The sequence below is a fragment of the Peromyscus maniculatus genome, chromosome 7 (assembly GCF_049852395.1).
Source record: "Peromyscus maniculatus bairdii isolate BWxNUB_F1_BW_parent chromosome 7, HU_Pman_BW_mat_3.1, whole genome shotgun sequence".
Taxonomy (NCBI): domain Eukaryota; kingdom Metazoa; phylum Chordata; class Mammalia; order Rodentia; family Cricetidae; genus Peromyscus; species Peromyscus maniculatus.
In genome coordinates this window covers 72,325,907-72,459,899 of record NC_134858.1, presented here as the reverse complement: position 1 = coordinate 72,459,899, position 133,993 = coordinate 72,325,907, and the positions used below count along the sequence as shown (strand labels likewise).

At 46.4% G+C, this 133,993-nt stretch overlaps 2 protein-coding genes and 2 long non-coding RNA genes across 6 annotated transcripts; 2 read left to right on the top strand and 2 right to left on the bottom strand.

Annotated features, from left to right (window-relative positions):
* The first annotated feature begins 12,503 nt into the window (after positions 1-12,503).
* LOC121830904 (uncharacterized) lies at positions 12,504-33,354 on the top strand. Of its 2 annotated transcripts, none has more exons than XR_013052821.1 (4): positions 12,504-12,878; positions 30,926-31,007; positions 32,320-32,384; positions 32,555-33,354. It is a non-coding gene; the product is annotated as an uncharacterized LOC121830904 (long non-coding RNA). The 2 variants fall into 2 exon arrangements; XR_006074212.2 differs by having other exon boundaries at positions 32,317-32,384.
* Positions 32,417-69,232, bottom strand: Onecut1 (one cut homeobox 1). Of its 2 annotated transcripts, XM_015992588.3 has the most exons (3): positions 68,128-69,232; positions 50,092-50,169; positions 32,417-39,722 (listed from the first exon to the last, which is right to left on the bottom strand). In XM_015992588.3, exons 1-3 carry the CDS (start codon positions 69,230-69,232, stop codon positions 39,430-39,432), a joined length of 1,476 nt encoding a protein of 491 aa, XP_015848074.1. In that variant the 3' UTR covers positions 32,417-39,429. The 2 variants fall into 2 exon arrangements, with proteins under 2 accessions (XP_015848074.1, XP_006973820.1); XM_006973758.4 differs by lacking the exon at positions 50,092-50,169.
* On the top strand, positions 68,338-76,779 carry LOC143274284 (uncharacterized). The gene is made up of 4 exons (XM_076576692.1): positions 68,338-68,467; positions 69,197-69,351; positions 72,245-72,333; positions 73,922-76,779. Exons 2-4 carry the CDS (start codon positions 69,213-69,215, stop codon positions 73,994-73,996), a joined length of 303 nt encoding a protein of 100 aa, XP_076432807.1. The 5' UTR covers positions 68,338-68,467; positions 69,197-69,212; the 3' UTR covers positions 73,997-76,779.
* A 1,989-nt stretch (positions 76,780-78,768) lies between these two features.
* Positions 78,769-83,184, bottom strand: LOC107400793 (uncharacterized). The gene is made up of 3 exons (XR_006074210.2): positions 82,549-83,184; positions 82,307-82,386; positions 78,769-80,742 (listed from the first exon to the last, which is right to left on the bottom strand). It is a non-coding gene; the product is annotated as an uncharacterized LOC107400793 (long non-coding RNA).
* Positions 83,185-133,993: the final 50,809 nt, after the last annotated feature.

The window sequence follows — 133,993 nt, the reverse complement described above, 5'->3', positions numbered from 1 at the left end:
TAAAAAAAAAAAAAAAGCCATGTTCATAATCAAGAGCCTCTAGACTGTGGGGATTTTGTGGATGGGACATTTTAAATTTCTGTAGAGATGAGATATTATAGATCAATAAACTAGTTGGGTTATCTTTGGTACTTGTCTCTGAGACAGGGTCTCATATGGCCTAAGCTTCCCAGGCTCGTCTTGAACTCACTATATAGCACTGATGATGATCTTGATCCTCTGCATGAGTGCTGGGATTATAGGTGATATAATAGGACCTATGGTGCTACACACACACACACACACACACACACACACACACACACACACACACACCTATATTAGGACATATGGTGCTGGGGAAGGGACTCAGGGTCTTTCTAGGCAAGTACCACACTGAGCTATGTCCAGCCTGGTTGCACTTTTGTTGTAGTTGATGTTGTTTGTTCCTTTTTCTTTCTTTCTTTTTTCTTTTGGTTTTTTGAGACAGGGTTTCTCTGTGTAGCTTTGCGCCTTTCCTGGATCTCGCTCTGTAGCCCAGGCTGGTCTTGAACTCACAGAGATCCGCCTGCCTCTGCCTCCCACATGCTGGGATTAAAGGGGTGCTCCACCATCTGTCTTAGGTCCCACTTCTTCTTGATCCCCTCTGCTCTCTCCTGTGTCCTCTCCCTCGACCCCCCTCTCTGAGATAGGATCTCTATAGCACTGGCTGGCCTGTGTTCTTAGGTAGCCCAAGCTGGCTTTGGAATACTGGCAATTCTCTCACTACAGCTTTAGGGTTTTTACTTGCATTTGTGTGTTGGGGTGTGTGTATCTGTGAGCATATGTGTGCATGTGACTAAACACGTATGTGTACCCTGATAAGTCAACCATTGTATGTCTTTCTCTATTTTCACTTTCTATTTTTAAATTTTTGTTTATTATTTAAATTTTTCTTTTTTAATTTTCGAGGCAGGGTCTCCCTATGCAGCATTGGCTGGCCTTGGAACTCACATTGATCTGCCTGGTTCTACTTCCAGAGTGCTGGGCTTAAAGGTCCACACACCACTATGCTCAGCCAATTTGCTTTTGTGACAGAGTCTTTCTTTAGTCAGAGTTCACTGACTGGCTAGGCCGCCTGGCCAGAGGAGGGCTCCGGGAATCCTCTGGTCTCAGCTGGACCAGAGTGAGGGTTAAAAGCATGAACTCCCATCCTTGGCTTTCATGTGTGTGTGCTGGGGCTAGGAATGCAGATCTCATGCTTGTGTCAGGCACACACTCTGCTGACGGAACCATCTACCCAGTCCCTGTTACAGCCTTTTGAGTTCTGGGCTTACAGGCATGGCCACCATGGCTGACCCAAATGCTCTCTGATGGTGTTTCCTAAAACTTTATTCTGCAAAATAGTAGTTCCTGGAGATGGGACGTTCTCCTCCCAGATCCAACTAATGACAGACAAATCCAAGTGAGAATTAAAACATCTCCACAGAAGAAACACATCTGTGGAGCTGGGCCTGCAGTAGCTCTGGGGTACAGCACGGAATTTGTCGGGGAGCTTTGACCTTAGAAGGAAAGCTAGGAGCAAAGATGTTTGATGTTCGAACCCAGAAGCCAAAGACTCCTCCTTCAAAGAGATCTCGCTGCTCTCTCCTGGAATGGTGGAGAACACTGCTGTGCGGTCTCAGCCTTAAAGAAAGCTCTAGAACTAACAGCAGCAGCTGCAGTGGAGCTGACTTGCCATTTGCTCTGTGTTCATTTTTAATTTCTGATTAAACCGGTACCAGCTGATCTGACTGGGGACTTCAAGGCCACCTGGGGCCACTTGATAAAGGCTCATTAATATAACACAATTGTGTTGCCAGGGTTTCCAGGCTGCTTTCACAAACATGAAAAGCAATCTGGGGTATACATGGTAAAAGGAACCATCGAGCTGGAAGAAACCTGAGAGATTATCTCCTTCAGCTCCTTCATTGTAAGGATGAAAACCGAGGCTTAGCTACTGTTGGGCGACTTCCCCAAGAAAACATTAGTCGATGCCAGCTAAAGCAGAAGCCAGGGCCAAGTGCACTTTACCTAATGCAGCTCTTCCAGACAGGAACCCGTGTGCTTGTGTGTTGCTGGGGGGTGGGGTGGGGGGGGGACATCTAGATCCTTACCCAGCAGAAGCAAAGCGTTATGGTTGCAGATTTGTTTTTCTTATTTTTAATAACCTGTGTATGTGGGAGATGGGTATACGCACATGAGTGTGGGTGCTCAGAGAGGCCAGAGATGGTGGATCCCCTGCAGCTGGAGGTGACCGATGTGGGTGCTGGGAACTGAACTTGGGTTCTCTGTAAGAGTAGTATATGCTCTTAACCACTGAGCCATCTCTCCAGCACCAGAAGCAAGATTACATCAGTTCTGAAGAGATCCTTCCACTTAACGGCCAGTTCTTTTAGATGCTGTACACATCATTTCTCTTTCCCCAGCCTCTGCTTTCTCGTCCACAAAATGGTATTGATTCTGGACCTAGCTGATTTGTGGAGTAATCCTAAGGGTCAGATGAGGTAATGCTTTGGAAACACTTTAAATAAACTTTGTGGTTCCGGGGATGTAGTTCAGTGAGGTGAAGTGCTGGCCTAGCATGCACAGAGCCCTGGGATGAGAGGTGGGTATGGTGGTACATATCTGGAATCTGTGAACTCTGTTGGGGCAAGAGGATCAGAAGTTCAAGATCATCCTCCTAACACAGGGAGTTCAAGGCCAACATCGGCAACTCGAACACTTCTCAAAAAAAAAAACCCACAAAGTAGCCATTCTCTTTTTCTCCCTTTGTCAATGACACACAATGAATAATTGAGAGCAAATCCACAAAGCACTTGCTCAAGGACTCTTGGAGCTAAAAAGCAAGCCCACACAGCTATCTCTCCACCGCGCTTACTAGTTGAAGGATCAAATGTTTGCCTTGAATAGTCTTGGTGTTTCGAGACCAGTTACATAGGCCTGCCACAAACACTGTAGGGCGAGACTGTAAGCAGGGGCTCCCATACCCTGTGTCTAAGTACAGAGAAGTGGGAAGTAAAGCTGTGTTTTAACAAACACACTCTATCTCGCTATGATGACAAATAACACCTTCATAATAACCTAGAAAGCTGTGTTACACACACGCACGCATGCATGCATGCACGCACGCACGCACGCATGCATGCATGCACGCACAAAATGTGGCATCACAGAAAAAAACAAACAAACAAACCTGGTCCCAGGCCCAGGCATCTGGCCCTCACTTATAGCCCGCTCACTTCACTCACTCTTCATCTGTGGACACTGCCTGCACTAGGAAGGTTCCTCCACATATCTGGCTACCTCAGTTTCCATATTCAAACTGGATCTCCACATTCCCTTTGAAAAACCCACACCAGTCCACCCTTCGGACCAGGAGGTGTATACTAGAAAGGTGGACCCCAGGAAAAATGCTAACTGGCTCCCATCGCAGGCTTGGGACTGCCTTGATGAGGAATTCCAGGGCCCAAAAATAGTATTGCAATGGCGGTCTAGCAACGGACCTGTCAAACAGAATAGATTCTTCTTCTTAGAGAGTGCTGAGAAGCAAAGGAACAGAATTCCTGGGTAAGCAATTCTCCTGCAGATGCCGGTAACAAATTAGGCCTACCAAGCGGCCACATGTACTGTCACTTCCGGCTCTAAATCAGCTGAAGGACAGTCTCAAGAGCCCAATAGAAACCCCAACTTCACTAATGAGAGCAGAGAGTACAGCTTGCACCTGTGACCAGGGGACTGCCACCAGCCAGCATCCTACCATCTTGTTCTTCCTGTAGGTGGGGAGCACTGATCCTTCCCTCTTGAAGAGGAGAGACTCAGAGGGATGTGGGAGGTCTCCAAGGGAGGCCATTGGTCTCCGCCATCCCTGCCTGGCACATGGGAACGAACCCAGGGAGGGCAAGGTGCAGATGAGCTCAGCAAGAGGGAGTCAACGGGCAATAGACCTTCACCCCTCTCTGTCCCCAACATGAGTCACTCCTGCCCCAGGGCCAGAGCCCAGAGCAGCTTTTGTTCCTTTACTGCAGGACAAAGTGTGAGCAGAAGTCACTTTCCTCAGGGCCAGTGGTGGCAGGAGAGACAAGAAGTGCTGCCTCAACCAATATCGACTCAGTCTTACCCTCTCAGAACATTCTAGAACAGGTGGGGCCTGGAAACCAGATTTCTAAACAAGCTCCACTGTTTACAAGAATGGGGCCGGCTGGCATCCACTCCATGTGGCTCTTGGTGGGTGAATGAGACGGACAAGAGAGGACATGTGTAATTTGCAATCTGGGCTGTGGCAGCTGAAACTCTTCGTATCAGTTCTGGAAAATAGCCAAGAACTTCCTACTGGGAGCCCCACATGATTGGATTGGAGAGAAGAAAGTTGTGTGTGTGTGTGTGTGTGTGTGTGTGTGTGTGTGTGTGTGTGTGTGTGTGTGTGTAGACCAGAGGTTGACTTTGGGGTGTCACTCTTGAGAGGCTGTTAACCTTGGTTTTTGAGACAGTGTCTCTCATAGACCCAGAGCTCACTGATTAGACCATCAAGCCTTCGGGATTGTTCTGTCTCCACCCACTCAGTGTTGGGATTACAAGCATGCACCACCACATCTGGCTTTTCTTCTTTTTAATGAGGATCCTGGGTACCAAACTCGGGTCCTTGTGCGGCAAGTATTTTAGTCACAAGCCCATCTCTCCAGCCCTCCCATCCCCCTCCCCCTGAAGTGGACGGAAAGAAAACTGTGTCCCTCCTGGGGCTGTACGTCAGAGAGAAAAGCCTGGATGGGGCACCTAAAAATGCTCTGGAGTTTGGACAGAAGTATGAAAACTAGACAAATTTCTAATCCCGTCTCTCTGCCCTCCCTTTGGCCCTAGCTTCCTGCATGCTATGTGGTCTTCCATTTCCTTCCATTTGAGCTGGTCGGCTTCAGGCATCCCTTCATCCCTTCACACGTAGCTCATGGGTAGATGGAAGAGAACATTTAATAAAATTAAAACATTAATTAATTCAAAACGATGAACAGTGACGTGTGACTCCTAGGTTCCCTAAGCTACCAAAGACACATTTGTATTTTAAAAGAACAGTGGGATAAGCTCAGTGGATTACGTTCCAGGCAGAATTCTGAAGCTGTTTGTCTGGGAATGGGAGATAGGTCTGTTCTCAGTCCTCACAGACAATACAGTCTTCTGTGAAACAGTGAGTGAGTAAGGACCAGTCACAGACTCAGCAGAGGTCAAGTATGAAGACACAGAGATGACCACTGATTGTGCAGAATGAGGTCACTGATAACTTAAAAGAACTAGGGAAAACCGTCGATGATGAACGATGCCATGTGGATGTGGTTTAGCTGGCAGTTTAGGGTGTTTGCTAAGCCCAGGGCTCATATAATAGTCTGGAGGGAAGAAAGACTCATACTTATTGGAATAATGGGACGTTGCTTCTGAGAGGTCAGAACAAAAACTTTTAGAACACTGGATTTTTTTTTTTAAAGACAAGGTCTTGTATATTCCAGGCTAGCCTTGAACTTGCTATGTAAGCTGAGGCTGGCCTTGAACTCCTGATCCTGCTGCGTCTACCTCTTGAATGCTGGGATTACAGGCCTGTGTCACCAAGTGTATAACCTGGACATGTACCTGCTGAGCTGACTGCTTTTTTCTAAGCCAATCTTCAGTCTCTAACTAAGGAAAAGTGAACCTGCCCCTTGCTGCCAACTCACGAACGCGAGGCCTTTCTGCTGATGTGAGCACTTGGCCAGATTAGCCAAGCACACCTTCCCTTCCTCGCCCCGGGCAACCCCTCCCCTTCTCGACTGCTTCTCTAATCTTACCTCAGAGCGTCCCTTCCTCTCTCCTCACCTTGCCCTTTAGGCTTTCCTCCCCCTTTCCAGCAAGGCGCCTTCTGCCCCTCAGAACAGTGCACATCCTTCAAAGCTTGCTCAAGATTCCAGCACTTTAAGTAACAGGACCCTCCCCCCCCCCAACTCCTGATCTCTGAACTCTGAGGTTCTATCACTTTTTTATCTGTCTGTCTGTCTGTCTATCTTATCTATCTGTCTATCTATCTATCTATCTATCTATCTATCTATCTATCTATCTATCTATCTATCTATCTATCATATCAATCTATCTATCTATCTATCTATCTATCTATCATCTATTTATGTATCTATCTAATCTATCATCTATGTATCTATGTATCTACCTAACTATCATCTGTCTATCTATCTTCATTATCATCATCATCATCAATTTATTTGTATAATACCAAGGACTGAGCCTCAGACTCTTAAATATTTGAGGCAAGGACTTTCTCAACAAGCTACAATCCCAGACTTCTTTCCACTCTTTGAGACAGAGTTTCACATGGTTGCCCAGGCTGATCTTGAATCCATTCTGTAGCTCAGACAGGCCTTGAACTTGTAATCCTCCTGCCTCATCCTACCCAAGTATCTGGGATTACACCCTGTGTGTGCCACCAGGTCTGTCTGAACTTTCGAAGCAATAATAACACTCATAGTAATAATGATCATGGCTGTAAGAATGAGGCCTTAATGTTGGAATATTACAAAGAATGACAACAACATGCTATTACATTTGTTACGTGATTGTTCAAAAGATGAGGGATTAGTATGATTACAGCCTAAAAATAAAAAAACAATTAAAATATTCAAGATGTAAACTGAGATCCAGAAAGAATAAATTTGTTTCAGAAGAATAAATAAATTTGTTTCAGGCCACCTGTAGTGGCCTGAAAGAAAATGGCCCCCAAAGGGAGTGGCACTATTAGGAGGTGTGGCCTTGTTGGAAGAAGTGTGTGGGGGTGGGCTTTGAGATCTCTTTTGCTCAAGCTTCGCTCAGCGGCTCAGACGGTCAGAACACTTCCTGTTGCTTGCAAGCCAGATGTGGGACACTCAGCTACCTCTCCGGTACCATGTCTGCCTGCATGCCCCCATGTCCCACCATGATGATAACAGACTGAACCTCTGAACTGTAAGGGAGCCACCCTAGTTAAATGTTTTCTTTTATAAGAGTTACCATGGTCATGGTATCCCTTCACAGCAATAGAAACCAAAGCTAAGACAGTAATCTTTCCATTTTGGTCTCTCTGGCTTATGGACAGGTATGCATGTGGCCAAACACATCACAAACTTATTTAAATCATTTAGGGTTTTGTTTTGTTCTCACAACTGAACTAGGCAGTTCTCTGTAGGTGACAACATCATTTTCAATGTCAGAAGTTTGAACACAACTGGTAGTTTCTCATTGTTTTGCAGAAGCCAGGGGTGGTGGTGCATGCCTGCAGTCCCAGCTACTCAGGAGACTCTCTCAGGCTGGAGAGGCACAGTGAAGCTGAGAGCCGCCTGGGTAAGTTAGCAAGACCTTGTCTCCAGCACATATATGTTCGCATACATACCCCTTGTGGTGTTTTTAAGTTCTTTCCCATTGCTAATTTGACTCTCAAGTAAGATCACCGATTTCTTCAGGGCAGGAAACCTCTACTAGGGTTTTTATTTTGTTTGTATTTTCTCAGCTTCTAGAATTGTAGCAAAAGTGTAATTGGAGCTTAGAAAGTTCAGTGGGAGAGCATTCCTCCAGCATGAAGGAGGTCAGGGGTTATACACCAGCAAGGAAGGAAGAAAGAACACTCCACTGTGGTGAGGAGAACCCTATGCATGTGTGAGTGTGGAAGACTGAGCTTCCTGGGTGAGTCTATTCACCTCATTTGGGTGTTGGAGGGAATGCAGAGTGTGGAGACTTCGAAGGACTCTTTGAGATGGAAGCTGCATTGATAATCAAAAGTTCTTCAGTGTTGGAATCCAGATGGGAAGGAACAAAATGTCTCTGCCATCAGATGAACATGGTGATAATGAAGAAGGCATGCTGGGAAGACTGGGTATCCTGCTGCTCATTTATCTGGCTGAGAGAGAACCTGGGGAGGAAGAGCCAGGCCTTCTCTTTCCTCGGGTTTACCTGGAGAGAGATGGCCTGTGGGTCATCAGCCTAGATCTGCCGTTCATCCCTGGACAAGAGGAAAGAGAGGCCTCTGCACTTGCTCCAAGTCCCATTCCTAAAGGTGAAGCTTCTGAAGTCACTGTGCTGACTGAGTGAGGGCAGATTGAGAATGGACCGACCATGTGTCCTAGGGAGGTTGGAGGCCCCGGCTGGTTTATCTACTGGCTTGTTGCCACATAAACTTGCATCCCACAGTGAGGACATGCAATCTTCTAATGGCATCAGAAAGATTTGCTAAGATTTACATTTGTAAACATAATAGATGGAACATTAAAGTTTCAGTACTTGGAGTAAATCCTGAGTATCGATCAACTGTGCAAAAGATTAATTTGAACCACAGTCCAAGTTGAGTATGTAAGCACGCCAGCAAGATTTCTGAGGCAAAATTATCAATGTACACTTCCCAGTCCCCAGATCACTTTTAATAAACATGTAACAACTACTTCATTTCTAACTAAGACATCAAATGTTCCTGAGAACTTGACCTTCTCTGTGGGGAAATCAATCAAACTATGATAAGCAATGAATGTTCTGAACAAACATTAAGAGCTGGGGAAATAAGAAATATACTTATGATGACAAAGATTATTTCTTTCTCCAGAATTTTTTCCCTCATGTGCATCAGACTAGAAAGTCTTAGAGGCTGAGAAAGTTTAAGAAGTAGTTTGAAATTCTAAGTACAAGGTGTGTGTGTGTGTGTGTGTGTGTGTGTGTGTGTGTGTGTGTGTGTGTAGCTCAGCTGGTATGGTGTTTGCCTGGTGTGAATTAGGCTGTGGGTCTGATCATAAACTGGGTATGGTGGTTTGTGATCCCAGCACTGGGGAGGTAGAAGCAGGAGGGTCAAAAATTCAAGGCCATCCTTGCTACATAGGGAGTTCAAGGCCAGCCTTGGCTACATGGAACCCTACCGTAAATAAAATAATAAATTCTAAGTATGAAAATAATTCTTGTATACATATTAAGGTATAAAGTCATATCAGACAGTCAGGGAAGCAATCAGAAACTATACCTTAAGTTAGAGAGAGAGAGAGAGAAAAAAAAAAGGCAGATATACGGAATTGGGTCCAGTGCACAGTCTGGGTTCATTCAGCTGGTCTTTGAGGGTAAAACAGCAAGGTCTCCTATAGTGTTAGTTACATGCCTAGTGTTGTCTCAAGCAATTTAAACATATTGACATGTTTTGCCAACTCGATGAGTTAGAGTTTATTCTATTCATTTCATAGATAATGGAGTCATGGCCCAGATCAGTTAAGCAATTTATCCAAAGTCACAGAGTCAGTAAATAACAGCACTGAAAATGTAATCCCAAGGAGTCCAGAGGCAAGGTTCTGTAGCCCAGGCTGACCTTGAACTCACAACAATCCTCTTGCTTCAGTCCTGGTATTATATGTATGCACTATCACACTTTGCAAGACTGTGGTCTTAACCACATAGAATCTCAAGATTCACGTATGACCACTAGCAACAACAACAATAATAATAATTTTAGCTGTTTCTTCCTATGTTAAAACCCAAGGTAAAAGTTGGATATTAATGAGATACAAGCTTGCAGATCCCTGATCACTGTTCTATAGCAAGCCATATCCACAGTCTCATCTTCTTTTGTCCTGGATTGTGATTGACAGGCAAGGGGCTGGCCCTGGAAGGTTCTGAAAGCCTCTAGTTGACTGCCAGCTCACAGTTCATCTCAGGAATTCTCTATCTATAGATTACTTAATGTGGGCTGTGGAGACATGCCCCCGACTCCAGGCACCAGTGCCTGCTCCAAGGCCATCTGAGGACTGGCTGGTGACCTGCAGAATGGCTTCTGCTGAGCCATTTGACCACTGTGGTGACTGGCCCAGTCAGGCTGCTCTGTGAGACTCCTCATGAAAGCAGTGTGCAGCCATGAGGAGAGGGCACCCTGGGGTGGGAGGGGCTGGGCTAGCTGGGAGAGTCAGGTCATCTGCTGGCTGGTGGGTAGGGGCCAAATGATGAGACACCAGGCTTGCGGACTTGCTTGCTGCAGAGCTCCTGGGTGACAGGGCTGTGGTGGCATCCTGGAGCATCACAGGTGATGTCTGTGAAGACGGCAGTGTGAATGTGGAGCTGTTCTCTTGCAAACCCTTAGAAGTAAGTCCTGTCCTCTGAGAGTGCGTTCATCCTTTCCTGTGATAGAATATCTGGACAAAATGCCAAAATGCAGCTTAGCAGGGGAAGGTGTGTTTTTAATGCATAATTCCAGTTGCAGCCCAGGAGTGAAGTCATGGGATTGGAGACTTGAAGCAGGTAGTCACGTCACAGCCACAGTCAAGAGCAGAAAGAAGTGTTTGCTGGTACTCACCACCTGACTGTTTTTCCTCTACTCCTGTATAGTTCAGGGCCACAGACCAAGGAGTGACGCCATACACTATGATGACATATTGTGTACCCTAATAAACTTGCCTGAGGATCAGAGGACAGAGCCAGCCATTAGATTAGACAGAGAAGCCGGGTAGTGGTGGCATATACCCTTAATCCTATCGCTTGGGAGGCAGAGAACTCTGTGAGTTCAAGGCCACACTGGAAACAGAGCCAGGCAGTGGTGGCACACACCTTTAATCCCAGTACTGGGAAACACACACACACACACACACACACACACACACACACACACACACACACACACGCATGCACGCACGCACGCTCGTGCCTTTAATCCCAGGCAGTGAGGCAGGACAGAGAAAGGTATATAAGGTGTGAGGAAACAGGAACTAAGGCAGTTCAGCTGAGACCCTTTCCAGTGAGCACTGAAAGGCTTTCAATCTGAGGATCCCTGGAAACAGGATTGGCTGAGGAGTTGGCGAGGTGAGGTTGGCTGTGGCTTGCTCTGCTTCTCTGATCTTTCAGCTTTTACCCCAATATCTGGCCCCCGGTTTTTTTTATTAAAAGACCGTCTAAGATTCAAACAACAATTCACTTTCAGGCTGGCTCTTCCCACATCAGGAAAGGCTGTCATGACAAGCCAGCATATACATGCGCACAGGGCACCCTCATCTAGACAGTCCCTCACTGAGATTCTCTTCCTAGGCGATTTACTTGTGTCAAGTTGACAATCGAAGCCATTTTTGCAACTGACAATAAAAAAGAGCGCAGCAACTCGGGCACTCGGACCCCCTTTCTCCATTTCCCTTCCCTCGAGGCCACCTACTGAGCCAACTCTGTCTGCCAGCCTTCATTCCCAACCCCTCTCCACTCTGAGTCCCTCACCCTCTTACAGAAGCCCATAAGGAGCGCCCAATAGGACTCACTTGAGGAACAGCATTTGCTTAAAAATCATTCCGATAAGAATTTCCAATGAGTTTTAGGCTCATTTGCAAAAGAAAAACCTTGACATTTTCTGATCAGTAGCCTATCCCTGCTGATTGGAATCAGAACACATGGAAATTTTCCAAGCTGGATTTCAGCAAAAGTGCTTGCATAATGGTGACGCGGGGCTGAACAATAACTATCATGATTTATGAACACACGGATTCCTTTGGGTCTGCTTTACCTTGGTGAGGTGTCATTCATCAGCCTTGACAGCCCCTCAGACTCCATGTCACAACACACCAATCTTCCGCAGGTCGAGATGCTCAGAATAATGGATTGTTACCCACCTCGCTGCTCATACTTAATCTATTAATATTGTTTCCAGGAATAACAAATACTTAAAACATTTTTTTTAATTTAGGGGTCTCATGGGTTCAAAAATATACGCTTAGTAACATGAACCCCGAATTAAAACTCTGCACCACAAAAATAAATTATTTATGAGCTGGGAAGGTACTGGGGCCCCTGGATCTACAAGACGAATATTAGGTCATCTTCTTGCCTCTCCAGCCATCCTCCACCAGTGCCCACTGCACTGACGGGTCTGTGAGATCCTGCTGCAAGGGCCCCCCCCTCCTCAGCCTCTCCTTACCCAGTGTTTCCTGCTGCATGAATCCCCCAGCCTCTCCTTACCCATTAGTTTCCTGTTGGTTCTTTCCACCATCCCAGGTGGTTGACTTTTATCTATTTGAAAAAAAGGCCTTATCATTTACACTCTCCTTTCTTCCATTCTTCCCCCTCCTTTCTCTTCCTCTACCCCTCTTCCTCTCTTGTCCTAGAACTCAATACGTAGTCCAGAACGGCTTCAAACTCTCGTCAATCCTCCTGCCTCAGCCTCCCAAGTGCTGGGGTTACAGGCATTAACGACCTAATGGTGGTTTGGGCAGACAGGCTCTCCAGCACAGTTTGCTGGGATTCCCATCCTCAGATGACTACGGTTTTCCTGTGCCCTGATGTTCCACATATGGACGCAGCTCACATTTGGCTGCATCCCTGAGAATTTTCCAGTACCCTCTATCAGCCCAGTGATCCCAAGAAAGCAGGTTTTATGGCAGGTCCTGCTGTTTCATAGGCATCTGAGGATCGTAAGCTCTGCTGTCTCAGGTGCCTCTGTGAGCACTCTGTTGTCCTAGCTTAACTCTATGATATCATCCTGAGTAATCTTCCCCGTGGGACTCCTTCCTTCCTTCTGCTCTTAGACCTGGACATACATTATTTGTTACCATTTAGGCTTCCTGAGAGTTAGCAACCAACTGTTGCCGTGAAAACGGAGGCCAGCCCTTACAATTCCTCTCACATGGCCCATAAGGCAATCCCAGCTGCAGTGTGTGTTGACTTCGTGTTTAACAACCAGCCATCTGTTGCTTGTCAACATTGCGTCACACAGGCTGCGTGAACCACAGGGTAGGCTGTGGTTACTAAGTGGGGTAAGCGGGTTTCGACAATAGAAAGATCTGTCTCTCTCGGGCCTGATTCAGGGAGCCTCTCAAAGGCAATGAAGACACCTTCCATTCTGGTTCAGAAACCTTCCTGAAGGAAAGGGTCTCAAGGATGAGGTGGGTGACCCCGAATTATCCACAAGCCCTGGTCTTCTTGGGCACAGAAACCGGAGTTATTGGCTCCCCCGGAAGGGAAAGCGCAGCCACCTGTTGTGACTCACACGGGCTGTCCGGTAATGGCTTCCGGGTTTGCCTTCCAATTAAGAAGCTGAACAGAAGGACGGAGATTGTCTAGTTGAGCCTGTGGGGCAACAGGTGTTCAGACCATGAGTCCATGAGGCCACGCCCAGCGTGGGGACTTAGTCTGAAAATGAATTCTGATCTTTAAAAGTACTGAGAGCAGGGGCTGGGGATGCAGCTCAGTTGGTAGCACCTAGCATGCACAAAGCTCTGAGCTCAGTCCTCAGCACTGCCTAACCAGGCGTGGAGGCAGGAGGATCCCAAAGTTCAAGGTTATCCTTGACTACACAGAGAGGTCAACCCAGCCCCCAAGAGACTATCTATCTACACACGCGCACGCGCACACACACACACTGACATAGACACACACACACAGTGGTTGTGAGCTGATATATATTATTTATATATTACATAATATAGATTTTTATATAGTAATTGTGTTTTAAATTGTATAGAAATAAGCCGGGTGGTGGTGGCGCACGCCTTTAATCCCAGCACTCGGGAGGCAGAGCCAGGCGGATCTCTGTGAGTTCGAGGCCAGCCTGGGCTACCAAGTGAGTTCTAGGAAAGGCGCAAAGCTACACAAGAGAAACCCTGTCTCGAAAAACCAAAAAAAAAAAAAAGTATAGAAATAATACATTATATATAATTTTTTAATTGGAAAATAAAAATTACTGAACCCTGTCGTGGGGTCTGAAAACAAGTGAGTCACTTCCTATTGTTGAAGGAATAAACAGGAACTTACGTCACAGATTCAGTGGTTCGGGGCCATAGAGCCTCTGGTCATAGCCGTCTTAGGACTTGGAACTGCCTTTCTAAGAAGCTACCAGATAAAACACCACCGCTGGGGGAAGGCTGAGCGGGGAGGAAGCTGGGGGAGTGGGTAGAGAGCGAGGAGGTCGGAAAGAAGGGTCTGCAGCTGAGAGAACTTGGAAATGTGGGAACAGCCCTCCTCCCCTCCAGCCTGCGGGCCTCCCTGAGGGGTTCCAACCAGGCACTTGGAATCTGGAACAAGAGAGACCCACGAACTATGTATGACCCATCCCCGTGGGACCATAGAGGGCCAGCGATGTCTCCAGGACAGAAGCCAGCCCTCAGCTTGTGTGAAAGATTTCTGCCGGCCTGTGGTGGCGCATGCCTTTAATCCCAGCACTCGGGAGGCAGAGCCAGGAGGATCTCTGTGAGTTCAAGGCCAGCCTGGGCTACAGTGTGAGTTCCAGGAAAGGTGCAAAACTACACAGAGAAACCCTGTCTCGAAAAAACAAAAGAGAGAGAGAGAGAGAGAGAGAGAGAGAGAGAGAGAGAGAGAGAGATTTCTGAGAGTTCAGCTTGTTCTGAGACCAGTGTCAACCCCAAATTCAGACTCTTGAATGGACTGTTTCCTGAAAGGCCTTTGAAGGGCTGTGTGTGGTAGCGCAGGACTACAGCTCCAGCTAGCAGGGAGGTGAGATGGCTCAGCAGTTAGCTAGGTCCAGCTCTCAGGTCATGTGGCTCACAAGCACGTGTAACTCGAGCTTCAGGGGATCCAATGCTCTCTCTCTCTCTCTACACACACACACACACACACACACACACACAGAGAGAGAGAGAGAGAGAGAGAGAGAGAGAGAGAGAGAGAGAGAGAGAGAGAGACATAGAGGCAGATAGACATACACGCACACATACAGTAGAAACACAGAGAGACACATATACACATACATATAGACAGAAACACATACACATACACACACACACACACAGCTGCTGAGTTAAGGGGTCACATAACTTCGTAATCAGAATTGGTTTCATGGTAATTTTTTTAAATCGAAGCCCTTCCCTGCTTTTCTCTTAAGAGAAAATACAACTGTTACTGACTGGGAACAAACCAAAGTTACTTTCTAGTTCAGCACACTGGGTTGAGGGGGTCTTGTGGAGAGACACACTTGCTTGATACTTCTGCACCAAAACTGAGTGTGGTGATTCACACCAGAACCCCAGCTGCCCTGGAGGGGGGGGGGGGCTGGAAGAGCATTTCAGTTCAGGAATTTGAGGCCAGCCTGGGCAAATAGTGAGACCCTGTCTCAAAGGGAAAAAAAAAGACAATCTTAAGTCATCACTCCTTCACTCTGTTTTTTGAGACAGGGTTTCTTGTAGCCCAGGCTGGCCTCAAATTCACCATGTAACAAGACTGGCCTGATCCTTCTGCCTCCATCTCCTGTGTCCTAGGATTATAGGCATGTGTCACCATGCCCAGATTCTTCATTCTATTTTGGGGAGATAAATCACTACCCTCCCCCAACTCTTTCATGTATAGCACACCTGCTTCGGTAGACGCCCATATTGTGACAGTGATCAATTCCCTGTTGATTTGGTTTGTCCCAGACACGTGCCGGCCGGCCTGCCTGCCTTATGACTAATGCACACCTTAAGAAGCCCTAAATAGCTGACCTGCCATTCTGGTTTTTTGGTAATAGGCCCACGTCTGGTCTCTCTTCCTCATCTAGCTGAGGCAGTTGATGCTGAGGTAACTTTCCTGTTTCTGCCCTGCAGGGGCATGGATGAGGTTAGCTACTCACGCTCTACTTCTGTGCAGAGGGGCCTGGAAGTGTAGCTCAGGCAGTAGAGCTCTTGCATAGTCCGCCCAAAGCCTAGGGTTTAGTCTCCAGCACTGTGCGGTGTATAATCCCAGTTCTTGGGAGGTAGAGGCAGGGGGATCAAAGTCATTCTTGGTCACATAGTGAGTTCAAGCCTGGGTGACATGAGATCATCTCTCAAAACAACACACACACACACACACACACACACACACACACACACACACACGCGGTGGGAGGGAGCAGAGGAGTGCTTCTAGGCAAGCATAATAAATAATTCTTACTCAGAAAGCTCCTGTCCCCATTCTCTAAGGTCCATGACCTTCTTCCTGAGAGGTAGAAAAAATGAGTTGACCTGTCACCACCCCTCACCCCTGCCCCCGCAGATTTCTTACTTATATCGCATCCCAGAGAGTACCTGAAACTATATGTAAGCCAAACCCAAGGTTAAAAACATCTCTCTCTCTCTCTCTCTCTCTCTCTCTCTCTCTCTCTCTCTCTCTCTCTCTCTCTCTCTCCATCTGGGGAGCTGGGCTTCACCTTGCAAAGGGCCCTAAACACCCTGACCACACTCCTGCCAGGACACTGTCAGGAGAGCCACAAATCCAAAGACAACCCACCACACCCTATTTTCCAGAAGCTAAAAATACAGATCTCCCCAATAATGATAACTCTACCAATGTATTTTAGCAACAAAAACCCAACTTATCATTTTCCAAAAAACCACAGTGAACACAGTAAAAATATCACAACAGTACAAAAGTCTATTTATTAAAATTAGTCTTCCTAGTTCATACACCAGGTCTCCTCAGTTGCCCCCTCATCCCTTCCCACCAGTCATCAGAATCATACAGAACCTCCTAGAAATGTTCTCTGTGTGACGTACATCTAGTATCATTTAGTTGACATCTAGTGACATCTAGTTGTCATCTAGGTTGACATCTAGTGTCTTCCTCCATCATTCTCCACCTTCTTGTTAAAAATATTTTATTTTTATTTATATGCAGATAGAAAGATAGATGATAGATAGATAGATAGATAGATAGATAGATAGATAGATAGATAGATAGATAGAGTTGTGTGTATAGTGTCCTTAGAGTTCAGAAGAGGGCAGTAAATCCCCCAAAGCTGGAGTCATGGGAGGTTGTGGGCCCCCTAATATGGGTGCTGGGAGCTGAACCCTTGTCTCCTGGAAGAACAGCAAGTGCTCTTAACTGCTGAGCCATCTCTCTGGCCCTTCCACCTAATTCTTTGAGGCTCAGCCACTCACTGAACCTGGAGCTCACCGATTGGCTGGACTAGCTGGCCAGTAAGCCTCTGTGGACCCTATACTTCCCGATTTGCCAGCATGGGGATTTATAGACATGGGCCACTTCTTTAGCTTTTCATGGGCGTGCTGGGGATGTCCACTCAGCAGGTCCTCATGCTTGTAAGATAAGCTCTTTACCCACAGTCATCCCCCAGCCCACTCCTGGAAGTATTGTACATATATTCAGGCACATATCCATTGTCATTGCCCTCCCTTTCTAGTCCATGTGTGAGAACATTCTGAATGAAACTCCTTGTGCCCACCCCACCACCCTTTATTTCCTTGCTCGTTTACGACGCTTCATTTGCTCAGAAGACACCTCGTGCCTGGGGATTCCAGCATTGCCTGGTTCCCTGCTCCCACTACAGAGCACAGATGTTGCCCTGGCTCAAGGATGAGCCAGAGGCTTAGGCACCACACTCTGGAAACAAAGGGGGTTTCCAGCCCTTGTGATCCAAGGTGCTGAGCCTTGGCAGCGCTAGCTGGTCCCTGGAAGGTGACCCGTGTTAGTAAAGACACAAGCTCACAGAACAGATTGTTTATTCCCTAAAACATGACCAAATGTTTATAACTGGATTCGTACCAAGCTTGGGAATTAGAGTCTACTGAAGCCCCGTATGTAGCTCAGTGGCAGAGTATATGCTTAATGTGTGCAAGGCCCTGGGTTTATCCCCAGCACCGCCCCCCCCCCCAAAGAAGAAAGACTCTAGACACTTTGTAAACTTGGAGAATAAGGTACAATGTCTGTCCTAGTTAGGGTTACTATTGCTGTGAAGGGATACCATGACCACAGCAACTCTTATAAAGAAAACATTTCACTGGGGTGGTTCACTTACCGTTTCAGAGGTTCAGTCCATTACCATCATGAAGGGGAGTATGGTGGCATGCAGGCAGATGTGGTGCTGAAGCCAGTCCTACCTTTTTCAAGCAATGGGAAATCGACTGTCATACTGGGCAGTATCCTGAGCATGGGAAACCTCAAAGCCCACCCCACGGTGACACACTTCCGCCAACAAAGCCACACCTCCTAACAGTGCCACTCCCTATGAGATTATGGGGGCCAGTTATATTCCAACTACCACAGTGTCATATCCAGCCTTACCTACCTGCATTCTCTCGTAGCTGGGTCTGTCACTTACAGGCGTGTGGCTGCTGGAAGGTTTGGCCCAGGAGCAGGATTAGGAATGGGGTTAAGGCTGTGAGTCAAAAGAGTGGACACCAAGGGCTGGGGCTGTAGCTCAGCAGCAGACCAGTTGCCTAGCATGCTTTTCAATCCCTGGTGTTGAAAAAAAAAATCAAAAGATTAACGTCCACATCTACCTCCTCACACCGATACACAGAGAGACACAGACACACACAGGCAGGCAGGCAGGCAGACCCAGACAGACAGACAGACAGACATTGTCATTTAAATAGAAGTCAGCTTTTTTGTGTAGTACCTTTTCTACTCATAAAACATTCTCAGAGGGGCCGAGGATGTGGCTCAGTCAGTAGAGTGCTTATCTAGGGTGCATGAAGCCCCGAGTTTGATCCCTAGCACCCCAGAAACTGTTGGAGCCCACTGAGGTTTCCTCGTGGCTTTCCCCAGCAGGACTGCATACGAGGATGATTGGAACCACGGGCCTGGGTACCAGGTGTTTGGAAGGGTCTACACTTGGTTGTATCTAGCAGGGGGAGATCTTTTTGCCTCCCCCGTGGTATTGTTATAAAAAGCCCTTTGGAATAAAGTTCTGGGCTGGTGGGTTTTGACCCAGGCCCTCCCGAGGCCGTCCTGTGTTTCTGTCTTTGCTCTTGTCGTCGTCGTCGTCTAGGTCTCTCTTTCTATCTAAATATTTTGCACTTCTCCCTGCTCAAGAGTACCCTGGTTGTAAAGGTGGGGGCTGGTCCCCCACAAGAAACTGGGAGTGACAATGTGCACCTGAAACCCTAGCACTCAGGAGGTGGAGGCAGGAGGATCAGAAGTTCAAGGTCGGCCTTGGCTGGATGATAGGTTTTTCCAGACTGGGATACATGAGATCCTGTCGAAGGGCTTAAAACTCTAGCCCTTCAGAAATGTTTAACTTGGATGTGTAGACAGAACTTCCAGCATGCAGGAAGGCAGCAGAGAAAGCAGGCGAAGCATCACAGACAGGCCAGTGGACACAACCACACAGCCTGGCGTCCTCAGGGCCACTTGACCCTGTCCTCAAGGAGTCAGACCGTGGCTAAAAGGAGTTTTGAGGTTTGAGACAGACAGAAAGGTTTACAGGTACATAAAAAGCAGGCACATTGTATGGTCTCCTACGGATCCTAGTTTTCACAAACATGCTATAAAGACAATTTGGGAAGTTTCAGAATTTACTGCAAATTATATAGTATTGAGGATATAATTATACAATTTAATTTGGTTAACTGGGAGAGGTGATATTTTGACTCTAAAAGTGTTTTTATTTCTAAAAGATGTACACTGAGTTTTAAAAAGCACCCCCCCCCCACTTTCCCTGGAATTTCCAGCCTTCAAAAGGGAGGTGACCAGGTGAGGCAGGCAGGTGTGGCTGTGCTGCTGGCTCATTTTTGTTCTGGTTTCTTGAAAACAGGTGGCGTTACTGACAAGTGGGGACAGATTTGTGGAGAGCAAGAAGAGCAAACTGAAATGCCTGTGGACTACACACACACACACACACACACACGCACATACACACACACACACACACACACACACACACACACACCCCTCCTGAGCTGTCTCTGTGAGCTGTGAGTTCTGCACCGTCAGCAGGCAGAGGCAGGGCCCGCATTACGCAAAGGCAGGCTTCTTGCTCCACAGTTTGGCGCCCTCTTACCCACATCCTATCACACTCACTGGAGATACAGCAAGGCACCCCGAAACAGCAAGGGGGCCAGGCACACCCTCGTTTGCACCACGTGCTCCAGGCCTCCCTGCTTCAGAGGTAGCAGGAAGCCCTGAGTAAATATTACTAAAGGACTCACGCGTGGGCGGGAAGGCAGACGAGGTCTCTGGGGGCTTTAGTTCCTCCAGGCGTGTAGACCTCAGAGCTATGCCTTCAACCTCTAATGAGTCCCTCAGGAGGGAGCGCATATGAACTGGGGCGCCAGCTTCTTGGACTGTGCTGTTTGGAACAAACCTTGAGATCCACCAAGAGATAGTGGCTCTGGATGTTTTGTCTTTCTTTCATTTTTCTCGAGACAGGGTTTCTCTGTGTAGTTTTGGTGCCTGTCCTGGATCTCGTTCTGTAGACCAGGTTGGCCTCGAACTCACAGAGATCTGCCTGGCTCTGCCTCCCGAGTGCTGGGATTAAAGGCATGCGCCACCACCACCTGGCAGGCTCTGGACCTTATTAACGCGAACCAAGAAACAACTGATTAAAACTAATCCAAAAAGCCCATTTCTGCTGGCTATGATCCAGCACCCCTGAAATCCCAGCACTTCAAGGCAGGGTAGGAAAATCCAGAGTTGGAAGTCAACTCACGCTTACACAGTGGCCCAGCTTAGCCTATGTAGTGAGACTCAGTCTCAGATGAAAACAATAAAAACAAAAACCCCCAGGCTGGCCTCTCAGCTCCCGTGCTCGGGCCCCAGATACCCTGGGTTCTGGCTGACGCAGAGGCTGGGTCCTCTGCCTGTTCTTCAAGGTTTTGACGGGAGGCTTGGATGTTTCATGGTGCTAGGAAATGCTGAGTATTCCAGGGTCGCTGACGGCTCTCTGACCAGGCAGGGATGCCCCTCCACCAGTTAGCATCGGGCTGTGGGTTAGGAGTGGCAGAGAGGATGTCTTTAAATAGATTTCCTTTTTTGTTTGTTTGGTTTGAGGCTTGGTGATCGAGGTCACTCTGGGAGGAGCTTGGAATGTAGTAAAAGGCTCTGGGTAGAGGCTTCGGGCTCACATTTCACCACCATTAATTACCCTTCCACTTCAGTGGGGTGGGGGGGGAGAACAAGGTTGGCAGGGTGGGGTCCAGAACTGAGAAAGAGAGGAAATCCGTGCAATAAAGTCAGCATGGGCAAGACTAGTAAAAATGCATTGCAGAAGCCGGGCGGTGGTGGCGCCACCTTTAATGCCAGCACTTGAGAGGCAGAGGCAGGCGGATTTCTGGGAGTTCGAGGCCGGCCTGGGCTACAGAGTGAGTTCCAGGAAAGGCTCTAAAGCTACACAGAGAAACCTTGTCTCAAAAAACAAACAAACAAACAAACAAAACAAAACAAACTGCATTTCAGGGCTGAGAGTGTTACTCAGTGGTGGGGGCCCTTGCTCAGCATGTATGAGGTCATGGTTTCATCTCAAGCTCCACAAACAAAAACCAACAGGAATGACAAGCTATGGTTCAGTCCTCCTGAGAGTTCAGTTCAGCTGGCCCAACTTAACTTGATGAGGACTCCTTGGTGCTCACGGCTGGAAAGCTTGGGTCTCCCAGGTAAAGACAAGATAAAGCAAGGTGTTCTCGTGTTGTGAGCAAGGAGTGAATTTATCCGATGTCCTAGCTAGATTAAGGTTAAATTTTTCATCTGACACTTGGGAGCTTGCATGGTTTGTGGGTGGTGGTGGGGGGTGCGGTGGGGGGGAGCATTAAGAGAATGTTTTGCCATGCATCCCAGCCTAGCCTTGAACTCACAACCATCCTTCTGCCTCAGTCTCCGGTTTTGGTGTGCACCACATGCCCAGATAGCCTTAGTGCTTTAAACAAATTCTTTGGCTTCGCTGGGGCATCGAACAAAGAACTGAACTCTCGGGGCCAGGTGCAGACTCGAACGATCACATGCTGCAGTGAGCAGCAGGTCTTGTGAGGTTTGTGAGAGAATGAACCCATCTCAGGTGTACAGTTATGGGGGAAAGTGTGTGTGTGTGTGTGTGTGTGTGTGTGTGTGTGTGTGTGTGTGTGTGTACACATGTAGGACATCTATATATAATACAAATATAAACTTACATACATTTGCTTATAATTTTGCTTTAAAAATGACAGGGAAAAAATGAGAAAAAATGACGTGGTATATAGTTTCTTGGACTTAAACACTTGGGAGTACTCCTTGCTACTTTTCAGCAGTGTGACCCTGCGCACCTGGGGAGCCCTCCTTGAGCATGGAGGAGTCCTGCCTCAGGCTCCTTCAGGATCCTGGAGGCTGCAAGAGGAGGAAGGGGTGGGAGTGGGTGGGGTGGATGATTTAGCCTCTGAACTTTACATCCCTGTTTACTGGCTCATTCTTCCGTACCTCGTCACTTAAGTGTCTCTAAAGACGGCATCTCCTGGTAGTGATTATACATCACACAGTGATGTCACCTGCTCCAGTGTGAGCAGGAGCGATCTCATTGTTATAAAGCTCTCTTTTTGATCCCTGGTTCTTCCCAGGTTTGCTGACAGGCATGTTGGTCAAGTGCTGCCATCTAGTGGCCAAAATACATACAACTAAGCCTGGAAAAGATTAAGGGCCCAGGCATGTCCAGCCATTGGACCTGGACACGTGGTCATTTACAAAGTTCACGCTGGAGTTTTAAAACCAAACACACACACACACACACACACACACACACACACACACACACACACACACACCATAGAACTCAATGTTTTAATTGTGTTTCCTTTTTTTTTTTTTAGTTTCTCAAGACAGGGTTTCTCTGTGTAACTGGTGTGGCTGTCCTGGAACTCGCTCAAGTAGACCAGGCTGGCCTCGAACTCAAGGAGATCCACCTGCTTCTGCTTCCCGGGAGCTGGAACTAAAGGTGTGTGCCACCACTGCCCAGACTGTGTTTCCAATTTTCATTCATTGCTATCTCGGGTTTATTACCCACCCCACCCCCCTTTTTAATCCGAAATATTTTCTTTTTCTCCTTTGTTGTTTTTCCTTTTTGTTTACTCTTCCCTCATATATTACACCCCAATGGCAGTTTCCTCTCCCTCCTCGCCTCCCAGCCCCTCTTCCTCACCTCCCCTCTCCCCGAGACCCACTCCTCCTTTCCCTTCAGAAAAGGGCAGGCCTCCCAGGGACATCAACCAAACACCGAATAACAAGTTACAATAGGCACCTCCCCTCATATTAAGGCTGGACGAGGCAACCCCGTAAGGGGAAAAGGGTCCCAAAAGCTGGCAAAGAGTCAGAGACAGCCCCCTGCTCCCACTATTAGTAGTTCCCCAAGAACACCAAGCTACACAACCATAACATCTCCTGAGGACCCCGTCAGACCCACACAGACTCCCGGATGGTCAGTTCAGTCTGTGGGCCCCTAGGAGCCCTGGTTGGTTGACTCTGTGGCTTGTTTTCTTGTGGTGTCCTCAAACCCTCTGTGGCCCCTCCTCTTTTGGATGGTTGTAACCCATGCTGCCAGAAGCATTTGTGTGCGTGCTTCTGGGTGACTAGGCCTTTTTCGGTCTTTTAGTCACGAGTGCAAATGGAAATTGTATGAAGATTTTTTTGAACCTTTTGTTTTGTTTTTCAAGGCAGGTTTTCTCTGTGTAGTTTTGATGTCTGTCCTGGATCTTGCTCTGTAGACCAGGCTGGCCTCGAACTCACAGAGATCCGTCTGGCTCTGCCTCCCGAGTGCTGGGATTAAGGTGTGCGCCATCGCCACCCAGCTGAACCTTTTTAATGTTCCTGTCAGTGGCATAAGAAAATTTAGACTTCTTTAGGGAGCCTCCAATGTATTAGTTCTTCCTTCCTTCCTTCCTTCCTTCCTTCCTTCCTTCCTTCCTTCCTTCCTTCCTTCCTTCCTTCCTTCCTTCCTTCCTTCCTTCCTTCAACAAGATCTTGCTAAGTAACTCTGACTGTTCTAGAACTTGCTATGTAGACCAGGCTGGCCTCAAACTTGTGATAATCCTCCTGCCTCTGCTTCCCCAGGGCTGTATGACAGGAATATGCCACGAGTCTTGGCTTTAAGAAAAATTTGCTCTCCTAGTGGGCAGAAAGTGATGTTTCATCATGGTTTCGGTTTTCATTTCACGAATGACTTAATATGTTAGGTATATTTTACGTGCTTGTCGCCCATTTGTTTGTCTTTTCTTGAGAAATATCTACCCAGGTTGTCTGGCTATTTATAGACTAGTATTTGCATTTCTGAGTTGTTTTGTTTTTGTTTTTGTTTTGCTTTTTTCGAGACAGGGTTTCTCTGTGTAGCTTTGCACCTTTCCTGGAACTCACTTGGTAGCCCAGGCTGGCCTCGAACTCACAGTGATCCGCCTGGCTCTGCCTCCCGAGTGCTGGGATTAAAGGCATGCGCCACCACCGCCCGGCCTGAGTTGTTTTTTATGTATATTGTGCTGTTGGAGTCGCTGTGTTCTCTATGATATGACTTGCAAATGTCTCCTGCTGGCTGGGCTGGCTTTAACTGTTGTGGTGGTGTCTTTTAAAGTGTTGTGTGAGCTACTTGTAGTGCAAATTCTAATTGGTCTTAATAATAAAAACCCAAAGTCAGATATCACAGTGAAAGCTGAAAGATCAGAGAAACAGAGCAGCTAGCCACTGGAGAGTCTTCTTACCTCTTGGAATCCTCAGACTGAAAGGGTTGAGCTCCTGTCTCCACCCTGCCTCCTCACTTCTTCTCTCTGTCCAGTCATATCACTTCCTGTGTCCTCCTCCCAAGTACCGGGATTAAAGGCATGTGCCCCCAAAATACTGGGATCAAAGGTATGAAATCCCAAGTGCTGGGATTAAAGATGTGTGCCACCATTGCCTGGCCTCCAGTACCTAGTTCTGCACTCTGATCACCAGGCAAGCTTTGTTTGTTAGAGCACAAACAAAATATCACCACATGTCCCCTTTTTTTATCTAAATTTTAAAAAGAAGGTTATAACTAATATAAGAAAAACTATATATAATAAGTACAATAACCATCTACAATATATACAAGCAATAATTATATTTACAATGTCTAATCCATTGACATTTGACAAATTCAGAAAAAATACTCCATTATCTATCCTATCTATCACCTATCTTGGTGAGTCCAATGGGTTGTACCTAATTTACTTTTTATCTTACTTGCATTACTGTGGGAGCCCGTTCTGGGGTTCCTTATGGCTTTACCCAGCAGGTCCGAATAGAGGATGATCAGGACCACGGGCCTGAGTACAGGTGTCTGAGATGGTCTGCACTTGGCTGTGCTGGGGGAGGAGGTCTTTTGCTCCACCACTTGGCGTCTCTATAAAAACCCTGGGCCAGAGACAGTCCGGGCCCATTGGAATAGGTTCCAGGCCCTCTCGAGGCTATCCTTTATTTTCTATCTGTTTATCTCTGCAATATTCTCTGCAATAAATCCTTCTATCTAATATTTCCTGCTGATCGCACTCAAGAAAACTCTGGGGAACTGTGGGGGTGGTGGGTAAACGCCCCACACATTACCAAAACTATCTTTTAATGTCTCTTAACCCTATATACTTTACAACTGTTCAGTGAATTTCTTTTCTGACTCTGGTAACAAGGAAAAGTATAACTATAACTATAAAGTCTTCAACTCCATCAGAGACTCAAGAAGGAAATAATATTACCTGAGTAAGCAAGCAAGTGATTTCCAAAAAATGTGAGAAAAAAAAGAAACAGCTGGCTAGCTGGACAGTCATCCAAGGTTCTTTCATAATGTTGGGGCATCTATCTTTAGCCTACAGGTCTAGAATAGCTGACAAACTTATTTGTGAAGCAGGATTTTCTGAAGGGCTGTCCTACCTTGTCTTGGCAAAGTTTGCTTTCTTTTGTGTCTTGCTTGTCCATTTGGACAGTATACTGTCAGTAGTCAAGGCAAGGGCATTTTTTTGCCCACTGGCTAACTTTTGCCACAAAGAAAGTAAACTCCATATAGAGTTTCTTCTATGCTCATCTTCTTCTCTGAAATAGACAGGTGCTGCTAGGAGCAGACATGTCTCATTGTCATAAAAAAAATCTATATTATTAAAACATCTTAATGCCATTTCCTGTAGATCTCTGAATTGTTTGAAGACCACCTATCTACCTAAAATATATCTGTTTGACCTTGAAAACATACCTAACATGACTACAAGTTTAATTGTAATAGGTGACTAACTACTAACTTGCATTTCTTTATTATCCTAAATAGCTTGTAATTATAACTTTCAAGGACTAGCAAATGCATTACATTGTTAAATGAGATGTATAGGTATAATACCTTGAACAAGATTAGAAATATATGTACTGTATGTTCTAACAAAAATAATCTCAACTTTGTATCAATATACAAAGATTCTTATCAATGTAAAATATTTAAAACAAATAGTTGCTTTTTAAGAGTAGATTCAATAATCTACCCTTTTATCCTATCATATCTATATCTCCCCTTTTTTTTCTTTTCAAAACAAGATCCCTGAATCTAAATTCCTTTGTTCAGCTTTTTTCCTGACCATTACCAATAACAACTTGTAACCAACCCCCCTAAACAATGACAAATATCCATAACCCACTTAATGACCAAAAACCACCCACCCCACCTCTTCAGAATATGGGTGTTGTGTTCTTAAATTTACTTCCTGCTGTCTGGGGGTGACAGCATCCTTGGGGGATCCTCAAAAGAAAAATTTGGGTTAATTGTCAAGTTCTGGGAGAGGTAGCTGTATCATTTGTTGTCTCTGCATAATGGGAAAATTACTTTTCCTGTAGTTGTGAAACATTTTTCTAATTATCCTTTTATCAATAAAAACTCAGAAGTCAGATACTGGGGTAAAAATCTGATTGATCAGAGAAGCAGTAGAGAATCAACCAGTATTGCCTTTCTCTTTCCTTCCTTGATTCAAAAGGGCTGAGCCTCTTTCTCTAAGCCCCTCCCTATTACTTCCGGCATCTCTCTATATGTCCTGGATCCTCTAAAACCTCTATGGCTAAATTGGTCAGCTAGTTGCTAGCTCTGATTTGAGGTAAACTTTATTGGAAGTTTTGGGAGTATCAGAGTGCAATCAAAATATCCCACAACATATTTGTGATATAATATCTGGGTAAAAGCAGCTGAATAGAGGAAATATTTATTTCAGTTTATAGTTTCAGATCATCATGGTGGGGACCAGAAGGAGAGAGGCAACTGGTCACATTGTATCCACAGTAAGGAAGTGAGGCGATATGAGCACTCAGCTCATTTGTCTGTTTTGTTGTAACTCCTGGCACTAACCCAGTAAATGCTGCTACTCATATGTGGGGTGGGAGCTCAAAGATGTGCCTAGGGACCTGTATCCTAGGTGATTCCAGGTCCTGTCAAGTTCACAATCAGTATCAACAGTCATCAGTGCAAAGGTGTTTAATTTTGTTAAAGCTGAACTCTCCCAGCTTGGCTCCAGGTCCCATTCAGCCAAGCACTCATCCAGGGGTGTTTTCTCTGTGCGATTATCATTCCTAATCTGTGAACGTCAATAAGTGAGGTTATTCTCTATAGATGTATGTCACTGTCCAGATTCCCAGCAGTGTCCTGGAGCTTTCCAAAGCCTGTTATGTTATGTCATATCTGCCTTTTCCCTTTTAGTTTTAAACCCAGCTTTATGGGTTCTCCGCGTGGCCACTGCCTCAGGCAGCTGTGATATTAAACTCTTACTTTTCACTGCTCTCAACAAATGGCCCTAGGACATCAGGGTGAGCTCTGAGTTGGGCCAAATAAATACAATTCCTGTGAATAGAGATCTCTGGGGAATAGCCAGAGAGGTCAGACAATGGCAGTTCACAGAGATCTGCACTTTGGGAGAGAGCAATAGCCTGCTGCCCTTCCGCCATGGCTAGGAAATTGGTTTTCACTGACTGGGGAGCTATTGGTTCTTAAGGCTACTGGAGAGCTGGAGTGACTTAGTGCACATTAAAGCATCACAAAGTTGGTGGTGGAGCTAGTTGTCTTCATGTGTTCATGTATGTATATGGGTGCATATGCGTGTGTAACAGTTGTATGTGAAATTCAGAAAACACCCTTGCGCATCGTTCCTCAGGTGTTGTCGACCTTTCCTGAGACAGGGACTCTCACTGGCTTGAAATTCTGATTAGGTTTCCCAGGGAGCCCAAGGGACCTCTTGTCTCTGCCTCCCCAGTGCTGGGCTTAGGAACACCTACCACCATGCCCAGCATGGTAACACTCACTGCTCTGGGAGTCAAACTAAGGGTCTTGTTTTTGCAAGACAAGGGCTTTGCTGACTGGGTATCTCCCAGCCCTTGGATATTCTTTTTTTTTTTTTTTTTCCAAGACAGAGTTTCTCTGTGTAGCTTTGCGCCTTTCCTGGAACTCACTTGGTAGCCCAGGCTGGCCTCGAACTCACAGAGATCCGCCTGGCTCTGCCTCCCGAGTGCTGGGATTAAAGGCATGCGCCACCTTTGCCTGGCAAGATATTCTTAAACATGTATTACTCAGATCACAGCAGACCTGAGACTAATTTTTGTCATGTGACTAAGTTGTGTTGGGTTGTTTCTGCTAGTGTCCTTGTTGCTTTGATGGAGGACAGACCCTGGGGAGTGTCTCTGCCTTCCCTGGGATACCCAGAACCCCCTTCAGGCTGCAGGTCAGTGGAGACCAGCTTCAGAGAACAGAGGTTCTTTCAAGGCTCTGTCCACGGCTGCCTTCCTCATGCCGAGTCTTCAAAGCTGCCAGGACCGAACACAAGTGTCTTCATGTGATTGTGTAACCCAGCAGTGTGTTGGGGAACAGATTCCATATATCCTTTCCTGAATTCACTCCTTGAGAACATCACGGTTCTCTGTACGGTCTAGAGAGAGCTGTGTTGAGATTCTGACATCTTCTGGTCCATTCATTCTAGACGAAGCCTTGTTATAAGTGTCCGATCCAATCCATAGCAAAGCAAGGTGGGTGGCAGTTTTTTTTTTTGTAAAGAAGATCTCACTGGATGTCTGTCAGGACGACACAGGTGGTGTGCTGACTCACTAAAGGGAGTTGTGGTGTGCATCTGTGTGCATGTGTTATAAAATGTGTTCAACATAAGCAGGTATTGAGATGAGGGGTTGGGATGCTGTGCTGGACAATCACAGAGAGGGAGTGGCAAACTTCAGGCAGTCAAGGTACCTTAAGGATGGGGCGTGGGTGGCTGGCTGCTTTACAGGTGAGGGAAGAGGAAGGGTGGGATAGTACTCCAGGCAGAAGGCTTCAAAGGCTGAGGCAGAGAGGGAAGAGAGAATAAACCTGGGGAGTAGCCCAAGCTGGCGAGAGCAGGAACAGGACAGTTCTTACAGTGTCTCTCGTGACTATGTCTTGATGTGCCTGGTACAGGGTTTAGATGATGCGGTGATTGGCTTGACAATCAGAACAAAAAATGAACAACACGAATCTACCCTAAGTACTTTGGACAGCCAAGGGTCTCTTTGACAGCTTATCACCAAGATATCAGGGTTTTGTTTGATGGGTGGTTGTTCTGAAACAAGGTTTCTTCTCTGTGGATCTGTGTAGTGGAAGCTAACCTTGAACTCATACCCATCCTCCTTCATCCTTCTAAGTCTGGGACCACAGAAGTGCCACACTGTGCCTTCCTTAAGATGCCAGTACCAGCTCTCTCTCTCTCTCTCTCTCTCCCTCCCTCCCTCCCCCCTCCTTCTCTCTCTCTCTCTCTCTCTCTCTCTCTCTCTCTCTCTCTCTCTCTCTCTCTCTCTCTGTTTTTCAAGACAGGGCTTTTCTGTGTAGCTCACTCTGTAGACCAGGCTAGCCTCAAGCTCACACAGATCTACCTGCCTCTGCCTCCAGAGAGCTGGGATTAAAGGTGTGCGCCACCATCACCTGGTAGAATACCAGTTCTTAACAGCTCCCTTTTCAGAGTGCTGCTTAAGAGAGGATACCATAGCCTATGACTAAAATCCTATGTCTCGGAGAGAGAACTTTTGGGGCCTAACTCTTTCCCTAAATAAAAATCTTTAAAGATGAAGCCAAATGCAAAATACTCCTGTCCCAGGTTTCCTTAAGGGCTTGGGTGACACCACAGACACTGTGTGTTTCTGAACTCATCAACTGGATTGAGATCAGGGGAGAGGGCTGAAGTTGGGGTGGCTCCTTAAGCACCCAGGAAGACAGAAGGGGGAGACCTTCCTCCCTGCACATGGTTGATGCCCTGCCTAGAGTGGACACAGGGATGAAGTACCTTAGGAGGACTGTTCTCTGCAGCCAGAACTTACACTGGTTTCAGTGCTTTAAAAAATAGGTGGTGAGACTGCTCAGCAGGTAAAGGCATTTGCTGCCAAGACTGATGACCTGAGTTCAATCCTTGGGATCCCCGTGACGGAAGGAGAGAATCAATTCCTGTAAGGTTTTGTCTTCTAACCTCCACAAGTACACTGTGATACACACACACACACACACACACACACACACACACACACACAGAGTAATATTTATTTATTTATTTATTTATTTATTTATTTATTTATTTATTTATTTATTTATTTATTTATTTATTTTCTCCCTAAACAGGGTTTCTCTGTGTGGCCCTGGCTGTCCTGGAACTTGCTCTGTAGACCAGGCTGGCCTCAAACTCACAGGGATCCACCTGCCTCTGCCCCCTGAATGCTGCGCTTAAAGGTGTGTGCCACCATCACCACCTGGCAAATATAATACTTTAAAAAAAAGAAGAAAGATAGAAGACTGTGGTCATTTGAATGTAATTGACCCCCATAATCCCAAAGGGAGTGGCACTACTAGGAGGTGTGGCCTTGTTGGAGTAGGTGTGGCCTTGTTGGAGGAAGTGTGTCACTGGGGGCGGGCTTTGAGGTCTCCTATGCTCAAACTACTCCCAGAGTCACAATCTACTTCCTGTTGTCTTCTGATCAAGATCTAACTAGCACCATGTCTGCCTGCACGCCACCATGTTCCCAGCCGTGATGCTAATGGACTGAACCTCTGAACTGCAAGCCGCCATCTCAATTAAATGTTTCCCTTTACAACAGTTGCTGTGGTCATGGTGACTCTTCACAGCAATAGAAGCCCTAACTAATACAGCAGTTGGTACCAGGACTGGGGTATTGCTGTGATAGGCCTGATCATGTTTTTGTTTGGAGGAATTTGGATTTTGGTGCTTTGGGTTAGACAGAGACACAATGACCATTCCTGACCATTCTATTTTTCTTCTGACTTCTTTTTTTCCAGACAGAGTCTCACTATGTTGTGGGGACCTGGCCCACCGGGAACTTAGGTCACCTGTGAAGAGGTGGCCTGGAACCGAGGAAAGGTAAGTGTGTGCGGCTCACCCGTTCCCCAGCCTCCCTCTTACCCGGAGACAATCAGACTCAGTGAGGAGTCAAGTCAAGCAAGAACTCATTTGTTGATAGGCAGTAAGCCTCTTTTATACCAGAAAACCTCAGACCCCTGGGGGTGGTTGTGAAGGAACCAACCAATCATTTTAAAGGTCACCCTATTTACAAGTTGTTTACGTCCTGACTTTATCTCCTGTTTTTAGTATCTTATCTTAGCATAAATAACTTGAGCTAACTTTTTTCCTCACCATTTGTCTCTAATCTCCATAACAAATAACCCAAGCTAACTTCCTCTCAGCCATCCTTTGTATCTACTTTCTGCACAAATAGCTTACGCTAACTTCCTTTGGCACCATTTGTATCTACTCTCAATGAAAACAGCTTAAAGCTTAAGCTCTATTTGTCTAACTTTCCTCTTGGTACCCTCTTTGTAGCCCATGTATGCCCCACACTATGTAGCCCTGACTGTGATCTAGAACTCACTGTGCAGACCAGGTTGGCTTTGAACTCACAGAGACCTGCCTGTCTCTGGCTTCCCAAGTGCTGGGTTTAAGGGCGTGAGCCATCACACCTAAGAAAGCAATTCTGTTCTTATGTTTAAAATATGAAAAACTTGATTCTAAGAGGATGGCCCAGAGGGTGAAGGCAGCTGCTGCCGAGCCTGATTGATGACTTTGAGTTCCTTGCCTGGGATCCCCACTGTGGAAGGAAAGAGCTGACCGCCCCCTCCCCCGGCTGTCCTCTGGTCTCCAGTTGTATGGCGTGCTATGTGTGCACACACACACAAAAGAAATTAATAGAAATGTCATCAAACATTTCACATTGTGGCTGTGCCAGGGGTTGAATGGGAATGAGAAGACGAACCAAATCCACTCTGAGCAAGTAAGCTAAGAGCCATTGAGGATTTACACATGAGAGGCTATGCCAGAGTGCGTGCTTTTAACTTCTAACCCCCATAACAACTCTGCCACACAGGCAGGCCCGTTAGACAGAGAGGAAACTGAGACTCAGAAAATCATTTGCCCAAGCTTACACACCTGAACAGCACGAATTGGACTCGGTGGGCTATTGAAAAAAAAAAAAAAAAAAAAAAAGATGGAGCGGTGGGCGGGGATGGCGGTGGGCGGGGATGGCGGTGGGCGGGGATGGCGGTGGGCGGGGATGGCGGTGGGAGGAGTTAAGAGGGGAGTAGGGTGTGAATATGATTGAAATACGTTGTAAGGCCTTCTCAAGAATATTCAGAAAAATACATTTCAAGTTTTGTTTCCTTAATTGTTCTTTAAGCAGGCTACCCTCTCACCTCCACCCTTCCTCCAGAGGAAAATCCACGGACGGCTTCCTCAGCACCTCAGGTGGAATAAAACGAAAGCAGGCAAGGAGGGTCTAAATGTAAAGTGCTGGAAAATCCAACATTTTATTCACTACATTTCGGTGACTACACAAATTCGGGAACATTGTAACACTGGGAGCATGATGACATCACCACTTGCTTTTTTTTTTTTTCTTTTTTCTTTTTCTTTAGCAAACACAGCAGATGATATTGCACAGCATAAAAAGAAAACAGTATTGAAGCTCAAAAAAAATTAGAAGAGAAAGAAAAGGGAAGAAACCTTAATGCAGTACAAACCAGAAGAATGCCTAACACATGACACGTTTTTGTCGCTACGCACGGGAAAATACAGAGGCGTCAACAGAGAGGAAGACAGACGAGGTATCAGCAAATGACTGTAACTGGGTACAATAATCATTTCATCTGACGTGTTGATGCAGCGTAGATACTACCACCATTTTCTAACTGACAAAGAGAAGGACAGTAACGTTTATTTGTCGCTTATCAAAAATCTCCTAAGCCCCTCATGGTTAGATGTGTAGTTAATTAATCATGTATTTACTTTTTCTGTTGATTTTTTTTTTTTTAATTCATTGCTAAGGAAGAACTCCCCCTGCCCTTGGAAGATTTTTCTACTCTACTGATCTTTTATTTAACTTTTACCTGATGATTGTCTTAGGCACCCTCCTTATATAATAAACCATCAAGCTAACTTGAACAGGGAAACTGAGTCACACTCTTACAATAGCTGAGGTCAAAAGTGTGCTGAAAATAGAAAAGGGGGGGAGGGACAGGTCTCAGTGAGTGACAGACAGATGGACAGCAAATGGTGGGGGTGGGGCGAGATATGACAACTGTTAGCAGAACAAGTGGAAGGCAGTGTTTTAAAGTTTATTAGTGTTCATTTTTAATTGTCAGTTGGTTCAGACGGCAATTCTAAAATGAGCCCACAATGATTATGTAATAAATGCAGAACATACTATAAAAAAAAATCAACACTAACATAGAAATAGAAGTGTGACCTGGTAAAGATAATTCTGCTTTGAGCTTCACTGCTGACCTCTCTCAAAGCCTTCCCTCAGCATCCTGACTCCGCACTGCCAACCTGGGGCTCAGAGCAGACTGGTTACCCTATTCACATCCATAATCAGTATAAAAATGTTTCTCTTGACTGGAAACCTGCACCCTCCCCTCTCCTTCCCCACCCCAAACACACCTACAAAAGAAAAGAAGGCTAAATGCCTGTGTTGAGGGGGATGCTGGGTACACCAATGAGTCTATGCAACCAACACCAGTAAAGCTGACTGACAGAGTGGTGGCTCCTGTGAGGTTGGCCCTGGTCCTTGAGGGTTCTGTGTGTGCTGATCAAAGACCAGACCTGCCTTGGCTGAGGGGCCTGGCCAAGGCTCATGTCTGTGAGATGGAGAGTGAGAAAACACAAATTCAAATTGCTCTGCGGGGTATACTCTCCCCCAAGGACCCTTAGAGTCCTTCCCATTTGGGTAGGGTACGCTTGAGAAGGCGAGGGTGGGGCAGCTGTGGGGATCAGGGGTGTGGTACTCTTAACTGTATTTCCTAAATTAGGGTGAGCATTAAGCCAAGTGAATTTGTTTTGCTTCTTGCATGAGCTGCTGGGGGTTGGCGGCCCCAGGCCTGTCTTTCTCTATAAGACAGCTTGGCGGAAAGGTTGCCTTCCACCCAGAAGTGTAGAAACAAGGGCCTTGAGTGGGTTTCCAGATTCAAGTTAGCTTGTCTCTTTAGGTTTTTATACTGTGACTTCTTATACCCATGCTTGGATAGTTAAAAACAGACAAACCAAAGCAGTGGTCAAACAAAGTATCCCACAGACACAGGTGCTGGAGACACTGGGAAAGGTCTTAAGCTCTTGGAAATTTCAGGTCTTACCTGCAAAGTCATTTTTTTCTAAAATAATAATAATAATAATAAATTAAAGGAAAACCACAGGTAATGCCTTCCATCTTTCTACCTTGGTACACTCATTTGGCATGGACAACGTTTTGAGAGGGAGCTGGCAGTGTTGAGAGCACACACGGCTGTGCTCACCAAGGATAAACTCAAGATAACACTCTGAAGGCAAGAGAGGCTCTCTCTTCAGCTTAGCGTCAAGGACAAAAGAGATTGTAACATAGGTTTTGGCCATTTCATTGTACTATATACACTGTAAAAAGTACACAGTCATAAATTAACAACGTGATTAAATAAGTTCATATAAAATGTAATTAAATTAAAACAAATCACAGCACATTATAGAGAAAAATAGGAACCAGTTTCACAAAAAAGATTATATATATATATATAATTTTTTTTTTTACCCTGTGGAAACAAATTTTCTACAAAACACAAACTTTCATAAGTCATGATCAAAACGAAAATCATTTCTTTTTCCATTCTTGCATTTTTTACACAACCCTTAACTTTTAACCCACTGGGGGAACATTCCCAAAAATTAACTCTTCCTTGAGCAACTGAGCAGTTCAGCCAAGAAAATAAACCCCAAACCAAAATGGGGGGAGGGAGGGAACACCCAAACACACAGCTACAAAATAAATAAGAATTATAAAGGGTTTTTTTTTTTTCTTCTTTAAAGTAACCTTAACAATTAACAAACTAGTAAGTTCTGCCTTATCACATAGAGTCTCTATACAACATAACCCTAAAGCTTTATTACTATGAGGTATTTGGAGGAATTGGTAAAGGTGACACACGGCCTGCCTGGGGATGGGACTCCGTCAAGGAGTGGGGGAGGGCCTCAGGGAGGAGCAAGAGGAGGAGCTTTGGTTTATCAGCAAGAATTGGGGGTGGGGGAAGTCATCCTTTGGTATCAAAGAAAGTTTCATTGCATGGTTGCGCAGAAAAAGCACCACGGTGAATAATTATTCCTTTTTTTTTTTTCTTCATTAGTGGCCTTTCTAAGAGGCTGAGGTATTCAAAGAGTATAAGGTGAGAGAGGTTAACAGCGGTTTAAACACTTTGGTTCAAGCAAGGCACTCGTCCTAGGAGTTTACAAACTTTGCAACGTGTTTGCCTAGAGATTTACAAGAAGTAGCAGTCGTAAGAGTAGGCGTTCCTAATGTTGTTGTCGTCGGTGTTGTATTGTTATTAAGAATGAAGACAACGTCACACACTGAGAGAAGAGGGAGGAGGCGGGGAAGGGAAGGGGCGGAGTTCCCTCTGCAGACCATGGCCGTGCATGAAAATATCTTTGGTATTCTTTGGTATATCAATGTGATTAAAATCACCAATGGAAATTGAGTGAGGTAGCGTCTTTGGTTCACACTATAAATAGTAGATCTTTACACTTTTTTTTCTTTTTTTTTCTCTTTTTTCCCTTTTTTTCTTTTTCTTTTTTTTTTTTTTTTTAACACATGGAAGTAGCTATTTCTTACCTTCTGCTTCTTTGTCCACACTATTTGGGAAGTAGTTACCAAATGCACTGTAGAGCAAACCCACACCACAGTTATAATCCAGAAGGCCAAGTGCATCCCCCATACAGCCTCTGGTATTTGAATGCACCCTAAACAACGAGATAGAAAAGGGAGAAGTGCTTTCTCTTTGTTTGCTAAATGCATAGTTTCATCCTGTATGTACAAAGCAGGGAGGGGCGGACCGTAAGGAAAAGGCCCTTAGACTCTTTGGTATAGCAAAGTTGCATTTAACCTGCAAAGCCGGGTTCTGCACCTGGGGTAGCAATGGGAGTGGGAGGGGTCTAAATGTAGCAAGCGCTTTTATGTTGTTCTGGGAAAATCAGTATGTTTTTCAAGGGGCTGAGGGGCATGATGGGTGTCAAGTTCTGTCAGAACTTATAGATATCCCTATACACTTTCTTTGGTCTTTGGAATCGATTCCCAAGGCGCTCAAGGACAGGAGTACTCAGTCCCCAGCATCCAGAATTCCTCCATCTGGACAGTTACTGAGATCTGAGTTTTACAGTCTCCAGACTCCAAACATCCCTGTTGGCTTTCAGCGAAAGCTTCCTGTTATTTGAGGACCTGAATGACTTATGGCCAAAAACTTATACAAAAAAGAAAAGAAAAGAAAAGGAACAAAGAAAGAAGGAAGGAGGGAAGACAGAAAGAGAAAGGAAAAGAAAGTAAGGAAATCTTTGAAGTCTGGTTTTGTTTGTAATGTGCATAGCGATGAGAGATAAGGTCTAGGAGTGAATGGTGTGAAAGGACATGATCTGCTCTGTAGAGCATGAGGGGAGCCATCAATTAGTGCTACATAAAACAGGAATGGAAACATGATCTCTGAGTGCTGGTTCCAAAGCAAAGAAAGAGTTGTTTCTACAGGGTGTGACAAGGTATTGCTTATGAAAGCCGAGTGTGTCTGCTACGGTTTCTAAGAAGCAAAAGTTTGGAGTATGCTCAGTCAAGTAAGAAAATTGCTTTTCAGGCTCTGACTTGTGCCTCTGTTTACGAGAAAATACATCTCTAGGCCCTGAAATTGTGTAATTGGTGCAAATTTAATGCTGGTATGAAATCATCTTTGGTGTCAGCAAGTAGGGTCACGGTTATTTCTCGTGATGGGATTTTAAAAATGTAGTCATGTTTTAGTTTGAAGACTGTGCCTCCACAGTACCAAAATGATTGGCTTGAAAAAATGCAAAATGCAGTTGGGTAAATCATGGAAGTAACGTGGTAAAAGGAAAAACACAAGGTTGACTGAATTTTTTTTTTTTTTTTTTCGGTTCTTGGAGTACTGAAAGTTGGTAAGACTGTGTATAGACACAATTAGGTTTCCCCTGAATTTTTAATTCCCTTGTTTTAAGTAAATAAGGCTATCCCCCCTCTTAAATTATAAATGCATCTACCCTCCCCAGCTCTCTCCACTTTCAAGAGAGAAAATAACGTTTCTATTTTTAATTTTTGTTTATGCTACAGAAAACTTGAGCAAATCTCAAAGGGTGATTTACTGGTTCTTCATGATTGAACTAGAATTGTGCCATCTTTAGAAGAAAAACTTTTAAGTTGGAATTTTGGGTGAACTTTTAAAAATACTGCGACAAAATATGTCGGGGTGCATGCTGGTTTCCTTCGCTCAATCGCCAGACAGATGGTTCGCTGGTTGGGTTAGGTGCCTCTCTCTAGGTATCTGACATTTGACCCCCAGGAGTGAGATTTTGTGTTATAAAATTTTAATTTTTTTCATTTGGCATTTTAGTGAATCTTATTGAACAGCTACTATTAGGATAGCTTTTGGTGCTATATTTCTAGTTAGGTGTGACATTAACTGAGGGTACCCTATTCTTGACTTTCCTGTGCAGCAGGTAGTTATCTGTTCAGATCAGTTGTAGTTCTACCAAGTTCAGACAGAGTGTTTCTGGATGCCAAAATTTTTTTTTTAAAAAAAACCCTTGTTTTGGCTTCCTGCCTTGGTCTGTGCGGCCCCAGTGAAATGGTTCAGAAAAAGTCAAAATTGAAAACTTTGATTAGGAAGCTTGGGTTTAATTTTTAATCTGTCCCTGCCAGAGAGTAGAAGCCGTGAGATAAAGTTTTCCAGGTTCATTTATAGCAAGAAGGAACGTTAATGCTTTGGAGGTTATGCTTAGTAAAATGCATCTTTTGATTCTGAAGGAACCAAAAGACTTGTGTGAGACCAGAGCACTGGCTTTTTGTATGCAGTTCTCCTGTGCTACCATTTCTCAGTGGCCCTTTGTTTTCCTAACATCTACCCGATAGGACATCTGAAATCGGAATAAAGTCAGTTCAATTGTTTTCTGGGATGGTTACAACATATGAGATAACTAATTGTCATTAATATTGGTCTGCTTGCTTCATTCATGTTTGGGAAGGATTTAAAAAAATATTTGGTGCCAAATGCATAAAGTAAATTTAAGCAAAATTAGTCTAAGTTTTTTTGGGGGTGGGGTGGGGTGGGGCGGGGCATTTACTAAAAATGATCACTTCCGACAATTTTTCTAATTCAGTTATCTGCCCTGGTAAGCTTTAGTTTCCTAGTGTTTATATGGGGACCTACTCTGAAAAGTCCTCACATCTTGGCTACATGTAGATGATGCGTTATGTCTTTTCTCTATGGAAGTGACATTTATGGATCCCATGTGCACCACGTCGACCTCTCTGCCATGGTGGTAACTGCTTCCCCGAAGCCACATTCTTCCTTGTCAGTTCTGAAAACTCATATTTCAAATGCTTCAAGAGTCATAAATAATAGTCCTGAATCTACGTGGCATGTGGGTTACAGCTAGATCAGTTCATACGTATAACTTTACATAGTATCTTGTGTAAAAATAGCTTTGGTTATTAAAATCATTGCAATAAAATACCTGCACTATAATATTGTGTGTTCTTTGGTACCTGGGTGATTTTTTTTTTAATGGATGGACTCTTGTTTCACTTTTCTTTAAAAAATATCTGAACATTTCTTAACAAACAAAGAGAGTGCACTGGTTTAGGCGCCATTCAAATGATCTTTGCTGGGTTTGAATCTGCATTTAGGTTGTGGGCCTGGCAGGTTCAAACGCTAGGCTAGAAGAGAGAAATCACACCTTAAATCCAATGAATTTAGAAATCCCCACACTGTGTGGGTCACACTCCTAACGGTGCAACCCTTCCTGAAGACCAGCCCTGCCTGAGTCCCTAACCACTGGTGGTGGTGGGTGGGTGTGCACCCGCACACCCGCCCACACATGATATCGAGACACGATACACCTTTGTGGTGTAGTGGAAGAGATGAGAATGTCTGATCTTAAAAGATGACCGCTCAATGGCTCAGACATTACTGTGCTTCGAGCCACGGAGCAGCCAAGCACAGTGCGGCCCAAGGGTCGAAGGCGTGAGATCCGATGTTTTCCCGATCCTTTCTCTTGCCAAGTTTTGCCCCGCTGAAGTGTCTCGGAACAAAGTCAGAATGCAGGTGAGCTCTAGTCTTTGGTTTCTTTGGACTATAAATACCACTTTTATTTCTTCAAATATTTCTAAGTATAAACCTGCTATCTCGAGGTCCTGGTTTTTAAAAACTTTTTTTCTTTTTTTTTTTAAATTAAATTTAAAGCTTTTCCACCGAGGTTCTAGTCCGTGGTTCTTCCTTCATGCTTTGGTACAAGTGCTTGATGAAGAGGAGGAGTTGCCTGAATTGGAGCTGCCCTCGTCTTGCCATTTGTCCAGACTCCTCCTTCTCGCGTTCATGAAGAAGTTGCTGACAGTGCTCAGCTCCAACCCCAGCTGCTGGGAAATGGTGATTTGTAATTCTTTGGACGGACGCTTATTTTCCTTGAATATTGCATGTAGAGTTCGACGTTGGACGTCTGTGAAGACCAGCCTGGGCTTTTTGGGGGTGTTGCCTCTATCCTTCCCGTGTTCTTGCTCTTTCCTTTTGCAAGCTGCAAAGAAATATGGAAGATGTTTAGAACAAATTCCCTGTGGGGGGTTTTGGCCAGCCATTCCCCAGATCCCACTTTTTGTCTGCTGACCCCAGACTAAAGCACCAAGGATGGCTGGGACAAAGTGTAATAAAGGCATAGAGAGCTGAAGGACAGGTGGAATTTTGTGTGCTGTGGGTGGGTCCTGGCATCCCTCAGTTTCTGCACTGTGTCTTAGGTAGGTCAGGTAGCTCCATCAGGCCTCTGGCTAAATGAACCAGCAGGCTTGAGTTTTTCTTCTAAAATGATATTTAATTCTTTACAAATTATATGTGTGTCAGTGTGTGGGTATGTACACATGAATGCAGGTGCTAATGGAGGTAAGAAGAGGGCGTTCGATCCCCTAGAGCTGGAGTTACAGGCGGTTGTGAACCACTTGACATAGGTTCTGGGAACCAAACTTGGTTTTCCTCTGGAAGACCAGCAAATGCTCTCAACCACTGAGCTGGTTTCTCTAGCTCCTAATGTGATCTTTAGGTTTTTTTTTTTTTAAATTTTATTTATGTGTGTGTGTGTGTGTGTGTGTGTGTGTGTGTGTGTGTATGTGTATGTGTGTGTGGCCTGTGGTATAACTCCACCACACTCTGCTAACGTCACACAGGAGGTAAAGCACTCTCCATCTCCTCCCAGCATGCAAATCTCTGAAACACTAAGTCTGTCCCCCAGAGACCTTGCACAGAGACAGGAGCCAGGTGACAGACTCTGTAGGGAAGGACCCAAAGTTAAACAATGACCACTGAGGAGTGGGACACACTTCTCCGGAGGTGGCATCTAGGGGACACACTGACAACCTGGCCTTGGGTGAGTATGGGGTGTGTGGGTGTGGGTGGGGGTAGGTAGAAAATGTTTAGGATACTACCAGGTTTCTGGTTAGATGGTGGCACCCAGAAAAAGGAGTTTTATGAGGGTGTAATTACTTGTATATAGGACAAAGTGCATTGGAAGTGCTGGCTGGCCACTCTGCTAAAGATCTCCGATAGGTAGTTGTCCAGAAGACAGAACGATGTATGGAGCCTGGAGCTCAGGGGAGAGGTCTGAGCTAGAAATACAGCCTTGGAAGTCATTAGGGCTCCAGATGATAAATTATACAATGCATACTTAGGGAAAAGTAAATAACAGTATTGGGCGAAGTCTCAACTTATCTATCATTCAAAAGGCAGAGCTAAGGAAAATCCCCGCAAAGAGATGTCCATTTTCCAGCTAATCAGGAAGCACATTTGAAGGACTTTAAGAGGTCCTGGGTACTTGGCAGAATTCTATGGCCTGAAGCTACCCACAGCAAGTGTTTTCCAAGTGGCATCAGAGCAGCAAGAACCTCTTCCACAGAAGTTCTTTGAAAGGAGGGTTACAGGCCAAGGGCACCTAGAAAAACCCTACCTAAATGGTTGCTTTCTCAAGATTCACAATGTATGTTAGCATACCTAACTGTTTCTCAAGTCCATTCAACCCCAAACCCTTTGTGGTGGAGTATGTCTATCATAAATTATATGCTACTCATATCAGGGAAATATAGGTCAGTATATTTTGCCTCAAGGTTTCAAGTGCTATAGATACTGTAGGATCAGAAACTGCAAGGTGAAACTCTGGTGGAACAGGGACCTAGCTAGTCTCTTCCTTTTTTTTTTTTTTTTTTTTTTTTGGAAGGGGAGCTCAGAGCCTGTGGGGGCTATTGGAGATGGTACCTGTAAGTGCATGTGGTTACATCTGGAGAGAACACTGCAGAAGTCAGAATAGTCAAATACGAAGGCCATAGAATCAATAGAATAGAGAACAGCCAAGCTCATCTGGGATTATGAGGTTACCAGAGGAGAAGAGGAACAACCTACAGAAACAAAGTCTTACTTCTGGAAGCTTACATAGAATTATAACTGTTAGAGTCCTGGAGAGACCACATGAGTGAGAGAAATGCTTTGGGATGTCTGTGGGAGACATTGCGGCATAGAGACAACCCAGGCCAAGATAAGGAAACTGCAGCTGGAGGTCTGAGTCTCCACACATGTATGTGGGGGTTCCGGGAGGGACGCAGGAACCAGGAAGAAGGAGCCAGGGGCACTGCAGTGCAGGGAAGTGCTCGCACACGAAGGCATACACAAGCTATACACAGGCAGTGGGAGGCAGGCAGAACTGGGTTGAGGGGTTACTACAGATACACGAAGCCCCCAGTATGAGTCCCCTCCAGGATGGAGGCAAGCCAACATGCTTTCAGGATTCTGTGGCAAATTGTAGTAGTGGGAGATGCCTCAGCCATACGGGTAGCTTTGATCTGCTAGGGTGTGGTCACTCATATGAGTACTGTGCAGGAGGCAGATGCAGGCATGGATTGTGCCCATAGGGGAGAAAGGAAGAAAGAGGAAAAGAGCCGTGTGCAGGTAGCACATCTGTGATTACAGCACTCGGGGAATGGAGGCCGGAGGATTGGGAGCTCAGGGTGGGGAAAGGCCAGAGGCACCGTGTCTGGAGTCTTGCTTTGCCTGCAATGTGCAAAGCACAGCCAAACGCGTTTTGAAAAACACGAGTCTTCCGGGTGTTCAAAGATGTTCTGTGAACAGAGTTTTGAGGTCAGGTCAGTTTGGAAATGCTAATTGATCAAGTGCAGTGATTCGATTCAGACACTACCACCACTCCAAGCCTGTGATGTGGGAAAGTGCCCCAGCTCACGCTATCAGGAAGCACTCTCTGCAGGGAATTTTAGGATGTGTTTCCCTTGGAAGAGTGTTTCTCAATATGTGGTTGGCTGCCCTCAAACTGATCTATGACCTGTCACTGACCTACAACAAGATCACGGCAGGAAATTGAGAGTGACCAGGAAGAACTGTCTATAGATGCTTGACATTGCTGGGACAGTCAAGCATGATGGCATTCCTACCAGTAAATTTTTTCCATATTATATTCTAGAACTGCAGGCACAAGACACATGCAGATTAAAACAAACAAACAAACCCAGCAAACAAACAAACAAACCCAGCAAACAAGTAGTGCTCTCTTACCTAGAGTTTAAGGCGATTTCCCCTGGAACACATTTTATAAGCATGTTGTGTGGTGGCACTCTAGAACCAGCTCTGAGCCAGTGGCTGAAGACCACCTTGCCCATTTTCCTTCCCTAACAACACAAAGCCCTATCCTGCATGGGAAGTGTTGACTGTTGGGGCTGGAGAGATGGCTCAGCGTTAACAGTTCATACTTCTCTCCCAGAGGCTGGGTGTTTGGCTCTCAGAACACTCAGCAGGGCTAGGGTTGCCTCTAACTCATCTCCAGGTGATCTGATACCCTCTTTTGGCCTCTGCAGGCACTGTGCTCAAGCATGTATACCCACACAAGACACACATACACACACATAAATTAAAAATAAAGTTAAGTCTGAAGCATTGGCTGAGTTGTGCAAAAGTCTACCAGGAATCTGTCTGGGAATACGTGGGCATGGATATCTTGGCCTGGGGGGTGTTTACAAAGCCAGATGGACTTGGAATACTTGTTAGATAAACCTGGACTCAGAAGATACAATGGATAATCTTGGGGTCACTAAAAATACGTAATTCTGTGTGAGTCTCTTACCATTTTTTAAGCTTAATGTCTCCAGTTACCGTTGGTTTTTTACTTCCCAGGATGGTAATAAGTTTTAAATAAGAATATATGCATGGATGTGATTAAAACCTTGAGCTCTTAAATAGTGCAGAAGTTAGCAAATTAGGGACTGGAGATGCAGCTCAGTGGCAAACACAAGGCCTGGAGTTCAATCCCCATCACTGTGAATTCTTTTGCATATGCATTTACCAGGCTTCCTCCTTCAGTCAGTGTGCAAGTCACACTGGGCTCAGGTCTTTGCTGACTCGAACTTCTGTTATAAAGTTGACAGACCCCGGAGACCTCTTTAACTGAACAAAGAGCATTGCAAGGCCTCTGAGGACCCTGAAACTACCACTCAGAGCTGAAGCTCCTCTTCTGGTTTCCCAAATCTATTATGACCTTAATTAAATAATGTCCAAGGTAATCCTTCTCTCTGTCAGGGTGGAGAGCTACTCCATTGACTTCCATTGTACCATCTATGACCTGTATGGATTTTTATTCTTTATTCTTATTGTTTGCTTGGGACAGGATTTAATTTCTCAGGCTGACCTGGAACTCACTGTAACTGAGAATGAGGATCAGAGATCCTCCTGCTTCTACCTCTCAAGTTCGGCGTTTACAGGCATTTGTGCCATCACATCGAATTTATGTGGTTCTGGGGATTGAGCCTAGCTTCGTGCATGCTAGACAAGCACTCTACCTACTGACTACATCCCCAGACTCCTTTGCGGTTTTTGAAAAAGAGCAAATAAGTCATGAGTCCTGTGGTCCACACCTATAGTCTGTCCAAGGCTGTACTGGGCTATGAAGAGAGATCCTGTCCCCCTCCAAGGAACAAACAACAATAGCAAGAACCAAAGACACCAATGAGGGCTCTGCGATCACCTAGTCCAGCTTCAGTCTCATCCAGATGAAGGTGGTAAAACAGACTCCTGCTCCTTGTGAATCATGACTGTAAGAGCTTAAGGCAAAGACAAGTGCCACAGACTCCATTAACAGTCCAACACTGTCCTCCTAGACCTCTGAACCATTGAAAACAGAGGCTGGAGCGGTGACTCGGCAGTTAAGGGCACATGTCGCACTTGTAGAGAGGACCTGAGTTTGGCTCCCAGGGCCCATGTCAGGAGGCTCACACCTGTAAGTTTAGCCCTAGGGCAACTGCACTCATGTGTACCTACACAGAGACACACATAAACCTAATTAAAAGTAATAAAAACAAATCTTAAAATATATGTGCACACATACACGTGTTACATAGGTATGTGTGTGTGTGTCTGCTTTTTGAAGCCAAGTTTCTGCTTTTGCATGGCAGATGTGAGGCAGTGGTTTGAGCGTGCTGGCTGGTGGTCTTAGTCTATCTGTCCCAGGGCTGGTTGCTTCACACAGAGGAGCTGTGGGTAGAGAGAAGCTTTTTTTCAGTGTGGATGTGCTGTAAATCCAGAGGGGCCTGGGAGGTCATGTCATAAGAAAAGCACCACTCTGCCAGAAGCTTCCATTCTGCTGCAGAGCTAATCAAATCCTTCTAACAACCTGGACCAGGTTCTTCAAGGGAAAAAAAATGAAATGCAGCTGCATGGCTTGATGATGCAGGGCACAGCAGACAAGGCAGACCCTGTCAAGGACTGTCTGCCTCTGTGTAAGGTACGGACAGCTTGAGCCCAGCCTGGTGGCACATGCCTGGAATGACAGCACTTAGGAGGCTGGGTTATGGGAATTGTTGAGGGTGGCAAGCCCGGGCTGTATTACAAGATCCTGTCTCAACCCTCTCCCCACCCCCAAAAAGAAACGGACTCCTCAAGAAATGTGGGTTGAACGGTCATCTCTCAGATCAGCTGGTCAGTCCCTCTGTTCCCTATCCCCTTGTCTCACTGTTCACGCAACTCAACCTCAACCTCAGCCTTAGTCCTTAGTCCTGGGGGCAGAGATGAGCATGAGGTGGGGCAGACTAGGAAAAGAAGCCCCTTTAGCTTCCATGTGAAAGACGAGAGATGGGGAACTGAGGGTTTCATGTCCACATGTCCACACTCATACACACAATTAAAAAATATTAAAAAGCCCTTCGATCACTTGGAGTCCAATAATTGGTATGGTTCTACAGTTATGATGCTTGTTCTACAAGCCAGTCAAGATATATAGCTGACCTGATGAACTCCATGCTTAGTTTGCATTTCAGCTCATGTACGTCTATTGTGAATTGTAAAATTTATTGATCCACTTTTTATAATTAATAGCTATATATTTTATAGTAGTCATAACAAAAAAGGTGATAAAACAACAACAACAATAGAACTATAAAAATCAGTTTCCAAGGAAGAGAGAAGACTCAGCAGGCAAGAGCTCTTGTTCTACAAGCATAGGGACCTGAGTTTGAATCCCAGCAGTCACATAAAAAGATCAATGTGGCTACATATATCTCTAACTCCAATGCTGTGGAGTCAGGGGAATTGCTGGGGCTCACTGGTTGCCAGTCTAGCTCCAGGTTCAGTGAGAGACTGTCTCAAGAGAATAAGGTAAAGAGTGGTAGATCTGGGCACCCGATGTCTTCCTCTGGCCTCTGAGTATAGATAGGGTGGCTGTGCACAGTTTTGTACACAAATACATACACCATACACACAAAAATATAAATAAAAATAATTGCCTGTAGTTAATTTTAAATGAGTGAAGTCTGCCTTCTTTGTATTTCTGGGAAGATGTCTATATGATCACACCATATAATATGCCAACAATGTGCACTAAAAATGAACTTCACAGAGGTCTCCTGAAGCCCAAGAAGAAAGCTCAATGACTACTCTACCTCAGTATCCAAGGATCTTGGTGCTCTGACCTCAACCACTCTTCCTCTTTCTCCCTATTGTTGCCCCCCACTGCCTACCATGACCCCCATGCCACCAACGCCCATTGCACCATTCAGAAGCCATGCCTAAGTGCACTAGGCACATTCATGCTTCAGCATCTTTACCTACACTGTTTCCTCCACCCAGAATGCCATTTCTTCCTTCTCTCCATATAAAGAAGTCCTTACATAGCAAAGACCAAGTTCCAGCATTTCCCCCTTTTCTATGCTTCCTCTGTCCCAGGGAAAACTGTTGATTCCTATGATGACAGACCACCTTCCATCAATCTCTCCCACTAGAATGGAGAAAATCTCTTGCATGGTTTTAAAAAAAAGAAGGAAAGAAAGAAAAGAAAAGGGCAAGACTACAGATTGTAATTTTTTTTTTTTTTTTTTAGCATTCTTGTTATGTCAATGAGCTAGATGTGGGCCTGTGTGAAGTAGAGACACTCAAGATAAAATTTAGTATCCAATTTCAAAAGTCCTTTTCCTGGACGGTTTCTCTTGAAACAGGTTAACACTACCGAGGAGACATTTCTAAAGTACCATTAGAAAATCAGTGGAGGGCTGGAGAGAGTCAGCTTAGTGGTCAAGAGCACAATCTGCTCTTGCGGAGTACCTGAGTTTGAATCCCAGCACCCTAGTGGTGACAAAACTGTCTGTAACCCCAGTGCCCTCTGACTTGACACCCTCTTCTGGCCTCTGCAGGCACCAAGTACAAATATACACACATGCAGGAAAATCACTCATACACATAAAAGAATAAAATAAATGCATCAAGAAAGAAAGAAAGAGAAAGAAAGATAAAGAGAGAAAGAAAGAAAGAAAGAAAGAAAGAAAGAAAGAAAGAAAGAAAGAAAGAAAGAAAGAAAGAAAGAAAGAAAGAGAATAAGAAACCAGTGAAAGTCAGCTGAGTCCTTGGGGGAAGGAAGTTGTGATACCCTGAATCAGGAGGGGGTTCAGAGCCAGACAGGGAACAAGTTGGAAGAATAGAGCCGGAGAAGTAGAAGGTACAGAGGAATTAAGTTGGTCTGAGACTCCAAAATGAGTTGAGAGTAAAGTAACCACACCTCTCACAGACAAATGGTGTGCAAGTTGAGGCTCTGTACCCCAGAAGGCTAAGATACGCTGTGATCTTCCTTGCTAAGCCTGGAGTGTAACTGATCAATATATCCCTAGTTAAGGGTACAGAAGAAAATAACTGGATTTTTTCCCCTCCTAAGCCAGGGTCTTATATAGCTCAGTCTGACCTCAAGCTTTCTATGTATCTGAGAATGGCCCTGAACTTCTGATCTTTCTGCCTCTACCTCCCAAGTGCTGGAACTATGCCCAGTTTATGCAATGATGGGGAACAAAGCTTGTACTCGACCAACTGAGCCATATCTTTAGCCCAAGAGTTGGAACTGTGCATGTGGACAACACATATCTACCTCCTTTGTAGTGGAAACCGTAGCAATACATTCATGATACGGTCCCTGGAAAGGAGTCTTGGAGGAATTCAGCCTCTGGGACTGAAGTGCTCCCATGGATCATGTGCTGGAAACTCGTGAAGATGCCATTTTGCTTCTTTTCTGGAAGCTGCATGTCACTGAACACTTTACCATTTGGGTCTCTCTGACTACAAGTTCCCCACATCCAGAGCTGATGGCATCATGCTTTTCTCCTGAGTTCTACGACTAGCCTGGGCTCTTCAGTGAGAAAGCCTAGTAGTGGGACCTTCAGGAGTCCTTAGTGGTGGCTAGAATTTGGGACAAACTGAGAAGCCTTGGAAGCTGGTACTGGGGACCCGGCTCTAGATGTGCGATGTATCCAGTTCACAGAAGACCCAGGTGATTCAGTCATATGGCTACTGCTGAGATGCTCTAAGCCAGTGTTTCTTAGACCTGAGTCAGGCGAAGATTCTGCCTGAGCAGATTGTGATGGGACCTGAGATTCTGAGTGCTGCCCTGGACCAGGTGCTTCTGAGGAAAGTGCAAGTTGGGATGCTCAGATCCATGGCTGGGAGCTATGCTGGCTTTTGATGCTGGGTATTGAACCCAAGGCTCACCATGCTGACCACATACTCTACCTCTGACCCACAGTCCAGCCCCTGGCTGTGAGGTTTTTTCAGCACTAACTAATGGACCCTCCCCAACTTTGCCAGGCACCTAAGGAGGAGAGCGAGCGGGGAGACTAGAAAGCAGCTTCTTGTGCGGGGTACATATTTCAGGACCAGAGGGAACCGTTTTGGCGTGACTATCATCTGCCAGGCTGGCACCAGACGAACAGGGCGAGCCCACATTACAGTCTTGAGCTATGCCTCTCAAAGTTTAGTGTACGTTATGGTCACCTTGGAGCTTGTTAAAATATGGATGAGGAGCCGGGCGGTGGTGGCACACGCCTTTAATCCCAGCACTTGGGAGGCAGAGGCAGGCGGATCTCTGTGAGTTCGAGGCCAGCCTGGTCTCCAAAGCGAGTTCCAGGAAAGGCGCAAAGCTACACAGAGAAACCCTGTCTCGAACCCCCACCCCCCAAAAAATAAATAAAATAAAATAAAATAAAGTATGGATGAGGAGGATCTGCTCCAGGGCTTCTGGTTCAGCGTGGTTTGTAAGAAGCCAAGTGACGTGGGGGAGGGGGTGTGCTTGAAGGAAGAGCTGGGAGTTATTCCCATCAAAAAACAGCTAAGCAGGTTTGTTTGCAGACGTGGTGCTATGGGACTGAGAAAATGCTGTGTGTGTGTGTGTGTGTGTGTGTGTGTGTGTGTGTGTGTGTGTGTGTGTGTATGAGAGAGAGAAAGAGAGAGAGAGAGAGAGAGAGAGAGAGAGAGAGAGAGAGAGAGAGAGAGAGAGAATGAGAGAATAATTGGTTATTGGGTATCAGGCTTCTGATTGTAGACTGAAGGATATATAACTAGGAATGTATATGAGGAAAGGCAAAAGGAAAAACCCATGGGACTATTTCACAATTATGTGGGTGCAGGTATTGGTATAAACTTGTGATTTTACACACACACACACACACACACACACACACACACACACACAGCCAGTGAGATGGCTGAGAGGGTAAAAGAGCTTGTTTGTCATCATGCCTGAAAACCTTAGTTTCGCCTCCAGGACCCACATGGTGGAAGGAGAAAACTAGTTACTGTAAGTTGTCCTCTGACCTTTACACATGCCGTATCATGTATGTATGATCATGAGTACAAACATACACACATAAAAATAAACAAACATAATACAAATGTAAATATTCAGCATGTCCATGAAGGCATCTATGTTTATCTGTGTGTAAATATTTATGTATACACATCCCAGCTTTATCTGAGAGAGCGGAGAAACAAAGCCATGCTAAAGGCACATGCGCACATAGTACCCAGCTCTTCTCAGTCTCTAACACCTTATCCATCAGCATAAGCCACGGACCATCAAAGAAGCCACAAACCCAGGGGGGCAGGGAGGGTATCAGATAAACTTGGAATATCTTTTTATGTTGGAAAGTTTAAGGAAAAATAATGAGAACTTGCCCAGGACATAGAAGGGGTCCCCATCACCCAGGGATGTTAAAGCGACTCCCATCAGCCACATCTGGGACAACCTGAGCTCCAAAATACTTAAGAGCAAGTAACACATTTGCAAATTGTTGATTAAAAAAAAAAAGGAATGTGCGAGTCCACACCAACAGTAAATGGGTAAGTAAGTGTGAGAGAGAGAGAGGGAAGGCTGAGGATTGCTCGTCCAACGTGCAGAAATGCTGAGGAAGGAAAGCTAGCCCAGGCCAAGATCAACAGGCACTAACTAACAGGGGATTTTGTAGAAGTAGGATATTTGCACTGTCTTAAAATATCTCCCATGGGTTGCTTTTTAGTTGGAAGGTAGAGGAAAAGAAAATGCCCAGTGATTACACAGTATAGAAATTAGACAAGACTTGGGGTAAAGAAAACACACTCACCAGGTAAGTGAGGAACAGACAGTTGGGGGCCTCCGGATGTGGTCCTCAGAGAAGGCACACTGCCACCCATGCCGCTTTCTGGGTAAGAGAGCAGAAGCTCAATGGAAACAACAGAAGCACACACAGGAAAACGAGCACGTTCTAAGGGGGCCGACAATAAAGGCCGCTTGACCGGAGTGCAAGGTCTGGGACCCCCACGGTGGAGGGAGAGACCCAAGTTCTGCAGATGGTCCTCTGACCTCCACATAGGTGCCCTGGCATGCTCGCACCCCCAACACATTCACATGTACAATACACACCTACAAACAAGCGAACAAACGAACGAACGAACGAATGTAATAAAAGTAAAGATTAAAAAAAAGAGAGAATGGCATTCTTCAAACACGCGAGCTTTGTAAAAGACAGAAGATGGAAGAGGGACATTTGAGAGTAAAAGAAGCAAAGGAGCCGTGGCAGCAGAGCCCGAGATGGAATTCTGAACGGGAGGACCACGCTCGGAGGACATGGCTGAGTCACCCAACGGAGCTGAGCAGCGACCACCCAAGGGACTATCCTCGTCCTTAGGAAAACGCTCGGGTATTTTGGGGTGAGGGGCCATGATGAATGTAGCCTGCCTTCAATAAACCCATATGGGAAGAGGGCAAACACGAAGTAGGACACTAACCACTGGCCAGTGTTCACCGGTGAGGAGGGGGTATCCTGACGGCCTTTGTCCTACTTTATCTTCGAAGATTTTCGTAAGTTGAAATGAGTTTCAAATGAAAATTTAATCAGCTTCGGAATGGTATTTAATGACCCTGAGGCATGTTTGATTTTAAATACTCTATCAAGTTAATTTTGTAATAAAATAAAAACTTAAGGTCTATCTTATGTACGCACCTTATTTTTATTGTTTATCTATCTATCTATCTATCTATCTATCTATCTATCTATCTATCTATCTATCTATCTATCTATCCATCCATCATCTATCTATATCTATCTATCTATCTATCTATCTATCTATCTATCTATCTATCTATCTATCTATCTATCTATCATCTATTGTGTGTGTGTACACACATGAGCCCGTGTGCGCATGCATGTGAGTGGGTATATAGGTAGAGGTCAGAGGACAATATGGGAGCGTTGGTTTTCTCCTTCCACCATGAGGATCCAGGAGATTGAACTCAGGTCATCTGGCATGTGGCAAGTGCCTGTTTACATATATGCTATTAAAAAGCTAGAAGGCAAGAATTTGGTATCCAGAGGTCAGGGAAGACTGGAGCAAAACCATGTCTTCTGGACATGGCAGGACCCCTGCACTCATGAACTCACGGCAGCTGTGGTTGCCAAGATAAGACCTGCACAAGATCAACCAGTCAACACTCCAGCATGGTGTGGGAAGCGGTTCCCAAGCCCCCCACCTCTAACTGAGGAGCTATTAATTGTGGATGGCTTCTAGGGGAGGGAGGTCAGTTCCCTTTAAGTGTGGGGTCGTGGTTGGTTCAGTATGTTCTAGTGGGTGGCTTCACACCTCTAAGTATGTGGGCAGCATAAATTGGACTCAGTGTTTTTTTTTTTAATAGAGGGCATGAAGTTTGGAGGGTAAGAAGGGGAACAGGAACCTGGGCAGAGTTAGGGGAAGTGGGTGTGGGTGAATATGATTGAAATACAGTGTGTGAAATTCTCAAAGAATTAACGATATTATTTTTTTTGCAAGCAAGCAAGAACTAAACTAATATATAGAAAGGTATTATCTCTTGGTTATAGAATAATGAGCAATTTCCTCCTGTTTCTTTGTTATAATCTCATGTTTTCTAAAGTTTTAATGTGGGCATCAAATACTTAGAGATAAAAAAAACACCTTTGAAAGAGAAAACCAAACCTTTGGTAAAACTTCTTCTATAACACTGCAGGCTGCCCTGTCATCCCATAAGAGCAAAATCAAGCCAAAGCCCTGAATACCGTGAAACACTCAAGGATAGGAAGGGTTGTTGGCAAGGACTTGTGAATTATGATACTTCTAAAATATAAAACCATAAAACTTTATTTCCCCGAGCAGTTTATAGACCAATGTAAGTGGCTAAAAATAGGAGATTGATTAAATAAATTATAGCACAACTATAAAATCGAAGATTCATAAATGTTTTCTGGCATTAAGCACTTGGAGAGCAAAGGCAGAGTGTCTGCTTTGTCTTGCAGATTGTGAGCACCCTTATCTCTACATATCTATTGAACGAATGAATGAATGCTACTCATAATAGTTTGGGAAGGGGTAATGGTGGGATGACTAGGGATTAATATGGCCTCTGTTATTCTTTCATGTGTTTTCAAATACTCCACCATAAATGCAATAATACAAGACATTTTTATTCAAACCTTTTGTATTTATTTATTTATGTGTATATCTCTGTGCCTCTGTGTGTGTGTATATGTGCATGTGGATGCAGTACCTGTGGGGGCCAAAAGAGGGCATTAGATTCCCTAGAGCTAGAGCTTCAGGTGACTGTGAGTCAGTTGACACCAGTGCTGGAAGCTCAACTCCTCTGCAAGAGCAGTGTGCTCTCTTAGGCAGTGAGCCGTCTCTCCAGCCCCTCAGCTACTTTTCAAAGCTGGCTTGGAATAAAGGAAACTCCACTGAAGTTGGGATTATTTTCCACCTCCCTAGAGCATGGTCACCCTACACTGCTTCTCTGTTTGTCACTCAGCCCTCTGCTCTGGCACACGGCCTGATGTGGGAGTAAATGTTTCTAGAGAGGTAACTGTCAGTTAAAAGAACTAAAGCAAGAAGCCTTCTCCACTTTCCCTGGAAACTCATAGTTTGAGGGATGAAGAGCCTTTAATTATTTATAAAGAAGACCATTCACCCTACACACACACACACACACACACACACACACACACACACACACACACACACGTTCATAGGCTTTAAAAGCCACAGGTTATCTTTGGAGAGTGCAGAAGGACCCCCAAGTTTCAGAAGCTCCCCACCCCCGCCCCATCCCTGTCCCACATCCCCATAAGGATAACCAATCCTTTTTGTGTGTGAATATCCTTCCAGCCTATTCCTGGTGGGATGATACATTCTAAAAAAAAATTTTTTTTTTTTTGGTTTTTCGAGACAGGGTTTCTCTGTGTAGCTTTGCGCCTTTCCTGGAGCTCACTTGGTAGCCCAGACTGGCCTCGAACTCACAGAGATCCACCTGGCTCTGCCTCCGGAGTGCTGGGATTAAAGACGTGCGCCACCACCGCCCGGCACATTCTAAAATTTAAAGTCCTGTTTTATTAACTTTAGTATAGAGTACCTGAAAACACAGAGAAGTTTAGTGTCAACTTTAATGATAGGAGGATGGGTTAGGAAGAAAACTTTATATGCCTATTTATGTTTAACTTTTTAAAAATTATGATTGTATGATGTATATGTAAAATACATGTTTATTAATTGGAAACAATCCTTCTTTCATTTTGGGGCTCATGGGACAATCATGCAAATAACTACTATGCTGGGTAGTTTTGTGAACTAGATACAAGTCAGGGTCATCTGGGAAGAAGAATCAGTGGAGAAAATTCCTCCATCAGATCGGCCTGTAGACAAGTCTGCGGGAAATTCTCTTGATTAATGGTTGATGTGGGAGGGGTCAGCCCATTGTGAGCATCCCTAGCAGGTGGTCCTGGGTTGTGTAAGGAAGCAGACTGAGCAATCCATGGTTAGTGATAAGCAGTAGGCCACACTCCTCCACAGCTTCTATTTCAGTTTCTGCCTCGAATTCCTCCCTCGACTTTCCTTCATGATGGACTGTAAGCTGTAAGATAATACAGACCATGCTCTCCCCCAAGTTTGTTTTGTTTCTGATATAGGCTTGGCTGGCCTGGAAGTCACAAGTGAGCTGACTGCCTCTGCCTTCCAGGTGTTGGGATTAAAGGCAGACGCCATCATGGCTGTCCCAGTTTGGTTCTGGACAGAATTTTATCACAGCAATAGAAAGCAACCTAAGACAACCAGATTAAAGAAAAGCAGGATTCTCTTTCTGGTGAAATAAGGCTTGTGTTGTGTTCAGTGCTGTTCCCACCACAGGGTGACTCACGGCTCAACCAAGACTTGCCAACACTTGCCACACACACACACACACACACACACACACACACACACACACACATGCCCACTCCACACACATGCCCACCACACACACACACACATCCCCCACCACACACACATGTCCACCAGATACATGCCCACCTCACACACATCTCCCACCACACACACATGCCCACCCCACACCCATGCCCATCCCACACACATGCCCCACCACACACACATGCCCATCACACACACATGCTCACCACACACACATGCCCACCACACACACATGCCCATCCCACACACATGCCCACCACACACACATGCCCACCACACACACATGCCCACCACACACACATGCCCACCACACACACATGCCCACCACATACACATGCCCACCACACACACACATGCCCATCCCACACACATGCCCACCACACACACATGCCCACCACACACACATGCCCATCCCACACACATCTCCCACCACACACACATGCCCACCACACACACATGCCCATCCCACACACATGCCCACCACACACACATGCCCACCACACACACAGGCCCACCACACACATGCCCACCACACACATGCCCATGCTGAGTCTCTCCTCTCCTAGTCTTTGCTAACAGATTGGGTCCCTGTTCCTGGGGTTACTTCTGCTCCTCTAACAACAGGAGCGGGTGTGTTTCATCCCTTGCATTGGTTCTTTAAAGGTCTTATGTCCTTGGAGGCAGCAATTGGCCCAGGGTGGGAAAGACTGACTACCACACCATCACAGCTGCTCTGGGTAATGGTGTACCCAAATGCCCAGCTTCCCAAGGCAGGGTCACAGGAGTTAATCCCCATCAGAACCACTCCCAGGATCCCTGCTCCATTTTACTTTAGACGTAGCTCTGAAATTTTACCACTGCCCATGTTTACAGCCCATCTCTCTTAGCTACTGCTCAGCTGTTCATCTGCCCCCTCCATTCCAGCATGCTCTCAAAACCGCAAACCTCATCATTTCATTTCACAACTGGCCACGGCTGCCTTTAGCCCCTGCTGCCAGAGGCCCTTGGCCTGTACAGACACATAAAGTCTCCATCGGTACTTTTAAGGTTCCTCTTTTGTGTGCCTGTACTTTGCCCAGTGCCTGGTGCATAAGTCTCTAGCCAGTCAGTGTTTGGGCAAACGAAGGAATGGGAAAATGCTGAAGGGTTTTCTATAGTCCTTCCCAGACTGTACACATATAGGAACCTCCTGGCGACCCTGTGAAAATACAGATTTAGATGCAGGAGATCAGGGCTGAACCCAGAGTTCTCAGGTGATGCTGCTGGTCTCTGAGGTTCACTCAGAGAAGAAAGGATGCACAGAATCATGATAGCTTCCAAGTTGGAAGAGTGTGTGTTTGGAATTAGCTCCTTCTACAGGGATCTCAAAATCTTGAGTGAACTTTAGAGTTGAAAGGGATGAAAAGAAGTTAGAGATTTTATATACAGACCCCGTGCACGCTGAGCAAGGCTATAAGCTGTTCCAGAAAAAAGAGAGAAGTAAGTAAAAGTCACCTGGTCTTAAATTCACAGTACCACTTTAAAAAAATCAGGGTCTTATGTAGCTCGGCTGGCCTTGAGCTTCTTCCTGATCTCCTTGCCTCAGCCTTAGACTGCGGAGGTTACAGATGTGCACTATTTCTATGTTATGCTGCACCTGGGAATCTTTCTTCTCCTCCCCTTCGCCACCAATCTGATTGTCTCCCTCGGAGGAATGTGAAACGTATGGTGCTTTGCTCTCCACTATTGAAATCAGAGCCTGGGTGTTGCTGATGGGAAGGTGTTGCTGAGCCGGGGGAAGAGAGAAGCTGCCAGCTTTGTAGTAATTCAGATTCAAGAAATCTTCAGAGAACAAAAGGTTTGGGCAGCTCACGCCTGTAGTTTCAGCACTGGGGAGATGAAGGCAGGAAGATCAGAGGTTCAAGGCCAGCCTTGGCTACAGAGTGAGTTAGAGGCCAGCCTGGGCTACACGAGAGAAACTTATTTTAAAAGAAAGAAAGACATAAAGACAGAAAGAAGGAAGGAAGGAAGGAAAGAAAGAAAGAAAGACAGGAAGAAAGAAAGAAAGAAAGAAAGAAAGAAAGAAAGAAAGAAAGAAAGAAAGAAAGAAAGAAAGAAAGAAAGGAAAAGCCCAGGCTCTATGCATTCTGTTCCTGTCACCCTGACTTTGGACTTAATCCCATCTCATTCTCTAGGTCTTTAAAAGTGTTCTTTCATAGCCGGGCGGTGGTGGCGCACGCCTTTAATCCCAGCACTTAGGAGGCAGAGCCAGGCGGATCTCTGTGAGTTTGAGGCCAGCCTGGGCTACCAAGTGAGTTCCAGGAAAGGCGCAAAGCTACGCAGAGAAACCCTGTCTCGAAAAACCAAAAAAAAAAAAAAAAAAAAAAGTGTTCTTTCACTACACTTAGACTTCTTCCTGCAACACACACTGAGCTGAACACCCTCAGCTCCTGGAAGAAGCATAGGAACAGAACAGCCTGTTGTCTCTCTCCACCAGTCCTATTTCCTGGACAGGTGTGCAGTACCTTTGGGTCGCCCTGAGCAGACTGCACTAGAGAAGGGGCTCAGGTAAGGGAGGAAATCAGTGGTTCTTCCCAGATCTTCTGTCTCTCCCTACACTCCCCACAACGGACTACCTTTCCCTGACAAAACTGGTATCTATTAAGGATCAAGTCCTGAAAAAATGACAATACAGAATGCTCAGGGTGTATTAGAATAAAAGTAGGTTGGGGGACCAGACTGAAAAACTATCCCAAACAAACAAACAACCTCCTCAAACCATCATCTTCCTACCCAATGTTTAAGCTTTTTAATACTTAATGCTTTCAAAGAGACTATGTATCATGTATATAAGATCTGAAAAGGTTACAACATGAGCTCTTAAACCCATCCACCACTCAAGAGGAGAACTGGAACACAGCTGCTGTATAAAGACATAGGGAACTTGTTTTTCTTTTTGAGATGCCAAGGATACAACCAAGGGTTTGCTTGTACTTGGATAGGCACTCCACTACTGAGCTACATCCATGCTCATTCTCTCTCTCTCTCTCTCTCTCTCTCTCTCTCTCTCTCTCCCTCTCTCTCTCTCTCTCTCTCTCTCTCTCTCTCCCTCTCCCTCTCCCTCTCCCTCTCCCTCTCCCTCTCTCTCTCTCTCTCTCTCTCTCTCTCTCTCTCTCTTTCTCTCTCTCTCTCTCCCTCCACATAATATATCTATATTCTATTATCTGTCCATTTATCTACCATCTACCTACTTATCTATCTGTCTATCTATCTATCTATCTATCTATCTATCTATCTATCTATCTATATCATCTATCCACCTATCATTTATTGTTTATTATTCATCTACCATCTTCTATCTGCCATCTACCTACTTATCTACCCACCCAACTGTTTCTCTTCTATCTTATCTAACTATCATTTACTTATTTTAGTAACCTTTTGAGACAAGGACTGTTTTTGTAGTCCCAGCCGGATTTGAATGAACTCAAGATTTTCCTGCCTCAGACTCTCAAATTCTACCCTTTGTGTTTTAAAAATAGTTTGTATCATGTATCCATCTCTAAATATAGTTGTTTAGCCTTGCTTTCTTTTGAGTTTAGCCTTATATGAGAACATTCTGCTTCATATGTGTATACCTTACATTGGGCTGTTTCTGTTTTTTTTTTTCCCCTTCTCTTTGGAATAAAGGTTCCAGGAGCAGTCTTTTCACATTTCCAGGAATCCTGTGAGTTTAGAATTATGAGTGGAATTACTAGATGAGTGTGGATCCATGGTTATATGAGGACGACAAATTTGTTGTAGCAAAGATGCTAATTTACACTCCCAGGGTAGTGTATATGTGTCCATGAAAACCCATGCTATCCCTGTCAGCTTGCGTTACTGGAACACAGGCAATAGAATCTCACACTGCAGTACTTCTGTGCCAAGAGACAGTGCTCCTGGCTGCATGGGCTGTTAGCTCCCGAGCACCTGACTAGAGAGGCCAGCCTGAGACACTGCCATCCAGATTGAGCAACCATGCCCCGCATCTTGTCTAACCCTAATATAGGTGGACAGGCCACTGAATGGAGACAGGAGATGAAGGCGCCTGCTGGGCTTTGCCATGGTTACACAGTCGTGATGGGAGGCAATCAATGACAGAGTGAAACCTGGAAGGGACCCGAAGGCCAGAGCCTTCATTTTACGTTTAAGGAGACAGAGGCTCACAAAGGTTAAATTACTTGGCAAGGTCTAAGAAGTAATTACTGCGTGAACCTTTCTCTAGGGCACTTGATTCTTAATCCAGAGTTGCCCACATTTAGTAATTGAAGACAGCATGATGTCATGTGTTAATTTCTCAAAGAATTAATAAAAATATTATATTAAAAAAGACAGCATGATGTGATTCATAATGATTTTAAATATTCAAATAATCGATTTATTTTTAAAGGCAATTGTTTAACTTAAATGACTGATGAATTTGATAATGTGCAGTTCTTTGCTTATGGTGTGCACAGGAGTAATATTCAATGAGTGAATGGAAGACAGGAAGACAACCTCAATTATGGTTTCAATATGCAAATTTAACTGTACTAAAAGACATGGGTCTCTTGAGGAAAATAAAATAATCCCCAATTATCTCATTGATGACTCTTACTTTTGGGTCACCTTCTCAGGAAAATATGAAGTGAGGGCATCTCCTTAAGAAGTGTGTGTGTGTGTGTGTGTGTGTGTGTGTGTGTAAAGCAAACTTCAAATTCTTAAGTTTCAATTTAGCTCCCCTTTATGAACATTCAAAATTAAGCTGTCCTAAGAGGCTGGGGGCCATGAGATTATGGCAGGACATCCTCAGTGAACTTTTGCTTTATAATGTAAAACTACTTTACACTGGGACATGGAAAAATAATCGAAAAGAGACCAATATGTAGGAGATACTTAGTGCTCTTCAGAGTGAGCATAATGATTGATCATGCTGTAACCCAGTGCAGAAGACTCTGACCTGCTCACTACAGGGAAAAGAATCCACCTGGGGAAGGGAGGAAGAGCCCTAGCAACAGGCTAGAATCGGTATGGGAAGCGGCTCCCGCAGCCTACAGGGGAAATGCTGGTTCCTGTCGACCTTGGGAATTCTCTGCTTCTTCACTCCTGCTCATCTGCCTTGCTCCTCTCTACTCCAAGGAGCCATTCTTCTTTTACAAAACATTCCCTCCGGGCTGGAGATGGAGCTGAGTTGGTCGTGTGGTTGCTTCAAATGCTCCAATGTTCTGGATTTGATCCCCAGCACGACACAAACTGGGCAGGGTGGCACACTCCAGAACTCAGGAAGTGGAGACAGGGGGATCAGAAGTTCAAGTCATCCTTGGTTACAGAGTGAGTTCAAGACTAGCCTGGGATACATAAGATCCTGCTGCCTTTTTTTTTTTTTTTTTTTTGTAATATTTTCATTTGACAGTGTCTTTGGCTTGGTAATAAAGCCTTCTGGGTACCACCCCTCTCTCAGTGCCAGAATAAAGCTTTCCAGGTGCTCATTACTTTGGCAGGAGGGTTTGGAGGGAGAGAACACCTAGTGATTTTGCCCAAGAATGCTGACTATACTGTACTGAGTTACTTCTTGTTCAAGTTTTCCTCCTGGCAGTCATTTTAATCAGCACTTCTCCTATTTAATGAGCTTGTACTGCCATTACATAATCACCCAGCTCGCCAGATTAATGATGAAAAGAGGAACTGATTTTTCCAGCTGCATCATTCGAAGTAAACGTTAACTTTCTTTCTGAGTCCTTCGTCTAACAGCATTAGCGTGACAAATATGTCTTTCTCTAGCATAAGTAATTAGAATTTAATCACTTTAACTGCATCTTAATTACCCCAAATGAATTGAAAGGACATTTAATAGCAAAGATTAAATTGCCTTAATGAACGATTTCTGTGACTCCATCAATACTGGAATCACGGTAGCCGCTCCTCACCCACTCATCAAGAAGCCTGTGATGAGCGCCACTGTCACTAGGTGGCATTACTTCACACGCTTGTGTATCTATCCCCCTCCCTCCCCGCCCTCTCCCCCCAGTTCCTCTGCCTAAGAAGGCAAGAAGAAAAGGAAGTGAAAAGCACATAGTTTGTTGTGTTCTTCTGACAACCTCTCTTTTTTAAACATCATCAGCTGTTAAAAGAAAGGAATTATTGCAGAAACTGTCCATTCTCATTATCCCACGACATATGCAAAGAATCAAGGGTGGCGGGTACCTTGGAGCCTGGCTGAAACTGAGTTGCTCTCAGATAATCATGAACATACACGCAGAGCTTTTTGTCTGTTTGCTTTGTGTGTGTGTGTGTGTGTGTGTGTGTGTGTGTGTGTGTGTGTGTGTGTGTGTAGAGTCCTAAAGTATGTGTAGAGTCCTAAAATAAGCTGATTTTGGAAGAACAGGGCCAAAGGCAGATGAGAACATCAGCCTTGGAAGTACGGGTGGCTTCGGGCCTTTGGGCCTTCCTCCAGGCATGGGTCCCAGAGGGCCAAGCTTACCCGCAGAGCACATCTAATGAGATGGGCCTTTCCCATCTTGTTTAAGTGAACAAGTGGATATATCCATGAGAGATGTGAGCTTCACATCTGTTACCACTCTGCCTGCTTCTTTGGAGCCGAGCAATTAACAGAAATCTTGCTTATACATCTGAGAAGAAAGAATGTTTCAAAAACTTTTCTTGAGAGCCTGAGAGAAAAGATTTACTCTCCAATTGCAAGAGCTTTGTGATGCATGGACCTTGTTAAATGGATGCTTAAGATAGGGAGTCAGGCTGGGCGGTGGTGGCGCATGCTTTTAAACCCAGTACTCAGGAGGCAGAGGCAGGCGGATCTCTGTGAGTTTGAGGCCAACCTAGTCTACAAATCTACAAAGTGAGTTCCAGGACAAGCATGGCTACACAGAGAAATCTTGTCTTGAAGAAAGAAAGAAAGAAAGAAAGAAAGAAAGAAAGAAAGAAAGAAAGAAAGAAAGAAAGAAAGAAAGAAATCGAGAGGGAGGGAGGGAGGGAGGAAGGAAGGAAGGAAGGAAGGAAGGAAGGAAGGAAGGAAGGAAGGAAAAAAGATAGTGAGTAAGATGTCCACATTCTGGGAGCACTGACTATAGTCTGGAACTGGCAACAGAAGCCAGTGGTGTAGGATATGCTTGTCCAGTGTCATTAAATTGGGGAAACTGAGTCCAGGGCATCAGTACATTCCAGTGGAGTGACTAAAGACAAATTATTTAACTCCACTACAGAAAGCATCAGAGAAAGCAAAAGTAACTACCACACACCATATAGATTCCCAGACCTCCGTGCACATTAAGATCACCTGGGAGCCTGGGTCACACCCCACTCGATTTCACACCCTACTCGATTAGATTGGAATATCTGGGGTTGCAGCTAGACATTAGTTGTTTAAGTCTTTAAGTGATTTCCGTGTGTAGTAAGACTTGTGAGCCATTGGCATAGACAGAGTATTAAGTGGGAATGCCTACCACAGCATGCAATAAACAGGTGAACAACCAACTTCAATTCTCTCCTTTTTTACTGGTATGGCAGCCCTGATGAATTATCCTCTAGGGCTGGGCTCTGTTCAGCTGTTGTCTTATTAAATCAATGCATTAAAGGAATGGAGATGTTCTAGAAGCTATGTGTTCCATTGTAACATCTTTGGGAAGAGACATATGTAGATGATAGAACAGTAAGACCTGATACATAATTGCATGTCTGCATCAAATGGTCAGATTGTCACATGATTGGCCCAGTCACCTGTCACCTCAGCAAGAAAGTAAGCTTTATCAGAGTGAATATACGTGTTTCAAAATAAAAACCTGTAAAGTGGATGAAATAGGAATATATGATTGTGTACTAAACTCATTTACATTAGAAATAAGACCTTCCTTCTTCATGGACTGTGAGACTGACATTTCCCATGTAGAAAGAACATGGCAGTCTTCTGAAGGTGCTCACTGGTCTTCTTCAAATGTTGACACACAGAAAATGATCTGTGGTGCCTATGGGTTGAATTTTTTATTAGAAATGTATTTGATAACAAGCATAGCTTCATGAGATCCTCTTTCTGTAGCGACCCTTGGTCGGGGGTGGGTATTCAATTTTACGAAAGCGTGGAAATCTTAGTGTTTAAATAGGGTCTGAAATGAAACCAGTTATTTCACTTTCCAGCTACTGAGGTTGAGTTACAGAAATGAGTGTGTGCTTAGATACTCCACTATATGCAGTTTGCTGAGAACACTGGGCATTATCACTTCAAGGACCTGGCTGCCACTAACTATGGAAGCCGAGGAGCGAGACACCTGGGAACCTCCTTCTAAATTACCCACAGCCACTAGAGTTGAATATTTCCTTTTTACAAGAAAACCAAGAATGGATTTTTTTTTTTACCAGTATGCTCTGTAAGAACTGTTGCTTAGGAGAACTTTGGGGACCAGCGTGTTTGATTAGCTGAATTTGCCACGGATGTGGAAGATGATGACATCAAACAGCTAGTGTAACAACCTCCTTAAAGACCTCGTAGATTAGAGATGACTATAGATTTTCCCCAGCACGGATCAAAGGGACTGAATTGAACGTTTTAGCTTAATGATCCAACTCTTGTCACACCCACAGGGACGCAAATTCCGATTTTATATGCTGGTGTGCACGCGCCATGCCACGTAGGGACAAACCAATCAGCCCCTGATCTTTGACGACGGTTTTGATCTTTTCGACGACCCGGCAGGGCCAGTGTTTATTCTGGGAGGGGCTTCCTGCTCTCACAAACTTAGGAATATTAGCTGTTAATGTTTCCTTGCTACAGCGTGGAATCCTGTACCATCCCAGCAGCTTTTTTAGAGACAGTGCAGCCTTAGGCAGCGAGGCGGTGGGGCTCTGTCCAGCGTCCTGACTCTGGGCCAGGGCTCCATGCCTGCAGGCTCCGACAGCCTTTCACTCACCCCGCGGGATGGGAAAACAAAGGCTTCCAAGCTTAAGGCCCGGGGGCTGCTGCCTTCAGACTCACTCAGGCCAGTTTGCTGGGAAGCAAGCAAAACAAAGGAACTGTTGTTAATCTGTGCGGACAATACTGGTCTCAGCTTCCTGGACTTCAGACTGCCAGGGTCACCTCTGCACTCATTGCTTCTCTTAGGTAAAAATACGACGGAGAGCATAATTCGGGCATGGAACAGAAACTGCCACCCTTTCTGGGTAGGTTAGAGTTCCGGGTGTAATTGGTAGGGAAGGAAATTGTGTCTTCCTCGATGGGGCTTTTGTTAGGCATCCTCTTCCTCCTCCACACTTTCTTCCTATCAAAATACTGCTCAGAAAAATCTTTAGGACAAGGATGCTCTAAAAACAAAGCCTCAACCAGCATTAACACCTATCTCCTGTCCCCTCGTCAGGCGGCCACTAGGGGGCACGCGCAGCGTCCTTAGCACAGACACCCTAGCTGCAGCAAAGCGAACCTAGGTTCCGAGGTCCGGGAGCGAAGCCACTTCATCTCTGCCTCTGCCGAGCTCACGCGGGGCAAAAAGCTTCGAAGACAGTCACGTTGTAGGCTTTGGATGGCTTTACTGCCACGACCTACCTGTACTATTGGTAAGGTTCTCTGTCGGTTGTAAGCGGCTGGGTCTGGAGTGGCCGCAGTACCCTGACCCTGGGCATTCGGAAATGATACTCAGAATTATTCAAGGATCTCCAGGCTGCATTTTGGGGGAGGGGGAAAAGGTAGGCACCTTCTGAACATGCCATTCGGTTTGTTTCTGGTGGATGTCCTTCTGTGAAGGCCACAAGATCAACACACCGCAACCACCAGGTCTCCTTAAGCCTCGGAAAGCAGGCTTAGCCCGCTACAAAAACTACAATCGCTAATTATCGCCACAGGCACCTCTCAGCCTCACTGCGCTTCCTCTCCTCATGGGATGTAGCTGCCCCAACGAAAAAATGCACAAAGGCAACTATTGTCCCACCGAGGGGACAGATAAAGTCTGTGAGAAAGATGTTGCTCAGGGCCTTCTGGTAACTGTCCCCAAGTCCTTTTGACTTTATAACCGGCTGGTGTGTGTGTGTGTGTGTGTGTGTGTGTGTGTGTGTGTGTGTGTGTTCCGACTACCCCAGTTCACCCCCACCGTTCATCCCTAGAGGCTCTGGGACTCTCGGTTGCCTCCTGATAACGGGTTATCCCTTAGCCATGCTGGGAGAAAGCCATCCCAGGCCTTGACCTCAGCCTCCAAGGCGGACACGGTCGGTCGCGCCCTGCTGGCCCTTTGTTCAAGCGGCAGAGGGCTAGGAGCAGCTGCATCACGGGAGAGCCACGGCGCAGGGCGCCAGGAAATCGGTGTGGCGCCGCCACCTTCTCCTCCCACTCGGGAGCCCAGGAGCAGTTCCAGCCCTGGCATCTCTCATACCCAGTCCTGGCCACCACCACCCCCTCTCTCTCCACCCAGAATTCTTCAGGGGTTGAACAAATGCGGTTCCTAGGGCTCAGCCTCGCACTCCTACCTGGCAGCACCAGACGCTTGAAATGTCACCGATCGGGATAAATATTAACACAAAAGCAAATGGACGTGTGCAGAGCCAGTTATCAATCAACCAGACCGCAAGGACACTCACTGCAAACACTGCCCAGGTTGGGTTGGGCAAGACTTTCTCAGGGCCACTTCCAGGTAGAACCGCCCCCCCCCCTTGCCCCCAGCTTAGATCTGCCTCTGGCACAGAGGGGCAAATACCGGACCGCAAGGGGGCGAAGTACCGGGTGCTGAAGGGCAGGCCATCTTCATGCAGGGCTCTGGAGGTCTCCTCACCTCTGGCAGGGTCTGTGTGCCCAGCACACAGCCTTGCCTGGGCTGAGGACCTGGGCCGCCATCGCCACCATCTCCTGGGTGCACAGCGCTAGAGCGGCAGGCACTCACTGGTGGGTGTCTCTTGCAGTCTCTTCTTGAGCTGTCAGCTCCCGCTGAGGGGCCAAAGCCTCCTGGAATATTTAATTGGAGGCTAATCTCCTCCTGTCTTGATAGACGCCCACGTCAGAGGCGGGGCACCCAGCTTAGCTTCCCCACCCCACTCGGGACCAGAAGCGGCGGGCGTCTGGTCACGCTGCGTTTTAATGAGGAGCAGCAAGCATTACGTTGAGGCAACATATATTGATTTTTAAAAGGTAGTTAATTTGGTGAGAATTTCCTCCAGTCTTTCACCAGCGCTTGTAATTTATACACCCTTCTGGCGCCTCCCCAAACATACTGCCACGTGCAGGGGATTTTGACCCTCCAAACATGCTGCGTGGAACACGGGGCACAGAGGGGCAGTGGAGGAAACTGCCCTTCCACTGATGAGCGAAGGAACTACTAGGTCGGGCCTTTAAAAGGGGGTTGGGAAAAGATGAGGGTTTAGTCTTAAGTGCAACAGCAAGCAAAGCTGCAGTGTGTGTGGCGGGGTGCGGGGGAGGGCTGGTTAGCAGGCCCTGAGTTCCTGCAGTTGCCACGGGAAAGCATCAGACTGTCAGTCTTTAGACTCTGTCACTGAGACCTGCTAGTCCCCATCCCAAGGACCAGAAACTGACCTCTCTTAAGAAAGGGGTGGGGGGGGGGAATCAAGGAGCCAGCCAGGTTGGTTGTTCTTTAGTGACTCAAAAACAGACTGTGACTTTCGAGGCAGAATGGATGGTTCTGGGTTCCTTGCATGAGCACCTCGCCCCCTCACTGAAGACTTAGGCCCGATCCTTCTCACTCTTTGATGTTACAGAAACAAGAATGAAAGGTGGTGCTCTGCTCGCTCTGCCTCAGGACACCCAGTGTCCTTGGGTTTGGTGTCTGCTGGGGCCTCCTATTTTCCACATATTCTAGGAAAAGGCCACATGCTTGGAGCCAAGAGTAACAAACAGAGCTAGCCACTGGGACCTAGTGTACAGACACCCTTTGATGACCTCCTGGGTCCCGTGAGCACCTGCTCAGCACCCAACTCGTGCCTTTGGTGTGCAGGTTCTAGAACTCGGCCTTCATTCTCAGGGCTCCCCAGTACCAAGCACCCCCCATCCCCAGCTCAGTTTTCTTATCTGGAGGTCAGAGGGTAGACAGGCTAGGTTTCCAGGACTAGGTAGGTACTCAGCTCAGCTCAGGACCTATCCGTTCTTCCTTCCAGGGTGTGACAGAAAGACTATGTGGAGTGTCCCTGATGTCTGGAGTGTCTTCACCAAGTGGTGGGATGGGACTTTCCGTGAGGGAGTACGCTTTTTATCCACACTTCCCGTGCCCCACACTGGCTAGCCTCAGAGCCCTACCTGCCTGGAAGTTCCGGAGCACTGGCTTCAAGCGAAGGTGTTGGTGCTATGGAAGGTTCTGAAGGTGGAGCAGTTGGGAGAGCAGCAAAAATCAGCTGCCCCGCGGGGAATCAATGAGCCCAGCAGGGGCTCCACCGCTACATAATAAAGTCATAGTGGAACCGTGAGGCTTAGGCGCGGCATTCGGTCGGCCCAGGTCCCCTTGTCCTTCGCCTCACCGGAATCCTGGGCGCACTAACCCAAGCCTGCCTTGAGAACTTTAGAGCCAAGGACTGAGTGAGCTAAGCCGGAAATTCTGGGCGGTCAGAGGCTGAAGCAGGGTGGCACCTACCACCAAAGGCCTCTAGAGCCCAGATGCAGGGAACACTAGGGTAGCCTCGCGGGCTAGGATCCCAGGCTCGCCCGCACCTGCCTCTTCCCCGCTTCTCATTGGCAGGCACCGGGTAGGGGGAGGGGGGTTTGGCCTCATGCTTTGATTTTAGTCCGTGAAACGGCTCAGTGCCCTCGGCTCAGAGCGGATTGACTGTCTCTCATTCTCTAGGGACGAATTAATGGAGAACGATCAGTTAATTAACAAACCCTGATTCCAGCGTTTACCTTTCCCTTCACCAAGACTCAGACCTGGGCTCAGGGCTCAGAGGAGGCTGTGTGTGGCTTGAGGCGGGGGGTGGGGAGTGGGGGGACGCGGACACAGGAGTCAATCAACGCGGCAACCTCCACCCAGGTCTCAGGAACACAGTCTGCCCCTAGGCTGCCCTCTTCTCGCGTCTTCAAGGGTCGCCGACTGTGTCTGAATCCCTGGTGCGGTTCATCATCTGGGCTCAGCTGTCCACTAGGTCTCTTCGTCCACTAGAGGAGTCAGGCCTGGCGCTTGCACTTGGCAGCTGAGACTTTCAGCGCTCAAACATCAAACAGCCTGCTAGGGGTTTTGAACTTGCTGATTGGGGGGGGGGGCATTTACACACTCCTACCCAGTAGCACCGAGATTTAGATGAAAAAAAAAAATCACGAAAACGAAAAAGCGAGTTGTCAGCGGTGGTCCTTGGGCTCAACCGGGAGGTTCCTGGGGACCTGGTCACTGTTTGTCTCTGTCCCTCTCCTTTCCACGGCCGCAGCGCATGTGTGGAAACCCTTCCAAACCAGCCCGTCATGCACACATCGCCTGCAGGTTTGGAATCTGCACACACCCTATCGAAGTGCGGTTCCCCGGACGCGCGGCGCCAATACAACGGGGGGCAAGAGCGGGTCGCCGCGGCCAGCTCAGTCAAATACTGATTGGTAGCTTGAGTAGTGCCAGCCCCGCGCCGGGTATGTGCAGTGAGCAACCGGACCCAGTTTTAGGCATTCTTCGTCCCTTCCCAAACCCCCTGTGTTCCGCTGAGAACCACACACCCAGTGTCCCACCAGGTTCCAAGAAGTCTCTCTCGGCCTGCGGCTCAAAACCCTGTAGTTCTGTCCCCGAGCACAAATGCGACCTCCAAGTCACGGAGGCCGCCTTGTTCAGTCTTCGAAGCCTCCCACAGCCCAATGCAGTGAGCTCCCGAAGGAGAAGGTCGGCTGCCTAAGCCGGCTCTTCCAGGTCTAGGGAAGAAAGGGGAGGCGGAGCGGGACGAAGCGCGCCCAGCCTTCTCTCATTCCCTCCCACCTTCAATCCCTTATCTCGCCCACGCGCCCATCGGCTCACCTGCTAAGCGGAGCGCGGACATGCGCTGGAACTCCGGCTCCTGCAGCCACTTCCACATTCTCCGGAAGGTCTCCCGGCCGGACTTGAGTTTGCTCCAGGGCTTGGGGTTTCGCAGCAGGTCCGAAAGGGTCCCCTGGGAACGGCAGAGCACCCTCTGCGCGAAGATGGCCTGTGGGATGCTGTAACGTTTGAGCTCGGTGGTGATACGCTGCGCCACCTCTTTGGTATTGATCTCTTCCATCTGCCCTGAATTACTTCCATTGCTGACCTGCGAGCCGGTCACCGAAGGGTTGGGCTCCCGGGCTGTGCTCAGGAGCTGTCCGTGGCCCTGGGCATTCAGGTGGGCATGGGGATGGTGCGGAGGAAGGCCGTTGATGGGCACCATGCCGGCCGAGGTGGGCGTGAGGTGCTGCTCTCCGTGGCGACCGAGCATGGCAGGGTGGTGGGCTTCAAAGCCATTTGGGGTGAGCATCTTGTCGGTGGGCATAGCCGCTCCAGGATGAGCATAGTGGGGAAGCCCTTGCTGGGAGTTGTGAATGCTGCCCAGACCGGAGCCAGAGAGGGGCGAGAGGCTCTGGCCCATGCTAGCCACGTCCTTGTGGTAGGGGGTATAGAGGTTATTCATGGAGGCCAGCCCGCGTTCATCCCGCATAAGTGTGAAACTACCGCTCACGTTGCCCGCCAGGCGCTGGTGGTGGTGTGGGTGGTGGTGGTGATGGTGGTGGTGATGGTGGTGAGGGAACTTGTCGGACACGGTGGAGATGGGCGGCAGCGGCTGCAGAGGGGTTAAGGTGGTGTAGGTGGTCGGCATGCTCATACCTGGGGGAGTTTCACAGGCCATGGTCATGGTGGGGTGCAGGGGGCCAGCCAGGCTGTGCTCAGGGGCGCGGTGGTGGTGGTGGTAATCGCTGCCTCCGCTGCCGCCGTCCAGCAGGGACGCCATGCCCATGGAACGCGGGTGCGCGGGAGGCAGGTGGCTGCCGCGGTGCCCCACGGAGCTGCGCGCGTGAGGGCTGCCGCCCAGCAGGTCGGCAGGGGCGGGCACCGGCTCATGGCTCACCCCGTGCAGCTCGCCGATCGCCTCCATGGTCAGCTGCGCGTTCATCGTGATGCGGGCGAGCGGGCTGCAACATCGATGTGGCCGGGCAGAGGCGGCGAGGGGCGCACGGAGTCCAGTCTTCACATCGGCAGCCGCCGGCGACTGTGGCCTTTCTTCCTCTCACGGTGGGGAGCTGTGTGTCTCTCGCTCTTTCTCTGTGTGTCTCGCGTTCTCTCTTGCTCCCACCTTCCCCTCTGCTTGCTTTTTTTTTTTTTTTTTTTAATATTAATTTCCAAAAAGGATCCGCGCTGTTGGGAGAGCGCGGTGCCCCTAGCCCGCCCAGCCCGGCCCCCCTCACGCCCCTCTCTTTCTTAGAATCGTGCTGACCCCGGCTCCCTTGACGCGGCCCGTGCGCCTGCCGCGGCTGCTGCTTGCCCGGCGCGCCGCCCACCAGCTCGAGCCATGGCTCGGTTACTGTTGCAGACTGTGGCCGCGATTCGGTAGCCGCCGCCGCTGCCGCTGCCCGCCCTCACGCCCGCCGGGCGCAGCGCGCATGCGCGCTCCCAGGCCCCGCCCCCTCGGTCCCAGTGCACGGGCTCCGTGACGTCCCAGTACAAATGAACCCGGGTTGGCGGGGGGCGGGGGGGGGGTCGAGGTGGGGGGAGAGAAAGAGCTTTCGAGGCGGCGCCGGATGGCCCCGGGGCGGTGCGCACGTGCACGGGACGCGCGCAGAGCGCGACCTGGAGCCGCTGCCACTGTCCCGGGAGGCTTGGCTTCCTCCCCCTGGTCTTCCTCACTGCCTTCCCCTCTCTTCCCAGCCCGACTCTCTTGCCTAGCTTCTGTCACTGTGGACCAGTTAGGTGAGAGAGTTAAAGCCCCTGGGTCTGAGTGGCTGTTTCCCGGTGCAGGTTACCCGCGAGGAGCCGGGGTGGCGTGGGGGCTGTGCCATGGCCCTCGCCCACTGGGCTTTATTCCCTGGAGGGTCGCTGGAGGTCATTCTCCAACCTTAAATGCCTGGCCTACGGGGCCTGGGAGGTGTATACTTTGAAGCCTGTGTTAGCGAGGCCGCTGTTGAATCGGCGCCTACGATCCTCCCCGGTACTCCTAGATCCATCTTTCCCCATCCGAGCCATGGGCAGAGGAGCACTCAGTGCCTTGAGTCCGGATCGAGGCCACACCCCGCTGTTCCAGACTTCAGAGGAGGTCTTCCACTATGCTCCCTATTAAGGCGGCTTTCCACTTCGGTTAAGCCTGCTGGGGGGGGGGGTCGTAAGGGGAACAGCAGAGAGTGCCTGGATGGGCTCCCCGGTTAACATCGGGGGCCGGTCTCTTAGTTACTCCATAGCCTTCCCAGAAGAGCACCTAGAGGCTGCTGCTGCTCCGAAGGAGTACCCACGCAGGCAGAGAGCACGTGGCCGCGCGGGTCTCCGCTTGGCCCGCAGGGACGCCTTCCTCTTCCCGGCGTCCCTGCAAGAAGCCTCCAGATTTGAAAATCAATTCAGCTCTGGGCATAATTGCGCCCTTGTCACAGTCACGCTCCAATCCGGAATTGAACCCGGGCCTTCAGCCTGGTGGGGACGCGTGGGGAGGCCCCCAGTGTGGGACACACACCCGGCCGCCACATGCCGCGGCTTTCTTTTATTTACAAAAGAAAGAAAGAAAAAAGTCCGTAACAAAAGGCAGAGCCTTGTCTGCTTAGGTGCTTTTATCCCTTGGAGAAAGGACAGATGTGCCCATTGTCAAACCCTTGGCAGTTACGGCCGGGTCAGCGCCGAGCCTCAGCCCGGGGCTAGCGGTGTTCACAATAAGGATAGCCTCGAAGCTGGGCTTCCAGGGTTCAGTCACTGAACAAAGTGTCTGAGGCCTGCTAGTCGCCAAACACAGAGCCCACCACCGCCCGTGTTTCCTTCCCCAGAACCATTTTTCAGAGAGGCTAGGATTGAGTCGTGGTGGTGGTGGGGGTCTGTGAGAAAAGTTTGGTGGGGTGAACCCTGGGGACGAAATCCCATCAGCTAAGGCACAAACGAACTCATCTCTGAGCCCAGGTCCCTGCCACCAACAGAGCAAGATCACTCCAGGTCAGTCAAGGTCAGTGGGTACACTAAGACTTCGTAGAAAGCTAGGCTCCGGGACTGACTGAATCTTCTGGGTCTCATCATCAGAAAGGCCCCCATCCTACCCAAATAACTGCTGTAGATCCTACTTCCTGCCCACTTGGTCATGGCCGTTTAGGAATCTGGAGCACTTCCCCCAGGAAAAAGTATTTTTTGGGTGGGGGGCGGGGGAGTCCACTGGCCAAAACCAAAACTACACTAATTTAATTTATTATCATCTCTTCAGACACATTCAAGCATAAAATATTTTCTGTCTAGCGAATCAGCTTCAGAAGGCAAATCCACCGTTCCTTTCTTATTCTTGAACGCCTTTCCCCCTCTCCTATAAGACCACAGGGTGAGTTAAAGCAATCCATGCTCAACTGTTTCTGCCACCGTATTTTAATCCCACTGAAATAATTGATCTGTCCTTACGATCCTCTCTTCTTGAAAGACCGCTCATTTAAAAAGTGAAAGAAATCAGTACACAAGTTGTTCGTGGTGTTCCTCCCCGACTCCACTGGAGACTGGGAAGACCTCCTTCGTGGAGACTCCTGGCTGAGGCCTTGGAGCCCATGCGGGAAGAAGGGTGGGATCGAGGGAGCTCACCTCTGCCCACGCACCAAAGGGGCTTTGTCAAAACGTGGCTTGTTTCAGCTTCGGTTCCCAAAGGAGAAAGGAAGTTCTGGAAGGATCTTTTGGCCTTGTTCACTTCAGTGTTTGACCCCCCCCCAAAGAACCCACTCTTGCATGGCAGTAGGACTTGGTTCACGAATCTTCCTCTTTCTCCTCCTCTATTTCACACCTTTTATTGCACGGTTTTCCTGTAGTTGGTGAGTCAGAAGCAAGGTGTTTTTGACCTCTCAGCAGCATTTCCTGTCACCGACTATGGAGTGTAGAAAGGAAGTCCCCCACCCCTCTGGCCTCTGAGGGATTGTCAAATGCTAGGAGACTGGGGTTATCTTTTGTTATCTTGTCTTCTTAGAGTTCCCAGCACAAAGCTTGGCTCCCTTAGGTGTACTCCAAGGGAAGAGAGAATTAGAGTCTGTGGAAGAATGCCTTGAAACTGGAGAGGTAAGTGTGTGAGGTGGAGGGAAGAGTTATATTTAACAGCTTTGGTTCTAAGCAACTGCAGGACAATTAAAGAAAAAAAAATGTCAAAAGCGGTATTAAAATATGTGTTTTAAAAAATGGGTAAAAGGCTCGACTCGATGCTTGTTATGGTATTTTCGTATTGGAAATGAGCTTGTGTGCTTCTGGGGATTGAACCTAGGGCCTTGAGCTAGGCAAAGACTCTATTATTGATGTTTATTTTGTAAATGTCTCAAGTGTCTGGGAGTGGGTGGGTAAATGAAATGTGTCCTCTGCTAAACAGGCTTCAGTTTGCAAGGAAACATCATCAGACTCGGGGAAAAGGCCATTCTTGTGAATGCTGGCCACACAAGGTTCTCTAAGAATGGTCCGTGTGATTCAGAGTCAATGGCTTAGTTTTCTTTGTGAGCAGTAGAGATGTAACATATGGACCATTCAAAAGAAATGTTTCTAGGCTCTCGGGGGCCATCAGGTGCTCGGTTCTCATTTGGTATCTGGCAGTCCTGGGGTTCAGCAAATGTCCCTACCTAGGACTTCAGGGAGAGAGACCCTTACCCTCAGCTTCTGAAGCCCTCCAGCCTTTCTGAAGCGTGCAGGGGCTAGCATGAAACTCCCAGGGAGGGACATGTGGGTGGATTCTGGCTACAGCAGAATCCTTGATAAATGGGGTGAAGGATTTGATTCTAGTGACTTCCAACAGGGTTCTACTGTCTTCCTCTGGAGTCTTTCCGTCTCTGGAGAAAATTTATTCAGAAAATTGCTGTTGGCGCTTAGAATAGACAAGAATTTTAGAACAGGTGGTCTGATGGTGCATTATTGAAAAAAATTAAAACAACAAATTAATTCCCAGTTCCATTCGACGTGACACCATTTCCCAACCCCTTCCTCTGGTCAAAAGGGGAGGAGGAATAGTGTCTTCTCATTCGGGTGGGGCTTCTAATGCCCCATTTTCAAACTTTGTGCCTGTATTTTGTGCCTATATAGTTTTCATTCCTCTGTCTGGCTAACCTCCCTCTTCCTTTTCCTTCCTAAATATTGTTTTGCGCATGAAAATGATTTTAAACCGAGCACTTTTGCACCACCCTTTCTTTTATCTCCTATCCCCCACTATATTCCTCAAGAAGATGCCTGCAGAAGGGCGGTCAGCCCCCTCTGACCCCCACCTAACTCCAGGAACTGCTTGGAGCCGCCTCGGTGGCGGTGGGAGAACTGACCACGCAGAGAGCATCTCTGGCTACTTCCTGGGCAAGGAAGAAAACTGCCTGTTCTCCTGGGACCCTGGGTGAACTACCGACGGAATCTTCTGGGTTGAAACTCTTTCTGGGGGTCGCCTGCTTTGGGTGTCACAGAGGCTGTGGGACTAAGGGAGAGGCTTCTAGCTCCAGGGTGGCGGGTGGCAGAGCCCAGTGCCGGTCAAGATTAGCCTTCTGTAGAGTCTGACCTTCAGTGGATTTTTTTTTCTCTTGGTTAGAATTTTATGTTAACGGAGAGAGGTACCCTGCCCAAGGTGGTGACTCAGGAGCCAGTGAATTTCCCAGATTTGGGGCAGCGGTGAATACTCTTTTTCCAGTCCTTGTCCTCTGGAGGTCTGCGATGGATTAGCAGTGGCCGTCTGGTGGTGGAGAGTGTCCACACTGGGAATTGAAAGGAAGGGGTGAGAGTGAGGACCCTCATGTTGGTGCCATTCAAAGCAACTCAAAGTAAGGAAAACTCAGAGGGGTGGACGGAGGGCCAGTTGTACTAACGCGATGCTCTCTAGTACTTCTCCGACGTGGGAGATCATTAAAGAGCAGAAGTCACCAGCCACCATCCGGCCGAGAGCCCCAGATGCACAGGGCTTAGACCAGCCAACCTACCCCAAGCCGGGGGCCCGACGCACGCACGCCCACTTGGCGAACTCCACCGTCGCCCGGCAACGCCGCCGACGCAGGCCCAGAACAGCTGCACTTGGGAAGGAGGAAAACTCTTTAAACAAATCATTTTGGTGTCTAATCAATTAGTGTTTGCGAAGTCAAGTACCATAGATTTAACAGAATAATCGTTACTGCCCTTGTCTTTATATGACCCGCAGACACCTAGAAGATTTAAAAATAAAACGCAGGTGTTCTGAGCGCCTGCCCTCTTCCCTGCATCTCCCTCCTCTGCCTGCTCTGCGGGGTTTGGATTTTGCTTTTTCCAAGCTGGGGGACTCATATTTTACTTTTCCCTTCACTTCCCATACTTCACCTCCCTCCACGCCCCCTCCCCATTTCCGACCCGGCCGGCCTTTCACAAATCAGCCACCTTATCTCTCGGTCGGTCCCCACCCTCGGTCTCAGACCCAGAGGCTCTGTGTCCTGGCCCTTTAGTAGGATTATGGAGTGGACTAGAGTCCCCCGCCCCACCCCAACCTCCAGACCTTGGCTTTCACGCGCCTTTCAGAACCTGTCCAAGACACAAGGGGTCTCGTGCTTGACCTCCAGTTTCTATGGAGTTAGGGAAAAGACCTTGGCCCCATAAATACAACCCGTTGGTCCCCCCCACCTGTGTGTGTGTGTGTGTGTGTGTGTGTGTGTGTGTGTGTGTGTGTGACGCTAAAAGGAAAAAAGGAAGAGTACAAAAGCTTTGGTCCATATCCCATCATCACCCGACTGGGAAGAAAAGTGTGTCAGCCGGCGGGATTGAAGAACCAAGCCAGAGGTTTGCCATGATACAGGGGACTGTCGGATGCAGGCTTCTCTAGGCCCGGCCCATCCCACGGTCTATGAGTCTGCCTGTAGGGTCTCCAGACTCTTGCGCCCGGCCCAGTCTTTCACAGATTTCACATGCATGGTTCCATTTGTGTGTGTTAGTGGTGTGTGTGTGTGTGTGTGCGTGTGTAAGTGTATGTGTAACTGGGTGAATTCACTAACGCTTTGCTACTGGAGTCCCCATGCATGAGATGAGGTCTCAGACGGTTGAAGGGATGTCAGTAGGGTCCAGAGACATAGAGGTGGGGGTGTGGGAATACGGACGTGTAGGTAAGAAACTTTGGAAGACCCAGGCAGCCCTGACACCTGATGCACCTGGTTTGCGGTTTTGTTAAATTAGAGGCTGCAGTAACTCTACAAGGAGAGGGTGGATGGGAGGTGGAACTGTAGGTGAATCTACCTTACTAGCCCCTCCAGTTCCAGATGCCCCCAGACTTTGCTCCAGAGTGTTCCCACCTCGCTGGAACTGCCTGGCGCCCCAGTTTCCAACATCACCGGAGAAACCTTCCTCTCAGCAATAGATGATTATAATGTGCTTGACTAATGCCCGTATTTTCCTGTTTAACATACATTAATCCAAGTAACAAAAAATCAATATTGCTAACAACATGGCAAACAAATCCTAGTCCATCTCGCACAAAAACCTCAGATTTTTCAATCACTCCTACCCCCTTGAATTTGTTAACCTCTGGGGATACCAGTAGCTCCTGACTACTGTGAAAATCAGCCCTAACTTTTCAAAAGCCTGCTCTCTAAAATTCCATTCTCCCCCAACTCTTTTTATCATGGGGTATGTGTGTGCAGAGGCACCATGACACTCTATGTCCAAGCCACCTCTCTTCTGGGGTCATTTCAGAACCTCGAGTTCTCTTAAACCTGTCACACTTGCTGTCACACTGGGCACCAGCAAATGCCTAAGGTCACCGGACAATATTTTGGGTTTTCTTTTTCTCTCAGGGACAAAACCCCATATGCAGTAGATTCCAACATTTTCCCAGCGTAGGGGATCCCACACTTTGGTCTTCTCCCGTTTTGTGCCTGCCCTAGCTATCCGAATCTAATGTTAGCTGGTGGTTCTTGTTGGAAGCTTATTGTAATTATTATTTTAAAAAACTGGTGTTTTCCACCTGGAAGAAACAAACCAGAGGGGCCGGCTAATGAAGGAACTTAGGTTTGCAAAACACCGTAAATAATTTATTATTGTATTTCAAGGGAAAAAATAGCTTTCTTAAATCATCCCCGCAATATAAATGGTAGACTTACAGTATGGTCCTGGTAAGTCTAAATTTTTAAAGGAGCAATATTCAAAGAGACATAGATGTCTGTATTAATTATTTATTCGCCGGTGCCTTCCTTCGTTTCTGACTTATTATTAATTAGGCGCCTCTAGTCTTTCACAGAGCGCTCCACTGAGCCGGTTGCAGCTTTAAATATGAATTAAAAGCAAATCCAAGCTACTGTAATGCGAAAATTATTCCGTGTCTTGCATGGCAGAGATGAATAGCTGCGTGGATCAATACCGTGAAACTCGGCTCCCAACGACAAGGTTATTGATAGTTCGTAGTAATGACATTAATGATGGAAAAAGGGGAATAACCGCCCACCCTCCTTGGAAACTTTTTAGCCACTGAAACCCCGCAATAAAAATGGGAAGGGGGCAGGAATCGGTCTTAAGTGTAAGAAGAAAATTATTTATGAAACCCGGATAAACGACTTCGGAACCTTGATGCATTTGAACCTAAAGCTCTTGGCTTCTGGCGGCCCTGGCTCCAGCTGGGGAGACCGCGAAAACCCCAAGCCGTGGAGAGCTGGGGGGCCGGGTGCGCTACAGCAGCCTTAGCCTCCGGTGTGCAGCCCTTCTGCCCGGTTCCCCGCTGGGAGAGCCCTGTAGAGGCGCCGAAGACAGAAGCCTCTGGAAGTGGGTGGAAGCGGACTGGCGTGAGGTCGGTCCCCGCTGTCCGGGCGGCGACCGGAGGCCGAACCTTTGCGGTCCGGACTTTGGCCTGGGTTTTTTCCTCGGGTTGGCTTAGCCCCAGTCCCCGAAGAGGACTGCGGCCTCGAGGGGGGAGCCTGTTGGACAAGGCTGTCGCGCGCGCAGCTCGCCCCGGCCCGAGTGATGGGAAAACTGTTCGAGACCCCGCAGGAAGCTCAGGCCCCGCACCCCACCTCCCCTCCCCGCTACCCGCTGGGTTAACAGGGCCTCGGCCTGGCCTGCGGCTGCTCTGTAATGCCGGGCGCCCCAGGCATGCAGAGCAGGCAGGCTTGGGTCTTCACCCACGTCGGGTCCTCTGCGGTCACTGAGGCTGCCAGTCCCAGCATCGACCCCTCTCCCTGTCCCCTAGCCGAGGAGGCCACAGCGAGAGAGGACGCGTGCAGCGAGCGGGGATGCGAAAGGTTACATCCTGACCCTGCGGGGCTGCAGAAAAGGTCAGCGCCCTAGGGACGGTCGCAGGCCCCTGGTCCGCCCCCCTCCCCCGTAGGGCGCTCAGCCGCCCGGTCCCCTCCCCCAAGCACGAGGACCCGCCTCTGGGGGCGGAGGTCGTGGTGACCCTGACAGCTACGTGAAGGGCTGTGTGTGCCCTGGACGCCGGTCGCTGCCGGCAAGCAGGCCTGCCCACGGTCCTGACGCGCGTCCTGAGAAGTGTTTTGGGTTAGAGTCGATAGTTGGGACGTTTGCTCTGGCCCCGAAAGGGACGAGAGGACGTCCGTTGCTGGGAGAGTGGGGGCGACCACAGTTTCCCCCCCTTCAGAAAGATGGGTGATTTTGTATTTTTGTCTATTCGGTCCCCCTCTCTCTGTTTCCTCCCTTTCTCCTTTCCAACATCATCATTCTCTCATCCTTCTTATTCCTTACACCTCTCTCGTTTTTTTTTCCTTTCCTCCTCTACCCTCCCAACCCCAGTCTTACTCGGTGCTTCTAACCTCCTTCACTCGCCCCTCCTCTGGGGCCTGCTACAGGCCTTCCCTCTAGACCTTCCTAGGAAAGGAGCCAGTTACATTTAGTACCAACATCAAGGAATCCTGTTTTTGAAGGAGGAAGGGCAGGTGAGCGAAGGGACCACCTGCTCTTCTGTGGTCCCTTGCTGTTGCCCCTGAAGCTTCCCAGCTAGGTTTTGGCTACTGCCAAGGTTCATCTGGCTGGAGCCTGGACTGGTCGGGAAGAGTTGCCAGGGCCTCACAGTGCCTTGTCGACCTCCTGACACCGGCAAGACTTCTGCGTGCTGTGCTCGTTTTTCTTTCACTTTATTTTATTAATTAAAGGAGGAGATCAAAATGAATCTCAGAGGTCATAACCACTAAAATCACCAGTTGAGCCTTAGCTCTATTTCAGAACAAAAGGGTGGGTGGTTAAGCTGAAACCGGTCTCCAGATAGTTAGGACAAACCCAAACTTCCTGACACAGAGAAAAGTCCACGGTCAAATGAGTGTTTCAGAGAAGCACCCTCTGCACACGTGTGCGCGTGCACGCGCGCACACACACACATACACACACACACACACACACACACACACACACATTGGATACACCAGCCTCATCCCCAACAGGTCTACGAGCAACACCCCTCCACACACACACTGGACCCATGGGCCTCATCCCCATAAGGTCCACAAGCAATGAGTCTTCTCAGAAAGGAAACACAACAGACTGAAAAAGAAAAAAAAGAAAAGAAAAGAAACCCACACTTGATTCTGGAAAAAAATCAATATCAAAATTAGATTTATTGTCTGCTTATGCGATTAAAAATGACAAAGTGTTGGCTTTTATTTTCATAAAAAGACAGAAGGCTGAACAAAATAATTTACTATTGAGTTCTTTTTGTTTCATTTGCCTGGCAAAACCCTGAGGGGGCTGATCAGGCAGTTGGGAAGTGCAGTGTTGCAGTCAGGAGCCCCCTGAGGAGAGGCCAGGGCACCTTAACCTGGGGAGGTGATTGCTGCTATGCCGGCCAGAAGAAGAAATTTCCTAATTTCAGATCCGAAGCAACTGAGTCCAGCTGAGAAGTTCTCAACTCTGCTCCAAAGAAATGCTGGGTGACCCCAACATGACCTCAACCCCGGGTCTCAAGTCTTGTTTCCCAAGGTAACTTCCGGTTCAGGATGATCTCCTTTGCTTTTTCCAGACTCCACAGCTCCAGAGCTCAGCCAGCTACCTGTACAGGAACAATTGCATGAAGTCTGCCCCCCCCCTCCCCCCGCCCCGCCCCGTGTGTGTGTGTGTGTGTGTGTGTGTGTGTGTGTGTGTGTGTGTGTGTTGCTTTCAAAATGTTTGTTTTCCATACCAGCCTAGGCTAGTAGATCTTTTAACTGTGGCGGCTGGGAGTGTACTTGAGAAATATACTACCTTGGACATGCCATGCTTACATCAACAGCCAGGTTCTGTTTGTTTTTAAATGTTTTAAAAGGAAAACAAAAGAGCCCGCAATGTGTATCTCCTCTACACCCCCTAAATCCTCGAGCCGAGTGTCACAATCCACCGAGAGTCTCTTCATCTCTTCTCCACACTCTGTGTTGTCTGTGGTGCCCACTCCCACATTTTCATTGCCTTGTGCTGGAGCAACATGGCTTCTTGGACAGTGGCTTCACACACGTGTTTAACAGTGTCCGGGCCAGGTCCCTTGGCACCCTTAAATGCACCTTCAGGTTTTAAGGCAGCGCTCTTTGGAGGCGGCACATGCTGGGACTCATTTAGAAAATCTCTGATGGCTTCTTTTGGTTGTTCTGGAAACCAGCCTAGAGCGCTTAGCTGTGGGACTTGTAGAAATGAATGCCCTGCCAGCCACCTCTTCCGTGGACTCCCTGGGAGAGTCAGAGCTGAAGGAAGGAGATGGGCAGGCAGCCTTTGGCAGGTCAAGTCTTTGGGTCTCTTGCTTTGGGGCAGCATCAGCTCCTTGGATCTGGAAGGCAGATTCCACAACGGGGAGTCCTGAGGAACTCACCTGGCCTTTCCCACTGCCCTTCAAGGCCCTCTTCTTGGGCTCATTTCAGGAGCAACCTGGAGCTGTGAGTTCCAGGGTCCAAGATCAGGCATTCTCTAGGCACAGGCTTCTTCTTTACACAGTTGGACACTGTAGCAGGGACTCTTGTCGTGGAGGCTGGGTGCCCACCGCCAACCAGACTCAGATCTCAGATCGCTCCCCACTCTAACCACTCTGCAATGCTGTAGGGTCTTGAAAGAGTGGGAGGGGGTTGAAATGTAGGAAATGATATTCATGTATCAAAATCAAGATTTTTTGGTTGAGGAGGCATGCACGGTTCAAGGTTTCTTTAAGCATTCCCGCCTGGGTCTAGCTTTGACCAGAAGCCAGAGGAAAAATCTTCCATTGTCTCATTTTCTTCCCCAGACTGGCTAGAGCTGGAAAGAACGTGCCAAACGAATACCCAGCCTTCCAAGTAGGCAAATCTGTTCCAAAGGGGCTGACCTTTTGCCTGAATGGGGGCAAGGCCAGCAGAGTAAAAAGCAGGTTTCTATGCAAGCCCACGTGGCTCCATGTCACCAACACATGTCCATCAATTCCTGCAGGCCAGGGGCTGAATTTCCTCCATGTTTCCAGCCTTAGCTCTGAGCCCGGAGCTGCCAGGAGTTAGAGTTCTCTCTCCGATGAAAGCCATAGTCAATAGAATTCTGGGTATCAAATGAGCAATAATTTGCTGTGGCTACATGCTGGATAATGAAAGATGTTAGTGGGATCAATAAAAAATGAAAACACTTTTACTTACATCTTGAGTTACAGTTTTAGGAGAGGGAGAGAAGCAACCAGCCCAGCGCTGGTTCACTGTCTCCTAAGTCTGTCCCCAGAGTCAGGAGGCTTCTTCACCATCTAACTAGCTCTTCCTGACCCCCCGGAGCTTCGACTTTCTCCAGGGTTGACAGGAGAGTAGACTATTTGCATTAAATTAACTCCTCAGGAACCAGTAATAACTTAACTGCCAGGGCTTTCTTCCCCCTCAAAGGCAGAGATAAAATAGTTTCCCACCAGATCTAAAGGTCCCCTAATTGGTTGTAGTTTACTGAAAATGTATGCAAGTGTCTCAAAGTGAATTTGTCTTTTGACATCCTCGGAGCGCAGGCTTGACCAAGATGGCTACGAGCAGGCCCCTTGTCTGCGGTCAGACACACGGGGGCAAGACCACGTATCTAATTCCTTCGGCTTCGTTTTGTGTTGTGAGTAAAATCTAGAAATTTCAGTTTTTAAACCTGCTTCCCCCACAGATATTAATCGCTCACATCTTTTTCAGAGTTTCATTTGCTTTGTCCCATCTGCTTTTAATTTATGCTGGATTTGTTTGTCCCAACATGTTTGCTTTTCTTATTGTTCAATCTCAAACACACTTTTACTGTTTTGGTTGCTAAAGAATCGGCTAGGAAAAAAAATAGAGAAAACAGTCTACGTTTTTCAAAGATATCAAAACAAATAAACTGAGAAAAATACTCCGTGCGTTCTGCATAAAGCAGGCGCTCCGAAGCCCCCTGCCTGCTCTCAGCGCTGAAGTAATATGAGAAGAATATTTGAAAACGTGTTTGGCTATGTCTGCAGGTTTAAATAACCTACCGTTCCTCCCACTACTTTAAACGAAAAAACAAAACAAAACAAACAAAAAAAACAGAGCACAAATTTAGCCACTGTTGAAGTGAAAGAGATGGTATACCACAACCTTGAGTGTCAAGGTCAGCGGCCCGGTTGTCTTTAGAAGGGTTGGGTTAGATTCAGAGGAGCAACGGAGTAACCTGGGCAGTGTAGAAACGTCAACTAGACGTAGGGGAGAATAGACAGATTCCAGTCGGGGGGTTGCTCGGAGGAGTGGACCCTGCCCGCTCCATGTGTACAAAACGCACAAAGCAGGTGCGCGGGGCCGCGGCGCGCTGCTCCGGAGTAGATCCGCGCGCAAAGCTCAGCCGCGCGCTCGCGTGCCCGCCACCCGCGTTTACATCCCGCTCCTGGGCCAGCTCTCCGTTCTCATTTGCTGCTTTAAACTCGCGGGGAGGACCTGTTGTTACCCACGGTGGAGGGCAGGCGGGCTCTGGGAGGGGAGCACCCCTTTTTCCGCATCCCGGGCGTGACGCGGGCTCTGCCCTCCGTCCCCCACCCCACCCCAAACCCCGCTCCCACGCTTTATGCGTGGCCACGAGTTCAGCAGAGGACCCGCGTGGCACACCCTGGAGCACCTGGCTGCTCTGACTCCCCATTCTCGGTCCACCGCCGCGTGGACCTGAGAGGCTGGCTTACCGCGGAGGGCGAGTCCGTGCGCATTAACGGATTTCACCGCAGGTTGTTTCTGACGCGCGACCAGGTTTCAGCTTTGCCTCCTAAGAGAGAGGGAAACCCAAGTCAATTTGCATAATTTCAAATGAGAAACGAGGAAACGAGGAGCCCAGTTTTAAGCCCCGAATCTCACCCCTCCCCTATAAATCACCCCTCGCCCTCCCGGTGCAGAACCGGAAAAAGTAGCCAGTGTTCGTTGCAGGTACCTTTCATTGCGTTCATTTAAAAGACTGGGACGCAGCGGCCGCCACTTTCTCCAAAGCCAGGGGCCCGGCCGTTCTCAAGCTTGAGGATTCCTGCAGGGTCGAGGGTATTAGGGAAGCGGGCAAGAAAGCCCACGGACTCCCCATCAACACCCGGGGTCTGAGTCCCACTCAGAACCCCAAATCTCCTGCACTCCTTCGGCTTCGGCTTTGAGTCCCGGTAAAGATCAATTCCCTCCCTCGCGCGTTGGCTCTCTGGCTCACACGCGTTTGTAGCCGTAAATAAGCAGCTAATTCAGGAACCGAAGAGCGAGGGAAAAACCGGGAGAAAAGAGGTGACCCAGAACCCCAGCGCCGGTCTCGGCTCGCCCCGCGTCGAGCCGCTCCTTTTGCTCAGGCCAGCCGCGCATTTGGGGACGCAACTTGCATTTGAATAGCTGCCTGCGCTTGTTATGGACCCGAGAAAGCTCTGAAAGGGAATCACTATGCAAATTGTCCCAGTTACAATCGAAAGGTTCGATCTCCCGGAGCTGCCTGACGGAAGTTGATGTCAGCTATCTGTGCATTAGGCTTGCGTTACCGCCTTCTTAGGCCTGCTCGCCACCCCCGCTCGCTCCTGCCGGGAGGATTTTTTTTTTTTTTTTTTTGCTTATGTGTATATTTTCCCTGGTAATTAAAAAAAAAAAAGCGTTAAAAAGAGGTTGAAGGTGGTTGTCTAGCTGGCTCAGTCCTGGGAGTCCCAGGGGCACCCCAGGGAGGTGTGGCGATTGGGCCCCTCCTTTTTTTTCTTTTCTTTCCTTTCCTTGCCCCCCCCTCCATTTTTCCCCCTGCAGGTGTTAATAGTGTGCCTGAAATCAAACATTTAGAAACACACACACACACACACACACACACACACACACACACACACACACACACTTAAAGAGCTTTGCAGGACCAGGAGGTGGAGGGGTGGTGGTGGCTGGGCTGCCTGTCTGCCTCCGCCAGTCTGCTTTATCCTACAATGCAGGCTGCAGATCAATACCCGCTTGCTGTAATCCCAGTAATTGTAGGGCTCGCAGCTTTTATTTTAAAGAAATAGGACACTGGGACGCGGGCGGGCGGCAGAGGCTCTGGGGTAGGGTTGTGGTGCCTCCAGGAGTCTTTGGGGGATATCTATATCTATATCTATCTATCTATCTATCTATCTATCTATCTATCTATCTATCTATCTATCTCCTATCTATCTATCTATCTATCTATCTATCTATCTATCTATCTATCTATCTATCTATCTATCCATCTCTGTAAAACCAGGGATCCCGAGAGCTCTCCACAGTAGGGTGGTAGCAGCCCCTGAGCAGCACTCAGGACTTGCCAGGCCCTCCTGGTTTCTGTCTGGGAAAGGCAAATCTGGAGGTAGGTTCAGCAGAGCAGGCCGCTCAGGGCCAGCCCTTCTGCAGACTTGGTCCCTGCGGAGTGCGGTAGGCCTGAGCCTCTTGGCCCTGGGAGCTGAGTCTGGGGTGCACACGTGTCAGATCTTGTCTACAGAGGCCCCAGGACGCCAGACTTTGGCCTAGACATGGAGGGTCAGAAGCCCAACCAGTACTGGACTGCGTGGAGCTTTTCCCTTGGCAGGCAGACAGGGGCGCTAGGACCCGGTGAAGCGGCCCCTGAGGCCGCGGCCTCCTCCTGGAGCCCGGCAGGGCAGCGTGTGCAGCCGCTGAGACCCACCCGGAGCCCCCAGGCCCCGCGGGCCGCAGGCCGCCTTGGCTGCCCACCCCCTGGCAGGCAGGCAGAACCCAAGCAAGGCCGCCCCGGCCTGAGCCCCTCTGCTGGCCGGCGTAGCTTCTGGCGCCCCCGAAAATGACCATCTGTCATTCAATTAAGGTTTCAGGGCAGCTGATGGGGGAGCGAGGGTCAGCGACCCCAGGACAAAACGGCCTGCTGCCTCGGATAGGAGAAGTTCAAATGTTAAACGCAGAACATTGTGTCCTGTCCTGGTCGCGGCCCCCACCGGGCCGCAGGTCCGGCCTGTGGACAGCAGTGAGGTGAAGGGCAGCGGTCATTAGACTTAGGTTTCAGCTCTGGGCCGGGGCCCTTCTGTTGGGCTATTTCGACCAGAGAACCTTTAACCCTTTCCCGCCAGCCCTCCCCCTAGGGTAGGACAGATTGTGGAGAGAGAGACAGATGTAGTCCTATAAAGGGATCTGCTCACTAATCTGTAGGAAGTGCAAACGACATACCTAGAAGACAGACCAACATTCACTAAAGCAGACTAACTCGAGGCCCTCCCTAAAGTCTTTTTTTTTTTTTTTTTAATTTTCGTTTTAGGGAAGGGATATATCTATTAAATGACTGTGGTCCTGTCAGACCACTGTGTGTGTGTGTGTGTGTGTGTGTGTGTGTGTGTGTGTGCAAAAAATTGCAGACTTCCTTTTGAATGGTGCTTACCCATACATGGATGAGTGATGAGCTTCAGCTAGCCAGACAGCTCCTTCTGGTGAAGGGGTCTACCGTACAACGGGTCTTCTTTATACTTGAAAATACCTCAGTTGCCTTTCTTGTTCTAGACTTCCCCACAATTAAATGAGATAAGAAGGGGCTGGAGAGCTAGCTCAGCACTTAAGAACACTTGCTGCTCTTACAGAATACCCAAGTAAGGTGGCTCACAACTTCTATAGCTCCAGCTCCAGGGGATCTGATGCCCCCTACTGGCTTTCTTAGACACCTACACTCACATGCACATACACAAACAGACACATAAAGAAAAATAAATTCTATTTGTTAAAGATGAGATAAATAATATAATTGTTATTCTTCATAAGAATAATACACATTAGACATCCAGAAGCCATGGGCATTTAGGCATTCACATTTGTTTCACCACACAGGATTCGGGAGAAGCAGTTACTTACTTAGCAGATGCACTGGAAGATCCAATTATTCCTCTTAATTACTAACCATGAAGCCTGAAAACAGCTCTGTTATCAAGGTACCAGTGCAAGGTGTAGCAATATCTAGGTCCTTCTGCAGCCTGGCTAGCAATAGAGGATGCCTAGGACTTCTGCCTCTAGTGCCCCGTTGTCCACATGAAATCTAGCCTCTACTTTTTGGAAGTAAAACTATCAAGTAATCAATTAATCAATCAGACATTCAGCATGGACGTACCCTAGCAAATTTTTCATTAGGTAATAATGAATAATGCATGGCACTCCACTATATTGACTGTGGTAAATGATTTAAGGTAAGGTGCTGCAACAAGTACCTTTAAATAAAATCAAAATAAAAAGTTTACCACAATCATAATCAAGTGTTCGGTCATCTTCCTATTGACCCACATAGCATCTTTCTTCAGGGACATTTGGAGTTATTTCTTTCCCCCCTTACAAACAGACCAGAACAAATTGATGAATTGAGCTTTCACTATGCTAATTTAGATATTATAAATATTTAATTAACATCTCTAATAGCCAGTCATAGAGGGCCTCCGATCTTCTTTACAGTCTTAGTAATCTAAAGTAAAAGCTTTCCCCATTAATAGCCTGACGCCACCCTAGCTGCTTCCTTTCTAAGAAGGCTCTGTTTAGCCTAAAGGAGAGGGTAAAGGAAGTACTCTTCACCAGGCAGGGGCTTATTCCAGCTTGCAGAGGATCCCAAGGACAATGTCCGTTCTGCACAAATTCGACCTTGTCTAGTTTTTGCATGAGGCTGCTCTAAGAATAGGGCAGATAGTTTCATTCCATTTTCAAGGCAAGCCAATCACTTGAGGTTGTACTAGGATGTGTATTTTACTATATGCATTCATTTAAATTTTATGTATTTATTCATATTTATATATGCAAGTTAATTTTTTTTGCCTGTGGAAATATATCTGTATTATACATGAGCATGGTGCCCATGGAGGTCAAAAGAGGGTGTTGTTGGATCCCATGGGATTGGATTTACGGAAGCTTATAAGTCACTGCGCAGGTGTTGGGAATGAACCTTGGTCTTCTCCAAGATCAGGAAGTGCTCTAGCGCTAGCGATACCTCCAGTGCCCTGTATGCATTTTAGCAAGGAATATCCTGAAGTAGATTACAGATCATGTGTGACAAACTTCCCAGGATGAAATATGCTAGTCTTTTCAGTGGAGAGTGGTATTAAAAAGAAATCTGAACCCCTAAGGATCCAAGTTGAGGTCCAATGGCACTCACTCGAAGTAGGGCTCTTGGGTAAGTCTTTCCTACGTGCCTTACTTTTTCTCCTTTCAAATAGAGATGGTTAGGGCTGGAGAGATGGTGGTTCAGTGGTTGAGAGCTCTTGCTGATCTTCCAGAGGGCTGGAGTTCAGGTCTCGGCATCTTTGTTGGACAGATCACAATGACCTGGAACTCGAGCTCTAGGGAATCCCATTCCACATTTCGGCCTCCCAGAAGCACTTTACAGTTTCAAATGGTGATTGACTTATCAGTCTTTTGTTTCTGTGATGCAAAGCAGGGAGAAACTAGAAGGCTTCATCTGACTGGCAGGCAGCACAAAACCAGGTACCAGAATAGAGGCATGTAGAATGTCGCTTCTAGCCACCGAACCGTCCTTACACAACGGCCCCATGTGGTTTAGTTTGTTTGTTTGTTTGCTTTTTGTTTTTTAAGACAGGGTTTCTCTGTGTAGCTTTGGTGCCTGTCCTGGATCGCTCTCTGTAGACCAGGCTGGCCTTGAACTCACAGAGATCCGCCTGGCTCTGCCTCCCCAGTGCTGGGATTAAAGGTGTGCACCACCACTGCCTGGCTAAAAAGAGATTTTTGTTTTGTTTTGTTTTTGTTTTTTGGAGACAGGATTTCTCTGTGTAGCTTTGCACCTTTCCTGGATTTTGCTCTGTAGACCAGGCTGGCCTCGAACTCACAGAGATCCGCCTGGCTCTGCCTCCCAAGTGCTGGGATTAAAGGCGTGCGCCACCACCGCCCGGCCTCCCATGTAGTTTAGAAAGATTCCAGAAGTGGCATTGTTTTTCCTAGGGAACAGGAATCAGGTCAAAACTGAGGGCTCAAGAAACCAGAAACTCCTGGGGTGATCTGACTCAGGCAGGCGAACCTGGAGATGTGAAGGCTGGAGTACCTGACCTAAGAAAAGAAAGAAACCTTGAGCAGGAGTGTTCAAAACACTGGGAAGCCATCCCATACAGAGCATCCCTCAAAGAATTTGATACAAAACAGAACTGATTTATTGGATGTCGTAAAATAGCAACCAGAATTATTCTCTTTGTTAGCACAAAATAAGCATGTACAATTGTAGTATATGCATTAGTGCTGATATAACAGATGTTTGTTTAGATGGGGTAAATATCCCAGTAATATTACATACCTTGGATTTTTGGTGTAAATAGCATTTCCCTGTTTGTTTTTTTTTTTTTTCTTTTAATAGGAAGCTCCCAGAGAGAAAGGCCAATAGGGAAGAGAAGAAAGACTGGCCAGTGTGGAGACCAAACAGGAGCTGTGAGCTGAAGCTGGCAGAATCTGGCCTTGGTCAGCATATTCTCTTCTTTCTCTTTAAAGGCAGAGCCTCTGGTAGCCTAGGCTTGTATTGAATTTGCTGTGTAAACAAGGATGATCTTGACCTCCCGATCCTCCTGTTCCACCTCCAGATCGCTGGGATTATAGCCATGTGCCACTACGCCCAGTTTTATGTACTATGGGAGATCTACCACAGGGCCTCATGCATACTAGGGTAACCACTCTACCAACTAAGTTACCTACCTAGCCCCAATCACACCTTTTAATATATAAAACCTTAATCTGTTAAAAATCTCCATATTAAAAAAGACTTATTTTGTCATCTGTGTTTGTCTGCCTGTGCGTATGTGTACCACATAGAAATGGTTTTGGATTTTCTCATGTTTTTTTAAAATGAGCTTCATTTACTATTGATCTTTGTAAGCTTCCAAATACTCCAATAGGTCTTCAGTGTTGTCATGCCTGAGCATTTGCACTGAGGAGTACATATTCTTCAGTAAGAGACGGCTTTTGTCCTTACTGTTGTCAATGTTGGAGTCATGGGAGATGCATGCATCTGTAAGTTACACTATCAACAAAGTCTACATCATGATAATAAAGGAGACAATAAAAATGTTTATTTCGGAAGAGTGTTGGGTCAATCAGATTGTGTTGAGTGCTGATGCCCTTCAGAATCCAACCCATAGCAAAAAAAATCTGCCCACCCAGGCTGACAAGATACTTTCCGAGGCAGGCCTGCATCCAGGGGAAGTTTAAAGTGATGGAGACTTGGGCTTCCACTGAAATAATGGGACCTGGCCAGTAGAAAGGTCACCCTGAATGACTTTGGCCAGAAGGCACACCAGTAGGATTTTCTCTTGTGCTTGAGTTTGATTCACCTTGCCTCTCTTGAAACATACTGCATCATCTTCTCTCTGTTGTGACCAACGCTCTTCATCTCAGATTTGATGTAAGCAGCAAAATCCCTAAATATGGGAGAAAATGCATCCATGCACCTCTTCCTCTTATTCTTATTTTTGTCCCAGAGCACTTGGACATCACTGCTGACTTGTACCGAGTGGCGCCAGTCACGCTTTACATCGATGGCATCTCCTGGTCTCTCTTGATTTAAAGTGAAGTCGGGCTGCTCCGGTAAAAGGATTGAATTACATGAAAACACTGACTTTATCCCTTGAAACCTTTGTTCCTTCCTCTTTGTGTTCTTGAAACTCAAAACTCTAGCTCGAATTGCAGTCTAGAAGCAGAATAACAGCAGAATGAGTTACGTAAAGACAACTTGGTTAGAGGTAGGTATCTCGTTATTTAAGTTAGAAACTAAAATTTAACACATGTAGCCACTTAAGTTTGTGTTATAAAGTTGATCACTTTCAGAAGGACAGGAGTAAAATTCCAGGGACTTCTGTGGGCAGGGAAGCACCGCTCCCTGGAAATTTAGATTCTCAGGAGGACTGGGTAAGGATGGGGTTTGGCAGGCGGAGCATTGAGCTTGTCCCTGCTCGCACACATTTCAGGTATTAACTGGTCTCCACAGAGAACTCTTCTCTGGAAGCCATAGGAGTCAGTGTGTAGTAGCTTTTTGTTGAATTCAAGCAAGCATAAGCAGTTAGTATTTTCAGCACCTGTACATAATCTAAGTCTCTTTATTATTTTCTTTTTTTTTTGAGACTTGTGATTACTAACCAATAAATACAACAAAGGGGAAAAAAAACTCTTTTAAAAGTTACATTTTATGCTGGGGATATTGGTAGAGTACTTGCCTAGCATACACAAAACCCTGGGGGTTCAGTCTCCAGCATGGCATGGTGGCTCATGCCTGGAATCCCTGCACTTGGGAAGCAAAGGCAGGGTGGTCAAGAGTTCAAGGTCATCCTCAGCTACAAACTCATGTGGAGTTCAAGACCAGCCTGAGCTACATGAGACATTGTTTTCTCTTCCTAACTACAAAATTATCTTTAGCATTTCAAGCAAAAATATAATTTGACCCATGTTGGTAGAAATAGTTAATTTGTTTCTCTGAGTTCCTAGTTTTGTCTGAAATGTCAGAGATCCTTAACTAGGTATTTGACGTTAGAAAATTAATGATAGCTCCCTTCATGACATGGATGGCTGATGTGTTTCAAAAGCTTCTTTACCATTATGACAATACAAATCCAATTTCCCCCATGAATATAATCTTGAATTGGAACAATATTACAGCTTCCAGAGATATTAGATGATACAGACATTTAAAACACTTAAAAATTTAATAAAAACAAATGTAAGACTTCTAGCATTCCAGTTCTTAAGACTTCTGCAAAACAAGTCATACATCTGTTGCCGACTTAATATTGCCCTGTAGGATGAATTACGGCCCACGGTTCCACTGGTGTTGAATTTACATTTAAGAGAAGTAGATACAACTGTCCTGTGTACCATAATTACTTTATGCATTTCACTTGTCACTGCTCACGTGTTTTGAACCTTTCAGTGTGAGGTGCACATATGGGGCTAGAAATCATAGCTGTGAATAAAAAGGCAGGTGGCTGGTGGTGTGATTATAGGCCTCAACAAAGCTGAGATACGTGTATTCAAAATGAACGTATGTGTCTGTGAAGAAGGACTAGTTTGGTACTCCAATCCAGATAGTTGAGACTGCAGTGGCATGGACAGAAATGGAGAGTTGGGAAAGGGCTCAGCTGTGTGGGGTCTTATGGGCCATGACAGAGACACACGTATTCTCCATTTGGTGGGAAGCTGGCTGATAGAGTGCTCGCCTCACATGCATGAAGCCTTGGATGTGATCTTAGCACTGCATACATCATGGTAGTGGTGCTTGTCTGTGATCTCAGCATAGGGAGATGGAAGCAGGAAGATCAGAAGTTTAAGGTCATTCTCAGCTGTATAGCCAGTTGGCCAGCCTGGGCTACAGAGATCTTGTTTGTTTGTGTGTGTGTGTGTGTGTGTGTGTGTGTGTGTGTGTGTGTGTGTGTGTGTGTGTGAGAGAGAGAGAGAGAGAGAGAGAGAGAGAGAGAGAGAGAGAGCGAGAGCGCACATACAGTGCAGGAGAGGTTGGAGGACACGTTGCAGGAGTCAGCTCTCTTCTTCCACTAAGAAGATGCCAGGAATGGATCTCAGCCTATAGGCTTGACAAATGCCTTAACCTGCTGAGCAACCTCACCAGCCCATAATGTGTGTTTTAGAAGACTCCCCTGGCTGCTTTTGGTCACCAAATAGTGGGGGATCAAGAGTGGAACTTGGCGGGGGGGGGGGGGCCTACCGGGGAGCTTTGCAATTTTAGATGAAGGAGGATGGTTTGGACCAAGGTGGAAGTGACGTTTAGAAGATAAAGACGACACATTTGGCTTAATTGGCCAGGTGGACAGTGGGATGAGGCTTCAGGGAGGGAGAAGAAATAGAAAAGTGGTAGTGGGGAGAAGACATAGACACTGCCCACTTTGTGTTTGACAAAGACAGAGAGAGAGAGAGACCTTTTATTCACCTTAGTTTCTTCCTAAAATGCCAGAAGATGGGGGAGCTTCCCAGGGTCAGTTCAGCGCTGTGAAACTCACAACATGGGTGTATTAAACTATGAAATCGTTGTGTGGCAAGGCTCTATCTAATTTATTTTGCCAAAGGAAGATGCTATATTTAAATGGATTTGTTTATTGCTTTAAAGGAGTTTGTTCGATCTAATATGCCAGTTCGATCATATTGTTACAGGAGAGAGAAAGGCTTAGACTTGGAAAACAAGGGGGATATGCTTTTGTGAGGAGAGATTGCTGTTACCACTCACTTAAGCAAAGTCTAACAAGGACACCCTGGGTTGGTGGATGTCCCTCACAGCGTTATCAGGGGATCCAGGCCCATTTTAGCCTAGTGCTGGTTGTGTGTATGATATGTCCACAGTAGACATTTGTAAACATGAGTATGTGGCAATATCTCTGCTAGCAAAGGCATTTGCTTCACAAGCATGAGGACCTGAGTTCAAATCCCAAGGCCCTACATAAAACAAAAACAACAACAAAACGAACCAGGCTTGGCTGCCTATGGCTATAACCTCACAGTGTTAGAGACAGGGGGATTGCTGGGGATTTTTGAAGACCCTAACTCAAGGGAATAAGGCAGACAGTGATAAAGCAGGGCTGTAAGTGCACATCAGCACTCATACCTGCACACCCACAAGCACGTGTGCCACACGCACACGCACACACATATGTACCACACATAATACCACACCCACTGCACACACACACACCACATCACACCTACACTCAACTAAAACAAATATACACACCCATGCCACATAATACCACACACACCATGCCACACCTACACCTACTGCATACACACACTATACCATACACTACACCAAACTCACACATACCGTAACACTTCTACACCCAGTAAACACACACTCACAGAACTAAAAAAAAAAATCTTGCTGAGATTTGAATCGGAATTCCATTAAATCTTTGTATTAAACTTAGGGAGAATGGATATCTTCGTTGAATCGTCCAATATGTGAACAACATGGTGTTTCTCTCGGTTTTCCAAATCTTTGATCTCCTTCCCTTGCTAGCACTTTAATTCTCAGCCTACAGACCCTGTGTCCAAGTTTAAGCTCATATATCAACACTTTGTTTTCTTTGAAGTGGTTGCAAATGGCTTCCTGTTTTAAATTTCGGTGCCCATGCGTGTGCTGGTTGTGACTATAGACACACGTGGTTGGCTTTTCATGTTGATCTTGTATTGTGGACAGTTACTATCAATTGTCAACTTGACGGAATCTAGAATTCCCTGGGAGATGAACATCTGAGCATGCATGCCTGTGGGAGTTATGTTCTTTGGGTTAACTGAAGTGGGAAGACCGCCTGTTGTGGGTGGTGCCGTTCTGGTGACAGGGATCCCCAATTGTGTAAGGGGAGAAAGAGTGCTGAGAAGCAGCATGCCTTCCTCTTTTCTTCCTGGTTGCCTACACAAGGTGACCATGTAACCGGCTGCTTTGAGTTCCCACCTCAGTTTCCCTGCCACGATGGACTCTATCTTAAACCATGAATTAGAGCAAACCTTCCCTTCTTAAGTCATTCCTGTCAGGGTATTTTATCACAGTAACAGGAGAAGAAACTTAAGCCATGTTTTAAGAGGTTCTTCCACTCTACAGAACCAGAGGATTGTAGCAAACAAACTCCGGAAGTTCCCCTCTGCACGTCTGGGTCTTTTCAGATTTTCAGTGTGGAATCTTGAGGCTCGCAGTTATAAACGAGGTGAATTTGAGCATATTGGCCTTCCTTAACCTAGTATTTAATCTACTGTTGTAAAAAAAAGTTGCAGACGGTTTTTTTTTCATTGTAGCACAGATTTTCCTGATCTAAACACATTATGTTCCTGTTTTTATTGTCTATTGTTCTTGTAGCATTTGGCAATTGAGTACAAAATCAGTAAAATCAGTCTTTACATCTTGGCTGAGTTGTATTGTTTTAGTTTTCCTTTTTTTTTTTTTTACCACTTGGACTTGAGTAAATGATTTATTAGAAGCACCCATGTACCTGTGATTTGATACCTAGATTGATCAGTTAATCCCGCTACCCCCACCCCACAACTCATGCTTATGGCGGTGTGACAAACATCTGGGCTTCAGCTTTCTCTTTTTTTTTTTTTTTTTTTTTTTTGGGGGTTTTCGAGACAGGGTTTCTCTGTGTAGCTTTGCGCCTTTCCTGGAGCTCACTTGGAAGCCCAGGCTGGCCTCGAACTCACAGAGATCCGCCTGCCTCCGCCTCCCGAGTGCTGGGGTTAAAGGCGTGCGCCACCAACGCCCGGCTCAGCTTTCTCTTTTTTCTTTAGATAGGAAATAAAATGCAAACAAGCACCCTTGCCATCTTTGTGGTGCGTTTGTATGCCTTCAGCGTGAGGATCACTGGGCAGAGGGCACTGTGGAACTGGTAGAGGTGGGTATGCTGTGCCAGGTGGGGGAGTTTTCATTGGTAGGAATCATTGCCCACCACTCAGCCCGTTTGAATTCATTTTTGATGTGGTCCTTTGTGGGAGCCCATTTTCAGGTTTCTTGTGGCTTTACCCAGCAGGTCTGCATAGAGAGGATGATTGGACCACGGTCCTGAGTGCAGGTGTCTGAGATGGTCTGTACTTGGCTGTGCTGGAGGGAAGTCTTTTGCTCTACCCCCTTGGCATCTCTATAAATACCTTAGGGCAGAGACAGTCAAGGCTCATTGGAATAGGTTCCAGGCCCTCTCGAGGTTCTTCTGTATTTTCTATCTGTTTATCTCCACATTCTGAATCCTTCTATCTAATATTTCCTGCTGCTCGCACTCAAGAAAACTCTGGGGAACTGTAGGGTTGGTGGGTAAACACCCTGCAGTCCTTACAAACAAGCACCTAAGGGTCTTACTTAGAATTTAGCAAAAATAAACAGTAATGTGGCCATCACTTCTGAAAACTCAAATCCTTATATTTCTTAGCATGTGGAGGGATTCATGAAGATAGTCCACAGAGAGCCTTTGTAACATCTTTCCTACGCAATCCTCGCTCAAGATCTCCACCTTTTGGGCCACTTGCGCCACGGTTTAGCTGCAATCACCTCTATTACTGCCATTCCCTCCTGCCTCACTGCCCAGATCTTTACTGTGCAGCCCAGTCTTTATTCATTAAGAACAGGGAGAAAGGGAAATTTTGGGGGAGCTTGCAGTGCTTCCATTGATAGGGAAGAGATTGAATAGTCCTATATCATCAATTTTGGTCATATAATACTACAATGTAACACTAGTTAGATGCTTGGGAAATACTTGTTGAATTAGTGAATGAATGCTGATCATTCTTATATCTCAGAAATTTATCCTACACCTCATTAGTTAACAAGAAGATCAAAGAATCTCATGAAATATTAGCTCCATGCTGCTCTCAAGGGACAGACTTGATCTTAAGTTGACTCAGCTGAAATCATCCTGGCTGGCATGTTGAACACAGAGAATATGCTGTTTTGACTCAAAGAATGGAATACGGGAAATAGTATAATTGGTGACTGAGTTGAATTTGTGCTGCTTTCATTGAAAATAATAGAAGCCATGGTAACAATCTCAATTTTATTCTGCAACGCTTCATATATATATACATATATATATATATGTATATATATATGTATGTATAACAGATTATAAAGTCTGTCTATCTATCTATCTATCTATCTATCTATCATCAATCTAGTATGTATCTGTTTCTTTCTATCTATTGCTTTGCTATGTATCTATCTACTATCTACTTGTATCTATTTACATTATTTATCTTTCTATCAATTATTTATCTATCTACTATTCTGTCTTTCTATAAATTATCTATCTAATATACCTATCATCGATCAACTACTGTAGATCATCTCTATATCTATCTCTGTATTATCTATATCTATCTACATATTATCTGTCACCTATCATCTCTCTCTCTGTTTTAGGGTGACTAATTTGAACCATTTTCTTGAGATTTTCCTGGTTTAGCACCCAAATTCCACTATCTCAAGAATGCTTCCCATTGCCCCCATGCCCAGGGAAACTGAGTGATTTGTGAATTCTATATAAGAGCCTGTGATTTTTATTCTAAGAAAACTTTAAAAAGCTAACAGACATCATGACAGCATACATTTTTTGGTCTACTTAAAATTTGCCCATCTATGCATTATTTGCTCATATGCATGTATGTGTGGAGGTCAGAAGGCACCTTGTATATAGCAGGTTTTCTTGGACCGCCAGCCCCCAGATCATGACATGAAATTATTAGTTATGAGTGCTCAGCCTTAGCTTAGACTTGTCCCACTAGCTCTTATAACTTATTTTAACCTTCATTTACATTTTTACCTCAGGGCTTTTTACCTTTCTTTCATTCTGTATGTCCTGCTTTCCTGCTTCTCTGTGTCTGTCTGTCTGTCAGCTCTGTGTCTGTTGGCTACCTGGCTGGCGCCCCAGACATCTCCTATTCTTTCTTCCTTGTTCTCCCTGTCAAACCTAGATTCCTCCTCCTACTTATTCTCTCTGACTGCCAGCCCCACCTATCCACCAACTGCCTAGCGATTGGCTGTTCAGCTTTTCTTTTTCTTTTTGGTTTTTTGGGACAGAGTTTCTCTGTGTAGCTTTGGAGTCCTTCCTGGAACTCACTCTGTAGCCCAGGCTATCCTCGAATTTACAGAAATCTGCCTGCCTCTGCCTCCCGAGTGTTGGGATTAAAGGTGTGCACCACCACTGCCCAGCTTGGCTGTTCAGCTTTTTATTAGACCAATCAAGTGCCTTAGGCAAGCAAGGTAAAAACAAATGCAAAACATCTTTACATAGTTAAACAAATACAGCATGAACAAATGCAACACACCTTTACATAGTTAAAGTAGTATTTGCAGCATAAACAAATGCAACACAACTTTACATAGTTAAAGTAATTTTCCACAGCACTTGTGGGAATCAATTATCTTCTTCTACTACATGGGTTCTGGGAATTGAGCCCAGGTCTTCAGGTTTGGTAGTAAGGACCCTTAATTGCTAAGCCAAATTGTTGATCTATCTGCTTAGTTTTAACCATGACTCATCCAGTAACATGCTTTCTGTGTAAGCATGATAACTTGAGTTCAGAAACTCAGAACCCAATGGGTAAAAAGCCAGGTTCTATGGTGCACATCTGTAATCCCAGTGTTGGGGAGGTAGAGACAGAGGGGTTCATGGAGCTGGCTGATAGGTCAGTCTAGATAAATGGCTGTGAAGTAGAATAAGGTAGAAAAGAGCAATTATTAGATGCTGATTTATTGATTTATTTAGTGATTACTTGAAGCACAATTTGTACTGTCTACTTGCCAAGCATGATTTCACTTGGTACCTGAAACAGAATGACCTGGAGAATTAACTAAAACAATGGGTCATTGCCCTTAAAACCTGCTGACTGCCATCTGTAAAATCTCACTTACTTGCCTACCCCATCTTGTAGTTTTAGAGTATAAAATGAGAATGTCAACTGGACCTGGGAGCAATACTTTTCAGGACCTGTCCTGGCTTCGGTCCTCTGGTGACATCTCTCCTCCACTTTCACTGGTGTCAGATGCTTATTCCAGAAAGATTCCTGCAATACAGAAGCTCTAGAAGCAGTTCTAAACTTATGGGTTACGACCCCCCAGGGGTCAAAGGACCCTTTCACAGAGGTTGCCTAAGACCATTAGAAAACACAGGTATTTACATTATGATTCATAACAGCAGCAAAATCACAGTTATGAAGTAGCAATAGAAATAATTTTATGTTTGGTGTCACCCCAACATGAAGAACTGTATTAAAGGGTCACAGCATTAGGAAGGTTGAGAATCACTGACCTAGACCTTGTCTAAAAAAAAAAAAAAAGAAGAAGGTGGAGGCTAGCTCCTGGGAGTTTGATGTGAGGGGAACTGCTGGTGTGCCTTCACTGTTGGCACTCATTGCAGGGCACTGCTGGGGAGAATCCAGTGTGCACTGGTTCACTGGTCTCTGTCTCAGGGCAGGGCCAGACTGGAGTTCTGAAAGGACTGGATACAGATGGGTAGAAACCAAATGGGCTTGTAGTTAGGGCTGAAGAGGACAAAGGCATCATGGACTCGGGAAGGCTTGTGTGCTGCAGACCTTCCTCATGATTGGCTGACTGAAGGGAGCTCTCAGGAACTTCTGGAGTTCTCCCAAGGGGCTCAAAGCCCACAGGAGAATGACGATTCTTCACAGGAAAAGGACTCATCAGTCAGGATTAACAAAGTCTCACCAACATAACTGCCTAAACAGGAGCTGAATGAGGACAACACCAGCTGAATGAGGACAACACCCAAAATGCCAAAGTTCATGTGGGAAAGACCATGAGGTCTCACTCAACCCTACACAATAACTGAGTAAGGCAGAGAGTGAGAGAAATAGAAATACATATGCATAAATGTGTATGCATGCACGTAACAACAATTTATGAACAAGAGGCTGTTACAGAATATCATTTTAGCTAGGCAAAGATATGTCACATTTGTCTATGCTGGGGAATATTACTTTATATGAAGGTGTGTTGCATTTGTTTATGCTGCATTTGTTATTATGTAAACATGTATTACATTTGTTTCACATTGCCTGCCTAAGGCACCTGATTGGTCTAATAAAAAGTTGAAAGGCCAATAGCTAGGCAGGAGAGGGATAGGTGGGGCTGGCAGGTAGAGAGAATAAGTAGGAGGAAAGAGAGAGAGAAGACAAGAACAAGGGAGAAAGAGAGGGAAGGACATGCCCAGGGCCAGAAGCCAGGTAGCTGCCAGTCAGCCAGTCAAGGAGACAGCAGTAAAGTTAGATCTACATAAAGAAAGAAAGATAAAATCTCCAGGTCAAAATGTAGATGAAGAGAAACGAGTTAAGTTATAAGAGCCAGCAAGAAATGAGCATAAGATAAGGCTAAGCAGTCATCACTAATAAGTCTCTGTGTCATGATTTGGGACCCAAAAAGAAAAGGATGGCTACAAGAGGCCATGCCTTTGAAAGAGAGAGAGGAGGATATGGGAAGGATTGGAGGTAGGAAAGGGAAGGGGTGATATAATTATAATCTCAAAAATAAAAGAAAAAATCATTAAAATAAAAATAAAGATAAAAAATAAAATAAAAAGAAGGGCGGTCCTTTAGTCTTTGTTTTGGCCATGGCTTCTGTAGTTCATAGTTCTGCTGAGTTTCTTCTTATCTGTAAATAAGAATCAATCAGTCAATCAGTCAATCAATCAATCAATCAAACAAACAAATGAATATTTCCATGCTACATGCTTAGCAACTGCTGAAGTATGGAAAGCAAGAAACCTCATCTCCCATCCTGGTCAAGAGGAAGACACCCTGTTGTTAGATACAGTTAGTTATTTTCCATGTGTTTGTTTGCTCTGTGTTTTGAGTTGTGATGAAATACTGAAGATAAACCAAGAGGTGTGAGGAATAAGACACAAGCATCTAGGGACCCAGTGTTCTGCTTAAGAAATGAAATGCTTGTATGAGCATCTGAAACTTTGGGTATTCTTGTTCTGTCTCCTAAGCTATCAGAGAGATATGTGTAGGCAATGCTTTTTCATTCTTCTATTATTAAGTACTGCGTGTTGATTACCAAGTACTGCAAGGCATTTCTTTGCTTACTCTCACGGTTTATGTACCTATTTTCCTGCAATTTACACATGATGCTCAATGCTATGTTGGTGGGATTTAGCTATGTTGCTATGGCTCTTCTTAGTCCATTTTTTTTTGTTGCTGAGTAGTATTCCTTCGAATGGCTACCATTTACCCATCTTTTTTTTTTATTAATAAAAATTAATCATTAACCGAGTTCATCAATAAGTTTTTTTGTGGTTCAACATTACAAACTAAGACCTTCCATGATTTTTTTTTATATATTTATAAAAGGTTTCTTTGGGAATCTATTCAGAAAATAAATTCTTCAATATTACCAGATATTGCTAAATTATGGTCCTAGGCCCCACTATTCCATGGGTTTATCAACACCTGATGTATTCAGACCTTAAATTCTGTTGATCCAATGGTGTGAAGTGACATCTCATTATAATTTTTTTTTGTGTGTTTCTCCTAGTGAATTTTTTTTTTTTTTTTTCGAGACAGGGTTTCTCTGTGTAGCTTTGCGCCTTTCCTGGGACTCACTTGGTAGCCCAGGTTGGCCTCGAACTCACAGAGATCTGCCTGGCTCTGCCTCCCGAGTGCTGGGATTAAAGGCGTGCGCCGCCGCCGCCGCCGCCGCCGCCGCCGCCGCCGCCGCCGCCGCCGCCGCCACCACCACCACCACCCGGCTTCTCCTAGTGAAATTTAAGCCATGGTTTTATGTAAATATTATTATACTTAAATTAACCTGATTACACATGTTTTTGACTTATAATTCAAACCTAAGTATTCCACTTCGTTACATGCTCTTTGTAAATATTTTAATGGCTGTATAATATTCCAGGATGAGAGAGAAAAAAGACCATTTGCTGTTACTAGAAATGTAGGTGTTGTCCAGACTTTCCCTGTTACAGCTGAGACGCTGAAGGCATTTGACCAGAAAGCCTTCTACACATTTTGGATGGTTTCCTTGGGTTGGCTTGAAGAGCGGTTCCAGAGCTCTGGCTGTGGTGGTTGCCAAGTTGCTCTTGGAAAGGCCATTCCAATATTCTCGCCAACCAGCAGTGCACAACCCTGGGGTTGGGAGGGTACTGCTGACATCGTTTCTGGATTCTCCGGAGAATGGTTCCAAATGCTTCCTATAAGCCATTTGGAGCACATGCCAAGAACGTGGAGAGGGGGCTGGCTTAAGAGAACAGTCAGAATCTGGAATGCTGCTGAGCATCTAGTAGGCAGATGTGCTCCCCTCTGCTTCCTAGGGAGCCTGACTAAGAAAGGGGGGACCAAGCACTTGGGGCTCACTACAGCTGGCCGCACAGGAATCCCCTTCTTTCCTTTCAGCATAGTCCATCTCTGACTTTTCTGATCAAAAACTCGTACTTGATTTCTGGAGATAAAAGGGCTCCCAGCCCCCATTTTTGAGACAAGGTGTTATCCAATTCAGGCTGGCCTTGAACTCTCTGTGAAGCCAAAGGTGACTTTGGACTTCTGACCCTGGGGAACAGGATGTGCCTGTTTCCCACGTTCCAGTTACCACAGGCACATCCCACCAGTTCATAGTGTCATGAATCAAACCCAGAGCTTTCTGAGTACTGAGTAGGCACTCAGCTGAGCCCCAACACCAGCCCTGTGCCTTAAAGAAATTGAATCCTTTTCCCCTTGGAGATAAGATGGTATGTGTATTATGCTATGTATAATAGTTTATCAAATCCATCAAATATCAGCCACTTGCTATATCCTGGAAAAATCCCCAGAGATTTGATAGCCCATTTATAGCCACCTCTTTACCATATACTCTATAATGCCAACATTAGTTATAAGAGTTACAACAGTTGCATCCATGGTTTGTAGTAATACCTAAGGTTATTGTTATAACTGGTAGTGCGTGAGAATTTGTTACAAAATAGTGCCTTTTGGGGGTACAGCTGGGATGCAGGTATTGGAGTACAGGGGTACTTTTACCCCAGAATTAACAGATTTTTTTTCATAGCTGAGCCAGTATGCTAGATTGAGGCTTCTCAGCTCTGGCACACTGCCCTGCTGGGCTAATATGTTAATAATAAGTGGTGCTCCTTCTGCACTGGCCCTGCCCCTTATTAGTGTCCCCCAGGATCTGCTCTGCCTCATGAGTCTCCATTCTGCCCCCAGTATTCCACTGGGGGCCTCCAGGGGTGGAGTTTGAGAGCTGCTCATACATCATAGGTAGCTCTTTAAAAAGAGATCTTACGGAAGGCAAGATAATTTAATGGCCATGAGTAACATTTGCAGGTCCAGAGGCTGAGAGAACAATGAGACTGATGAGACCTTGGTGCCCAGGACACGATCTCCCCATCTAATGGGGAAGAAGCCACCTGGCAGTACATAGGGAAGGGGGTTCTTCTCCCCGCCCCCAATCTTCCTTTGAAGTTCATGGACTGTATTTGCTAATAGACCAAGAGGGGGAAAGAAAGGATATGGAAGAATATGGAGAAGATACCATAATATTCTATGTCTGCACAGTAGTTCAGTTCTTTAACTCAGAGAGTGGGAATTCTATGACAGGTGAACATAAGCTAGGGCTAATGTAGTCAGACCACCACAATGGGAATCTCTTAGCTGCAATGCTCCAGTTCTTCATGGGGAGGGATTTTCAAGGCTACACAGTGAACTCCAAGGACAGTTTTTAGTCCCTCCATGCACACACTTCAGCAAGGATGTCCCTGTGTAATGTAGGTACCTGCTAAGGTTTAATAGCACGCATTGCAATGTTCCAACTTCTGCTGTTTGCAAACACTATCCGTATTAGTTCCTTTTCTGTCACCGTGATAAAACACAAGGACCAAGACAATTATAGAAGAAAGAGTTTATTTGGGCTTATGGTTCCAGAGGGATAAGTGTCCACAGTGATGGGTAGGCATGGCAGCAAGCGGTAGCTGCGGCCCGGAAAGCTGAGAGCTCACACCTTCAGATGAAAGCGCAAGAGAAATGAGGGCAGAGAAAGGGAACTGTCAGCGTGGGGAAACTGTAAACACTCAAAACTCCCCCTGGTGACACACTTCCCCCAGCAGGGCTGTACCTCCAAAACCTCAGTCAGCTCCACCAACCATGGACCAAGTGAGATATGGGGGACACACTCATTAAAACAGCTGCACTCTTTTACAACAAACCACATAGCATCCAAACCTGACACAAACGGCCACAAAGCAAAACGAAACAAAAACAATACACTCCAGAGCCCACACAGTCAGGAACCGATTTTGTAAACTGATGGAATTTTAACATAGTTGGATAAAATTCCTCAATATAAGAAGTTGTTTCTGATTTATTAATGTTATAAGCATATTAATTGTTATCACCATTATTAAAACTAATGAATTAGGCTTGGCACTGGATCCATATAATTAGAGAAATAAAATTCTCTGAATGCTGAACTCCTGGGCAATCTGACGACTCCACCAGTTCCATTATTAATTCCAGGGTTGTTCAGCTTAGCTTCAATTAAAATCAAACATTTATTTTATTACTTTCGATTGAGTTGTTATCTTTGAATGGGTAATGTGGGTAATATATGCACAAGGTAATAAAATTCAAACAGCAAGTCTCCGTCCAGTCACTGACCCAAGTGCCTACCACCTCCTCAGTGGCAGCCAGTATTGTCAGAGTTTTATTGTTCACCTCTGAGAGATTTATCAGAGCTCCACCTGCCCATTTATATCTTTATATGGCTCTATCCATATCTGATTTTATTTCATACAAATGGGAGCATAGTTTATATATTATTCTGCCACTGCATTTTTCTTAGTGTTGTATCTTGTCCATAGTTTCACAGTTCCTTGGCTTTGAATGGCTGCGTTGTATTTTGTTGAAACTCTGGAACATGTGGAGCAACTGTCACATGCTAGGTGCCACACAGGAAGTGACGATGGATACAGCAGGACTCTGTGTGCAAAATGATTGGCTGTGTATCTTCTCTAGGGAAGCTATGAGAAGAATCAAGAAAGGAGCCTCAGAGGGAAAAGTGAGGTCTATTTGAAGCTCTAAGAACTCCTTCTGGAAGGGGAAGCTGTGAACAAGGTATGACAGGGGCTAAAAACACCGTGTAGGGAGGGGTAGAGAGGGATGGAAAGTAACTCTGTTGGAGGCATGGTGATTGTGGCGTGTGGGCATGGACTGGTGCCCAACCAGGTGGGGGACGTGGAGATGTAGGCATGAGGATAGAGGTAGGAGACAGTTTGGGTGTTCGGGACGTCAAGCTCATGAGCAAAGCAGTGCATGTTCATGTACGTGTACATGTGTGTGCACATGGCTGTGAGGGTGTTGTATGGAGTCTTGGCAAAGAGGGTGGAGCTAGAAGAGGGAGAGCTATTGAGTAGGCCAGAAAGGAGAAAGGGCCCAGAGGAGAGGGGACAGGAAGTGTGAACTCTTGAGACATCATGGATCTAATTTTTCTTATGAATAAGGGTTGGCAGCTTCCTGACATCATTAGCCATTCTAAACCTATTCCCTGATGAACCTGGAGTTTTGAATTCCTAATGAGGACATTCTGATTGACAACCCATTTAGGATAATACACTTTAATAGAACAGTCAAACACACTTATTTCAACTGAGATACGGAGTGCCATTAATTTGCAGGAGAAAAATAACTGTGGGGTGGTACCCTCTGCCATGCAGCTACCATTGACAAGGCTGATTGGAGATGTCACTGAGTTACCATGTACAATGGCTTCTAAACATCATGCTTCTGTGCTTCATCGTGTATTTGCAAAGAGATTTTTTTAAAAGCTAATTGTTAGACACTTAAAAAGGGTAAAAAAATAATGAAGGAAAATAAAATTCTCCAGGTAACTTTAAGAGAAAACAATAAATGGCATTTTGCAAGTCAAGTTCATTAGCTTGTCTCTTGTATCCACACCCTAGTGATGGATGGACAGCATCTGCTTTTCTTTGGTATTTGAGTTCTCTCAGAATTCCAAGAGATTATCCATCAGGAAGTGAGGTAGCAAGATCATTAGTATACAATGTATTGATGAAATTCAAAGTGACTTGATTCTAAAACAATATAGTATATTTTCTGCAACCCAGAATGATTTATATATATATACACCTCTCCTTGCCTTCTGGAGAGAAATACACATAATGCTGAGAGTTAAATTGACATATTTTTTCTGTGTTCCTCTAATAAGTAGTTTCTTGCCCTGAGTGAGTGAGTGGCTATTTTCAAAGCCTGTCAAATATTTCAAGTTGCCTGCTGGGGAGCAGCCCAGGTGGGGTCAGCCACCGCTTTTGTTCAGCACAAGCTGTTTTAGTGGGTGGTGAGTTCCAGCAAAGACTCTGAATTCTAATCCAGAGAGGATTTGGGCAGAGGACTTGAGGCTGTAACCTCAGGAACCATGACCATGGGAGTGAGGGCAGAGTCAGACTGGCATGGGGGTGGCATCCTGCCGGCAACAAGCACCACTGTCTATCTGACCAAGCAGAAAGTCACCCTGAGCCTACTTCCTCTTTGACCTCCTCTGGACACTCTTGGGGTCAGACATATCCAACTGCTGGGCTGTTTCTGAAATGCTGTTGGACTCCGCTTCCTGGTTACTCTCCTCTTGGAGCTCTCTCCAGAGAGCCAGACTTGAAGGTGCACAGGAAGGGGTTGTATTTTCCCCTTTTCTTAAATATTTTCATACAGAAAATTTGAGACATAATATAAAAACAGAGGGAAAGTCATATTAAAACTTATCATTTACTGTCAACAGCTGTCAAAATTTTGAAAAATTTCATTGATACCACTTGCCTTTTAGAACATGGTAAGATAAAGCAAAACGCAGTCATGCAATTTTATCTGTGTATACTTAAAGCACACCTCTGCTAGAAGACAAGTGCTTTTCTACATGTTATAATGTCACTGTCACACATCAAATTAAAGAGGAGCCAGAGGCTCACAACTTTAATCCCAGCACTTGGGAGTAAAAGGCAGGTGGATCTCTGTGAGTTTGAGGTCAGTCTGTTCTTAGAACAGTTCCAGACCAGCCAGAGCTGCACAATGAGGCTCTGTCTCAAAATTTAAAAAAACAAAGAAAGGAAGGAAGAAAGAAAGGAAGGAAAGAAGGAAGGGAGGAAAGAAAGAAGGGAGAAAGATGTATATAAAAGCAATGGGATTTTTCCGCAGCTTTAAAGAAGAAAGGAGTCATGTCATTTGCAGGAAAATGGTTGGAACTGGAGAGGTCATATTAGCTGAATGAAGCCACTCTCAGAAAGGCAAATTATTGTATTTCTGTTCTGTCTGTGATTTCTAGACTTTCTATACATGTATAAAATTCTGTGTATGTGTGTGTGTGTGTGTGCGTGTGAGTGTGTATGTGTGTGAGTGTATGTGAGTGTGAGTGTGTGTATGTGTGTGAGTGTGTGAGAGTGTATGTGTGTATGAGTGTGTATGTGTGTGAGTGTGTGTGTATGTGTGTGTGAGTGTGTGTGAGTGTGTATGTGTGTGAGAGTGTGTGTATGTGAGTGTGTGTGTGGATTAAAGTAGAAGTGAAGTTGTCTAGAGGAACAAAATGGGTGATAGGAAGGGGAAGGGGAAGAGGAGGGAGGGAAAGGCAGAGGAGGAGAGGAGGCAAAGGGAAAGGAAGAGGAGGAGGTGTGGGTGGAATATATCAAATGTATGAGATATACTTGCATGAACATTTAAAAAAGAGTAATAGTAACTTCCTAATATTATCCAGTGCAAAATGTCCCACTGTTTAGATCATCCCCAGAACGTCTTTTAAAGGTATTTTGTTTCAAGCTGGATCCAGACAACATGTAAACATTGTACCCTGTATTGGGCTTGTGTTTGAGCGTCTTTGAATGTGTAACAACCTCATTTTCTACTGCAAAACATCATTTATCTGTTGAGGAAAACTAATCATGTGTCTATAAAAGGTGCCGTGCCACAGATTGATTGCTTACATTCGTGTGAATTTTAATCCAACCACATCCATTCCCCGTAAAGCACTAGTTGGTTCTGAGACTAATTTAGCCTCTTCTCTCCTTCCGGCAGGAACGCAAGACAGATGGTGCTGTGAGCTTCCTCAGGCACCCCAGCGGGAGTGGCCCTCTGTTAACCGGTGCAGTATGTCGAGGGAATGGGGCCTTGAGAGTCGGTTGATGGGTCCAACTTAGGTGTTCAAAGCAGGGTATCTGAGGGAGTAGACACATGCTAATGCCCGATCTGTTAGCAGTGTCTGCGCATGTGCATGGCATGTATGTTCACACGCGTGGAAGACAGAGGTCAGCCTTCGGTGTCATTCTTGAGGCACGGTCTACCTTATTTTTTGAGACAGAGCCTTTCACTGGGACCCCTATGGGACCTAGGGCTCCCTGACAGGCGGGGCGGACTGGCCTCCAAGCCCAAGAATCTTCCTTGTTCAATCCCCGAGTTCAGGATTGAACATGTGCTACCATGCCTGGCTTTTCACATGGGTGCTGGGGATCGAACTCAGATCTTTATGCTCTGAGGCAAGCATTTGACAGACTGAACTATTGCCCCAGACCCTTCTCATCTCTTTACCTGATTTACATTAGTGACGTTGAAGAGAAAGCCTCAGTTCCTTGCTGGATCACGGATGAGCATCTGGACAATTTGAGAATATATCATGGGCAGAGGAGATGGCTCTGTGGTTAAGAGCACAGACTGTTCTTGCAGAGGACCTGAGTGTGGGTCCCAGCACCGAGTTGGGTGGCTTACCACCACCTGTTGGTACAGCTCAGGGAGGACCTGAAATCTCTGGCATTTGCAGGCACCTGCATTTACTTGTACATATCCACACATGGATCCACGCATATCAACACACATAATCAAAAATAAATACACCTCCCCCAAAGGCTCCCAAATCTCAGTGGATCACTCTTTTAAACTGGACAAGAGAGATCTGAGGCTGCTGTTCCCATACAGCTGTGAGCAGCGGCTGTCCACAGCTGTCAGATCACCTGGCTGTCAGCTGGACTTTGCAGAACATCCATCCTGGTGCTCTCAGGTGTCATCCAGTGTCAGAGGAGGTTGTGGGCTGCTGAAGGCCCTGCAGCCTAGAGCTAGGGAGCACACTCTAAGTGCTGTGATTCTATTTTTATTTTGTTTTTGATATTTTTTAAGTTAAAATACAATTACATCATTCTCTCCTCCCCACTCCCATTTTCCATCCCTCCCATGCGCCTGCTCTTGACCCCTTTCCAATTCATGGCCTCTTTTTCTTTGCTTTATATAATATAGACCTATATATTCCTAAATATATGAATACAACCTACTCAGTCCACAAAATGTTACTTGTATGGATATAATTTCAGGGCTAACCACTTGGTATTGGGTAACCAACTGGGGGGAGCTCTTCTCTGGGGAAGGATATTTCTCCCATACTCAGCATCCTTTAGTTGCCTGATTATAATTTCGTAGTGCTGTTCTCTTTGAAATAAACCTGAAGGGAAAGTCAGGAGGGCTGAGACGAGCACTAACAACAGCGATGTGATGAGCCCACCTCCTGCACATTTGGCTCAGCCTGCCTGCTCCCAGTGAGGAGGGCAAGGGGACCTTGTGCGGTAGAATGATCCTGGCATTCTGTATCTCAATGTTCTAGTCCCTTGTAAACAGAGGTGTTTACAGAAGCCTCCACTGGGAGATCGTTAGAAAGGGGAAGGTGTATGAATAAAGACTTCTCTGTTGTCCCTCTTTCTCAGGCTCACTCTCCTTCCTCATCCTTTGATGCTCTCCTATAAGAGATGGGGGGAGAAGGCTGTAATATTAGCGTCCTGGAGACCCGGGTTTCAGGTCTGACCTTGTCACTCTGTGACCTTGGGGAAGTCATCCCACCTCTCTGGACCTCCGTGTCTGTCAAATGAAGGGCTGGATTGGACAATCTATAACATTTGATAATTCCATGTTCTCTGAACTGTGTGAATGAAGGAGGGAAGTGGTTGAAGGCTACCAGGGAGCCCGCACTGCTGGTGCCGGGGTCAGGCCTGAATTGGGGGAATGCCCGTTGGTGCTGACTGTCCCCTTCCTCACGGCACGTTCTGCATCTGTGTCCTCCTGATTCCCACTGGCGATAAGGACGTCGTTCCTGTGCATTCCATAGGGCTGTTCCATTACCTTGTTCTGACCTTGTCTTCGAAACTCAGCAGCTCTGGGGTTGGCTCTCCTGAGTGCCTCAGACTGTTGAACATTGACTATGCAATACTCTGCTACGGAGCACAGGGATAGACATACACCCCCAGGGTGACACTCCCCGTGGAGGGCTGCACACCATTGCCTGTGCTACAGGCTCGTTCTGTGAGGGGAGGCCTGCTGGATGGAAAGCACCCATGGATAGAAGGGAGGGCATATTAGTTGCTGAAAACCTGTTGGGTGAAGCTCAGGGAGTAATCGGTGCGTTTAATGAAAAGAGAAGCCAGTGCGGTGAGTGAGTTGATGAGCTGGATGTGAGGGTGGCCTTGGGAGAAGAAGAGCCACGGGGGAAGTTTTGAATGCCCTATTGAAGAACCTGGGTGACGGGGCTCTATTGAAGGAGAGCTGGATTCTGGGAAAATCTGAAGCTATGTTATCCTCGAATTTAGTACATTTGGTGGACCAACGCGAAGGGCATAGACCCAATCCCATAGTCTACTTGTGTTTGGGATCCAGAACCCCAAATTTCAGGAGGTTACATAGGACCAGCATGGATAGAAGAGACCCCCCACCCCCCATCCTTAGTTATAGCAAGAGTGAGGGAACACAGGGAATTGGCAGACTTGAGGAAGTACCTCATGAGATCGCATTGGAGCACCCGGGAACGTCCTTGGGATTCTTGGGATGAGGTGAGAGAGATGGGAGCAGTCTGTGGGTTCTAGAGAGTGGGCGGGGATGGGGGGTGGGGACAGAGAAACGCTTTTGTGTAAATGTCATCGGCTCCCCTGGAAGACAAGAGGGTGGGAGGATCTTGGGTCGGCCGGGCCGTTAGAGTAAATCTTGAACCAGCTCTGCCAGACCCTGATCAAGGTGCTGTATTGAAACTCCAGTCCCTTCCCACTTCCTGCCGTTGCCAAACTCACTCACTGTGACCCACATCCTGATAGCCTGGGCAGAGGCAGTTTCTAAGACCTTGTCTGGACAAACGACTCCAGGACTGAGAAACTGCAGGCTTGGTGAAGTCTGGGCAGTTGCATCCCCCAAACCCCACATATAAACTCCAAGTGTCTCCTTCCCCTTCAGGCAGGCTCCCCTTTCTTGCTGCATCTGCCCTTCACTGTTTGAAATAAAGCAGGTCTGTGTGTTGAGGTCAGGCTGGTCTCCTGGCTCCTTAAGCCACTGCAGAAATCTAACAACCACAGGAAGAAAGAAGGCAGCTGATCACTAAGTCTTGGAGGGCTCACGTGATGGGAAGGGGATAGGGACTCGGTAACTCTTCAAGACTGTGGTGGGATGGCGGGGGGGTGGGCAGGTGACTCCCCATGGCAGTGATGGGGTGGAGCGCAGGCCACTTGTCTGACCTCCACATAAGGTGGAGGATATCCAGGCTTCCTTCTGTGCAGACGCCTCCAGATGTTCTGGGCTATTGGTGTGGAGACTTTCGTTCCCTCTGTTCTGTTTGTTTTGCCATTCAGGGCTGGGATGGATCCTTGGCACTTGCCCACTCCAGGCAAGTGCTCTGTTATGGAATCACAGCTCCTCTTTGCTGTTTATGCTCAGCCACTTCCCAGGAAGCCCTGCTGAGCTAGTACCTTGTTTTTAAAAATGGTTTTGAATCTTTTAAAGCCCATGGATTATTAGCCAATGGGCTTCTTCAATCACAGAATGAACCAAGGTACGTTGTTTGCAGAAGGAGCTGGCTTCTCCGCTTTCTTCTCTACATGCGTGCGTGCGTCTCACGGCTCACCTCAGCCCCAGCCACCGTGGCTCAGTGTGCAGTGAAAGTGAAAAACCCTTCAGTTCTTGGTAATTAGAGTGAGATGTGGAAATCAGGTCTCAAGAAGCCGAGGGCCTCATTCTAGCTGTCTTTCACATGTCAGCGCCCTCTGATCTCTCATTCTCTGGTGGCACCTGCTCAGATCCATTCAACACATCCACTTCAGTAACTCGATTACCCTGGGCAGTGCATTTACATAACACACCTCCCTCTAGTCAGGTGCAGAGCTCAGTCATTTCGCACGGGGCCTGGCGTCTCTCCTCTAATATCACTTTACACACAGATAATGAACACAGGTTCCCAACAAGTGACTGCCTCAGTCGATACAGGAGGCGCAGTCCTACCTGCGCCGCGCGCTGCCTGAGCTGCTCCTGGAACCAATTAGCCAACTTAAGCCCAGCGCTGCGGGAATACTTTCCCCAAAGTGGTTCTCAGGCTCACCCTGGGGTTATCTTTGTCTGTTCTTTACAGAGGGCATGCGGAGCACGCACGCACGTTGTGCGGCTCTCTTGGGAGGCCAGTCAGGTTATCATGCTAGCTGAGAGCCTGGCTTGAATTGCCTCTCTTCCGTGCCTTGATGCACATAAAAGGACTCAGGGTGATTTGGTGTGTGGAGAGATGCCAGGAACCCATGCCAGGCCTGATGCTTTTTTGCAGCGAAGCCGCAGAGAGACCCGAAGAGGCGTCTCAGCCTCCTTCCCCGTCAAGTCTCGGGGTTTTAACTTGGCTCACAGAACTGATCCAGGGAGAAACACAAGTGCTCTTCTGGCTTCTGCTCCTCTCTCTTCTTCTGTCCCCTCTGGCTGAGCAATCCTAGTTGATGTGAAGGGAGGTCACTACGCTGGGAGTCAACTTGGGTTTGCTGACTTGGGAGAACAACTTGCCAAGTCCCTAGTTAGTTTTCCTGTGGAAATGCTGGTTTGCATTGTCTTTTTTTAAAAATTGTTTGTGTGTTTAAATGTACGCGCATTCATGCGTGTGTATGCGCGCGCGCGTGCGCGCGCGCGTGTGTGTGTGTGTGTGTGTGTGTGTGTGTATGTGAACACATATTATATGTGTGTGCATACGGGCTGGGCTATCATTTCTCAGTAGCTGTCCACCTTGTTTTCCTGAGACAGGGTCTCTCTGAACCTGAGGCTAGCCTGATAGGCTAGACTGGTGGCCAGTGAGCCCCAGGAATCTGCCTCCTCAGCTCTGGAGAGAACCACATCCTGCTTTTACATGGATGGGGCAGGTCTATCCAAGGTCCTCATGTTTGCTCAGTAAGCCTGACTGAGGCCTTTACTGACTGAGCTGGTGCCCCAGCCTTGGAGCGGCTACTGCTTTTCTAGGCTGCTGCTGCTCAACCATCTGTGACAACTGTGTGCGCAGGCAAAGCTCGGCACAGATACACAGGCCGTGCAGCATGGGGTGCTGGTGAGGGAGGTGGGAAGAGCAGGGCCTCGAAGACAGAAGGCAAGGGCCTGGGGTACGCTGCTCAGCTCTGCGGCTCACTGGGGTGGGGGCCTAGACAAGACTTGGGGCTCAGTTTCCTCAGGAACTATGTAGCTCACTCAAGGTTGTTCGAAGATTAGAGAAGACAACGAGGGACAAGATTCAGAAGGCAGAGAAGGAAGGAATTGTTGGTGCCTTTGTTGATGTCATTGTGACCTTAATCCAGCTCTCCCAGGCCCTTGGTTATTTCAAAAATTAAAAAAAAAAAATCACAATTATTTATTTATTTATTTTTGAGTAAGGGTCTTACTATGTAGCCCTAGCTGTCCTAAAACTCCTATGTAGACCAGGCTGGCCTCAAATTCACAGAGGTTTGCCTACCTCCTGGGTGCTGGAATCAGAAAATCTTAGTTTTTTTAAAAATTATTTATTTATCTGTGTGTGTGTGTATGTGTGTGTGTTCATGTGGGTATTTAGGTGCCTGCTGAAGCCAGAAGAGGTTGTCAGATCCCATGGAGCTGGAGTTCCAGGCAGTTGTAAGCCTCCTCATGTGGGAACTGAACTCGAGTCCTCTGCAAGAAAAGCAAGCACTCATTACTGCCGAGCCATGTTTCCAGCCCTGGCCATTTCATCCACGTTGTTTTTATTTTCCAATAGTTCAATATTGCTTTAGTTTGAAAAGCACGTCTGTGTTAGGTCTCAATGAGACAATAACTAAGACAGGGCCTGTGTGGACAGTCTTTTCATGAGCAGCTGGTCCATCGGTGACTTGTATACAGTTGGTGCTTAATGAATCTTGCAGGTCTATAGAAGTCACCTAAACATCTTGGCTTGTCTTGTGACTAATTTTAGAAAAGGGCAATAGAGATTTGACTCAAAGAAAAGGGGAAAAAATGAGCCCAAAGAGTTATTCTGTACCAATTTATTCTTTTCTTGATGTCCTTTTTCTTTGATTTAATGAATGACTCTGATTCCCTAAGCCTATTGTGGAAGTCAGTCACTCATCACCAGTTCTTTCTCCCCAGCGAGAGAGTAACGTCTTTAATGATGGCGCCTTGTTGTGACTAATGGAATGAGACTGGGAGAGATATCTCCTGAGTAAAGTTATAATCTCCACTTCAGTCTAATATGATATCTTAGACTGAAAGGTGCAATGGGATTAAGACACCATCCCCCCTATCAGATTAGAAGTATCGACACATTTGAAACTTTAAGGCTACACATCCATTGCCTTTTGATATCATTTTGAGCGGGGTGAATTCCCACCGGGATGGCCGTGGGGAGGCTTGAGTATCTGTGGCTGGTGCCAAATTGCTGCAAACAACATTCTGCTTCAATCTATCAACTGCTCGTGGAGCTCCTGTAAAGTGCAGAACACTGTACTGAGCGTTGTGGGAGAGACAAAAAATGAGGCGATTCGGTCACTGCCTGTGCATCAACTCCTGCAGGCACAGGGCCTGCATCAGAAAGCCAGAGGCTGCAGGTGCATTCCTTCGCAGTCCTGACTGATGCTTTCTTACAGTGCTAGGAGCCTGGATTCCAACCTTTGATTTCATAGCTCTGTGCCTGTGCTTGGGAGTCTAAACCTTGGTGCAGAGAGGATGCTTCTCTTCTGCCTCTGTTTCAGTAACACTGGCCACAGTAAGATTGGCAGGTTAGTGATTTGCCCTCATTCGAAGGATGTGAGAATATTCAGGAATGAGAAGGTGGGGTAGGGCAGAGGCAAACCTTTGGGTTTGAAAAGGATCTATGTTGCCCTAGTTATTTAAATACATTTCTCCAAGGTCAGATGGGCTGTTTTCTCCCTGTCCCCTGTACAGTCTCTAATCTGTTTCATCACCTCATTGAGTAGAGAACGCGGTTGCCCTCACATTCTCTGTTGTAGGCTACGAGATCAAGATTTCAATAGTGCATAGACTCAAGTCCAAAGTTATTTCAAATGTTCCCACAGAGACTCAACTTCTTTAATTATGAAAATCAAACTTACTAAAGTCCCTTGAGAGAGTTTACAGGAGAAGAGGAACAGGAAGCCAAGCCACAGGCTAAATCCAGCTGCAGGCAAGCTTCCACTTGGATCCAACAGTGGCTCTTCCTTCTCAGGTTAAGGTGTAGACAAGTTGAGTTCCTGTACAGCCATTAGAATGTTGCTTTTTTCTTTTTGCATATGTATGTGTGTATAACATGTGTATTCATATTTGCATATGAGTATGTGGGTACATGTGTAGGTGTGTGTGCCTGAGTATGTAGTCTTCTTTCTGTCTCTCTGGTCTCTGTCTGTCTTCTCTCTCTCTCTCTCTCTCTCTCTCTCTCTCTCTCTCTCTCTCTCTCTCTCTCTCTTTCTCTCTTTGTGCACACGTGTGCATGCACGTGTGTAAAGGCCAGAGGTTGGTGATGAGAGTCCTCCTCAATTGTTCTCTGTGTTATTCACTGAGGCAGGGCCTCTCACTGGAGCTTAGCAGTTCAGTTAGTCTCACTAGCCAGCTTGCTTGGTGATTCTCTGCCCTGTTTTCTGGGTGGTGGAATTACAGATGATTTGCCTTGCTCACCCAACTTTTACATGGATGTTGGAAATCTGAACACCAGTTCTCACACACTTGTTTATACACTGATCCACTTCCCCAGCTCATGAACTGGTGACCCCTGGTGAGTCAAAACACCAGATCTGATTGAACAGGGGCAATAGTTCGATAACAGACATGAGATGAATATGGAATTTTAAAAATTTATTTTTAAAGCTTTCACAAAATATTTACTTGGATTTGGGCCACTTACTGGAAACTGTTCCATTTCATGGTCAACAGAGGAGGATCAGGTGATGTGGAGGTAAACACAGACATGTAATGTGGTATATAATACCCAAAGCTGATTTCCACTCTGCCCCATCCATCATCTTCCCTGAGGAGAAGGTTAGGTCCAGGACAAGGTGCCCCTTCCCAGAGATATTCAGCTAGAGACAGAGAGATACCATCCCTGACCAGCCCTGGGTTAGTATCTCTCTGATTTAGTATAATTTTTTTTAAAAAAAGTATCTTTGAAATGGATATTTTCCATTATGCACAAAGTTAGGATAGGAATTAATTAGTTCCCCATAAATCCATTAAGTTTAATAGCTACCAACATCTGCCAATCATTTCTTCTACCAACCTCCAATTTTCCTGGAGTAGATTATTTTTAAATAAAAAAATAGCATAGCATTCTCAGAGTACTTTTTTTTTAAATTGAAAATGCTTCTTTTAAACAGTGTATTCTGATCACAGTTCCCCCTCTCTCACTTCCTTCTCTCCCCACCTCTCCACCCACCCAACTGCACACTTTTCTCTCTCTCTTTAGAGAACAAACAGTGCAGTAGAAAACCAAAACAAGCCAGAATAAAACAAAGCCAACAGATAAACAGAAGAAAAAAGCATGAGAAACATACACATGCGTGAATGAGCGCGCGCGCGCGCGCACACACACACACACACACACACACACACACACACCATAAAAACACAAAATTGAAAGCCATAATAGATAAACAAAAGACAAGTAAGTGCCTAAACAAAGCTGCTTCAGAGTGTTCCAAGGTCTCTCACCCTCTGCACACGGTCCAGTTGTGGGTCTCTGTGTTAGTTCTCATCTACTGCAGGAAGAAGCTTCTCTATTGATGGCTGAACAAGATACTGATCTAGGAGTATAGTGGAAAGTCATTAAGAGTCATTTGATTGTTATATTCTATTAGCACAATAGTATCTGGTTTCCCCCTACGTCCGTGGCCTATCTCGTTTTAGGTTCTTGGCCGCTCATGGGTTTTGTCTTGTGGGGTGGGCCTTAAATCAATCAGATAGTGGTTGGTTACTCTTGACATTTGTACCACTACTGCACCAGTGTATCACACAGGCAGATCCCAGCACCCTTGTAGATAGAAGGGTTTGTAGCTGGCTTGGTGCTTAGCTTTCTATCATATGAAATAAAATGGATGTGGTATGAAATGAATACATATCACCTTTGTCTCTTTACTTCACCCAGAATGCTTTTCTTTCCTAGCTCCATTCATTTACCTGTGAATTTCATTGTTTTAAACAACAGCTGCATTCTCAGAATATTTTAAAGCAAACCAAAATACTGGGTTTTGTCACTTGTAGGTACTTCAATGTCCTTCAGTGTCCATCATAACCATGATAACTGTTAAGAACAACAGCAGCAGCAGCAGCAGCAGCAACAGCAGCAGCAGCAGCAACAACAAAAGCCTGCTGAGATGCCTCAGTGGTTAAGAGCACTTGATGCTCTTGCAGAGGTCCCAGGTTCAGTTTCCAGCACCGACACAGCGGCCTATAACTTCCGTAACTCTAGTTCCAGGGGAACCAACTTTTCCTGGGTAGATATGAACAAATGCCTCTTCACTCCATATAGGCCTCCAGTGAAAAGGATTCCAGCCATGTGAAGTTGTCTAGCTTGGCTACAACTTACTGGGGTTACTGACATGGGTGAGGGGTTACTTATGGAGCATGGGCGACTCAAAGGTAGGGGTGTCACTCTAAAGCCCGTCCTAGCATAACTCACAAAAACTCAATTTGTAGGCAGCTCCACTGAACATTCTTCTCACCACAAGTAATTTCTTATTGTTTGTATAACATTGGGAGGAGGTTTCATGAGTCTTGAAATTTTCTGAACTTCTTGAGTCTTGCAAGCTTTGGGTTGTAAGCCACTAGACTTGGGTGCTAGGATCCAAATTCGGGTCCTTTGGAAGAGCAGTATGTGCTCTTAACTGCTGTGGTGGTTCGAATGTAATTGGCCCACATAATCTCATCGAGAGTGGCACTATTAGGAGATGTGGCTTTGTTGGAGTGGGTATGGCCTTGTTGGAGAAAGTGTGTCACTGTGGGGGCGGGCTTTGAAGTTTCCTATGCTCAGGATACTGCCCAGTGTGTCAGTTGGCTTCTTGTTGCCTGCAAGCCAAGATGTAGTCTGCCTACATGCTGCCATGCTCCCCACCATGATGACAATGGACTGTAAGCCACCCCAATTAAATGTTTTCTTTATAAGAGTTGTCTTGGTCATTGTGTCTCTTTACGGCAATAAAATCCCTAAGTAAGACAACTGCTTAGCCATATCTTCAGCACTTACAGTGCAATTTCAAACCAATAGAATAACAAAGTCCTTCCTCATCTGCACGACATGCCTTCCTACTTTTCCTGTGGTGATATGGGTAAGGAAAAGGATCTAAAGTGCTGAGACCCTTTAAGAAAGTTGAAATGTCCTTGCATACAGATATAAACCATGCCTCTACCACACGTATGGAGCTTGGAGAGGAGGATTGACTCATTGGGTGATGACTAGAGGTCAGAGCAAGACATGAGGATTGCTCTTTCCTGAGAAGATGTATATCTCGCCAGGGAGGACGCCTCTACAATGCTAGACACTCAATAACTTCTAATTCATCCAAGCCTTCAATATAAATTGCCTATGATTTTCCTCAACAATGCTATGGGATCCTTACCTGGAACAATGCAAGGGAAGTTCTACAGAAGCCCTGCACACTGTATTTCTTTTTCTCCTCATCCCCTCCCAAGGCCGCTCCATGGTTCCCATTACTGTGTAGAGCAGGTAACCACTCTTTCCCTCAACAAAGGAATTCAGCAATTTGTGACGCTGTTTCATCTTGGCAGCAGAAACACCGAATAGCAATAGTGCGGCAGAGTCAACACTAATAGCTGACAGCAAATTAAAGTGCCAGCCTAGCGGGATGTAGCACTGCCACCTCTCAACACCTCCAATACCGGGTCTGGTGCTTTAGCAGGACATGCATCAGCTGTAGTCCATGACGCGTCATCGTTATGTATCTGTCCATCCACATTTGTTAGCAACAGGCAGGGCTCAGAAGACTTCCTTGTAGCATGGATCTTAAAAGGTCTTATCAATAACATCAAACCCGAAGTAAGGAATTAGGGTGAACGCTGGAAGGTCAGAGAAGCAGAACCAGCCACAGCTTTCTCACCTCGCCAGTTCCTCAGCTGATCCTGTTTCCTCAGACTGGAAGCCTCTGGAAGTTCCTGGTCCTCATGCCTTATATACCTTTCTGCTTCCTGCCATCACTTCCTGGGATTAAAGGCGTGTGTCACCATGCCTGGCTGTTTCCAGTGTGGCTTTGAACTCACAGAGATCCAGATGGATCTCTCTAGGATTAAAGGTGAGTGTGCCACCATTTTCTGGCCTCTATATCTAGTGGCTGTGCTATTCTCTGACCCCAGATAGGTTTATTAGGGTGCACATTATATTGGGGAACACATTATCACCACACTTCCTTGTTGCATAGAGGTTGCACTGCCTCTAGATGCAGTAAACATGGCTGACAAGGCCTGCTTCCCAGTGTTGCTGTTATACTTCAGGTGGCGGTGACCAACAGAGGCTAATTAAGAAGAGGTCTTTCAGAGTCTCAGCGGTTGCTCTTCTTTCTGAGAGAGCAGTCCTGTGGATGCACACTCTCTCTGACCCATGCTTCCTGGAGTACCTTTTAAAATGTGTATTTGCCCATGGATGGCTGGATTGACCATTGCTTGATTGGGAAGATTGGACGTTTAGTACAGACCGACTAAAACTTGGTTGGTTCCCAGTGGGGACTTTCCTTGATTTTTCTGTGCCATTGGGCAGACCATCTCAGTATAGCAATAGCTGCTCACCTTGTAAGAGCAGGAGAAGCTGGTTGTAAGGTCCTTAAAATTCTCCTTGGTTGTTATGGGCTTAGATTTTTTTTTTGCACTTTTATTAATACCTTTGAACTCATGCACGCTCTTACATACCCCAAGCAACTTTTCAGAGCTTATAGATGTTTTGTATGCTTTCTTTATCCTTTTAAAAATGATTTCTATTTTTTATTATTTTTAATTGTGCGTGTGTGTGTGTGTGTGTGTGTGTGTGTGTGTGTGTGTGTGCATGTGTGTGTACATGAATGCAGCACCCATAGAGGCCAGAGAAGAATTCCTTTGTTGAAGTTACAGTCAGAATTTCGAGTCTCCATGGGGAGCTGGGAACCGAACCCAGGTCCTTTGCAAGAGCAGCACATGCTCTTAACTGCTACTCCATCTCCCCAGGTCCTCTATCTTTGTTTTCAAGGAGGTTGAGTTGTTTTCTGTGAGGGATGATGCTTCCTTGTTCTGGCTTTTTGATTGCAGAGCCCTTGTTAATTGTGTTAATTGACAAGTTGGAGATGGGCTGGCTCACATGACCCTGTGATAGGGCAGCCCCTCAGTGGCCTGTTATCACTTGGTAATTGCTCTTACTCAGGACACCTGGTCACTTTACACTGCATGGGCCTCTGGTAGGGTTTACAGTGTGCTTTGCAGACAGCTGTGGGAGGAAGTGAGTTATGAGTTCTTCTTGCAGGTAGTAGGCATGTGAGGATGTATAGGGGCAGCCCAATCTTCTGAGTTGAGGTGGAATCTATTCTAGAATGGACTCTCTAAGCACGAGAGATACCAATTTAAATACCTTAATATAGTCTGAACTGGGGCTGGGGTCATAGCCCAGTCAATGAAGTGACTGCTGTGTAAGCATGAGGATCTGAGATTGGATCCCAGCATCCTTGTAAAGGTCCAACATGGTGGTTCATGTGAATAACCCAACGCTATGGGAGTGGGGCAGAGATGGGGATCCTTGGAGCTCATTTGCTAGCCAGCACAGCTGAACTGCGGAGTTCCAGGCTCAGTGAGAGACCCTGCGTCAGAATAATAAGGTGGGAGACAATCAAAGAAGACAAGCGAGGTTAATCTTTGTCTCCTTGTGCACATGCATCTGCACACATGCACATAAATCTACATGAACAAACACACATGTACACATACACATACACACACACAATCATCTGAATTTAACTTTAGATTTTAGAGTGGGTGGGTGGAGAGATGAGGAATATAGATGAAAAAGCCTTCTAGGAGTTGATAGTGGGTTATGGTTACATGGAACCTATCATGATCCTGTGGATATATATATATATATATATATATATATATATATATATATATATATATATATATAATGTGAAACTGTGCATAATACAAAGTTAAAAATATTTTTGAACTTGCAAAGTCTAGGATAACGGGATTTGACTATAATTATCTTATGTTGTTTGATATGAAAATTCATATCAAGCATTTTGCTGCTAATTTTATGCCAGACTCTAAAAGGATTTAATGTGGGCCCTGTTTTGTTGGTACCTTTGGGACTTCCTTCAGTTCCCAAAACCACTAGTATGGGTGGCAGACTACAGCTTTGGTCAGCTCCACACTGCCTAGGAGACAGCCAACGCTTGACATACTTACCTAGGCTATTGTCTGATAGAAAATAAGACCCCTCACTTCTCCCTGGAATTTTCCTGATGATTGTGGCTGTGGGGAGAAGGCTTTCTGAGGAGGGAATTGTGTTCACAAGAACACGCCTGCATGTGTTGTTGCTTGTGTGTGGATCGTCCTCCTTGGGTTTATTCTCGTTTTTTTTTTTAGAATGCTCTCCTGACTCACAATTCTAGACATCCAATCACACTTCATACAGCTAGTCTACACAGCAAGACAATGACATACAGAGGCAGGGTCTAAAAATGTTTTATGAATTAATAATACTAGGAGAGCATGCTTAGGCTACACCCATAGAACACAATCTTAAGTGGACTAACGCCTAAGACTAGAGTCTAGGAGGTCAAATAACCAGGAATAAATTCCTGCCTGCTCAGAACCTGCTTGTGGTGAGGTCAAGACCCAGTGTGGGGAAGCAGGATGAGAGCAAACAGTATACACAATAGTGAAAGAAGCACACTTAACACTCATCTTAGAAAACCTGCAAAGCGCCTGCTTAGGGAGATCGCTTTTGTAAAATGGTAAATATCTCAGCAATAAGAGAGCCATGGGAATCCTTTACTATGAGATGACTCTGCTCAAACACACCTCTGAGATAAAGGCGGGACGTGATCACAGCTAGCGTTAAGTCAGAGTGAACATACATGGAGACCCGTTGTCACTCTAGGCTACGATTTCTGAGGCTGGGGCGTGAAGTGGCCAAGACAAACACTTAGCTCACTCAGCTGGGGATTAGTAGGGGACGCTGACAAGCCTGTCTAATTAGAACACTCTCAGGCCATCTGTAATAGCTGTGGGGCGTTGCTGTGGGTAAACAGTGTCTGTTCAGGGGGTCATCGCATGGGGCGCCGCTCGGCACCACGGAGAGGCTGGACTCCCTGCTCCTAGCAGTCATCTCGCCGGCAGCTCTTCCCCCCAACACCCCAAGGAGCTCCTTGCCCTTCTCATGGAGACACAAAGGATCCTGAGCTCATTGTGGCTGCCTCTGTGGGAGGAGGGTGAAAGATGACACTTGGAAGCACACAAACTAATTATAACCCAATTTAGTTCCTGTGGGTGACTCTCTGTCCATCCCCTTCGCCCTTTCCTACCTTGCATTCCTATTTGTTGAGGAGGGATGGATTATTTCTGGAAACTAGCTCCTCCCCCTCCAAACCATCCAGCTGCCCCCCACCCCCACCCCCCAGCCACCAAACACAGGCGAGCCATGCTGTGGTAATTAACGGTCTCCACCTTCAAAGTACATTTTATGGGACTCTCAGTCAGGTAAATCTAAATGAGCTCGGTTAGAATGGGTCATAAGACACAGCACAACCCTCCCTATTAGCTCCTGGACTTCTGCCAGTGCAGCACACTATTTTGGGAGTTGGGCTTCTGGCACCAGGAGACTGGTACCCGGGGACTTGGAGTAGGAGCATCTGAAGGGCTGGACAATAGGGGCCTTCCCTGTTTCTTGGGGTCAGTCACAAGTTCTGGGGTAGTAAGTAAAGGGTTAGTGCAGCTTGATGGTAGAGAAGGGAGCCGTAGGATGTCAGGGATACCAGGTCAGCCAGCCATGCTGGAGGGGTTCTTCCTGGGATTCCCAATGGCTTGGGAGAGAATAGAAGGGCGTCCTAGGTGCCTCCGAGAGTGGCTTGACCTCCTCAGGCCAATCATGTAGGCTGAGGCTAATTAGAAAGAGGTTGGGGCTCCAGACTTCCTGGAAGGAAAGAAATACCTCAGCGTCCTTGACAAACTCGCTTACTCTTCTCTCCTTCCCAGGGAAGGGCTGGGTAACATGATCTCAGAGATCTCTTCCATCTCAAACACCTACAACTCTGAAAAATTTTCTGCAAATCTGTGGACTTGCCCTGAGATGTTTGCCTGACTTTCAAGAAACACCCATGGCCCAGAGGAAGGTGTGATCACCAGTATTTCTGAGAACATATCTTTTTAAAATTTATTTATTTTTTTTTTGTCAGCCACTTTGGTTACTCTGCAAGGAGGGAAGGGATTAAACACAAAGTAATTCATTGTGCTGACTATAAAGAGATCACAAATGCAAAAAAAAAAAAGAAAAAAAAAGAAACAAAACTGAGAACCTACTAAGTTCCAATGCAATTTACAGAGGTGGGAGGGGGGAGAGAGAGATTCAAATGAGGTAGAGAATAGTTTTTTTTCCCCCTATTAATAAGACTCTGCCCTTAAGCTGTTTGCAGTATGAAGGAGACCAAAGTGGACTCAAAGAATTCAAGGGAATAAGGAAACAAATGAGTGAAAGCTTGACTCTGAACTGACCATGAAAACATACAGGAGGAGATGGGGCTGGAGAGATGGCTCAGCAGTTGAGAGCAAGTACAGCTTGCAGAGGACGTGAATTTAGTTCCCAGTACCCAGTCTAGGTGGCCCACAGTTGCCTGTAATTCCAGCTCTAGGGGATCTGATGCCCTCTTCTGAACTCTGTGGGCACTGTACATATGCACACCCCCTGCCCCCACCACATAGTTAGAAATAAATAAAATTAATCTTCACACTATCTAGGAGAAAAATTGTGATTTGAAAGAGAGAGCGGAAGCCGGGCGGTGGTGGCGCACGCCTTTAATCCCAGCACTTGGGAGGCAGAGCCAGGCGGATCTCTGTGAGTTCGAGGCCAGCCTGGGCTACCAAGTGAGCTCCAGGAGAGGCGCAAAGCTACACAGAGAAACCCTGTCTCGAAAAACCAAAAAAAAAAAAAAAAAAAAAAAAAGAAAGAGAGAGCGGAGGAGCAACAGTAAAAACAGTTGTGTTAGGGCCTTCCCAGGAGCCCTTGGTGGCCCTTGACGTGGGACACGGGTATTACTGAGGATTCCGTAGGCTTGCATCCTTGGGGCTCTGGGGAGCACTGCCTTGGCTGCATCGCATCGTGGCCGCTCTAGTATGGTGGGAGAGAGAGAGGTCATATGGTGAGACAAGAGACTAGAAGGTGACCCAGAAGCCATTCTTGCCTTTTATTTTCACACACGTTCCTGGGCACTAAGTGGTCTCATGAGAACGACTTAATCCCTTCTGATGGTGATGCCCCTGGTCACCTAATTGCTTCGCCTCTGGAAGGTTCCACCCCCTCTCAGCATCACTGCACTGAGGACCACACTCCCAACATATTGCCCTCTGGGGGGTGGGGACCACATCTACACCATAGAAGCTCTTACACTCAGGCCCTTCCACAGGAGGCTGCCCCTTCCCTCTCCACGCAGTCTGTAGGTGTGTGTGTGTGTGTGTGTGTGTGTGTGTGTGTGTGTGTTTCAGGGCAGAGTCATGCCCTCAAATCTTCAGGCTCAGATACCAAAGCCCTCACAGAAGCTTTTTCTTGCTGCCTTTGAGCATATTCCAGGCTAGGGCAAAACTGCCAGAGGACCTCCCTCCTTCCCAAATTGTTTTTGAAAGGGGTTTAGCTTACCCTGCTTAGAGCTGTTTTCTGACTCGTTCAAGGTGGCTGAAGATGAAAGGAGAGAGATGGGGAGAGAGAGAAAAGGAGAGAGAGAGAGAGAGAGAGAGAGAGAGAGAGAGAGAGAGAGAGAGAGGGAGGGAGGGAGGGAGGGAGGGAGGGAGGGAGGGAGGGAGGGAGAGGGAGAGGGAGAGGGAGAGGGAGAGGGAGAGAACACCGTTATGAGCCTTTACAATGACAAAAAAAGACAAAAAACAAAACAAAACAAAACAAAAAAAAAACAAAAACCTAAAAACAAAAACAAAACCAGAAACATTCAAAACAAGACAAAACAAAACAAATCTCAAAAGCTCAGGGCCTCTAACTCTCCTGATACTAGACTCCCTCTCCACAGAGGGAAGTAATTTCTAGTTTGCTCTACAAGAAGGAATAAACAATCACACTCCTGTCAGTTTCCTAGTGTGGAGTTTTCGGGTGATTTTATATCCAGCCGCGCAGCTGTCGACAGAGGCTGAGCTGGGCTGAGCTACCTGCAAACCTTTACAAAACGCCTCCCCAGGACACTGGCAGAACCTTTTTCTGAAGGAACCTGCATCCTCTATCAAGATTAGAAAAATTCGTCTGCCACCTTTGAACACAGAATGGAGCCCAGCTGCAGGAGCCTGACTCCGCAGCTGCGCGGTGAGAGCGTCTGGAAGCCATCAAGGAAGAAATCCCTTTTAAAGGAGCGGTCTCCCTCGAGATCTCACATTCACGGCCCTTCTGCCCCTCCACACCTCCTGTCCTCCCCTTATCCAGGGACAGAAGCCGCACGGTCCCACTACAGTGCCTTTTCTCCGAGAACACTTGACCTGCCGACTCCACAAACACTCTGTATTCAAGTTGTGGAAAATGGAGGTGCAGGAGAGAGGAGTGGCGTCTTTTGAGTTGTTTGTGGTGTGTGGAGGGAAGGCGACCTGCCTCAGAAAACGCTCCTTTAAGAATGAGAAAGTCTCTTAGGCCACTTAGTGCTTGAAAGAGTCAGTAGAAGGGCCGGTATGGAGGGCGCTTGAGGATGCCACAGCTGCCGCGGGATGCAAGGTTAGTTCTGTTCTCTAAATCACCCTTCAGAAAACAGGGCTCTATGTTATAGCCATTTCACCAAAAATAGCTTTTGTCTCCCTACTATGTGCTAGGCAGTGGTCTGGGAGAAGGGTCAGCTGATTCCTTTTTTTTTTCCCTGTAAGAAAATAACCATTTGTAGTTGGCAGATAGCAACTGTTTCAGACTTTCTAAGTCTTCCATTTTCTGTTACATCTCTGTTCAGCTCTTCGCAAATCAGTCAAAGCGACCATAGATAATACCTAACGATGGGCCTGGCTGTGTTCTAATAAAACTTTATAAATCCAACACACAAGCAGTGGCTTTTGACCTCTACTCTAGGCACTGGCCATAGAGAGTTGACCAAGTAACATTCCTGCCTTTAAGGAACATGGTTAAGGTAGGTGCTACTTTAAAATCAAGTTCTGAGGGCTGATGAGATGCCTTAGTGAATGAGGGCGCTTGCCACTAGCTGTAATGGCTCGAATTTGATCTCTGGGACCCACATGGTTGGAGGAAAGGACTAACTTCTGCAAGTTGCCCTCTGGACCTCCCCCCCCCATTTTAAAAATGTCATAGAAAGTAAAATAAAAGAAAAATAAAATCTGAATGTCTACTCTGATTTTGTGTCTTTCAATAAATGAGTCAATAACAGATTTATACATGGACTGAAGAGGCTGTGTGGGAGAGTTTTATGTCAACTTGACACAAGCTAACGTCATCTGAGAGGAGGGAACCTCAATTGAGAAAATGCCTCTGTAAGACTGGGTTGGAGGCAAGCCTGAAGGACATTTTCTTAATTTATGATTGGGAGGACCCAGCCCATTGTGAGTGGTGTTTCCCTGGGCTAGTGGCCCTGGGTTCTATAAGAAAGTAGGCTGAGCAAGCCAGAGGGAGCAAGCCAGTAAGGCCTCCATGGCCTCTGCACCAGATCCTGCCTCTAGGTTCCTGCTCTGTTTGAGTTCCTGTCCTGACTTCCTTCAGTGATGGACATGGATATGGAAGCATAAGCCAAATAAACTCTTTCCTCCTCAAGTTGCTTTTGGTCATAGTGTTTCATCACAGCAATAGCAACCCTAACTAAGACAGAGGCATAGATTGAAAAGGCTCCCTCTAGGTTTTGCCGTTAAGCATGTTTGCAGTATATTTGCTTACTTCATTTATCCCGAGCCCAATAAGAAGAATTGCAGGGGAGAAACATGATCAAAATGTATTGTATGAAAATTTTAATAAAAAGGAGAGGAATTTCTGACTAAATTCTTTTAATTTAAAGGAGATCAGCCTGTTTATGGTGGTATGGACATAGACAGTTGGTATAATATAAATATGTATGCAGATGAAATAAAATGTCATTGCCATTTTTTTTGGTTGTTGTTTGTTTGAGAAAGCATCTTACTATCTAGCCCTGGCTGGCCTATAACTCACAGAGATTCTCCTGTATCTGTCTTCTGAGTGCTGGGGTTACAGGCATGTACCGCTCACTATGCTTGGTCTGAAGTATCATCACTTCAAGTAGAAAACTGGTTGCTTCATTCATAGGCTAGAAGCTTTATGTTCAAGTTGATCACACTGCTTTCTGGAGACCGTCTCTTTGGGAAAACGGGCAGCTATGTCCCACTGTGTTCTCATTTCTCTCTGGTACGTCCACGACTTTCAGCAAACATCTGTATAAGACTGTATGTTGGGAAATTAAAGGAGGACCAGTACTACATTCTTAGGTGGGAGGCATTAAGTGGTTCAGTCAACCTGCACCAAAGCATGGAGAAGTGATCCAGATCTGGACACATGGCAGCCAAGCTGACCCCTAGTTACAAACACACCCCTTAGGTGTTCCAGAGGTGCCTGGGGAGGGCAGCCTGGCCAAAGGTTAGACTTGTCAGGGAGTGGAATAAAGTGAGAGAATCACTTCCAGCACTGCTGCTCAGGTTGTAAAGGAGAGGGAAGCACTCTGGTTATAGAACTAGAGACCCCTGGGCAGTACATAGACACGGGGATATTTATGAGGACCTGCTCTGTGCCTGGTGTAGAGTTGGGTTTGGGGATGCAAAGCCATTCTCCATCCTCATGAGAGTCACAGCATCATGTGATGGATTGCCTCAGTGGCATCTTGGGACACATGACAAGTGACAGAGGTGAGTACATGACATCATTTGAGTGGAGGGTACCTAAGTCTGTCTCAGAAGGAAGGGAGAAATCAGAAATAGTCCCAGGAGGAGGCAATACTCAAGCCGAGTCTTAAAGAACGACCAGGGGAGGGCTGGAGACAGCTGGCTCAGTTGGTAAAAAGTTTACCTTGTGAACGAACATAAGGACTTGAGCTGATTCCCGGAACCCACATAAAAAAATCTGGGCAAGGTGGAGCATGCTTGTAATTCCAGAGGTAAGGGAGCAGAGGCAGGTGGATTGCTGGGGTTTCATTGGATAGCTGTCTTGGCCTGCTTAGTGAGTCCCAGGCCAGTGAGAGAATGTCTAAACAACAACAACAACAACAACAACAAAAACCAAAAAAACAAGAAACAAGGTATATGGCACTTGAGGAATGACGCCTTAAATTGATCTCTGGCCTCCATCTGCTTTCCCTACCCTCTCAGGAACAAACAGCTAAAATGGAGAAATAAATTTTAGGCCAAAACAAGAATGGAAGTAAACCCAGAAGTATGAAGGCGCATGGCTTTAGGGGAAGTCACGTAGCTTAGGCAGAGACTTGTTGGGGTTGAGGCTTAAGGTAGGGACTGGATGTAGAAGAAGGCAAGTTTGTATGACACACTAACATCTGGAGTTTATATACATAGCGAGGCATTAATTTAAAGGTCGTATGTCAAGGAGTTGCATCATCAATGAGTCCTTTAAAAACAAGTTATTCTAGGTGAACCTGAAGGATCCCTTAGGTTGGATTATGCAGAAGTAGAGCCTGAGATGGGGATATTTTTGTGTAAGTCATTGAAGGAATGCTACTGTCTCAGTTAGGGTTTTATTGCTGTGAAGAGGTACCATGACCACAGCAACTCTTATAAAGGAAAAACATTTAATTGGGGCTGGCTTATGGTTTTAGAGGTTTAGTTCATTATCTTCATGGTGGGAAACACAGCAGCATGTACGCAGACGTGGTGCTGGAGAAGGGGCTGAGATTTCTACATCTTGATCCATAGGCAACAGGAAGTGAACGGTATGCCATACTGGATGTAGCTTGAGCATATATGAGACCTCAAAGCCCACTCCCACAGTGACACACTTCCTCCAACAATAGTGCCACACTTCCTAATAGTGCCACTCCCTATAGGCCAAGCATTTGAACACCTAAGTCTGGTGGTGGTGGGGCATACCTATTCAAACCACCACACCTACCAAGGAGAAATATTATAAAAGTTTATTTTTATTTGTGTGTTTGTGTGTGTCTGTGCATGCAACTGTGGGTATCAGTAGAGGCCAGAAGAGGGTGTTGGACTTCTTGGAGCTGGAGTGACAGGTGCTTGTAATCTGCTCAGTTGTGTGCTGAGAGCTGAACTTAGGTAGGTCCTCTGGAAGAGCAGCAAGTGCTCTACTGAGCCGTCTTTCCAGCTCCAAGACGGAAATCTTCTGAGGGAAGTTGGACAGAGGAAGGAGCTTTGGACAGATATGGTGCAAAGAGGAGACCAGCTTCAGCTTGGGGCCGTGGAGACCCCTGGAATGTTAGTGTCACTACAGGGCTAGGTGGCATCACAGGAATTTTCAGGTTAGGCTGCTCCACCAGTCATGACAGTCTCCTAGGAAAAAGAACCCATAGATACAGGTTACTCACAGCTACAACTCTTATCATCTGGGAGGACAATTCTTTAGCTAGCCAGCAGTATCGGAGATCCAATAGTGCTAGCTATAGAACAGAAGTCAAAAGGTCAGCCTGCCAGAAAGAGAGCAAGAAGGAGTTTGCCATCAAAGTATGAAGTGTGGTGTGCAGGGAGGAGTGGGTTGGTTGAAGAGCTGCCTATGAGGTAGACCAGTTGGACATGATGGTGGTTAAGGTAAGGACTTCTTGTCCACAGGGGTTGGAACTTGGGTGAGTTGCTTATTGTCAGGGTACAATTCTTTGACTTAGGGATCCAAGAATGTGGTTGAGTTTAAAGTGAAGGCTTCCTTACGGTTTCAGGAAGTGCTGGTGAGGGAACTGGAGGAAGTGTAGCACCATGGACGTCATGGTTCTGGGTGCCTCAATTCTCAGACTGAACTTTCATCTGGAGCTCTTGCTTCTCATGTCTTCCTCTCTGGGCCTGATAGGTAGTATCTCCAAACATGGCTGGGTACACAGACCTCCTCTCTCCTAGCACTTGTGTGTGAATGGGAGAAAGATGCTCACTGCCCATCCTCAACAAGGGTAGAACAGTACATTTATCTACACAGCCCTAGTTGTCTCACCCCCAGGGATAGGAGATCTAGAAAATTTCTTAGGGATCCTGAGAATTTTCTTCCCCATCAAGTGTCCCTTGATAATTAAATGCGTATAAGACAAAAGCGCTTGGGGCTTGGATTTTTACTTTCATTCTTTACATTTTTTTTTTGTTTTTGTTTTTTTTTGAGACAGGGTTTCTCTGTGTAGCTTTGCGCCTTTCCTGGAACTCGCTTTGGAGACCAGGCTGGCTTCGAACTCACAGAGATCCGCCTGGCTCTGCCTCCCGAGTGCTGGGATTAAAGGCGTGCACCACCACCACCCGGCTCTTTACAATTATTTTTTTTTTGAAACAAAGTTTTATGTAGCTTGAGATTATTGAACTTGCTGTAGCTGAGGATGGCCTTGAACTCCCAATTTTTCAGCCTCCACTTCCCAAGTGATGTGTGCTACTGTGCCCAGTTTATGTGGCGCTATGTATGATACAACCCAGGGATTTGTGCATATCCCCCTGTTCCTCTGTGTCTCCATTTTTTAAAATTTATTTATCAGGTAAATATGGATGTAGGGGAAAGGAAAGCTCTGATGATATCCCACATTCGGGCCATCTTGCCTTGTTTTTCTGGTGGACTGTCCTGGGATGCCCACCGAAGTGCCTTTAACTTCTAGTGGGGTAACTAAGGCTCCTGTAGCGGTGTGTGTGGAAACATGTGCTGGGTATGTTAAGTATTCCGCAGCTCCACCTCTGGCAGCGGACAGATGGTGATTTATCCTGGGAACTGTTGACGTGCCCTGATGAAGTGCTCTGTCACAGAGCTGCTTTGGCAGACCCTCTACTTCCTCCTCTGTGGAGCAGCTGCCTTCCCTCCGACGTCCTTGAGCTACCTTGCTCCAGTGAGCATAACTGGAATGCCCTTACAAAGGGTTTTGTTTTGGTATGCCTTATAAGTAATAAAAGCTGGCGGTTTCAAGTGATAAAGGTTGGACAAATCCTCTACTAAGGACTCATAGTAGCTTCCAAAAAGTCTCTTTTCTCTTTTTGGTCACTCCTTCTCTAATTGTCACCCCAGGTGGCCACTAAGCTGTTTCCTGGTGCTATATATATATATTTTTTTTCCGCCTTCTCTAGAATTAAAACTGACAAAATAGTAATGTGACGAATTATCTGTGAGGTTCATTAAAACATTAATTTGATTAATCATAAAATCTGCCAATACGCAAGGGTGTCAGGTGGGTTGAGTGTTCTAGAAACAAGCAGAGACACCATTCAGTAGAACTCACCCTTTGGGTGGCAGGGGAACCACTCTTCCCGTACTGTGACATCAAGTAGCCAATTTGAGTTGTCTTCAGGATATTTTAGGTCAGATGTATTAGGTTGTTTGAATCGTAGTGACTCTTTGCGGACCTTGAGATTCTGCTGGTTAAGCTTATTTACATAATGAAAGTTGCTGCAATATATCATTGATTCTTGTTATTAAACAAATCCACACGCTGGAGATGAAAATATAGCCAGGTATGGCTGGAGTCAGGAGAGTTAGACCATGTCTGCGAAACATCTGCCTGGATGTGGTGACCGAATGCTCTTCATTTACCTCTTCTCCCGCTCTGTGGTTGCTTCATTGTTATCCAACTCATTTCTTCTCTCTGTGCTCATGTCCCCACCCCCCTGTGTGTTTGTGTGTGGGGATGTGTGTGACCCAATAAGTTTAACTGGAGGTGCTTGTATGAGTATGGGTGGGAGGTTATTTACAGGAGCGTGGGCAACTGACAAGTGCCTTTACCACTGAAGAACATGCCTTATCCTCCCTACTAATTATGATCCACCAATAGTTTCTCAGGGAGGGTGGGTCCCGGGTCCCTCCCCCCACCTAATGATAGAATGTTGATAGATCCAGCCCTCTTCCGGGCTTTTGCAGGTAACTACAGCTGCTGTGAGTTCCAGAGTGAAACAGCTTCTTATGTGCGGAAGATGGTGTTCCCCAGCACTCCAGCCCTTCCTCCAGCTCTTCCTGCCCCATGCAAGCAGTGCTCCTTGAGCCTTGGAGGAGAACGCTCGTTTATTTCCAAGTCTGTTATCCATGGCGTGTGGTGTGTGAACTTGACAGGTTGGGTGGGGAGAAAGGAAATGCTCCGGGAAGGTGGCCCAATTTGGGCTTTCGTTTCTTTTTCTTTCTAAGACTCCTGTGTCCCCTTTGCTTTTTCACTCTAGGGCTGCACTTCTGCCTGGTCTGAGCCCTGGTGATAGACTATCCAGGAGAGTTTAGATCCTAGCAGTCTTTTAACCTTTGGAGAACAGAGAAAAATCACCTCTGTTTTAACCTACTTAGATCAGATGAAAAGGAATGTCTTCGTGCGAGTCTGCTGGAGGTGGGAAGGGAGGGGCAGAAAGGATTGATTTGTTTTTTTCATGAGTGAGGCTTTGGACTAGGTGTGTTCCTATGATTTTTATAACTAAGAAAAATCTCTATACCAACACTGTGAAGGCAGCTAATACTTTCTGAAAATCAAACATTGCACTGGGGTTAACTGCCTTTTTCTTTCATCCTTCCTTCCTCCTCTCCCTCCTCCCTCCTCATTCCCTCTCTTCTTCCTTCTCTCCCCCCATCTCTTTCTTTCTTTAGACAGAGACTCAGGCTGACCTTGGGTTTGTTATATTGATGATTTTAGGACGACTCTAAACGTCTGATTTTCCTGGCTCCACCTCCTTAGTTCTGAGACTACAGGTGTGTACTACCATGCCTGGTTTATATGGTGCTGGGAATCTAACTCAGGCTTTGTGTGTGCTAGGTGAGCAGTCTACCAACTGAGCCACACCCCTAATTCCTTAGTTTCTTTTTTTTTTTTTTTTTCCCCAGATGAGGGAAGGAAGAAGGTTCAGAAAAGCTGAGTGACTGCCTGAGGTCACAGCGTCAGTGATGGCTGATTGATTTCTCTTAGCGGATCTTGGGAAGACAGACCCTGTTTGGAAGGCTAGCAGTACAATGGGCCACATCATGTCAGCATTTCCAATTAGAGCATTTTAGAATGGGGATGGGCAAGCTGCCTGCCTGGGAGTTTGTGTGACCACACACAGCTTCAGTATGAGAAGATGCTCATGTCTCCTCCATCGTTGGGCCCCAATAGGCTGTTTCTGCTTCTTGTTACCTCGGCTTCTGTCTCATTCCCTCTCCCAGGACCCATGGATTTTGGGGTGAGTGAGGTGGGTTTCCAGTCTCACCACTTGACAAGGCTGAGTCTCACTGGACACATAGTGCTCCTGGGACACAGCAGAACCCTGCCTTTATCCTGTTACAGGGCCACCGAATGGTCCTGTTATTACTGGGCTCTCCAGAGCTCAGGCTCTGATTTAGGCAAATCGATTCACATTGTCTGGGGTGCTCAGGCTTTACCTGAACTACTGATTGCACTCTGTGCACTCACTCCATTTCAATAAAAGCAACATGGGTCATCTGAACACTGAACCATTTACTACCTTTGCGCCCTTGAATTTCAGATCCAGGGTAACTGGATCCACATGGTCATTCATGTAAGGGTTCCTTACCAATCTGGATCTCTGTCTGGTCCTCTCCCAAACTCATGAAGCTTGTTTGGTTGCACAATCCATCTTACCTGTGGCTTGGGGACTCTAACAAAGCAAGACTGAAGCTGGACAGGCTGGAAAGCCTGTGCCTTGACCGTCACCTGCTTTTCAAGTATGACAGAGCTTGCAGGGAGGCCATAGGTGTGACAGCCTGCAGAGACCCAGAGGCTGGTCCTGCTCTCCCTTAACTGCTGCACTCTTGCATGGCTCCAGGGATTGACCTGACTGGGATGGCGAGAGAGGGAAGAAAGGCTGGACACACAGAAAAGGCTGGGATTGGGTGGTCTGGGCTCTCTGATGGAGAAGCCTCAGCACCAAGGCCAGTTAGGTTATTTATTCTAAACAGTTGAACAGGGAGGCAGGGTTATTGCATGCAGCTGAACAAGGAGGTGGAGTTATCATATACAGATAGACAAGGAGGCAGGTTTGTTATATATATATATAATTCTTGGTAGGAGTGGTTTCTGTGGTGGATTAGTCTTCAAGCCATCAACACACAGGGGGTGAAAGCTATGGTGTATATCTTCTGCAAACACTGTCAACATCTACATGTGAGCCCAAAGGGAAGGTTTTGGCATTTGCTGTGAGTATAAGGCATTGGGGTCAGTGACATGGCCATGCCCATGCCAACACACATTCACTTAGGGTTTCACTCACTCACTGTGGTAGTTTGAATGTAATTGGCCCCCATAATCTCATAGGGAGTGGCACTATTAGGAGGTGTGGCTTTGCTGGAGTAGATATGGCCTTGTTGGAGGAACTATGTCTTTTAGGGGGTGGGCTTTGAGGTCTCAGTGCTTGAGTCTTACTTGCTGTTGCCTTCTGATTACGATGTAGCCAGCATCATGTCTGCCGCCATGTCGTCATGTTCCCCTCCATGATGAAAATGGACTAAACCTCTGAAACTGTAAGCTGTCACCTTAATTAAATGTTTTCCTTTATAAGAGTTGCTGTGTCTATTCACAGCAATAGAGACCCTAAGACACTCCCTATATGTGACATAGATGTTGGGTAGAGAGAAGGAGAAGGCTCTAAGCAGTAGCATATATATCATGGCTTCCAGATGCTAGGCCAATCATGCTGGCTTGCTCTCATTGTATTGATTTCTTTTGCCTTGTAGTTTAGAAATATATATCACTGGGCGAGTGGAGGCTTCTCTGGTATTCTCTGGGGGCAGCCACTCTTCCGATAGACTCATACTCTCCTCCATGATAGGTCTGTGTTCATGCTAGGAGATTTGGGACCTGGGTGAGGGAGAGAAAAACAAGATGGCAAGAATGCAGAATTTTAGGAGCACCCATCTCGAGCAGGTGCAAGAATAGGGTCAGTGGTTGCATGGCCCCGGGATGATCTCTTCCTTATATTTTGTACTCCAGGTCCTTCCTCTGCCTCTCCCTTCTCCTGGCGTTGCTAGGAATTTATAAATCATAGAAATGGCCCTCTGAAAAGGCACACATTTCATTAAGACAGGGAGAAAGCCCACAGCACTTTAGCTCGTTGACAAAGCTGGCCTGTTTCTGTTGTCCCTGGTATGGAAAATAAACCCTAATCATCTGCTCGGGTCCCATTGGAACGTATTAGTTCTCCTGAGGGATGTGTCAGCAGGTACAACCCACATGCCAGGGACCGGGGAGGCAGCAGCGACGAGGCTAATTTGAAAATACTTCTGTGGCACTTAGCAGGGTGTGATTTTAATTCATTTTTTGTCCCTTGATAATCATAAAGTGCTCTCAGGCTGTGAATATCCATTTTGACCAGCATGCTCATACCTCATCTGGGGATGGCATTTAATGGCGTGGCGATGATGGGATCCA

Excerpts from the sequence above, each read along its gene's own strand:
- LOC143274284 (XM_076576692.1), top strand. The coding sequence starts at position 69,213 with ATGGTCAGCTGCGCGTTCATCGTGATGCGGGCGAGCGGGCTGCAACAT. Across the intron at positions 69,352-72,244 it reads TGGCCTTTCTTCCTCTCACG|AGTTCCCAGCACAAAGCTTG; the intron begins GTGGGGAGCTGT and ends TTGTCTTCTTAG. Across the intron at positions 72,334-73,921 it reads AATGCCTTGAAACTGGAGAG|TCCTTGTCCTCTGGAGGTCT; the intron begins GTAAGTGTGTGA and ends CTCTTTTTCCAG.
- Onecut1 (XM_015992588.3), bottom strand. The coding sequence starts at position 69,232 with ATGAACGCGCAGCTGACCATGGAGGCGATCGGCGAGCTGCACGGGGTG. Across the intron at positions 50,170-68,127 it reads GTCCGCGCTCCGCTTAGCAG|AAAGCGGCATGGGTGGCAGT; the intron begins GTGAGCCGATGG and ends TCTCTTACCCAG. Across the intron at positions 39,723-50,091 it reads GTCTGTTCCTCACTTACCTG|CTTGCAAAAGGAAAGAGCAA; the intron begins GTGAGTGTGTTT and ends ATTTCTTTGCAG.